The following is a 121,896-nucleotide window of genomic DNA, read 5'->3' on the forward strand; positions in this document are numbered from 1 at the left end:
GTTATTCAGAGACAAAGACTTTCTAACAGAAAAAGAGTATCTCAGTATAGAATTTTGGTAGAGCAATGTAAACATCTTGCCTTACTTCTAATAAGTAAGGAAAAGTACTCAAATGATTCTTATAACAAAAATTACTTCCTATAGACTTGATCTCTTCATTTAAAATACAACAATGTCAGGTGTCCTGTTTTACAATTCCCCAGACACCCCACTGCATGTCAATATAGAAGGGACTTGATTTTATGTGCCATGTGGATATACAGAAAAATCTGGGAGTGAAATGACCAAAATAGTAATAGCAGCTGTATTTACACAGATGAATCAGTATCCTTCTCCTAAAAATGGGTATACTATGTACCTGTTAAGAAGATTTTTGGTTGCAAGGAATTAATGCCCAGTAACACTGCTTAACCAAACTGAGGTTTATTTTTCACATAATAACAAGTCCTTAGGTTGCTCTGACCTTGGTTTAGTGGTTCACTGATGTTATCAAGGAAGCAAACTTTATATCTTTCTTCTATTACCCTTAGCGTATTGGCTTATCATCCTTAGGCTTTCCCAGAGGACCCCAAACACCTCATCCTCTGTCTCATTTCTAGAACAATGCCTTATGCCCACCCCTCTCTACAAGTGAAAGGGAACAGAAATGCTGGAATTATCCTAGACAAGGGAAAATGACCACAATAGTTGTACTGTGCACAACCCATGAAAGTGTACATGGTCCCACATAGAACTGTTGCTTTTATTTTTGTTTTTTAATTTTTTAATGCTTATTTTTTATAATGAAATTTCTTTTTCCTTTTTTTGAGAATATTTTTAATGTTTTGTTTATTTTTGAGAGAAAGAGAGAGTGCTAGGGAGGGGCAGAGAGAGAGGGAGACACAGAGCGCAAAACAGCTCCAGGCTTCAAGCTGTCAGCACAGAGCCCAACACGGGGCTCAAACCCACAAACTGTGAGATCATGACCTGAGCCAAAGTCGGATGTTCAACCAACTGAGCCACCCAGGAGCCCGCTTATTTATTCATTCATTCATTCATTCATTCATTTAGAATTGTTGCTTTTCATACCTTGGGGCTGTCCTGAACCAAATGGTGGTCCTTTGGGGAAGAACAGCTCTTGAGGTGGGTGGGGGTAGATGCACAATTAACATCTGCCACAGCTTTTCATAATCCACTCTTTTCATGTTCTGTCACAGCTGCTGGATGTGGTTTTTAAATATCTTTGATGCTGCATCATTGTTTTCTGTCTCTGATGAGTGAGAAAATCATTAGTTCCTGAGAAAGACTCAAATTCCTGGCAATCAGACATTTGCAGTTTTGTTTGATCCGAGAAGACCTTGATAGGTTACCCTTAGCATTAAAAATGATACTTCAGCCCTCAAGTGGTCACTTTATTTTTTTTAATTTTTTTTTAATGTTTTTGTTTATTTTTTGAGACAGAGAGAGACAGAGCATGAACAGGGGAGGGGCCGAGAGAGAGGGAAACACAGAATCCGAAGCAGGCTCCAGGCTCTGAGCTGTCAGCACAGAGCCTGACGCCGGGCTTGAACTCACAGACCGTGAGATCATGACCCGAGCTGACGTCGATGCTTAACCGACTGAGCCACCCAGGCACCCCTCAAGTGGTCACTTTAAGCTAGTCAATAAACTGAGACATTGCTGAGATACATCACTTAAACCAGCCTTTTGAAATCACTGGAGTGGTCTTTACCTACATGAAAAAAAAAAAATGTCCTATGTCTTCCCTCACTTAAAAAGTGTGGGGGCGTTTGGGTGGCTCAGTCGGTTGAGCTTCTCACTCTTGATTTGGGCTCAGGTCATGATCCTGGGGTCCTGGGATCAAGCCCTACATTGGGCTCCATGCTGACAACACAGAGCCTGTTTGGGATTCTCCCTTCCTCTCCCTCTGTCCCTACCCACCGCTCCAAATAAATAAGTAAATAGTAAACAAACAAATAAATAAATAGTAAACATCTTTCCCTGAAAAGCAGCCAGTCTTATATTTGTTACCCATTTCTCAGCACATTTCTGAGAAGACATAATCCCAGTAGCTACAATTTTGTCATATTCAGAACTGTTCAGTCTCTCCCACCATTAAATCAACCACGAACCACGTTCTGTGACTAAAACAGTGTGTGGGTTGATATGCGCCGTGGCTTCCTTTATTCCTTTTGCAGTGCCCTTCCCTGCTGAGCAGAAAGTTCTGTTAGTACAAAACCAGTGAACGTTTTCCACACTCTGCAATGCCCTTACAGTCATCATTACCTAAGTGCAAAGAACACTTTCTTGAAGCTTGCATTTTTTTTTAGCATAAACAAAGGAAGCAGACCTCAGACACCTCTCCCTTCATTTATGTTCCTCCCACATATTGAAGGAAATTTCACCCAATTATAAAATAAAATGTCTGTTCGCATGTTCTTCACAGTAATTGTTCCTCCGTATTGGTTGCTAGTGACTTTACACCATCCCGTCTTATCATTTGACGAGGAATTTGTCAAAGGCTTTTTTTTTTTCCTTGCTTGCTTTACATCTGATCATAATAATTATCTTCACTTTCTTAGCTACCTTTATAACTTTCTTAAGACTGGTGTAATTTTCTTTTTTCCTATAAGTATTGAAGCTTTGAATGAAGCCTTTGTATGTCTGCCCTTCTCTTAAACGCCAGCAGTCTTGTCCTGGAAAGCATTCTTTTATACCTTTTCTTGGAAAAATTCTACTGACTTACGAGTGAAATCACTCCACTTTGCTTGAAAATTACACAAATGGGTTCATACCACCGTATAGAAGTTCCATAACTGGCAATGCACCAGAAATGAGCGCGAAAGTGACTCTGCCAGTCTCATTAAACCCAGTATTCAGATATTTATCTTTTATTTCAGATTTCGCCCTTTTCTATTCTAGCTGCCTGAGTGAAATCTTCCCGGTCCTAATTCATTTGTCTCAGATCATGAGAGTCACGTTTTATAGTGACACAGAGTTGGAGCCTTTGTGTGGCTATGTGTGTCACTTTGATTCATTGATTCATTTTTGTGAACTGGGCATTTCACAATATATAAAAAGAAGACAAAAAGGCAAATGTAACAAATGGAAACAACGAAGAAATTTTGCATATGTCACACTAGATGAACTGACCAACACTTGTCACACATGCACACTTTTAAGAATATCATACTTATTGAGATAGAAAAGATTCCTGTGAAAATAGTAAATCATGTTAAATCTCAATATTCAGAAAATGCATGTAAACAAAATTATTTTATTAGTCCCCCTGAAACCTTCACACTATCTGTAAAGCATCTGATAAGCCTCTGAGGTCCCTAGAGATCCCTGGGAACTTCGCTAGCAAACGCTAGCAAATGCGCTGGGTAAGGTTCCTCCAGCCATAGAATGAAGAATTTGAACTCCAAATCTAAGAGCACTTCTGACTTGAAAGGTCTGTATCTCTCACTTAATTTTATTTAAAGGGAAACATTCTTGCTACAAACAGCATAGGGTGTACTTAGATTAATGAACTTGATTTTACAGCTTATCCTTGCTAACTTATTCTATTTTGAGTTATTAGAACACAGTAAGTACACATAATCTACCCCAAGAGCACAATCTATCCCAGGGTCCTACATCCACCTTTAATCCCAGGAAATCAAATAGGGATCAAAACTCCTTCTCCAAAATCTGTGGAACTTTAGGCTGTATTATTTGATGTTGACTAGAGCTTACCACAAATCCTCCAGACAGGAAGACAGAAAAAAATTAACAGGTAGAAGTGAAATAGACTTGTGTTTGTTGTGTGTTCAGATGTGGAAGTCTGCGACAGCTAGAGCTCTCTAGGAATGGTAAAGAGCTTCTAGAAAAAAGAAGAGTCATATTAAGAGGTATTCAGTGAAAGCATCAATGCTAATTTGCCTAAGACACCAAGGTAAATATTCTACACGAAGGAGGAAGTTGGAATGATCTTCAAAATCCTTTCCAATTCTGGGGTGCTTTTTGTGGCTCAGTCGGTTAGGCATCCAACACTTGATTTCAGCTTAGGTCATGACCTCATGGTCATGAGACTGAGCCCCCTATTGGGCTTTATGCTAGGTGTGGAGCCTGCTTTGGACTCACTCTCTCCCCCCCCCCCTCTCTTGCTCACTCTCTATTAATACATAATCCTTTCCAGTTCTAAGATTTTATCACAGGCAGAAAACAAAACAGAAGACCTTTGTCATAGCACTGGAGTCTAAAGTTTCCATAAATAACAAAATTATGATCATAGGATTGATTGTAATAAAACCAGCAAAACATTATCATTTCTGTGTAATGGATCATAAAAAAAATAATTGACCCAAAAACTTTAACCCTGTATGTATAAATAAAATCCCAACTCTATATAACATCACAACCTTGGTTCTTCTGAAAGAAACCCCAAGGACTGTGAAACCTGAGCAGTTTCCAACAGTAAACAGATGGCTTAATAACTCTATCAATAAAAATATGAGAGGACCAAGTTGATCTTATTTCTCTAATAGTTATACCTACCTCTTTAAAGAATGGCTGAAATCATCAAAGTAATGTAAAATCTGGTGAACTCCTAAAAAGAAATTGGCAAATTTTAAGGGATGTCTCTTTCTCTGGGACTTTGTCTCTTTTTGGTTTGTTTCGCTTTGGATATTCCCTTTATATTTCTTAGCTTACAATGTGGCCATGAATAAAAAGTAGAGCACAGGAAAAGTGTTCTGTAGTTTCTTTTCCTGCAAAGGACCTACCACTCGAACTTCTAAGTACTGTAACTCTGTTTTTGCTTTTGACAAAAGGCAGAAAAGACAAGTGTATGGTGAATAAGTAGGGTAATATTAGTTAACAATACCTTCTTTTCAGTCACCGATTACCAACCAACAAAGTAAATTTACTTGGATAAGAACAAAATATCTGAATTTCTAAAGTCAGTGTTATAGCTTTGAGGTATCTTGAATTTGCTCTTATATACAAATACTATTTGTTTCCTCTGTGACTCTTTGCAGTGTTCAGCATTTCCTTCCTTAGAGGAAGTGTATAATTCTAGCCTCCTACCATGGGTTAGAAAATAAGAACAGAGAAAACAGACATTTTGAGAGAAAAAAAAGTGTAAGTAGGCTATATTATGATCATATCGTATTGCTTAAAATATAAAACAATGATTATGTTGCTAGTAACTGAACTTCCAGACAAGAAGCAGTTTCTGCCTCAAATTATTTCGAGATCCCTCTTTACCTTAAGTGCTATTTTTTTAAAAATTGCCCTTGTAGGATTCACCAAGATTGAATGAAACAAAAAGGCACGGTACAAAAAGTAGAAGAAACAACTATTTAACATAATATAAGTCATAAATATCTATTTTTTGTGTGTAGAGTAACTCAAAACTAACTCAAAATAAAAAAATGGGAAGCACTATTTCTAGATATAAAATGTTATCCTCCTACAAATGCAGCTTACTGAAGTCCCTAATTCAGTGCATTATCAGGCTGGTTAATAGAAGCCAAAACTACTATTAAAATTAGGGGCGCCTGGGTGGCGCAGTCGGTTAAGCGTCCGACTTCAGCCAGGTCACGATCTCGCGGTCCGTGAGTTCGAGCCCCGCGTCGGGCTCTGGGCTGATGGCTCAGAGCCTGGAGCCTGTTTCCGATTCTGTGTCTCCCTCTCTCTCTGCCCCTCCCCCGTTCATGCTCTGTCTCTCTCTGTCCCAAAAATAAATAAACGTTGAAAAAAAAAATTAAAAAAAAAAAAAAGCAAATGAAAACTTCACACAAATAAGGATAATCCAAAGGGTACAGAGGGCAGGTGGGCAGGGAGTACAGATAATCCCAGCCCTCCCCAAGGAAACTTTAAAGTTCTATCCTGTCCCGATCTGCAGGCTGAATCTTAAAGTCACATTTATAGACCCCTAAAAGCATAGATCCTATGGTGCTGCAGCCAAAAGTTAAACATATTGCCAGTCTTTGTCAGGAAAGGGTATTGGATACAAATCAGTATCCTATCAATATTGCTACATATGGAATACTGCTTAGAGATCTGGTTGTTAAACTATAATATGGCACCAAGGAAAAAGAAGATGTAGAGAGAGGTGAAGAAGTTGGTAACACGTAAGTTTTGCTTGAAAAGTACATGTATCAGAATGCTTTCGAAGTTCAATTCATTGACCTACAGGCAAAGGGAGAAAAACCTGTGCAATGCTTGTGATCACCTCCCCAGACTTATCACCATTTTCTTCCTTTACAAAATGTTTATTTTAAAATAATTTCAGGGGCGCCTGGGTGGCTCCGTTGGTTAAGCATCCGACTTCAGCTCAGGTCATGATCTCACAGTGAGTTCAAGCCCCACATCAGGCTCTGTGCAGACAGCTCAGAGACTGAAGCCTGCTTCAGATTCTTTGTCTCCCTCTCTCTCTGACCCTCCCCTGCACACACACTCTCTCTTTCTCAAGAATAAATAAACAGTAAATTTTTTAAATAAATTAAATAAAATAAAATAATTTCAGACTTAGAAAAAAATATTACAAAGACTTCATGTTTACCCTCCACCAGCTTCCCCAAATGTTAATATGTTATATAATCATCTAATAATCAAAACCAGGACATTAACATTGATTTATATTATTAACTATTCTACAGTACTTAAATTTCATCCACTGGTTCAGGGTCCAATCTAGTGCCTCTGTGTTTGGTTTTGTATCTCCTTTGTCTCCTCCAGTCTGGAGCCTTTCCTAGTCTTTCTTAATTTTGACATATTTTAAGAGCAATGGCTAGTTACTTAGAGAATGTCTCTTACTTTTGGTTTGTCTGTTTCCTCATGATTAAATTCAAGTTAGGCATTTTTGGCAAGGATACCACAGAGTTATGCTGTGACCTTGTCAGTGCCCATTGGAGGAATGTAATATAAGGCGTCTCATGCCTGATGATGTTGACTTTGACCTCTTGGTAAAGGTCAGGTCTACCCAGTTCCCTCACTGGATTAATTCCTCACTGTAACTAGTATTTCATGGAGAGGAATTTTGAGCCTCTGCAAATATCCTGCCTCTCAGCAAACTTTCACCCACTGATGTTATCATCCGTTAATGATTTTTGCCCATAATTATTACTACAAAGTGTTTGTTATGTGATGATTCTCTACTTTCCTCATTGCTTCTACCTTGTTACTTGGAATTTTATTCTAAGGAAGAAGTGTCTACTTTCTCCCATTTAGTTATTGATTACTTATTTATATCAATATAAACTCATGAATATTTATTTTATCTTATGGGTTATAATTAATTACTTAAAATTTGTTTTTGCTCATTTGTCCCAGATTTGGCCATTGGGGACTCCTTCCTGTTGGCTCCTGTGTCCTTTTGACATGACTCCACATCACTTTTGGACCACTTCCTTACTTTCTGGCACCACAGTATGTTTTAGCTGACCTTGTACTTTCCCTGCTCCAGCCCTAGAATCAGCTGCTTCTCCAAATAACCATTTTCTATTTACACAGAAAGGGAGAGAGTTAAACAGAATATTTCCCTCTCTGCAGTCAGCCAGTCCTAGGACTTTTCTCATATTTAAGTCTCTTCCTGATTGTAATACTTTAAAGATTGTGATGGTTACTTTTCTGTGTCTACTTGACAGGGCTAAGGGATGACCATGTAACTGGAAAAACATTCTTTCTGAGTGTATCTGTTGAGGGTGTTTTTGGAAAAGATTAGCAATTGAATTTTTTTAAATATTTATTTATTTTTGAGAGAGAGAAGAGCATGAGCAGGGGAGGGGCAGAGAGAGAAAGGGAGACACAGAATCTGAAGCAGACTCCAGGCTCTGAGTTGTCATCACAGAGCCCAATATGGGGCTCAAACCCACGCACCATGAGATCATGACCTGAGCGGGAGTCCACTGAGCCACCCAGGCACCCCATGGAAGAGATTAGCATTTGAATCAGTATTCCAAGTAAAGAAGATCATTCTCAGTAGTATGGGTGGGCATCATCTGATCTGTAAAGGACTCAAACAGAACAAAAAGACAAAAGAAGTATGACAAAGGAAGATGGCTCCCTTTGCTTGAACAAGGACATCTATCTTCTCCTGCCCTCAGGGATCAGTGTTTCTGGTTCTCAGGCCTTCAGACTTGGACTGAATCACACCACCAACTTCCTGGCTTTCCAACTTGCAGATGACAGATAATCAGGACTCCTGTACCTCTAAAATTGCATGAGCCAATTAATTATAATAAATTTATATATATAAATTTACATATATAATCTATTGATTCTGTTTCTCAGAAGAACCATGAGTTATACAGAGATACTTGCCAAAAAGCAAGTTATTTGAAAAAAAAAAATTTTTTTTTTCAGTCTTACAGGACCATTTTAAACTTTGGCTGGGGCAAACTTGGTTGTAATTCTCCCAGCTAACTTCTGGCCTCCTTGTTATTATAGTTCCTCATACATCAAGAAATAAAGTTTCCTTGGAGACTGGAGGATTCCATCTACCATTTCAACAAAATATTGAATTATGTGATTCTTGGTAGAAAGGAACAAAAGCCCTCTTTTTAAGGGATCATTTTCAACATTCAGAGAGTTCCAAAGTCCTAGCTAGTTGTGAGTATTGTGGGGATAAAATATTTCAGACCCACTGAAGAAAACTAAAGAGCCAACATAACCCATTACTTTAGGGTTACACACATCAGACTTTAGAGAAATATGATTTAGATTCAAGTAATGTGGCAAAAATTGCTAGATCTTTCCAATATTCATTCTCCTTAATTGGTCAAGTCCCAAAATTTTAGTGGGGTACATAGCCACCCTGGCTAACGCTAGACTTTCCAAGCTCCTTAAAAGCTAGGTTTGACAGTGTAACCAAGTGCTGGCCAAGTAAAAGTGACATTTATAACACCCTGGTTGAAATGGGTCATGCTCTCCACTTCCCTTTTTTCTTCTTTCTAAAGGTTGTGACATGGACATTGTAGCAAGAGCTAGAGAAGACATCTTGGACAAAAAAAAACATGGAAGTCACGTGTTAAAGACGTCACACATTAAAGGCAACGAGATAGAAGGGAACTGTCCTTGACATGATACAGCTGCCTTATTAGGTATGGTCAGCTTATCTAGGCTGCAATGTAGGAAGAAAAATCAGTTGAGTTTTTATATACTAACAATGAACTATCTGAAAAAAAAAGAAAGAAAACAATGCCGTTTACAATAGCATCAAAATAATGAAATAATTAGGAACAAATTTAACCAAGGAAGTGAAAGATGTATGCACGGATAACTATAAGACTCTGATGAAAGAAACTGGGAAGATACAAATAAATGGAAATATATGGAATGTTCATGGATTGGGAGAATTAAAGTTGTTAAAATGTTCATTCTACTCAGAACCATCTGAAGGTTCAGTGCAATCCCTATCAAAATTCTGAAGGCATTTTTCATAGAAATAGAAAAGGCAATCTTAAAATTTATATGGAATCCCCAAAGACCAGGAATAGCCAAAATAATCTGAAGAAAAATAAAGCTGGAGGCATCACACTTCCTGATTCTAACTATATCACAAAGTTAGAGCAGTCGAAACAGTATGATACCAACATAAACACAGACACATAGATCAATAGAACAGAACTAAGAGCCCAGGAAAAAAATCCATGCATATATGGTCAGCTAATATTTGACAAGGGAGCCAAAAATACTCAATGGGGAAAGAGTAGTCTCTTCAGTAAATGATGTTGAGAAAACTAGACATGTGAAAGAATGAAACTGGACCCCAGTCTTAGACCACTCACAAAAATTAACTCAAAATACACTAAGTACTTAAACATAAGACCTCAAACCATAAACTCCTACAAAAAGGCCTAGGGGAAAACTCCTTGACATTGGTCCTAGAAATGATCTTTTGGCTTTGACACCAAAAGCACATAGCAACAAAAAGAAAAATCAACACGTGGGACTACATCCAAGTAAACACCTTCTGTACAGCAAAAGAAACGATCAACAGAAGGAAAAGGAAACCTACAGAATGGGAGAAAATATTTGCAAACCATTTTTTCCACAAGGGATTAATATCCAATTTATATAAACAAGTCATAGTCATCGTCATCATCATCATCTGATTTTAACATGGGCAGAGGATCTGAATAGACATTTTTCCAAGAAGGCATACAAATGGCCAACAGGTACATGAAAAGGTGCTCAACATCACTCATCGTCAGGGAAATGCAAATCAAGACCACAATGAGATACCACCTGACACCTGTGAGAATGGCTGTTATCAAAAAGACAAGAGATACCAAGGTTCAGGGAGGATGTGGACGGAGAGAAGGGAACAGTAGAGCACCTTTGGTGGGAATGTACATAAGTATAGCCACTACAAAAAATAGTATGAAGTTTCCTCAAAAAAAAAAAAAAAAGAATTACAAGTAGAACTGCTGTATGATCCAGCCTCCCCACTTCTGCATGTACATCTAAGGAAATGGCAACACAGTCTTGAAGAGACAGCTATACTTTCATGTCCACTGACGCATTATTTAGGATGGCCAGGTTAGGAAGCAACCTAAGTGTCCCTCGATAGATGAATGGATAAAGATGTGATACACGTGTACACACACACACACACACACACACACACACACATACAGAGGAATATTATTCAGCCATAAACAACGAAGGACATCCTGCCATTTGCAGCAACATGGATGGACCTTGAGGTCATTATCTTAGGTGAAACAAGACAGAACAAAAATACCGTATGATCTCACTTACATGCGTAATCTAAAATCATTGAACTCATAGTGGAGCCTGGTATGCATCCAGCTCTTGGTTTCTGCTCAGGACATGATTTCATGGTTCTTGGGATCGAGCCCTGTGTAGGGCTCTGTGCTGAGAGTGCAGAGCCTGGTTGGGATTCTCTCTCCCCCTCTTTCTCTGCCCACCACCCTCCCATTCTCTCACAAAATAAATAAACTTTAAAAAGTTACAAATAAAGGGGAGCCAGGTGGCTCAATCCGTGAAATGTCCGACATCGGCTCAGGTCGTGATCTCACAGTTTGCGGGTTCAAGCCCTGTGTCGGGGCTGACAGCTTGGAGCCTGGAGCCTGCTTCAGATTCTCTGTCTCCCTTTCTCTCTCTGCCCCTCTCTGACTCACACTCTGTCTCTCAAAAATAAATAAACATTTAAAAAATTTTTTTTAAGTTATAAATAAAATAAAATCATTGAAACCACAGAATAGAGAGTAGAATGGCGGTTGCCAGTGGCTTGAAGGTAGGGAAAATGGGGGACGTTTGTCAAAAAGCACAAACTTCCCATTACAAGATGAACAAATTCAGGGGGTATAACTTACAGCGTGGTGACTATACTAACAGTACTGTGTGGTATACTCTAAACTTGCAGTAGGAATAGAGCTTTAATATTCTCACTATGACAACAACTAAATGACAATTATGTAAGATGAAGGATGTGTTAACCTTACTGTGGGAAACATTTTGATTATTTATAATCATCCCTTAAACTTACACAATATTATGTCAATTACATCTCAATAAAGTTGGAATAAAACAAGAACTACTTGGGCAAACAGCAAATTCTCTCTTTGAGGAGGCAAAAAGTCAAAAAAATATATTCTTTCTGGTATAAGAAGAGCATAGAGGTAGGGGGGAAAAAACTTACTTGGATAAGATTAGAGGAAATAGTGTGCCACCCAGGCCAAGCAAAGAGGGTCTGAAACGACTGGTGGTTAGAGTGTGGAGCGGGGGGACGACGAAGGGAGGAGAGCAGGGCAGGGCTGGTATTCTGCAAGAGCCATGCTGGGAGCTAACAGAGCTGAGCCAAATGTGTAACTGAAACCAGAACTCGTTGGGACAAAAGTGCAAGTTTAAAAAGTGAGATCATGAAACCAAGTCTGAGTAGGAGCAGTGTTGATGCATGAAGACGGAATAGGTCATGAAAGGCTTCGGAGATCTCTTACTTGTTTCAAAGCAAGACTCACTGTGATGCCCAGAAGGGACACTTTGGGGCAATGAGTAAGCCCTTCCCATTCGATAGTTCTATTAGAGGGGAAATTCCTGTGTGCTTTATATGCGTGGGGAAGCTTTCTTTTGGAACGTGAGGATGGAAATGAAATTAAGGTGACAGGGAGATTTTAAAAGTCCTGCAACAGAAACATTAAATTCTCCTAAGACTAGGGAGTTTGTTTACATATTGTGATTTGTGTCTACCTCAAGTGCCCATGGAGCAAGATGATCCCCTCACGGACTAGGGCCTGCCAGCAGTTCACAAATGGAATTAAAACTAGATATTCAGTGTAGTGGTAAAATACTCCTTTGCTCTTATTCTCTTGACATACTGTTGCCTAACAGAGTCCGTTACTCATTTTAAAGGATACTCTTAGGGGTGCCTGGGTGGCTCAGTCAGTTAAGCATCTGACCCTTGATTTCACTCAGGTCATGATCTCTTGGTTGTGGGCTTGAGCCCCAAGCTGGTCTCTGTGCTAAACGTGGAGTCTTCTTAAGATTCTTTCTCTCCCTTTCTCTCTGCCCCTCGCCCCTCCCAAAAATAAACTTAAAAAAAAATTTTTTTTAATGTTTATTTATTTTTGAGACAGAGAGAGACACAGCATGAACGGGGGAGGGGCAGAGAGAGAGGGAAACACAGAATCGGAAGCAGGCTCCAGGTTCTGAGCCATCAGCCCAGAGCCTGATGCAGGGCTCGAACTCGCGGACCACGAGATGGTGACCTGAGCCAAAGTCGGACGCTTAACCGACTGAGCCACCCAGGCGCCCCAAAAATAAATAAACTTTTTAAAAATAACAATAAAGTAATAAAATGAAGGATACTCTTATTGCCAGTTTCCTTAATATACTATTATTAAAGCATGAAGAGGCAGTAAGTAAGAAGAATGGTTGTGAAATAAAATTTTAACTGAATTTGAAGATTGTAAACTGGAACTGTCTATGCAAATATTGCATATTGATTTCTGAAAATAATTTCTTCCCAATGTATGCTTCTTGCTTCCAAGTTTCAGCGTCCTTCTCTATAGTAACTAGGAGATTGGCTCAGTGAACGTAAGTAATGAAGTATGAATTAGAAAGTGATCACCATAATTAAGTTAGAAGGCCAGGTTTTCTTATTTGCAAACCAATAATTCATTCTAATACCACTTCCTACCTGCATGACCTTGTACAAGCCACTTAGCCTCTCTATTTTATCAGCGTCAAATGAGAATAAAAACATTTTCCATCTATACACAGGGGTTAGGGAAGCAGATGTGAAGAAATATTTGTGAAACGGTACCATAAGCTGTCTAGCCCTCATGAACTCCAGGCTTTCCGTTTAGGTAAAGCTGCTTCTAGAACTCAGAATCTCCAACTCTTCATCGGTCAGCTCGGTTCTGATAATGCCAGGCTTCCTTCTTGACTTCAAGTGGGTGGGAGGAAAACCACAGGCCCAAAATGGCGTCGCTTAGGTTAAAACCACAAGTCGGTATACCTAGGCTACATACGTAACCTGACTGCAGTTCCAGTCCCCCAGGAATGTGACCTTTAACGGGTAAGCATGGGAGTATCCTGATCAGCACTAGGAAATTTACTGAGGGACACCCCTCCTGTTCCCCTAAGGAAGGAGACATCGCCTAAAACAATGGATTCTTTGCTAATAATTTCCTTTCTTCCCCATTCCTTCTCTCCCTATGGAGCTCCCATCTACTTGCTAGATGGAATGCTGCTCATTTCATGAGTCAATTAGTAAAGTCGATTAGATCTTCAAAATTTACTCAATTGTCTTTTTGTCATTTGACAGAGTTCTTGCATTTCCCCCTCCCATCACGTTCTCTGTGTGAAAAATGGGGATCCTGGGTCCTTTCTTGCATTCTCTCTCTCTTTCTCGGTTTCTTGCTTTCTCTCTTTTCTTTCTTTCTTTCTTTCTTTCTTTCTTTCTTTCTTTCTTTCTTTCTTTCTTTCAGTAATCTCTATGCCCATCATGGGGCTGGATAAAAAGAAATAAATGACAAGGCATTGAGCACCTGAGTGGCTCAGTTGGTTGAGCATCCAATTCTTGATTTTGGCTCAGGTCATGATCCCAGGGTCTCATGGAGCCTGCCTGAGATTCTCCCTCTCTTTCTCTCTGCCCCTTTCCCCCTCTCTCACTCTCTCTCTCTTAAAAAAAAAAAAAAATGACAAGAGGGCATTGATTAAGGGCGTCTTCCAGTTCTTCCAGTGAACCTAGCTTGAGGATTAATTGGGAAGCAGGGGGAGGAAGGAAAAGCATAAAATAATCTCCTTTTCCAATGTATTTAGTTAACTATTACAACCCCCTCTCATCCCAATCTTCTAACTAAGGCTTTATTTTTGGTAAAATATATTCTGATATATCCACATAATAGAATATTATCCAGCCATTAAAAATAGTGAAGTCAAGGGGCGCCTGGGTGGCTCAGTCGGTTAAGCGTCCAACTTCAGCTCAGGTCTTGATCTCGCGGTTTGTGAGTTCGGGCCTCGCATGGGGCTCTGTGCTGACAGCTTGGAGCCTGGAGCCTGCTTCAAATTCTGTGTCTCCCTCTCTCTCTCTGTCCCTCACCTGTTCATACTCTGTCTCTCAAAAATAAATAAATGTTCAAAAAAGTTTTTTTTAAAAATAGTGAAGTGGGGGCATCTGGGTGGCTCAGTCAGTTAAGTATCTGACTCTTGGTTTCGCTCAGGTCATGAACTCACAGTTCGTAGGTTCAAGCTCTGCATCGGGCTCCTCACTGACAGTACGAAGCTTGCTTGGGATTCTCTCTCTCCCTGTCTCTCTGCCTCTCCCCCTGCTGCCTCCCTCTCTCTTAAAATAAATAAATAAGCTTAAAAAAAATACTGAAGTGGATCAACAAGCACCAGCATGGAAAGATGTGTCTGATATATTAAGGGAACAGAGAAAACAGCTGTGTAGTTCTATAATATGGTCCCATTTTTGTTTTAGGTATATATAAACATGATAGTAAGTCCAGAAGGATTCTTCCAGACCATTAGTCATGGTTATGCTTCCACAGTATATAAAGACCTCTCCCTCTTTGTTTTATCTCCGTGTTGTTTAAGTTCTCAGGATTATCTATGACTTTGATTTGTAGGAAGACATAATGCTTTTAAAATAAAAACTATTATTGGAGCACCTGGGTGGCTCAGTTGATTAAGTGTCCAACTCTTGCTTTTGGCTCAGGTCATGGTCTCTGGGTTCATGAGTTCAAACCCTGCATCAGGCTTTTTGGTGTCAGGACAAAGCCTGCCTCAGATCCTCTGTCCCCACCCTCTCTCTGGCCCTCCCCCTCTCAAAAATAAATAAACATTTTTTTTAAGTTTAAAACAAAAACTACCGTTGAAACAATTAATGATTAATTGCACAAATGTGCAGTGATTTATATAGGCATGATGCCAGAGTGGAAATGGAAAAATGAAAAAAATTAAAGTACAACAAAAGATTAAGAGCTTTGACAAGAATAACAGAAATATTTCTTATATGATTGCTATCTAATAGCGTTTCCTTTACAAGAGCAGGAAAAATAAAATCAAACAACACATGCAGGCACTTTTAATGGAACTTTCAATGGAACGTCTTTTCCTAACATCTCTGACTTAACGAAAAAAGCAAAGCAGGCTGTCTTGGAAGCAGATATGAAAACTCTATCTGGCCCCAGATCTAAAAAATATATCCAAATTATGCCCCACATCACACGCACAGTCATCCTGCAGTATTTTCGTCTACTGTTACTCTATGTTTCAGTGCTAAGGATCTTAACCTAATGTGGAAGTCCCCTGAAATGGTCTTCTGGTGTATACATAAGTGCCTGTGCATGTTTTTCTGGGGAGAGGGATCACCGCCTTCATTGGGTTTACAAAGAGATCTTTATACAAATCCATACCCACAAATAATAAGAATCACAGCATTTTTTTTTTTTTTTTTTTTTTTTTTTTTTAATTTTTTTTCAACGTTTTTTATTTATTTTTGGGACAGAGAGAGACAGAGCATGAACGGGGGAGGGGCAGAGAGAGAGGGAGACACAGAATCGGAAACAGGCTCCAGGCTCCGAGCCATCAGCCCAGAGCCCGACGCGGGGCTCGAACTCACGGACCGCGAGATCGTGACCTGGCTGAAGTCGGACGCTTAACCGACTGCGCCACCCAGGCGCCCCAGAATCACAGCATTCTTGTGTTCATACGTATTTGCATGTTCAACAGACATCTCTGATAATTGTCTTTCCTCCACTTATTGTTTGTTATATGTGTAACAGGAATGTGATTAACCACCTAATATAATATCATTTCTATTAACCGCAATACTGCACATAAAGATTATCCCTATTTTATCACTGAGGGATATGGAGAATTATCACCCGCTACAAAGTCTTTGGACACTCCTTCCTTTGCAAGTTGGGGATCTATGCCTCCCTCTCCCCCTTGAATCTAGATGAGCATTGTGACTCAATTCCATCAACTGAATATGATGGAAGTGACATTGTGTCGATTTCCAGACCAACGCCTTACAAGATGGACGGCTTCCATTTCCTGTCCTTCGGAATAATAGCTCTCAAAAAACAAGCAACATATTATGAGGAAGCCACAGCTGCCCCATGGAGATGCTCGCCCAGAGAACAACTGAGCTATCCAGGAAGTGGATCCTCCAGACGCAGTCTAAATGCTCCAGCTAATGCTGTGTGGAGTTGACATGAGCCATCATCTTTCCCGAGCCTGTGGTAGGCACAATAATGAGAAGATGTCTGCATCCTAAGTCCCAGAGTCTGTGAATATGGTACAATACATGGCAAAGGGGCATTAAGGTTACAGATGGAATTAAGATTGCTAATCAGTTGACTTTAGACTAGAGAGATTTATCATGGATTATCTAGGTGGATCCATTGTAATCAGAACGATCCTTAAAAAATGGGAGAGAGAGACAACAGAGGTCAGAATGATTCAGTGAGAGAATGACTTGACCTCCTGTTGACTGACTTTAAAGATAGAAAAGCGGCCAGGAGCTGAGGAATTGCAGGCAGCCTCTAGAAGTTGGAAAAGGCAAGGAAACAGATTCCCTCCTAGAGCTTCCAGAAAAGAATGCAGCTCTTCTGCAATCTTGACTTTTTACCCAATGAGAGAGAACAGTGTTGGATTTCCAACCGACAAAACTAAAAGACAGTACGTTTTTGTTATTTTAAATCACTGAATTCTCGTAACAGAATCTGTCCAAGTGACTTCAAAAGTTCAATCACCTGGCCCTGACATTACATTTTTCTCCATGAAAATTATCAAACACCTCCACTGCCCAAACTTTGACAGCGTTTTCCTCCTCCAGGCTCCCTGGACATTGCTTCTCTCTATGCCTCTCTCTCAATCTGCTGTCCCAGAGGACTCACATGTTCTCCTTGTGCCAGATCCCATGTGGCCTTTTTTCTGCCCTCATTTCTTAGTGGTGACATCCTGATCATGCTCCTCTTTCCTTTTCTCAGCAGATGCTTGTACACACACCATTACTTCATGGTTAACACATCTAAATCCAAATGTATCGTTTCTTCAAAACAATGACGATTTTAAAAGCTCATAGTACCTGAGAAAAAAATGAATGGCTTTTCTTAGGATATTGAACATTTTTATGAATGCCTATGCCTTTTTTTTTAACTGCTTTGAAGTGCATTATAGATTTAATTTTCTATGTTTACGTATCTTTTGGGGTGCCTTGGTGGCTCAGTCGGTTGAGTGTCTAGCTCTTGACTTCTGCTTAAGTCTTGATCTCATGGTTCATGAGATTGAGCCCCACGTTGGGCTCTGTGCTGATGGTGCGGAGCCTGCTTGGGATTCTGTCTCTCCCTCTCTCTCTGCTCCTCCCCTACTCACTCGCTCTCTCTCCCTCTCAAAATAAATCACTTAAGCTTTTTTAAAAAATCAAACAAAAAGAAATTTTAAAACTCGTCTACATGAAGTAAAAAAATAAACCAGTATTCCAAGAAAACTTGCAGACACCTGTTGGCATACAAAGATGTAAAAGTCACTAGGTAAAAGAGTAACTGGTCTCTGTTTCCCCAGAAGCTTCCTATCAAAATCATTTCAGGAGCAAATTAACAAGGGCACATTTAAAGCACAGAAGGAACTTTTGTTGGACTCCAGAAAGAACTTCAAACTGTCATGATTTAAAATCATTCTATAAGCTAAGACTCCCTCTGTGACAAATGATGGAAAATCCAACTCACACCTGCTTACCTAATCAAATAAATTTGTTGGTTCATCTATCTGCTGGTTCAAGGATAACTCCAGCTTCAGGCATAATGTGATCTAGGGGCTTATGCAGCGTTCTCTGCACTCAATTCATCTCCAAATCTCAAATATGTCCTCCTCTGTATGTTGGCTTTATCTTGAGATTCTTTCCCTTTTCAGAACCAAGATGGCTGCAGCAGGATGAGGCCTTTCATCCTTACATCACCAAATTCTGTGGAGGTGTGAATACTCTCCTTTCTCAGAAGACTAGCCAATGTCTTGTCTTATCTCCTTGGCTCTGATTGGGTTAGATGCTCTTCACTATTAGTTGGCCAGAGGATTGGATATGCTAACTGGTTTTCCCCTGGAACAGGAGAAACCGGTACTCTAGGACAAATAATGACAGCAGAGGGGAATGGTTTCCCAATGAAATTTTAAAATACTAGAAAGAATGGAAATGTATGTTGGGCAACGGTAAGTACCCACTATAATAATACCGTTATGTTAGTAAGAGACATTTTAAACTTTGCTTATATTTTTTATGTCTTTTCAAAGTTTATTTATTTATTTTGAGAGACAGAGAGACAGAGAGAGAGACAGAGACAGAGAGAGAGAGCACAAGCAAGGAAGGGGCAGAGAGAAGGAGAGAAAGAATCCCAAGCAGGCACCGCCCCATCAGCACACAGCTCAACGTGGGGCTTGAACTCATGAATCGTGAGACCATGACCTGGCTTATATTTTTTAAAGTAAGAAATAGAGTCATTTAGTCTTATAAGCACCATGATCTGATATACAAGTATAAAATATATCAAGCCCAATTGCTTTGATACCTAGTGAGATATTGATTTTGTTCCTCTTTAAGTCACTGCCCTTTCCACCTTGCCTCCCATATTTCTTTATGCAAATTTTGCTCCAGCCTCACCAATCAACTGTTCTAGATTGCTACATAGCTACTTCCTCTCTGAAGCAATTGAGGAATAATGATTCTTTCTCCTAAATTTTCTCATAAATTTTAGGTTAAAATTTGCAATTTCACCACCAATTCCCACTCTCTCGACTGTGGAAGGTATCACTTTGATGTTGGCAATCTTGCCTGCTGACCTTGAATGTGGTCATTGACTTCCCTATATAGCACTCCTGGAAGTCCCTAATAATCAAAGTTGCTCATCAAATGAAACTTACTGGCCATTTCGGATGAATACTGGGCATTATACCCCCACTCGCTCATGTTTGTAACTCTAATACCCCATGTCTTATGAGCATAAACATTCAATAAGTGTTTGGAAAGTGGAACTTAATTGAATGGAAGGAAAACCTAAAAGTAAGTTAGACAGTGGTAACTGGTCAAAGCAAATCATGAATTAAGGATACACACTTCTAACATGAACATTTAAAATGTGAGAGCTCAGAGTTTCCTTTCCCCAAACAGTGGGTTTTCACAAAATGTGAAATAAAATCTTAATGTGCATAAAAGCTTTCCCTGAGGAAATGGTTGAAAACCATTTAAACCATTATGATGGCATTTAACTATTCCTGATCCTAAGAAATAAAATAGTTTAACAGATTCATTATTTAGAAAATATAACATGTGGCAGGTGATGTATTTGAAAAGAGGGAGGAAAAATCCATCCTCATAGCCAGATCTGGCTGGGGAATAATTTCTGGAACGGTGGACAATTATTGTATATATTTTTAGCCAGAATTTCAGATGACCTTGTAGCTTTGGGAATTGCCCTGCTTTATAGCCCAGAAGTGATTACATAAAATAGTGTTAAAGTGATCATAATAAGAACTACACAGGCAGTAATGTTTGCTGCTTTACAAAATACTTAGCCCAGGAGACTCTTTAAAGCTGAAGGGGACAGAAAGTGCTGGTAGTCATATCAGACCTATTCCTCCACTAAAAGTCAGTGCTCAGTGGCAACCAAAACACAGCACCATTTTCTCCAAATTTCACATCTCATTTCCCACTTGACACCAAAGCATCCAATTACATTCTTCAAAAACAGAACAGACTAGCTATTTAGCATCATGTCATAAATGCTTCCTCACCTCACCCCCATGACTTTATATTTAAAATGTTCTGATTTGAATACACTGATAGTTAATTGCTTAAGGCCAATCGGTGAAGAGGGTGTCGAAATAACATAAGAATTAAAAATTTTAGGGCCACCTGGGTGGCTCAGTCAGTAGATAAAGCAACTCTTCATCTTCGGTTTGTGAGTTTGAGCCCCATGTTGGATGTAGACGTTACTTAAAAAGAAAATCTTTTTTAACAATTAAGAATTATAAAGTGTCGCTTAACTTAACCAACATAAAACTTCCAAGTTTTTGAGTCCAAGTTTTTGCTTTTAAATATCAGTTACTTTTCTAGTGATTTTTCTACATTTGTCATTAAGAACCTTCTAAATAGGGTGTTTATCACGTTTTTCCTATACAAATGGTATTGTAATGTTTCCATGTAGTTGATAAGGGAATGTTGTTCTTTATGGAAGAATCCCAATTGATAAACATGAAAGATTTATGGAACATTCAATAAAATAATAAATCCAGTACGTGAACATCAGTGGCTGTTAACACTAGTAGACAAAACATTCATGGAGAATTTTATAATGGGGCACCTGGCTGGCTCAGTCAGAAGAGCATGTGACTCTTAATCTCAGCAACATGAGTTCAAACCCCCACCCTGCAGGGTAGAGATTACTTAAAAAAATAAAATCTCCCCACCAAAAAATTGCTAGGACTAATACATGAGTTCAGCAAAGCCACAGTATATAAAATCAACGTGCAGAAATCTGTTGCATTTTTATGCCCCAGTAATAAAGCAGCAGAAAAAGAAATCAAGGAATCCCATTTGTATTTGCACCAAAAACAATAAGATACCTGGAAATAAACCTAACTAAAGAGGTAAAAGATCTCTACTCTGGAAACTATAGAACACTTATAAAAGAAATAGAAAAGGACATAAAGAAATGGAAAAGCATTCCATGGTCATGGATTGGAAGAACAAACACTGTTAAAATTCCATACTACCCAAAGCAGTTTACGCAATTAATGCAATCCCTATCAAAATACCACCAGTATTTTTGCAGAACTAGAACAAACAACCCGAAAATTTGTATGGAACCACAAAAGACTCCAACTAGCCAAAGCAATCCTAAAAACGTAAAAACAAGATGGGAGACATCACGATTCTGGATTTCATGCTATATTACAAAGCTGCACTCATCAAGTAGTATGGTACTGGCACAAAAACAGACACATATATAAATGGAACAGAAGAGAAAATCCAGAAATAGACCCACAACTATATGGTCAACTCATCTTTGACAAAGCAGGAAAGAATATCCAATGGAAAAAAGACAATCTCTTCCGTAAATGGTGTTGGGAAAACTGGAAGGCAACTTGCAGAAGAATGAAACTGGACCACTTTCTTACCCCATACATGAAAAGAAATTCAAAATGGATGAAATACCTAAATGGGAGATAGGAAACCGTCAAAATCCTAGAGGAGAACCCAGGCTGGAGTAACTTTTTACTAGACACGTCACCAAAGACACAGAAACGAAAGTAAACATGAACTATTGGGATTTCATCAAGATAAAAATCTTCTGCACAGCAAAGGAAACAACAAAACTGAAAGGCAACCAATGGAATGGGAGAAGATATTTGCAAATGACATATCAGATAAAGGGTTTGTATCCAAAATCAATAAAGAGCTTATCAAACTCAACACCCAAAACACAAATAACCCAGTTAAGAAATGAGCAGGAGACATGGACACTTTTCCAAAAAAGACATACAGATGGCTACAAGACCCATAAAAAGATGCTCAACGTCACTCATCATCAGGGAAACACAAATCAAAACCATGATGAGATACCACCTCACACTTGTTAGAATGGCTAAAATTAACAACACAACAAACAACAGGCTTGGTGAGGATGTAGAGAAAGAGGAACCCTCTTGCACTGTTGAGGAAATGCAAACTGGTGCAGCCATTATGGAGAACAGTATGGAGGTTCCACATGAAACTAAAAATAGAACTACTCTACAATCCAGCAATTACACTCTTGGGTATTTGCCCAAAGTATACAAAAATAGATTTGAAGAGGTACATGCATCCCAATGTTTATAGCAGCATTACCAAAAATAGCCAAATTATGAAGAGAACCCAAATCTCCAGTGACTGATGAATGGATAAAGAAGATGTGGTATACACACACACACACACACACACACACACACACACAATGGAATATTACATCAGCCATCAAAAAGAATGAAATGTTGCCATTTGCAATAAGGTGAATGGAGCTAGAAGGTAGTATGCTAAGTGAAATAAGTCAATCAGAGAAAGACAAATACCATATGATTTCACTCATATGTGGAATTTAAGAAACAAAATAGATGAATATATGGGAAAAGTGGGGGAAGAGAAGACAGGGAAAGAAAGCACAAGAGATTCAATGATAGAGAACAAACTATAGGTTGATGGAGGGAGGTGGGGGAGATGGGCTAGATGGGGATGGGTATAAGGAGGGTGCTTGTGATGAGCACTGGGTGTTGAATATAAGTGATGGATCACTGAACTCTAATCTTGAAACCAATATTGCACTTTATGTTAACTAAATGTTAAATATACATACATACATACATACATACAATCTTTAAAAAGAAATGAAAGAACTTTATAATGGAATGGTCAGGTTGACAACACCTGAACCTATTGATCGATCATTAAAAGTATGTCAGGTAAACAGGATGTGATATACTAATAATTTTTTTTTATTATGTAGTATGTTACTCCACAGTTTAATGGCTTAAAACAACACCAAGCTTTGTCGTCTCACACAATTTCTCTGATCAGGAATTGAGGAGTGATTTATCTGGGCAGTTCTAGCTCAAGGGATCTGGAAGTTGCTGTCAAGATGTCAGCTATGGTTACAGTCATCTGAGGTCTCATCTGGGACTGGAAGATCCACTTCCGAGATGCCTCACTCTCATGGCTGTTGGCAGGAGGTCTTCTCCATAGGGCCACTGAGTTTGCATTTGCCCTGACATCTGGCTTCCTGGAGACTGAGTGACCCATGAAGGAGAGAGGAAGCAGCTATAAGGTCTTTTATGACTTAGCCTCATAAGTCACGTATCATTTCATCTACACCCTATTGTTTCACAAGTCAGTCATGCTATTCATTGGGGGGTTGGAGAGTACTACACAGGGCATAGATATGAATAAGCAGGAGTCACTGGGAGCCATCTTGATGGTCATCTCCCACAAATGGAAAGCAATCCTATGAAGTATTCTTGTCCCATCTCCCATAAAACCAGTCCAGAATTAAATCAAATATCTAGAACTAACTACCAATAAAACCATCCCAGAATTAAACATCTAGATCTGACTACCAATATATAAGAAGGGAGAGGTGAGGAATGGGTACAGGAACAAATAAACACAGCAGAGCAACAGTCAATTCCAGAATGTGAGACAATATAAAGAGGAAGATCTGATTTCTTCAGCTAGCCAGTGATATGAAGGAATGGTTATAGATGAAAAGAGATATAAGAGATAAAATGGCCAAATGATAATGATTAAAACATCTCAATTGTAAAAAGACTTTTTCCACCATTGTAAAAATTTCAAGGACTGGGTATTAAATGGTATTTTATAAAAATTGCTTTAAGGGGCGCCTGGGTGGCTCAGTCGGTTAAGCGTCCGACTTCAGCTCAGGTCATGACCTCACGGTTCATGGGTTTGAGCCCCGTGTCAGGCTCTTTGCTGACAGCTCAGAGCCTGGAGCCTGCTTCAGATTCTGCGTCTCCCTCTCTCTCTCTGTTCCTCCCCTGCTCTCACTCTGTCTCTCTCTCTCTCAAAAATAAAGATTAAAAAAAATTTTTTTTAATTACTTTAAGATAATGGCACCATGGGCAAGTGTACCTAATGCCCTGATTTCTTACTGGTACCTGCTGGAGTATGTGAAATGCAAGGTTGTGTGGGATTTGTTTTAAAGTAATCCAACAAGGGGCACCTGGATGGCTCAGTCAGCTCCGCATCTGACTGGCTCAGGTCATGATCTCACAGTTTGTGAGTTCGAGCCCCACACCCGGCTCATTGCTGTCAGCACAGAGTCGGCTTCGTATCCTCTGTTCCCCTCTCTTCCTACCCCTCCCCTGCTCACATCTCTTTCTCAAAAATGAATAAAAATTTCAAAAAATAAAAAATAAAAATAATCCAACAAAAGTAAAAAAGTTGGGGAACAGATAAAACACGATTGGCCAAAGTTGAAAATTGTTGGCATTGGCACCGGTTTATGAGAGTTCATTCTGAATACGTTTGAAAAATCCCCATAGTTGTAAACCCCTTAAAGTCTGGGGTTCGTGGCAATAGCTAGAGGTATCCAAGGAGGCACTGCTGGATTTTTAGGTGAGTCGGGGGATGAGGATGTGTCTACAGTTGTGATTCTGCCCTTCAAGGACCTCGGAGTCTGGGGCAGGGGTGAAAGCAGACTGAGATGCAAGGGAAGGGTGGGCAGGGGGCAGGGATGTCAGTTTGGAGTGGAGGCAAATGCTGGTGCTTCATGGTGATAAAGGTTTCTTGTAGGGAAGTGATCCAAGGACCATAAAGGAAGGAAAAAAAAGTCCTGCACTGGGAGGAGGTCCACATCCTCCTATAATCCGCACTTGCTTCCTGTCCAGTCACCACTATTTCCGGTGTAACTTCCCTCCCAGGGGTAATGTTTTATCGGTGCCTGTAAGCAAATCTCTTATCGTTTCAGCTCAATTTTCCGTAACCTTAGAAAAGTTTTTGTTCTGTTTGCAGTTGAAGATTTGTTTTCAAGGGTGTTGTCAGGACAGGAAGATACTAGTTGTTTTTACTCTACCTTTCAAGCTGTATGTCTCATAGGGGTATTGGGACAATATTTTAAAGTGTGTGATCCGTACTGAGCAATTTGGAGGAAGCCACTTTGCAAATACCGAATGATAACTATCGTGAGGATAAATTAGGTGTCACACAAGAAGACTAAGAAAGACAGTGAATTTTTTATAACTGCTTTATTTTATTTTTTACTTTTTTAATAAAGGAGAAAGAGAACTGTTAATAAAAGAGAGAGAATAAAAGGGAGAGAGAGAATCCCAAGCAGATTCCACATTGTCAGCACAGAGCCTGGTGTGGGCCTCAAGCCCATGAACTGTGAGATCATGACCTGAGCCAAAATCAAGAATCAGACATTTAACTGACTGAACTGCTGAGGCGCCCCTCTTTTATTTATTTATTTATTTATTTATTTATTTACTTACTTACTTACTTATTTTTGAGAGAGGGCCCAAGTGAGTGAGAGAAAAAGAGAAGGGGTGGAGAGAGAGAAAGAATCCCATGAGGGGCAGAGGGAGAAATAGAAAGAGAGGGAGAGAGAGAGAAGCGGGGCTCACCCAACACGGGACTCAAACTCACAAACCGAAAAAGTTCATGACCTGAACTGAAGTCAGATGCTTAACCAACTGAGACACCCAGGCGCCCCTGCCCAGGTGCCCCTCTTATAACTACTTTTAATCCTCTCATTTAAAAAGTATTTGTAGGGGCGCCTGGGTGGCTCAGTTGGTTGAGCGTCCGACTTTGGCTCAGGTCATGATCTCACAGTCTGTGGGTTCGAGCCCCGTGTCACACTCTGTGCTAACAGCTCAGAGCCTGGAGCCTGTTTCCAATCCTGTGTCTCCCTCTCTCTCTGCCCCTCCCCCAGTCTCACTTTGTCTCACTCTGTCTCTCAAAAATAAATAAATATAAAAAAAAATTTTTTTTTAAGTATTTGTATATGACTTGAATGAACCGGCTCATTTAGGACTAATTTTAGAATGTTGTTTAAAATGTTTATAGCTTCCCTGTATAGAAACCTTTCCTATATAGAAACATCAGCAATTTGAAAACTCTGAATTCATAAGGAAGAATAAAGAAGTGTCCAAGGAAGAGGAAAGCCTCACTCTGATATCACCGCAGGAATGATTTTATCAAAATCTTTCTACTAAAAGTTTATAATTTATCCTAAAATAAATTGGAGTTCCCTAGCTACTCATAGCTCAGAAAATGAATCATTTTTTTGGTCATTTTCAGATATGATCTGTCCTTGAAAGTGGTGGTTAAGAGAGAGGAAAGGTAAAGCGTCTGGGCCGCTCAGTCAGTCAAGTGTCGGACTCTTGATATCAGTTCAGATCATGATCTCACGGTTCGTGGGTTCAAGCCCCACATGGGGCTCCAAGTTGATAGCACAGCTTTCTCTCTCCCTCTCTCTCTCCTCCTCCCCCACTTGTGCACACACACATGTGCTCATTCTCTCTCTCTCTCCCTCCCTCTCTCTCTCTCTCTCTCTCTCTCTCTCAAAAATAAATAAACATAAAAAACAAAGAGGGGTGCCTGGTCGTTCTGTTGGCTGAGCATCCAACTCTGGCTGAGGTCATGATCTCACAAACGATCTAGCATTTCCTGAGTTCGAGCCCCACATCAGGCTGGCTGCTGTCAGCGCAGGGCCCACTTTGCATCCTCTATCCCTCCCTCTCTCTCCCCCTCCCCCACTCACACCCTCTTTCCCAAAAATAAATAAACATTAAAGAAAAAAAAAGAAAGAGGAAAGGTGGTCAATCATATCTCAATAAAGCTGGGGGAGAGCAGAGAAAGAAAGAGGAAATATAGTGAGTTTCAGTTCCCATAACTGAAATAAAGTTAATTATATGCCCAACTGTTCACAAAAAACACTTTCTTGAGTATATAATGCTTTTGTTGAGGGAATTTGTTGAATTTTTTTGTATACCCTCCACATAAGGGATGTCATAACGATTTCAAATAAAGGGGTGAAAACCTGGACCTCTATTTTAAAAATGAAACAAATTAGTTGTAAAATGTAAAATTCTGTCACACTGATCACTTGGGGTTATGTAGAACCATAAAACCTGATTTAATTACAACACAGTGTGCAATAAGGAATAAGTCAGGAAAAGAACACCTGTTTTCTTACGAAAGAGACCCTGTGACCTCACTTACTAGTGAGCTCGAATACTTGTGCCCATGCAGGACCAGTGTCTTTAACTGGATTCTTCCTGGGCTAAAGGATGGAAACAGCCCGTGAAACAAGTATCGCACCTGTTCCCGAGTGTCTGGACACTTCCACTGTGGTCCCTGGAACAACACCTTCTGTGATAACCAGGAGCTTGTTAGATAGGCAGACTTTCAGGCTCCTCCCGTCCCTCCCGCATCAGAAACCATACTTGAACACATCGCCGAGACGATTTGTATCCACAGTACATTTCGAGAAGTACTGCTCTACATTATATCAGAATGCTGTAGATTCTGAATCTAGCCTTCCACTACAAATCTTAACCACTAGATGTTTGCATCTTTGCCCCTGAGATGTTCCCTCTCCATTTCTGGCTCAGGCTTTCAGGATATCAGATAGAGCATCCCGATCGAGACCCCAACACCTCAAGTTGTAAGTCCCTTGAGGGCAGGGAACTGGTCAAAATCATAGCTGTATCCATTTTAGTTCCTGCCACACAGGTGAAACTTAAGTACCGTTTGAAGAATGAATGAAATGGATGGCCTGCAGTATTAAATGGAGGCAAGTACGAAGCCTGGCCCCTCCACTTACTAGCTGTGTGACATTGAATAAATTACTTAATTTCTCTGAGTCTCACTAAAATAGGAATCGTGATACCTAGCTCAAAGATATTTCTCAGGAGTAAATGAAACTAAATGCATCTGGCATAATGTACACATTCCCTCCCAAGGGCGCTAGCTATTTTTTCATGTGTTAATAAAAGAATACTGTATTTCTTTCCATGTTTCACCATTGTTCTCTCTCTTAGTTGGCTTGGGCTGCCGTAACAAAATACCATACACTGGGTGGTTAGCTTAAACAACAGAAGTCTATTTCCTTGCGTCTCTGGAGGCTGGAAAGCCCAAGATCAAGGTGCCAGCAGGATCCAGTTTCTAGTGAAAACTCTTTTCCAGGCTCATAGAGAACATTCTTCTTGCTGTGTCCTTACGACTGTCTGGTGTCTCATCTGTTTTTTGCAAGAACACCATTCTCATCAGATAAGAAACCTACCTGTATGACCACATTTAACCTTAATTGCCTTGCAAAGGTCTCTATATTCAAATACAGTCACAGTAGGGCTTAGGGTTTCAACATATACATTTAAGAGGACACAGTCCTAGCATCCCCAATACTTGGCACCGAAGGGCTCATAGTCGCAACAAATATTCTGTATGTTAGACACACCTACATCCATTACAGCAACACTGATTCTGTTTCTTTGGCCTTTTAATATCTTCATGCTCCCTCATTCCAATTTTGTGTTTGTGTAGTGTTCTGTATCCATCTTACCCATAGACCCTCTTGTGGATCTCTCGTCTAATAATTGTTACCAGTCCTAGGTTCAGCACAGTGCCACACTATTCAGCCATCTGTCTGCCTCTTGAAACTTTAAGCCTTAGATTAAGCAAATAAGTTCTCAGAAATGTAAGTACTATTTATTTCCCTATACTATATCAAGATGAAAATAGGTTAAATATATAATGACAGGAATTCCAAAAATTCATTTTGAAAAAGATAATACAAATTAGCATCCTGTTTTGAATTTATCTCTGCTTATTCTTCTGCTCCCTTATTCTGTTTTTAAAAAGCATGTAGGGGCGCCTGGGTGGCTCAGTCGGTTAAGCATCTGACTTCAGCTCAGGTCACGATCTCACGGTCTGTGAGTTCGAGCCTCGCATCGGGCTCTGGCTGATGGCTCAGAGCCTGGAGCCTGCTTCTGATTCTGTGTCTCCCTCTCTCTCTGCCCCTCCCCCGTTCATGCTCTGTCTCTCTCTGTCCCAAAAATAAATAAACGTTAAAAAAATTTTTTTTAAAGCATGTAATTCCTTTAAAAAGGGCCATTATGTACTTGCCATTCATAGCAACATTATTTTTAAAATGAACAGGCTCTCTGGGGTGCCTGGGTGGCTCAGTTGGTTAAGTGTCCGACTTCTGCTCAGGTCATGATCTCGGGGTTCATTAGTTCAAGTGCCACATAGGGCTCTTTGCTGTCAGTGCAGAGCCCAGCTTCAGATCCTCTGTCGCCCTCGCTCTGTCCCTCCCCTGCTTGCTCTCTTTCAAAAATAAACATTTTAAAAAATGAACAGACTTTGCACTAAATCCCTAGATGCTATTGTCTTCTTTCACTACTGTGATCAGGTGAAAACCATGCCTGGTTGAACTCTTAAATATCCCCTAGAACTGTGCAGAGTTAGATAAAACATCTAACTCTAGAAACAATTAATGACAGGTTATAACTCAGTAAATGTCTACTTCATTCATTGTCCTTGGTAAGAATATAAAGATGGAAAAAACACAGGTTCTTCTGTCTTGGAGCTGGTTGACTAGTGTGAAAGGCATGGATATGAATGAAAATTAAATAAAATGTAATCGTTGATTCTCTAATGAAAGTGTCTACAAGACACAAATGATTGGTGGTGTGTTAGGTATACTTTGACTGTGGTTGTAAATCGATATTGATGACAGCAAACTCCTCAAGAGCGTTGTTTAGAGTCGCTATCTTCCATTCCTCTTCTCCTATTTTCTCTTGAAAATGTGCCGGGTAAGCTTTGATCCCATTGACTCCTTTGATACAGTCTTTGTCAAGGTCACCAACTTCTCAGCCTGTCCCACGGGTTAAATTCCATGGTAATGTCTCACACATAGATTTCCCAAGCCTGGATCTTTCCTCAGCTGAACTCCAGACCATCCCCTCGAAGGTAAGACAGATTTACAATCCGTATGGCATTGGTGTAATCAAAAATTATATCTACACTGAGTCCTCAATTTTCTCCCACAAACCGTCCTCCATGACCATTCCCCCATCTGTTGTTTGCTGCTCAGTCCTCAGCCGCTAGACTCACCCTTCATTCTTCTTACCTCGCATCCACTATGGGCTTCACCATCAAGTCCTGTTGACTCTACAGCACGACTCCAAACCATCAGTATTTCTTGCCTGAATTCTGCAATACCTTCTAACTGCCCCCACCCTCTGCTTCTACTCCTTCTCCCTTACCCTGGATTGTTCACCAGGCTGCCAGAGACATCCTGCTAAAATTGCAGCCAAATCATGGCACTCGTCTGCTCCAAAAGCATCCAATAGCTCCCCATCTCACTCAAGGTAAAAGGAAACACACTGAGTGGCCTGTAGGGCCCTATGCAGTTTAACATTGCCGCTCCCACCTCCCCTTTGCCTCTCTGAACTCTCCACCAGCTCCTCTCCCCTTCCCTACTCATGTTCCACCTCACTGGATTCCTTGCTGCTGCTCAACCACACCAGTTGTGCTCTTGCTTCAGGGGCTTTGCTGTTCTCTCCGCTTGAAACACTCTTGTGCCAGATATCTTTCTGCATAGCTTGCTCCCTCACCACCTTTTGATCTTTGCTAAGGTATCACCTTTTAAGTTAGACCTTCTGTTCCAGACATGGTTCAATCAAAGGAGCAGAATCATATGGAAGTAGATGATAGATAGATAGATAGATTTAAAAAAAAATTTTTTTAACATTTATTTATTTTTCAGACAGAGAGAGACAGAGCATGAAGCGGGGAGGGTCAGAGAAAGAGGGAGATACAGAATCTGAGACAGGCTCCAGGCTCCAGGCTCCAGGCTCCAGGCTCCAGGCTCCAGGCTCCGAGCTCTCAGCACAGAGCCCGACGCGGGGCTCGAACTCACGGACTGCGAGATCATGACCTGAGCCAAAGTCGGACGCTTAACCAACTGAGCCACCCAGACGCCCCATAGATAGATAGATTTTAGAGAGAGAGAATGAGAAAGATTTGTTACAGAGATTGTTAACAGTCTCTGTGAGGCTATTTTATTTTCTTTCTTTTTTCTGTATTGTGGATGTATAAGCTAAAATGATTAGTTGGATTTATTTGCCTTGAATCCACAAATTATTTTGGTGCCATCTAAGCACATGTGAAGAAATTACTGAGGATAGGTTTGAATGTTAACTATATTAGACCGATAATTATCTAACTTCTATTGAAAAATCTTGGGAATTTGGATTTTATAGCTACACTGTTTAACAATTCTAATAACAATCGCCCTGTCCAAAGCTCTTCCTTTTAGTTAACCAATAGTTCTTTTGTCATGATATATACCCATTGCCTTTTGATCTTTTGCATTGTATCTATCGAGACAATGGGAATGGTTTTTATTGTCGTGGTCTGTGCAACATTTGTGTGAACTCTCAAAGGACCCTCAATAATAACGCTCAAGGTTGGGCTTGCTTCCAGCTTTTCTCGTCATCTCTGCTGTACTCATTGAAGCAACATAACAGGTAAGGTGAGCAGACTTAGACGTAAGACTGTTTTCTTCACATCCAATGCTGGAGCTTGAAATCTACAACTCAGAGAGTAGCACCCAGGGACGGATTTAAAGCTGCAAAGAACAAGGAGAAGCTGGGACCCAGCAGGACACACTGGAACCCGAATCCGTTCTCAGTGCCTCCAACTTGTTGGTGTGGGTGTCCTCACGACTAAAGAACTGGCCCCCTCCATCCTAGAACTAAGCATCTAGCTGGCCTAGGAGTCAGAGAAGGCGAAGCAGACAGGGGAAGGTAGGACAGTAGCAGTTCTGGCCACCGCCCTACGCTGATGACGTGAGTCAGCAGACAAGCTACAATTCACATGAGCTACAGTCAAACCTGTCCTGACCTCTCAAGCATAAAAAACACAATGGTGGCCGCTTTGCTCCCTCTCTCCAAATATTACACAGGAAACATACAGACAAAGGAAGCATCATTCAGCCTGCTCCAGTGACACGTTACACAGCCACCACCCTTTCCAGGATCACACAGTCTAACATTGTAACCCTACCTTCAACACTCACTACCCTTGTTTAATTTGTCTCTATGGCCTTAACTTTTCTCATATTTTCCTTATTTGTTTTCTCTACTGGCTGTCTTACCCCCATAAATGTGAGCTTCATAAGGACAGGGAGATTTGCCCACTGCTCTATGACAAGGGCCCGGAAGAGTACCTGGCACATAGTAGACCTTCTGTGAATATTTGTTGAATAAGTGAATTATAGAAGCATTCTGACGAACATTTTAATATATCTTTAATTATGATTATTTGCCTCTAGGACAATCACATACAGATTTTCTGACTGTAGCAAATGAGAATTAGAAGTATCGGTGATAAACTTACAACCTGTGAAATAGCAAGACAGCTAAGAACTAATGAGCTATAACTTATTCCCATTCCTTATCCTTTAGGAACAGGGAACAAATTCATAGAAAATGGTGAAGGAGCAAAAAGATGTTTTATAACATCTTTCAGATAATGTATGGAACAGTGAAGATAAGGCTTTGTTAAAGGTTGCTTATCACCCGATTTTTCCCATTAAATTAGGCACTTGATAAATATACTTGACTGCTCTTGATGAGTATCTTGAACATTTTGTCTTACCCTTCCACTCTCTTTTCAAAATGAGCCTGCTGTGGGGAGACCTGTGTTCAGGTGTGACCATGAGAAATGGAGATCAATGCTTCCGTTTCCCCTGCACCTTGTTCAAAGCCCCCTCCTCAGAGAAAACTGTTTCATCACCCAGTGGTAGCATGAATTATTCCTTTTTATAAAATCCTATTGTATCGGTTCATCTGCAACACAGTTCATCTCTTTATGAATCTCTGTACGTCTGTCTTGCAAGCTCACTATAACAGTCAGGGGCCCGACACTAACCAGACAGCACACACACGTTGGGGTAATTCACAAGGAACTTGTTACACAGCTCCAGGCAGGATGCAGGAGTAGAAGAGACAGTCTATGAATCTGGGTGCTGTCACCTCCTTAGACACAAACAGAGGAAGGGGTTACCAAAAGGAGAGAAAGCTGTGGCCAGTGGGTCTCCTTGAGAAGAGCCAAGACTTTCTGTGATGGCCAACTTGTAAGGTGACTTCCCAGGGAGGTCACCAGGATCATAAATACCCTGACCTCATTCTCCTCCCCTCCTAATTGCTTATCAAAGCAACCCATTGGCTGACCCCAACCAGAAGCTGGGAACCACAAGAACTCATTGATGGAATCTCTACTAGTCTGCTTCCTAGGACCAACAGCAGGTTGGGGAAGGGTGTGTGACGAACCCAGAATGGCATGTGGAAGCTATGCGGCACTCCCAGTGAAAAGCAGGAACTAGGTCTCCTTTTTATCCCTCAGAGAACCTTCACAAAATACTTGGTGTGTCCTTTGGATTCATACAACGTCTTCCTGTGAGTTCTACTAACCTACCTCCATACAGCTGGGCAGAATGTGAGGTAGATCCCAGGGATCACAGGTTGACTGTGGTCCTGAGATTATCTATCAAAAACCAGGAACCAGCCTAAAAGACAAGGATCTTCCACCAAGAGTCTTTGGTGACCTGATTAGGAGAAAAATTCAAGAGTAAGGCCCTGAAAGCGCTTCTGAAATATTTTTGGTTGGTTGATATGCTGACCTGAAGATGCCAGCACACTCCCTAGGTGGGAGGCAGGGAAACCGTGCAATGAACTGTAAGAGCGATCAAACACTCCGTTCCTACAAAAGCATGCCTACAAAAGTGGTGAAACACTGGGAGGGTAAGAATTCACGGACTGGGTGTCACAGGTAGCATCATCGGTCCTTGGAAAACAACCCCCTCATATAAAGACAGTGTTTGGCAAAGTCTCACAGCTTTATCTTATTACTTCTTGCATTACTCTTTGAACCTTACAACTTTCTGTGTATGATCTGTGCATTGTGTTTAAATGTTGGTCGGTGACAGTATAAAGGAAGATCAATAAAGAAAGGAGAAAGGTACCTGAGAACTTTGGAACTTAATTTTTTAAATGTCAGCCTAAGGAACTCGGAGAGGGCCACTAGTAACATGGCATATATCTTAAAGACCAATTAGCATTTTACATGCCTTTTATTAAATGGATACGTCCTTTAACTAGCCACATCACTTTCACTCAACAGCTTAATAACCCAGAAAGTAGTAAAACTAAATGCCTACCTTATTGATTAGCTGTCAAAAATATTATAATATTTTTCACCTTTCTCATAAAATATGTGCTAAAAATTTATTAGGACATTAATATACAAATTTACCATTCCAGTGGAATGTGCTATGAATTCAAAACAGCTTGCTTCCTTTGGTCTTTTCAAAAGCAGTGTTCTTATACAGAACTACAGAAAATATATATAAATATAGCAATTTTCCTAAATAAGGATTTTTTCCATGAGCCTTTCACATATGTTCTTAGTTTTTTTGTTAGGGTTTTAAAATAGCGTAATTTTTGTATAATCCTTTGAAGATCGTGAAGTAAGAAAGAAACCATATAAACATATATTAAACAGAGCTCATTTTTTTCATTTCTGGAAACATACGATAAAAACAAAAATTATTGTGAAACAATCATGTTTTTCTCCCAGAGGATAAGGACCCTCTTTTATTTACCTTTGGGTTCCCAAAGTTGACGTTAATCCTGGCATATCCTAAGTGTATTATAAATGTTTTAGTCACCATACATGCTAAATATGTAGGCTATATCCCTCTCTTGTTATTAAAACCCATGCTGTAAGAATTCTCAAATCGCTGCAATGTACTAAATACATGGCTTACTCCAAAATACGTGGAATAACGTCTGTGGCATAGTTTATTAATTAGAAGGCTTTCGGCTTCTAGGAACAGAAGGCCTTGAAGCCTTGTTTTCGTCTTCCAAAACAATAGGAAAACTGATTCTCATGTGATAAGCGGTCATGAGATGGGGGGGGGGGGTTCCGGACTGGTAAAGTTGGCAGCTTACTGACATTTCCAAGGACGCAGATTCTTTCCATCTCTCTTTTGATTCCTTGCCATATCAGCCTCATCCTCAGACTAACTCCCCCCCCAACAGGTAATTCCAGAAATGAATGCATTGTTCAGAGAGGGGAAATAGAAAGTAAAGTCCCTTTTCTTCCCTGAGTCTCTCTCTTTTTTTTTCAATGTTTATTTTTGAGAGAAAGAGAGGGAGAGACAAAGAGCAAGCAGGGGAGAAGCAGAGAGAGAGAGTGGGAGACACAGAATCCGAAGCAGGCTCCAGGCTCTGAGCTGTCAGCACAGAGCCCAATGCAGAGCTCGAACTCGCAAACCGTGAGATCATGACCTGAGCCAAAGTTGGCCGCTTAACCCACTGAGCCACCCAGGCGCCCCTTCCCTGAGTCTTTTTTTTTAAGATCAAGGAAGAATTTCCCAGAATTCAATCATTATACACTCAGCAGGCTTCTCCTCAAGTCTTAAGGGCCAGAACTCTGTGTGTGTGTGTGTGTGTGTGTGTGTGTGTGTGTGTGTGAGTTAAGGAGAGTACAATATCTTAATTATGTCAGAAACAGTTGTCCTCCTACATTCTAATAGAGCAATCAAGAATATTGCTACAAATTTAATTGGAAGTAACATGTTCATTATAACTTACGATAGGAAAGCTTTTATGTGCACAGCAGATGCTGTTGACTGCCTACCCAACAGCCATACTCCTTCCTTTTTTTCTTAGTAAAGCTCTATATTATTAGCAGAGGTCTTCAAGATCATCTCACTGATATTTGTTCACACTAAAATGTACTCAAAAAAAATTTTTGTTTCCTTTATTGAAAACCATTGTTTTTCATTCACGCTATTTGATACATCTAGGGTACGACTGTGAACAATACAGACCAAAATTCCTGCCCGCATGGAACTTAAATGCTATTACAAATAAGATACACCTCAAATGAGGTAACAAGAGATGCCAGCTTAAAAATTTGCAACGTTAGTTTTTCATAATCTTAGAACAATCCAGTTTCTCAAAATTTATCCTGAAAAACTAGTCAAATGTCATTGCAAGCATACGTTCACAGCAGCCTCTAAGAGGGGAAAATTGGATATAACCTAAATATCCAAAATCGGGGACCTGGTTACGAGAGAATTATTGTGTGTCTATACAGATAATCGTGAAAAATAATGACAGTTATCATGATGAGCTCCGAGTAATGAATAGAATTGTTGGATCACTATACTGTAAACCTGAAACTAATATAACGCTGTATGTTAGCTATACTAAAATTAAATTAATAAAAAAAGGTAACTTTAATCCTGAAACAATCACTACGTATTAAAGACACTTTAATAAAAGATAAATTCACATTTGCAAAAGAAAAACAAAAGACAAACAAAAGACAAATAGTATTTATTTATTTGTAAAAATGTTCAGGATAGAGGTGCCTGGATCGCTCAGTCAGTTCAGCGTCCACCTTCGGCTCAGGTCATGACCTTGCATTTCATGAGTTCGAGCCCCAAGTCGGGCTCTGTGCTGACAGCTCAGAACCTGGAATGTGCTTGGATTCCGTGTCTTCCTCTCTCTCTGCCCCTCCCCCACTGACGCACTCTCTCTCTCTCTCTCTCTCTCTCTCCCTCCCTCCCTCCCTCTGTCTCTCAAAAATAAATATTTTTTTTAAATGTTCAGGATATGGGGCACCTGGGTGGCTCGGTCGGTTAAGCGTCCAACTTGGGCTCAGGTCATGATCTCACAGTTTGTGGGCTGGAGCCCCATGTCGGTCTCCATGCTGACAGCTCAGAGCCTTCCGACACTGTGTCTCCCTCTCTTTCTGCCCATCCCCTGCTTGTGATCTGTCTCTCTCTCTCTCTCTCTCATAAGTCAATAAACATTAAAAAAAAATGTTCGGGATATAACACTAAATGAAAAAATGAGCCACAAAGCAGTATGGAAATTACAGTAATGTTTTGTTACACATGAATAGGAATAACATCAATACAGTAACAGTACTGTGATACTGGGTGATGTAATTAGGTGATGTAATTGAGAGTGACGTTTTTTCCACCTGCTTTCCAGATTTTCATTTATGAACTTGCAACGACTTGATAAATAAGAAGGTGGAGGTTAAAGTCACCAACCCTGATTTTAATGTCTCACTGTAATACCATTAACCATTTATCAAGTACTTCCCATGTGCCCACTGATGCACTAAGCACTTTGTATGTATTTTTGCATTTAATTCTTTCAATGATCCCGTAGGTTAAGCTTTGCTACTTTCTCTATTTTTCCCCCCCAGGCTATAAAATGGGTTTAATGGGAGTTAAATGTCGTGGCCAAGATACACACTACTAAGAGTGTATCTAACTACCAAGTGGTTCACCCTGAATTCAATCCAATCCAAAATAGTCTGACTCAGAGTCTGGTCTTCTAAGCACTGATGCTATTATGTCTACAAACACAGGCAGTTAAAAGCACGCTGACTGTGGCAGAAAATCAATGAATTAGATCACAAAACTTTCAGGAAATTATAAATGGATAAAGGGCTATATCAAGAAGGCAGATTAACCACAGGAAACTATCTCCAAAAGAGTATCTTGGAAAAGAACATGATTATAGATGTATATATATAATGTATCTTTTTTAAGAACACTGGAAAGGAATATTAACTGCTGGGGCGGCTGGGTGGCTCAGTCGGTTAAGCGTCTGACTTCAGCTCAGGTCATGATCTTGCGGTTTGTGGGTTCGAGCCCTGCGTTGGGCTCTGTACTGATTGCTCGGAGCCTGGAGCCTGCTTCGGATTCTGTGTTCCCCTCTCTCTCTGCCCCTCCCCCGCTCATGCTCGCTCGCTCACTCTCTCTCAAAAATAAACATTCAAAAAAAATTTTAAAGAATAGTCACTGCTAGTAATATTTACAATTCCCTGCCAGAAAGCAAGCCATCTAAAATTTAAAATATGTTCATCTTGAAACATGTGCCAATCACACTAACCCCTGAGGCGAAGAATGCAAAATGAAAGCCAGGGATTATTGGCCACAGTAAGCAGCAGAGTGAATGGTGTGGAGACTTGCATTCAGATCTACTGCATGAGAAATCTCCCGCTTGGAGAGATTTACCTCCAGGCCGGAGTAGCAGGTGTTCACGTGCAGGGCCCTGGGCGTCTGCATTGTCCAGGAGGAGGCCACACCCAGAAAACCACTTTTGTTGTACCGGACGTTTCCCTCCTCTGTTGCTCCAAAGCACTCCAGAATTTAGCAGCTTAGACAGAATTCTTTGGCTTGACTGCGCTCCATCAGGCAGTTCTTTCACAGCTCTCGCTTAGAGCTGCTCATGAAGCTGCAGGTGGACGGTCGCAGGGGCTGAAACGTGCAAGATGATGCAGCCACATGCCTGGTGCCCAGGCAGGCAAGTTGGGAAGGCTGGAGCCCCTCTCATCCCCCCCCCCCAACCCAATTCTGCTTTCCTTTTCAAGAAGTGACCTAATGACACCTGGGTGGCTCAGTCGGTTAAGTGGCCAGCTCTTGATTCTGGCTCAGGTCTTGATCCCAGGGTCGTGAGATCGAGCCCCACGTGGGGTTCCACGGCGTGCGTGGAGCCTGGTTAAGATTCTCTCTCTCCTTCTCCCTCTGTCCCTCCCCTGTCTCAAGAAACAAATAAACAGGTAAAAGAAGTTACCTCTTTCCCACTGTGCAGTACCCTCAGTGGAGTTATCTAAGTGCTTGTCCTCACAGGCAGGCCAGAAACCCCAGCTACACTGACAGGATCCCCAGCCCCTCCCTCCAGGGGATGTGATTTGTGAGTGACGTGGTACAGGAAGGGGAAACACTTTCTCATCCGAGACATGGGCTGTTTAACCCATGGATACGCATCGCGTGGTGAATCTGGGGCCCCAGTCAGGCAGCAGGGACGTAGCCCAGGGGACAGTGAGGACACACTGGGACCTGCAGGGCACCTCTGCATCTGCCTATCACCGTATCTGACAAAATCCCCCAGAGACTCTTCTCTGTCCTTCTCTAACTTGGAACAAAACAGAGAAGGGGATTCGGAGAAAGAGAGCTCTCAAAGAAATCAAGCTGACAACCACACGTTGCATCACAGTTCTTAAGGAACTGAATGGACATGATAGAACATGAACACATCAGCACAGGGCCTGGCCCATAGTCAGTCTTTACTAAAAGCTCATTTATTTAACATAGTGTTCCTAAATCAAGTGACCTGTGCTAATAGTATTTAGACTTGAAATCTTTTAGGACCGTTTTAAACCTTGTGACTTGCTGGGGCGCCCAGGCAGCTCACTCAGTTAAGTGTCCAACGTCGGCTCAGGTCATGATCTCATGGTCTGTGAGTTCTAGCCCCACAATGTGCTCTGTGCTGGCAGCACGGAGCCTGCTTGGGATTCTGTCTCCCTTTCTGTCTGCCCCTCCCCTGGTTGCTCTCGAACTCTCTCTTGAAATAAATAAAAATAAACTTTTAAAAAATGTATACATGTGTTCAATATGTGATTTGCTGGCACATTTTGTCACAGTGACTGGCACTGCCTCTTGCCGTATCTCTTCTTTCGAACGTGTTTGGAAACTCTTTATATGGATAATTGTTCATTTGGTTAAATAGCAAAAACAATACATGCATGTTGTGCATTTCTTTTATTTAGGTTTATTTTCACTAGGCTTGTAATCGAATCTCTAGTTTTAAAAATAAGAAGAATCTTAATAATGTTTTTAATATTAAATTTAACAATAATTTTTAAGGGAGCTTTTACAATTTCGTCTAAGACTTTCAAATGTTCTTCCACTGAATTTTTAGGTGCTATATTTTATTTTATTTCATTTTCAGTCTTACAGTTGACTCATACCTTCCCAAGAATTCAAATGATTCTTTTCCTAACAACTCTATTGAGATAATGATTCACATGCCATACAATTCACCCATTTAATGCGTACAATTGAAAAGTATATAATTTAGTGGCTTTCGTTTTTCATAGAGTTGTGCGATCATTATCACAATCAATATTTAAACATTTGCATCACCCCCATAGCCCCCATGTTCCTTAATCAAGTGACTCCTATAAATCAAATAAGTTAAATATATAATAAGATGAATCTTAAATTCTCTTAATTGTTCTAATTGTACTCTTTACAAACTTAGTAAGATTTCACCTAAAATCGCAAATATAAAACACTTATTCAATTATTCACTTTTATTTATTTATTTGTTTGTTTGTTTTTTGAGAGAGAAAGAGTGAGAGTGAGTACAAGTGGGGGACAGGCAGACAGAGAGGGAGAATTGAATCTTAACCAGGCTCAGCTCTGTCAGCACAGAGCCCGACACGGGACTCAATCTCACAACCCTGGGATCATGACCTGAGCCGAAATCAAGAGTGAGCCGCTTAACCGACTGAGCCAACCAGGCACCCCCACTCATTCACTTTGGATTGGAATTATGGGGTCCTCCTAACAGGCCAAATTATCTAAAACATTACAAATATCTAAATATAGATTAATCCTTAACAAAAAAATGTTTTAATGATACGGATTATCTACTTCATTATTTCTACATTTAATTCTAAATCATCCCACGGGTAAACATACACCTGCCCACTCAAGCAACACTGTGGTGCAAGTAAACATCCTTTGGGATTTGCTTTCTAGAGCAAAGTTGAGAAAATATGTTTCCATCCAGATGTAGTTGCATATCATCAAGAGTTGATCAGCAAGTCTAGAACCAGAGATACCCAGGAAAAACTCTTCTCATAACCATGGGTGACAAGCTAAGCCTGCTTTTATGGGCACTATAACAAGAAAATTGGCTGTTGGTGCCTCAGTGGCAGCTAAAGGGGGGAGTTTGGAATAACCTAGAAGAGAGAGGGGCCCAAACATTGTGGTGGCAGGCAGAGGCTGGAGAGAAAGCTGTAGAAGAGATTTTATGTGAGGAAGGTAGCTGAGGAATTTTAGGACAGGAATGTCTAACCTACTAAGCTGTAATTACCTTCTCTTATCTCCCAGCCTTCAGCAGAGGTCTGGTAGTCAGCCTCCTATTTGAAGCCCAGAAGTAGGACGAGTGGGATGGCCAAGAGTAGTGCAAGGAACATCGCGGCTCTCGAGGAGCAGACAGCGATGGGAGAAAATGCAGAAGCAGCCTGTATGCTTCTCCCCAAGGCAGTCTTCTTAAAACGGCTCTGGGCTGCAGTGATGAGGGGCTTGGGCCATGTTATTTGGCTATTAAAGGAGAAGGTGACCCCAGAAGGACAGAAGTCTAGGAAACTCAGGCACCAGAGGCTTGCGTTAAAGGAGGATGTAGCCACCTGCTTTTTAAAGAAACTTCTACTCCACAGAAGAAATGATGGGGTTATTTCCTACATTGCTCCTGAGAAGACCAAGTCATAGTGTATTTCGTTTTGCTGAGTTACGGAATTTGACAGTTACATTCAGCTACTCAGCACCTCCGCAGCCAGAGAAGGCTTCCCAGATCCCCTTTTTCAACCAATGCTGATGAAAGAAGGTATCGTATCAGCCTTTCCTGTCACGAGGGAGGAAATGAACCATGTGACCGCTCTGGCACTTAAGACCTCTTGATTTGTCCCAGGAACTCCAAGGAATTTTGAATTTTGGTCAAAGTAAGCAGAATGTTTCGCTAATGTTTCCATCAGGGTTGTTTGTTTATCTTCATAGCCCTCTGATATCACTTAACGATTTAAAAATAGTATTTTATGTGCAACTATGATTATGTGTCCCCAAACAACTGATCTCTTTCAAGTGGCTACTTGGCCGTCACAAAGACACAAAATTTGGGCTTCGTTTCCCGCTTTCCATAATGATGGCTTAGCCCTTTGTATCGAAGTCAGGCCTTCTGGGCTTGGATCTTCGGGCCCCTAAGTGTACCCAGACAGTTTTAAGAAGTGCTATTAATATCCTACCTTTTATTTTTAACTTTGCCCAGGCGCGTTACTAGTCAAGGGAATACGTAAGAGAAAAAGTGTGCGCTGCTTCATGCCGCTGCACCCTGGCTGCTGGGAGCTCTTTCATTCCAACCACCACGGCCTGTCCTGGCCGTCTGTCCCTGGCACGTTGTCCGCACTCAGAAAGAGAAGTCAGCGAACGCTTTGGTAAGAGATATTGCGTCTCAACTGTCCTGTGAAACACGCCCAATTTTTTCCCAATATTATGGTAAGGTGAACCCCTTTCTACTTGAGAACATTTTTAGGTTTTATTTTTTTATCTTTCTGGAATCATGAAATGCATGTGAAATTATTTTTTTTAATGTTTATTTATTTTTGAAAGAGAGAGAGAGTGTGAGCAGGGGAGGAACAGAGAGAGAGGGAGAATCTGAAGCAGGCCCTAGGCTCTGAGCTGTCAGCACAGAGCCCAACGCAGGGCTCGAACCCACAAACTGCGAGATCATGACCTGAACCCAAGTCGGATGTGTAACCTACTGAGCCACCCAGTCACCCCCATGTGAAATTAAGTGAGTGAATATGGTGTTACAGTTGCATTGCATGCCCTCAAGAGTCCTATGTGGGAGTTCTAACCCCCGGTTCCTCAGAATGTGACCCTATCTGCTGATAGGGTCTTTACAGAGGTTAAGGCAAGCTCATAAAGGTAGGGCCTAAATCAGTATGACTGGTTTTCTTCTACTAAGGGGAGAGTTGGACACAGAGATACCCATACAGAGAGAATGCCATGTGAACATAAAGATGGCCAGCTACAAGTCAGGGAGAAAGGCCTGGAAGAGATTTTCCGTCAGAGCCCCCAGAGAGAGCAAACCCTACCAAAACCTTGATTTGAGACTTCTAAGCCTCCAGAACAGAGACCATATATCTCTGTTGTTTGAGTTACCCAGTTTGTGGTACCTTGTCACAGCCACGCTAACAAACCAATATGTGTGGCAAAACAATCACCTTTCCTCCACGTCCAGCCAAAAGAGGCCACAATTTGGGTTTCTGCTTCAGCATCACAAAGTCAAACGCCGCCAGAGCCAAAGCAGATAATCCAAAGCAGTGAATCTAGCAGAATGGACCACGGGGATTGTTAAATGAGACGGCGGCACAGGGCAAAGTAGACAGCATCCGGCTCTCGGCGGCTGTGACCATGCCGAAATACATGCCTAGCCCTGCCAGATAATCCGGCGTTTTTGAGAGAAACCCAAACTGCAGATTTTTTTTTAAGTGTCAAAATCTCTCTATTTTCAAATATTGACAACTAATCGAAGAAGATTTCAGTATCGTCCTGGCCAACACCACACGAGCCACATCACATTTGCAAGGATGCCCAGTTTCGCCTACCCCTTAGTGGTATTTTGAGGAGAGGTTACACAGGATGCTCTCAGAGCATCAGAGGAAGGAGCCAGGGATTTCATTTCTCCAAAAACCTCATTTCCAAGCCTCCCTGAATGCAAGTTGGGACTGTGTAACTAGTTCTGACCAATGGAATGTGACCAACGGAAATGAAATCTGCCGCTGGTATGCTGAAACTGGCAAATACCTGGATGCCCTCGGCTTATTGTCGTCCCCGTCCAGAACAACCGTGGAGGTACGTAGTGACCTTGCCAGTTTAAGAGGTCAGATTTTATCTGACAAGGGCAAGGACCTGGAGTGTGAAGAAAATTACAAGCTATTCACATGTGGGATACTTCTCCCTGAGGCAGACACTGAAAGAGAGAATGAGAAAAGAGACAGAAGGGGCAAGTTGCCTCATATTAAGATAGGGAACCAGGGTGCATGGTTCCAACTTCCTCTTCTCAATCTTGAAGAACAGGAAAAACATGAGTTAGGGTCCAGTTCCCAGTTCCAACTGTGAATGGCACACAGTAAGCAACAAGTGGAAGGGAACAGGTGTCTCTTTCTGGAGAACATCCACAAAGAGTTTAGTACTCTTTCCACATTTGTTCCTCCCCAAAGGACCACTCAGAAGCACACAGCATATATATTGACGGCTAAGGGGTCCATTTACCTCTTGCTCATTCCTTTTTCCCCACTAGAGACAGTGTGGGATGATGACTTAGAAGTAAAACTTGCACTTCCTTTTTTAACTCCAAAATTATACTATCACCATAATCATTACAAAATCCTAATCAGTCACAGTTGTACTTCTAACATCTCACTAGTTATAGAACTTAACGAAGTAGGAACATTACTAGAAATGGAACATGCTTTCTGGATCCCTGCAAATGCCACAGAAAGGCTCTGCTCCTTCTTTGGTCTTACAACTTGACCTTTGGGCTCTTGCAAAATTTCCATTCTCACCTAGATATAAACCACTGGGTCTTATGACTCTTAGATGAATACATATTAACTTACTTTTGCCTACTTATCGAGAACCTTTTACTGCTTTCGTGAGTTTATGTCCAACATTGCCCTGTCTATTGCCCTTAAAGCCTTTACTGACTATTCCCTCCCATCTCCCACCATCATTTCTTCACCCAAAACCTCTCTGGACAAGCCCTATCTCATTAAGCTGACTTCTCAGCTTTTCCAACGTTTTCATACATTTTTTTTAATTTTTATTTTTTTTTTATAATTTACATCCAAGTTAGTTAGCATATAGCGCAACAATGATTTCAGGAGTGGATTCCTTAGTTCCCCTTACCCATTTAGCCCATCCCCCCTCCCACAACACCTCCCGTAACCCTCAGTTTGTTCTCCATATTTATGAGTCTCTTATGTGTTGTACTCCTCCCTGTTTTTATATTATTTTTGTTTCCCTTCTCTTTTGTTCATCTGTTTTGTCTCTTAAAGTCCTCATATGAGTGAAGTCATATGACTTTTGTCTTTCTCTGACTGATTTCACTTAGCATCATACCTCCAGTTCCATCCACGTAGTTGCAAATGGCAAGGTTTCATTCTTTTTGATTGCCGAGTAATACTCCACTGTGTGTATATACCACATCTTCTTTATCCATTCATCCATTGATGGACATTTGGGCTCTTTCCACACTTTAGCTATTGTGCATAGTGTTGCTATAAACATTCGGGTGCATGTGTCCCTTCAAAACAGCACACCTGTATCCCTTGGATAAATACCTAGTAGTGCAATTGCTGGGTTATAGGGTAGTTCTATTTTTAATTTTTTGAGGAACCTCCATCCTGTTTTCCAGAGTGGCTGCACCAGCTTGGATTCCCAACATTTTTGTACTTTTATTTAAGGCTTTGCAATATTGCGGATTTGATATTGTAAATTTCTTTTTTTTATAAGTTTATTTATTTTTTTAGTAATCTCTACACCCAACATGGGGCTCGAACTCACAACCCTGAGATAAATAGTTGCATGCTCTTCCAACGGAGCCAGACTGAGCCAGCCAGGTGCCCCTGTCATTTTCTTGAGGATAATAAGAATACAGTGTATTTATTGGTTTATCCCAAGTACCTACTGTACCTAGTAGACTTCTATATTTAATTGATCACATCTATATCATTTTAAGTTATTTATATGTAAATATAATGATTTATTGTGATACTTGCCTTATTTCCACATTTCAAAAGTAAACCTTTTACTATGGGGAATAAATAAGCTTATTTATAAGTTAAGGACTGGCATATACAAACACAGAAACTGGTTCTACCTTTACATCCACATCTGTTAGTTGGTGTTTGTTTTTTACTGTAACACATGACAAACCTAATGGCATTAGAGAATTATATTGTTCAGACCTTTTAACCATGTGACAGTTTATCTCACATGTTTATACTTGAGAACTAGTAGCTGTAAAGTCAAATAAGCAAGGAAGGTAGATTGTTATCCACAGAAAGAATTCACCTAGGACACAGGATGTTGTAGAAACAGAAGGTGAGTACATTTTATTATTGTAGACTTTCCTCACTCAGCTGGAAATTTCCTTTTGTCATTTAAACATTAACTGGAATAGACTCAATTTTGCCTAAATGTAAGCATTTTAATCTTCATCTCTGATGCAACTCAAGAACATTGCATTCCATACATGCCTGTACTGTTCTCTATACTTCTGAATAGATTGCCTTGTCAAAGACAAACCATCATAACCCAATGGCTTCTGTTGGTTCTCTGAACTTCACCGATCTGATATGTCTCATGTTTTTGCTCTTCTTCTTCTTTAAAAAAATTTTTTGAGTAATCTCTACCCCCCAACGTGGGGCTCACAAGGCCAAGATCAAGAGTGTTAGGCACTCCCAAATGAGCCAGGCTGTGGCCCCCGTTTTCACTCTTCTTCATACTTTTGAATTTCTAAATTTAAGCTACAGGGATTATTTCCTAATGGGTGGGCAATTTAGATACAGTCTCATGACCTATTTACCAAAATGTCCTGTAGTTTGGGAGTGGTTGCAGAGATCTCCAGGCAGGGGGGTAATCGGGAAGATAATGGTAGGGTAAGGAGCGGAGGATGTGATATAAGATCAGAAAAGAGGTACACCTTCAGAGGTTTGCAGTGGGAATGCTGTAAAGTCACATGGAGCCCCGGAAGTGAGTGGAAAAATACACTACGGAGAAGAGGCATTTCAGAGCCCAGTCCCCAGGAAATGGCTGGCAAGAATAACACAGAAAGCTGGCTAGCAGGGGTTCAAGGTGAGTTTGCCCTTGGGGGAATGACAAAGGATGAACATGAGCCCCAGAGACTCAGGCATAAGGAGGTCAAGCCATCCTCCCACCATCTCCCCAGTTGTACTTACAAGGCCTGACAACATGACTGCCAGCCAAGAATAGCACCGCCACTCTGCCCAGGGCTTCGAAACTCTACTGAGTAGAAACCAAAGCAATTTTTGAAATTCCCCATTAGCAAGGAGAAATCTATTGCCTAATCACTTTTGTTTACTGAAGATGGATGAGGCAATCTACAAATGACAGGGTAATTAGAGAAAACAGCTAGGATAGAGTTAGAAGTAGGACAGAAAGCTGGCAGTTTTCATGTAAGTGCTTACCTCAGTAAAAAAGGTCCACTCAAGAAGATGCCTTTGCATCTTGGGTGGCTCAGTTGGTTACACACCTGACCTCAGCTCACGTCATGATCTCATAGCTTCCTGAGTTCAAGCCCTGCTTTGGGCTCCACGCTGAAAGCACAGAACCTGCTTCAGATCCTGGGTCCCCGACTCTGTCTGCCCCTCCCCTGCTTGCTCATGCTCTGTCTCAAAAAAAATAAAAAGTCTTTAACACAAATTCATTAAAATTATCGAGTAATTTTTTTTTAATTTTTTAAATATTTATTTTTTTTTGAGAGAGAGAGAGAGAGAGAGAGAGAAGTGGGGGTGGGGCAGAAAGAGAGGGAGACACAGAATCTGAAGCAGGCTCCAGGCTCTGAGCTGTCCACACAGAGCCCGATGCAGGACTTGAACTCATAAACCATGAGATCATGACCTGAGCCAAAGTCGTACCCTTAACCGACTGAGTCACCCAGTAATTTTTTACTCAAGTATAACTGACATACAATATTTTATTAGTTTCAGGTGTATATCATAGTGATTTAATATTTTTATACATTACAATATGATCCTCATGATGAGTCTAGGTACCTACCATTTGTCACCATACAGTTATTACAGTATTATTTACTATATTCCCTATGCTGTACATTACATCCCTGTGACTTATTTATTTTATAACTAAAAATTAATGCCTCTTAATCCCTTTCACCTATTTCATCTGCTCTCCTACTATTACCCCCTCGGGAAACCAGCAATTTGTTTCCTGTATCTGTAAGTCTGTTTTGCTTTATTTGTTCATTTGTTTTGTTTTTTAGATTCCACGTATAAGTGAAATCAGATGGTACCTGTCTTTCTGTGTCTGACCTCTTTTACTTGGCATAATACCCTCTAAGTCCGTCCATGTTATTTCACAAATGGCAAGATCTCATCCTTTTGTAATGGCTGAGAAATACACCTGTGCATATAAACACCACATCTTCTTAATCCATTCATCTACTGACACTTAGGGTTGCTTCCATATCTTGGATATTCTGAGTAATGTTGCAGTTAACATGAGGGTGTATGTATCTTTTTGAATTGATGTTTTCAAGTAGAATTACTGTAATGTACAGTATTTCTGTTTTTAATTTTTTGAGGAATCTTCACCCTGTTTTCCATAGTGGCTGAAGCAATCTACATTCCCACCAATATTAACTTGTGTAAGTTCTTTATACACTGTGGGTATTAACCACTTGTCAGATGTATGATACACAAAAATCTTGTCCAACTCAGGAAGTTGCATTTTCATATTGTTGATGGTTTCCTTGACTGAGCAAAAAACTTTTTATTTTGATATAGTTCCAATTGTTTGTTTTAGTTTCTACTGTCTTTGTTGGAGGACACTGGTCCCAAAAAAATACTGTTCCGACTGATATCAAAGAGCTTTCTGCCTATGTTTTCTTATAGGAGTTTTATGGTTCCAGGTCTTACATTCACATCTTTATCTATTCTGAATTTATTTTTGTGTATGGTGTAAGAAAGTGGTCCAGTTTCATTCTTTTGCATATGGCTGTCTGGTTTTCCAAACACCATTTATTGAAAAGACTTATTCCTCAGTGGGTGAGTCTGTGTGTGTGTGTGTGTGTGTGTGTGTGTGTGCATGTTGGGGGAAGTCTATATTTTCTTTTTTTTTAATTATTTTTTTAGTGTTTATTAATTTTTGAGACAGAGAGAGATTGTAAGTGGGGGAGGGGCAGAGAAAGAGAGAGGGAGACACAGAATCCAAAACAGGCTCCAGGCTCTGAGCTCTCAGCGCAGAGCCCAACATGGGGCTCGAACTCACCAACTGCAAGATCATGACCTGAGCTGAAGTTGGAAGCTTAACTGACTGAGCAACCCAGGCGCCCTTAAATTTTCTAATTTGTTTGCACAGAGTTCAATTTTGTTTGTACATTATATTTATTTTTTTCTTTTTCTTTTTTTTAATTTTTTTTAAGGGAGAGCACGACCGGGAGAGAGGGTTAGAGGGAGAACGAGAGAGAATCCCATACAGGCTCCACGCTCAGCACGTAGCCCAACACAGAGCTCAATCTCACAACTGTGAGATCATGACCTAAGCTGAAACCAAGACTCCAGTGCTTAATTGACTGAGCCACCCAGGCTCCCTTGTAGATTAAATTTTTTAAGTTATTATTTTCATGTAAATCTAGAAGAAAATGGTACAAGGAGAAAATGAGTAGTACAGAGAAGATATGTCATAAGATCCAGCACGTTTTCTAGACAGGGTCTGCCAATTCATCTCTGAGCTTTCTAGAAGAGTTTCAAAGAAAACTCATATAATTACTGATTCCTAATATCCATAAGATAGAAACAGCTCAGTTTGCCAGTGTATTTTAGTCCCATTTTTTTAATGTTTATTTATTTATTTTTGAGAGCCAGCGAGAAAGAGAAAACATGAGCTGGGGAGGGCCACAGAGAGGGAGAGAGAGAATCCCAAGCAGGGCTCCGTGCTGTCAGTGCAGGGTCCAATGCAGAGCTCTATCCCATGAACCATGAGATCATGACCTGGGCTGAAATCTGGAGTCAGACACTTAACCGCCTGAGCTACCCAGGTGCCCCAGTCCCATTTTTCAAGCAGAGAAGCAGAAGCATTGATTGCCCCAAGTTCCATGGCTAATGTATGGAAGAAATGAGAATGATCCCCTGCTATTCAGCATCCCAACACACTCCTCTCTTCATTACAAAGTGGTTGGTTGTTCAAAAGAAGATGAAGTGAGAACAGAAAACGTGCAGGGGGTGTCATTTGAGTATGACCAGAAGAGAGGGCACTATTTTAGCAATGTGGGAAAGAAATAGAAAAGGCATTCAAGGGGCGCCTGGGTGGCTCAATTGGTTGGCCGTTGGACTCTGGGTTTCGGCTCGTCACGATCTCACGGTTTCATGGGTTCAAGCCCCACATCAGGCTCTTTGCTGACAGTGCAAGCCTGCCTGAGATTCTCTGTCTCCCAGTCTTTCTGCCCCTCCCCCACTCGTGCATGCTGTCTGTCAAAATCAATAAACGTTAAAAAAAAAAAAAAACAAAAGAAAGAAAAGGCATTCAAATCAGGAGCACAAATGCAGCAGCCGAAAAGTAAGATCGGGGAAAAGAAGCTGTTTGTTGAGTGTTATGGTTCTGGGTGTCCAGCTTATGTGAAATGGAAACACTCTTTACCCATAGATTTAATACATTAAAATTTTAATTAAAAACTGGTTCTAAATATTATTCACAAAAAAAAAAAACATTTTCATTGGTGATGATAATAGTTAGCAGTACCTACTTCATAGGATTTTTGTGAAGATGAACCAATATAGCATGTAAAATAATTAGCAGTTAGGGGGCACAAATAAGCACTCAGTACACATTAGTTGCTATTATTATTTTAATTATGATTAAGTCAATATAGTTCCTTCAAGGTATTATCTAAACACATTGTTTTAAGAACACATTTTTAAAAACCAGTAAAGGTTTCTTTCTTCCTCCTTCCTTCTTCCTTTCTTCCTCCCCTCCTTCCTTCCTTCCCTCTCCTTAATTTTCTTCTTTCTTTCTTTCTTTCTTTCTTACCCTCCTGGAGGCAATGCTCTGGCCTTCATTATTTAAAGGAGACAGTAGCTGTCGAAATTTCAGTCTACACTCTGCAGGCTGACAACAAAACAAGAAGCCAGTGAAGAGAGAGGCAAATCACTGAGAGTAGCTGTTTGCTCCCACTATACGTAAACTCAGGTCTATATCCAGAGCCATAGGCTTTGAATGCTATCAAAGAGCACTTATTTGAATAACACAAAGGAATCCATTGGATACCTATGATGACAATAAACCAAATGATAAATAATCAAAGATCTGGAAGACCTATTACTAATATCAGCTGATTAAAAACCTAACTGTCCAGGGGTGCCTGGGTGGCTCAGTCAGTTCAGCATCTGACTTCAGCTCAGGTCATGATCTCATAGTGCGTGAGTTGGAGCCCCTTGTTGGGCTCTGTGCTGACAGCTCACAGCCTGGAGCCTGCTTCAGATTGTGTCTCCCTCTCTCTGCCCCTTCCCCACTCACACTCTGTCTCTCTGAAAAATAAATAAACATTTAAAGCTTTTTGTTAATGAAAAAAAAAACAAAAACTAACTTTCTAGTTCCAAAAGCAGAGCCAAAATGGGTTTTTTCTTTCAAGATCAGTGGTTCTCAAAATGTGGTATTCCAATTTGGCCCCACCTCAGAGCATTTGAATCAGAAATACTGGGGAGGTGGGGGGGGAGGGGGGAGCCCAGCAATCTGTGTTTGGTCAAGCCCTCCAGGGGACTCTGGTGCACACTCAAGTTTGAGAATAACTATTCTCCGTAAGTTGACTTTTACACAAAGACCTAGTCCCATAGAGAGTGAAAAAAGCCTTAACAAATTGACCGGCATCTTTCACGCTCTCATGACCAAGTGAGGGAGAAAGGAAAGGATGGTTAGCCAAAATATATCCAAGGGTCGGTTTCTCCAGCCACCATAGGTGAGTGGAGGAGATGGATGGGGGAACATTCATACATGCATACATTACATTCTCTTCCTCCCCTCCTCCTTCTCCTCCTCCTTTTGAGAGAGAGTGCACGAGCAGTGAAGGGGTTGAGGGAGAAGGAGAGAGAGAGAGAGAATCTTTTTTTTTTAAGTTTACTTGTTATTTATTTTGAGAGAGAGAAAGACAGAGCATGAGAAGGGGAGGGGCAGAGAGAGGGAAAGAGAGAATCTCAAGCAGGCCAAGGAGCCCATGGGGGCTTGAATTCATGAACCTCCAGATCATGACCTGAGCCAAAATCAAGAGTCAGATGTTTCACCAGCTGAGCCACCCAGGCACCCCCTGATACAGAGAAATCTTCAGCAGACTCCAAGCACATCATGAAGCCGGATGCAGGGCTCAATCTCATGATCCCGAGATCATGACCTAATCTGAAACCAAGAGTCAGAAGCCCACCCAACTGAGCCACCCAGGCACCCCTACTGGCCTTCTAACGGTATGTCAGAAGGAGAAATCATCTGCTTCCGAACCCACGTTTGTCTTCAAGTAACTGATTCTGCAGAAAGCAAAATCACAGAAAAAAGGGGACTAAAAGTCAATCACCCACTAACATTTTTAAAACACCATTGGTACCCAAACTTAAATGGGCTATATTTAATCTAGTTTTATCAGACTGTTTTATAACTAAAGGCTTCAAATGCTTTGAGAATCTGGCACCAAAGACAGAAAGGCTCACTATAATTGCTGTTTACCTGGACCGTCTTAGCCCCACAAAAATAGATAGACAACTGTAATAAAAGAAAAAAATGTCGGGGCGCCTGGGTGGCTCAGTCGGTTAAAGCATCCGACTTCGGCTCAGGTCATGATCTCGCGGTTTGTAGGTTTGAGCCCCGCATCAGGCTCTGTACTGACAGCTCAGAGCCTGGAGCCTGTTTCGGATTCTGTGTCTCCTCCTCTCTCTCTGCCCCCCCACCACCCGCTCATGCTCTGTCTCTCTGTCTCACAATAATAAATAAACATTAAAAAACAATTTTTTTAAATGTCCCCACAATCACACCTTCATAGAGTTTAAAATTTGTGAGAAAAAAATTAATTGTATAGTCTCCACCAATTACAAATATGATTTCTCAGATATTTAGGGTCCTTTTATATAATTTATTCATGAAACATCGTATCATTATGAAATATAAAGAAGACTCAGGGTTCTTATTTAATTAGAACATTCTTTCAAACGGGGAGGGCAAACAGGGAATATGTGAAGCCTGCTTCTTCATTGCAACGTGACAACTTTAATATAAAAACACACTGAGGAATAGGATGTTCTCATTAAAGACACTGAGTGATGAACAACAACATCACACTATAACTCTGTAAGTAACATATTGACTCTGCGTATAATATTCTTTTTCCATCTATGCAAATATTTTCCATTTACGCTCTGTTTGACAAGATAAAACCATTTTTAAATTACTTCCTTGAAATGACACCAACTTCTTTATTTTTTCTAAGCTCTATCTTTACTTTCAACTAAAGCTATGGTTAAAGTTTTGGCTTCACTAGAAATTGTTTCAGGAAGGGGTTAGATATTGGCACAGGGAAACATTTTTTTAATTTGACAAAACACCACCAAATGCTTGGAATTTCTTCTGATCCCCGTTTGTACGTACAGTGTTTCTTTTTCACGGGCACTATGCTGGCCAGGAGCTCATTCCCATTAAGGAATTAAGTTTCTCAGTAAACCTCAGGGCTCTTTTGAGAATTCACTTGTCTCATAATGGTGCTTTGAAAGAAAACATAATTCCCGTTCAAATGTCATCAGATGTACTGCTTTGGGGGCTGATTTAAGTGTGATATAAAAATGGTAAGATTCGAGACTCCCCCATTAGTCTGAACTTTAAATAGATCATATATATGCTGGCTTGAAGTCACCACATAGCTCTTTCATGGTCGGCTGCAAACTTTTTCGGTATTCCTGCCACCCTTGGTAATGCTTCTTGCTGTGGGAAGAGCGGCGTAAGCAGAAAATAAAATGTGTCTCTCTTTAATGCCATATGCGTCACCGCCTCCAGGCCACCATTCTGCCTCATCTGCCTAGAATTTAAGGAATGAGATTTCTCTGTTTGGCTCTGTGCGTTATCTCCTCTAATCTTTTGAAGACACCGTTAAGGAAGTTACTATTTTTATTACCCTCATCTTGTAGATGAGGAAATTGAAGCATCAGGATAATCAGAAACTGCAAAGCCTGCGTGTTTTACCACCGCGCGGTAGTTTTAGAGACGAAGGAGCCTCAATCAATGTGTGTTCATGGGATGTATACCTACTGCTCTGAAACTATGGGGTCTTACTGCATACATCCTTCCTCCCAAAGACTAGGATTTTTCAAGGCATTTGACTTCTGACAACAGTGGTCATTATAAAGAAAACCCATGCTTATCAGAGATGATTTGTAGTTGTATTACTTAGAATTAGGTTTAGCTATGTGTGACAAAAATTCCCAAAGAATGGTGACTGAAATACAAAGAAGTCTGTTTCTATCTGATGTAAAAGCCTGGAGGGAAGCATCTTTGGGCTGGAACAGCAGATTCTCAGAGCCAGGGAGTCATGTCCCCTTTGCTGCATTCCTATACCAGTCCCTGGTTTCCTTGATGGCCCAAGACGTCTGTCACGGTGCCAGCAATTACATTTGAATTCCAGCCTGCAGAATGAGAAAGAGGGTGAAGGGCAAGTCTCGTCCTTTTAAAGAGATTTCCCAGGGGGCATCTGGTGGCTCATCTGGTGGCTCAGTCGGTTGAGTGTCCAACTCTTGATTTGCGCTCAGGTCTTGATCCCAGGGTCGTGGAATCGAGCCCTGAGTCAGACTCCATGCTGAGCGTGAAGCCTGCTTAAGATTCTCTTTCTCTCTCCCTTTGCCCTTCTCCCCGACCTGTGATCTCTCTTTCTCTCTCTCAGGAAGAAAAAGACATTTCCTAAAAGTTGTGAGTAAAACTTTGTTGACATTAAATAAGATGACCAGAACTTAGTTACATGGCCATCCCTGGCTATAAGGAAGGAGGAAAAGTTCTTTTTATTCTGGATTGCCATGATGCCTCCTAAAACCTAATGCTTACTCTTAAGGAGCAATGGGGTAGGGCTGGATTTGGGGGATCAAGCCACCTGGGGGTGGGGAGCAGCAGGTGAGAATGCATTCCTGTTGGGAGAACAACAGGGTGAACTGGGGACTTGAGAGATCTGGAGAGCATACATAGCCAGATCTTTTCACATTTTAAAGAGAAGCCAGAAATGTGGTTTTTTTTTTATGTAAAATTCCTGATTTTTAAATATTGCCAGTTCATTAAAACGTAAAAAAAAAAAAAAAAAAAAAAAACCCACTGTGTGCCAAATAAATCCCATCTGTGTCAAGCCCACAGGCTGACAGTTTCCTTCCTTTGATCTAAAAGAACTGGCTTTGTGTCTTTTTTAGATGTATTTTCAGTTAAACAACAAATACTGATAGAGTACAATGTGTAAGGTGCCATGTCAAGGGCAATGAAGGACAAAAAGATACTATCTTTCTTTGGAACGAGAAAGTCTCTGATGTAGGAGATGGGCTTGATGACAAGAATGGAAAAAAAGACCCTGCAATACCTGGTATTTATTTATTTACTTACTTACTTTTCTGTGTACAGACTTCATTTTTTTCATGATGATGATGATGATTATTTTATTTAAATTCAAGTTAGTTAACATACAGTGCGGTATTGGTTTCAGGAGTAGAATTTAGTGATTCATCACTTACCTAAGAACACCCGGTGCTTGTCCCAACAGGTGTCCTCCTTAATGCCCATCACCCATATAGCCCATCCCTGCACCCACCTCCGCTGCAGCAACCCTTAGTTTGTTCTCTGTGATAACTGGATTTTAGTTGTATGTTGTTTTCACCGTGGTCCAGTTTCTTTCCCTGACCTCCAGCACGGTCTTCTTTCCCTATGTCTTTCCTCCATGTTTCATGGTTTCCGTCTCCATTTTCCGCTCACCCAGGTCAAGAACTATGCCCCCTGAGTTCTGTATTCATAAATACATGTCTTAGAAATATTGAATAGTATCTAATTTTGTTTGCCAACATTCTATTTCTCTGAAAAATTCCTTTAAGCATTTCTTCACATGCGCCAGTCCCTGGAAACCTAACCTTATAAACATACATCTCTGAACTTGACTTATTGTCCTCCAAAGAACGCATTGATGGGACAAGAATTGTCAATACATAAGGGTCTACAACATTCAGTATTACTCCTCCCAGAAGGAGAGAGAGGTGAGAGCCAACAGTGAAGCCACCAAAGCCACTGAGTCAATTCTCTTAAGAACAGCATGGAGAGTGGAGCATAAGCTATTCTTCCCCTTGCCCTGGGGGACAGGAGACATCCAATTCTGCTGCGTCCTCTGGTGCTGTCATAACTGGCAGGCTGGAGTCACAGCTGGCTATAACATTTGCAGGACCCAGTGCAAAATGAAAATGCAGGACCCCTTGTTCATAATTGTTAAGAATTTGCAGACAGTGAGAGCAAAGCATTAAAGCATTAAACTCAGCATGGGGCACTTCTGAGTGCAGGATACAGTGTGGCTGCACACATCTCATGGCCGTGAAGCCAACTGTGACTGCGGTAGTTGCCAGGGAAGTGGGCAGCGGGTGGGTAGCAGGAAAACAAAGCCCAGAAACATACGGTGAAGGATTTGGCAGGGGCATTTTGGAGTGAGAGAGGTGCAAGGGCAGTTGGCCGTCTGAGGGGAAACATGGAGGGGAAGGGATAACGGGTTTTTGTTCATTTAAGTGTCACAATCTGCGTGTCTCCCTTCATGGTATTCAAGAAATACGAGTGAGCGAACGGTTATTTTGAAAGAACGGTTTAGTCTCTAGGAGTCTGGTGTCATTCAGGGACTGAGACACTGGGGTCACAACTATAGACCCATTTCATAGCTACTAGTGAAGTCACTGGTTAAGGGATCACTGATACTTTTAGAGTAGTGGTAGTCTGCATATTTATGATCTGTGAGAAAGAGAACACCATGCTGGACTTCCTTTCTTCCTTCCTCCAACAAATGTGAAGTCCTTCATTATCTTTGAATAAGGAGCTTCAATATTTCCACTGAACAATTGTTAAAAGTTAAGCAGCCAAAGGATTATTTGGTTAAGCAATCAAAGGATTATTTCTCCCACTACAATTGCAAAGATCATAACGAATCTTCTTTGTTCATAGCTGCTACCCTATATGTCACCTCACTCAGTAGAAGTTATGTTCAAGAAAAAGGTCTCTCCAGAGTCTTCTGGATCTGTTGGCCTCACCCCTATACAACCTTCCATCCATATCTGACTTCCATTTTTCTCTTTTCACTGTGGCTTCTATAGCCCCAGTTCCTATGCAATCAAATGTTCTTATATCATTGATTTCTTCCCAGAAAACTCCTTTGACCTCCATGCCTCGAGTAGTAGGTCACTTTTCACCAAAAAGATAGCTCATGCTGGGTTCTAAAATCACTTTTGTACTACCACTTTTTAATATCCTTGAAAATAGTTCCTTCTTCTTTAGATGCATACCACCTGCTATCACTCCTTGTCATTGGAAAGCACCTATTTCTGGTCACCCCCTCCCTTTTCAGGGGTCTCAAGATATTTAGCTGCCTTATCTTCCCACCAAGCTCATTCTAAAAATATCTAACCTTGAATCAATCCAACCATCCACCTCCACTCCTACACCTCCAATGCTAGACTACAGGAGAAAATAACACAAATGTTGGGATTATTGCCACCAGAAACATATGGTCTCCACCTCAGTTTAGGCTTCCAGTACTATTTGCCAGTTCCTTATATGTCCCAGGTGAATATTCCCTCCAAAACTTCACAAGATCTGTTGAAAATACTCTCCAATTTCCTCATGCCACCTGTGCTGATACTGACCTCTTTTCTCTTACAAATTAGTCTCTCTTACCCCATAGGGAAAAAAGTGCTCTTAGGTGTGGACTTTTTCCATTTCCTGCCCCTGTAGTATTTACAAGTCTATGTAATACATACAATAAGTCTACATACAATAATAATACAATAAGTCTATGAATGCATCCACCCTGTGGTAAACTGATTGCATCAGTGGCCCAAATTAATGGCCTCTCTTTTCCACACCCTTTGCCCTGCAACTTTGTAGTCCCCTCCCATTCTCACCCTGGGGTTGGCTCTGCGACTTCTCTGAAGGCTTGAAAAAGTTCTTGTGTGTCTCCACCTTCTTTTTTGGAACCCTGTCTTAGGCTTCAGAAGAAGCCCAGCCTAGAAGGATGAAAATACAGGTAGCAGCATTGAATTGTCTTAGCCAAGACCAGCCTTGTCCTGCCAGCCCTTAGTCAATCCCTCAGTCGACCACAGATATAATCTGAACAAGCCCTAAAACAAGATTTGCCAAATCTGGTCCAGTGGAACCACCTCACTGACCTGCAGACTTGTTAGAAATAATAAATGGTTTTGTTTTCAACGACTACGTTTCGGATGGTTTGTTATGCACAATAGCTAATACAAGACTCTGACTTCCCTCTCTCTGTTCTCAGAGGAAGAAGTGTACCTTCTTTTTTTAAGGCAAATTCCTACTTCTTGCCCTTTATCCCATTCTTGCCTGTATCCTTTCAGATCTCTTCCCTTCTGATCATATCTCTCTGTATTATATTTTCAATCTCTTGATCCGCTTTCACCTCTTTCCCTAATACATGAACATGTGTAACTCTCTCTAAAATAAAACAAACATACACACAAAAAAATAAACCTGTGTGTTCAGCAAGTTACTAACCTATTCTGTCATTCTTTCCATTTATATGTCCTGAAAGAAAAGTCTATACTTGTATATTTGTCTGGGTTCTCCAGAGAAAAAGAACTAGGCTGGAGACTCAGGGGAATGTTGCAGTTCAAGTCCAAAGACAGTCTGTTGGCAAAATTCCTTCTTGCTTAGGGGAGGTCAGTCTTTGTTCTATGAAGGCCCTCAACTGATTGGATGAGGCCCACCCATATCATACAGGGCAATCTACTTTACTCAAAGTCTGCTGATTTACATGTTAATCTCATCCCAAATACATCTTCATGGAGAAATCAAGAAAAATGTTTGACCAAATATCAGGGCACCATAGTCTGGGCAGGTTAACACAAGAAATTAACCATCACAACTTGCTGTATCCATTTTTTGTGCTCATTAATTATTAACCCTTTTCAGTCATCATCTTATTAATATGCCCAACACATTTAATATGAATAAACACTCTTCTTCGTCCTTTTACTTCCTTTATAGCCCTCTCTCCTAGACTCCTTCCTATCTCTCTCTCTCTCTCTCTTTTTTTTTTTTTTCTGTTTTTAGAAAGAAAGTGTATGTGACCAGGAGAGAGGAACAGAGGGAGAGAGAGAATCCCAAGCAGGCTCCCCATTCAGTGCGGAGCCAGATGTGGGGCTTGATCCCACGACCCTGGGATCATGACCTGAACTGAAATCGAGACTTGGATACCCAACTGAGCCACTCAGGTTCCCCCCTTTGCCTGCTTCTTAAATGACCCTTAGGGTTGTGCTGCCCAGACTGTCTGGATCCTTTTTTGTGTTAGTTGCTTTAACTACTATATTTTCCACTTAGCCCTCTTTTCTGAGTTTTGTGTATTCATTCATTTTTCCATTGAAGGTATTAATAGGGTTTATATTTTATTGAGTACTAAACACAAGAGGTTTGTGGCAACCTCTAAAATGGCCCCCAAGATCCCTGCCTCCTGTTATTCACACCCTTGTTCTGCCCCTCTCTTTGGGTGTTAACTTGTAAATGAGATGCTATTTCTCAGATTAGGTTATAAAAAGACGCTGGTTTCTGTCTCTTGTTATTGGTGCTGTCTCACTCTTTCTTTCCTAGAGTCCTCACTCTGGGAGAAGCAGGCTGACATATATGGTGTGAGGGGCATTACAGGGAGGCTTGTGTGGCAGTGAACTCACATGTCCAGTCAACAGCCAGTGGGAACTTGAGGCATGCCACCAGCCATGAGAGTGAGCTTGGAAGGAGATCCTCTCCCAGTTGAGTCTTGAATTGGCTATAGCTCTGGTAGATATCTTTATTTCAGACTTGTGGGACAACCCCGAGTCAGAGGCACTCAGCTAAGGTGCACTTGGATTTTTGAGCCACAGGTAGCATGAGAAAATCTATTTTGTGTTTTTAAGCCATTTAAGTTTGGTGTAATTTGTTTTACAGCAATAGATAACTAATACAGGGTGACCCAGGATCCAAAGTCACTTAAGAAATAGCCCCTAAATGCAGTGATCCTCCAGACTATTAGGGGTGATTGAAAAGAGGCCATGATCACAGTACAATATGATAGGTGTTTTAGAAACATACAGAGAAGTGATGGGAGAACACAGAGAAGAGAATTTTTCCATTGTGCTTGAAGGCTAGTGGATTCACTCAGCAGATTTTATTTTGTCATTGAAGAAGGATGGTAAGTCATCTGAAGAAAATGAGCAGAAAAGGTGATAGGATGCTTGAGGAGAAAATTAATTTAGAACTTCTACCAGAAAGAATAATGAAGGATTTGGAAAAGAAATAAATAACAGAGTTGGAGGTTCGAGATCATGGACTTATACGACTTTCGATTAAGGTTGGGGGTTACTTATCAAATGGTCTTAGCAATATGGATACAAGATGAGAGAGGCTGGTGGTTGAATTTGGGATTTCAGAGAAGATTAAACAGAAAAGCAAAAACCAAGGCATAAAAGCACTTGAGAAAAATAGTAAGACAATTTTTATAGTTCTGGCTCATGGAATTCAGGTTGAATAGGGAAAGAAAGACAACCAAAGCTCCTAAGAATTTGTGGGAAATACAGCTGATTCTCACCTCCTATCAATCACTAGGACTAAAGGAGTCAATAGTATTTGGCTTAGAGCCTAGGTCAGCCCTCCATTCTTGAGTTGGAGGAGACTTTTAGAAAGGAATGGTTACCCAGAAGGAGGACCAGTTATGCTATCATGAAAAGAGTGAATGAATGCTTTATAACAGAGCCTAGTGGTTCCCTATGATAGTTTCCATTTCCTCCAGAGTATGAGAACCTCTAATTTTTAGGGAGTAGAATAACAACTGCATTTCCTCATTTCCCATAGCTAGAGATAGCCAGATAGAGAGAGCTGTTCAAAGGGATGTGGACAGAAGGTGGTGTGTACAACTTCTGGATTCGGCCCTTGAAGGGAAGGGGATGGCATTCTCTTTCCCTTTTACTCCTTTTCTGCCAGCTGGAAAGTAGTTGTGGTGGAGAGCTTACTTGACCATGAGGAAGAGATTACATCCTAGGGAGGGTAAAGCAACAGAAGGAGCCCATAAATCCTAAATGATCTCATAGAGCCTCCATGGTCCTACATGACAAACTACAATTTTTTAAGCCACTATGTGAACCAGACGAATGCCATCTTGGACAAATCCACATTGATGACCCCTCTGTGACCTGAAGCCTACCTGAGCACAGCCCCACCAACACCCCCAACACATTCTTTCTTTTTGTTAACCCTCAGGGCATAACGTCCCTGATCTGCTTTGGAGATATGACTGTGGCACACACCTATTTTAAACTCTCCTCCTGTGTGGTCCCCAAGCAAGTACTCCCCAGCCTCTACGTCTATAAAAGCAGATCTTATGGGAGGTAGGGTTGTGGAGATCTATTCTGCTTGCTGCCACCGAAGGAACGCTTCTGTCTGTAAGTCTCCTTAATAAACCATTTCTTGGTCTTACGGCCTCTTCGGCCTCTGAAGGTCATTCTGCATGTACCTCCCTTTTACAGAACAGCCACTTTTAATTTCAGTCAAAGGTGGCTGGACTTATTTCAACCAAATCAGATGTGTAGTACAAAAAATAATCTGGGAATACAAATGGTCATAGCAGAAGACAGAAAGTAGTAAGCAATAAACAGAGACAGAGGTAAACATTAGGGATGCAGAGAAGAATCCTGTCTACCCAGGCTGTGAGCTTTCAGAAGAGGTTGAAGTGTTTGATCAGTGACAGGTCCAGACTGTAGGTTGGTGGGGTGCAGGCCGGGGAATGCACCTCAACAGCTGATTCTTCCAGACAGGGACACAGCAGTGGCTCCAGAAAGCATTGGTGATGGTAGCACAATGGTGGCAATCAGTCTCTGCATGAAATTAACCCAAGCAACATTTGAAGTTTGATATACTTATTTAAATTACTCATGGTTTGGGCTAATGCATCTTAATAATCATCATAGAAATGTAGAAATTTAGGAGTGGGGGCGCCTGGGTAGCTCAGTTGGTTGAAGGCCTGACTCTTGATTTCAGCTCAGGTCATGATCTCACTGTTCCAGCCTTGTGTTGGGCTCTGCACTGACAGTGTGGAGCCTGCTTGGGATTCTCTCTCTCCCTCTCTCTCTGTCTGCCCCTTCCCCCTTGCGATCTCTCTCTCTGTCTCTCAAAATAAATAAATAAACATTAAAAAAAAAAAACTTAGGGATGGAAAAAAAAATCCTCGCAAATAGAAAAACCTGCTCTAATGCAGTTTAAAAAATAAGTTCCAGAGATGCTAAGTAAGTTTTGCACATAGTCAGTAGCACCCAGGCCTAATTCCCATGCCTTTGAGTGTTGAGAGTTTGTACTTAATTTGTAAAGAATCCCATCAAAGCTTTTTATTCCTCCAGCAAAATTATAACCCCAGGTTGCTGTTGGCAATGCCCTCTTTTAATTTTCCATGGGCATACTTTGCATTAGTAAAGCACTTTTTAGCCTTTAGAATATTTTCACATATTTTCTCATATTATCCTGAGAATAATCCTGTGCAATCAAGTGACTGGAGGATTAGTAACATTTCCATTTTGCTGCTAAGGAAATTGAAGCTGAAAAGTCTCCAAAAGACCATCCCAGGATGAGGCGCTAGTAATTGGCGGAGGGAATTATTAGGCTCTCGCCAATCATTCACTGCTTTTCCTGTTATTTGTCCAGGCTTTCTCTTACTTTATGAAGCAAAACTAATGTGTGGCTCATGTATTTGGAGTTAAGTTAACTAAAGTGAAATAAAATTTAAAACTCAGCTCCTTCGTCACAGTAGTTACAAGAAGGGCTCAGTGGTCATGCCCGGCCAGCAGTTACTCTACAGGACAGCGCTGACAGAGAACATTTCAATCATATCAAAGAGATCTGTGGGACAGCCTAAAGAGGTGTCTCTTTTCCACCAAACCTCAATCTTGCCCTCAATCTGTGTATAATCCAAGCCTAAAGACTGGTCCCCAAACTCTTCCACCTTCCTGAAGGACACTTGAAAAGCGGTAATGCCGGTTTTAAAAGTGGCCCAGACTTGCTACGAAGGTGATGGTAATAAAAGTGCACGAGTCTTCCACCGACAGCACAGCAAGCGGGCGGTGAGAGGGGATGGCCACCCAGACGCGGAGGTGGATGGAGAGGCGGAGGGGCGGGGCTCAGCGCCGCGCTCAGGGGCGGGCGGCATCACGAGGCCGGGGCGGGGCCGCGAGGGGCGGGGCCGGGGGCGGGGGAGAGAGGCGGCGAGCGCGCCAGCTTTGCCGTGCGTGCTCACGTGACAGGTCCGCGAGGCCCCGCTCGCGCAGTCGTCTGGACGAGCGAAGATGGCGGCGGAGAGGGAACCTCCTCCGCTGGGGGACGGGAAGCCCACCGACTTTGAGGAGCTGGAAGACGGAGAAGACCTGTTCACCAGTACTGTGTCCACCCTAGAGGTGAGACCGCGTCGCCATGGGTGCTGCGCTCCGCTCCTGCCGCGCGTCTCACCTTTAGGTGCCTTTCCCCTGCCGGGACTTGTCCCTCCCCACCCCCCGGGTTTGCGGGGACCTGGTCGGGGCGACACCTGTGACGCGGGCCCGCCTCTGGTACCTGTCAGTGGGCTGGAGCGTGGCCTGGGCGGCCAGCCTCCCTCACGAGACCAGCCTGGCGGGCTGGGGGTCGACCTGATCCTTTGAGGGGCCGGGACCGGCCCGTGCGTTGCGGCGCCCTTTCCCGGTTCAGCCGGCCTTCCTCGGTGTCATTTGCACCTCTTCTCCAAAGCCGAGGGTCTTGCCCTGAATCCTGGTAAACCTTACCACCCTCCCGGGCGACCTCCGCAGCCGCCTTTGAAGAGGTGCTCGCTTTTCCTTTACCAAGGGAGGGTGTGCCCCTGGGAGGGGAGAGCAGTGAACGGAGCGTTGAGTGGCCGTGGCTCTCCAGGGAGCTTGTGGATGCACTTTTCCCAGTCATGGCCCTTCATGGACTGCTAGTTCCCCTTGAGGGAGGTGCCTCTGTTTTGTATTGTTGAATGCACTTGACCGGTTTTGTCTTCTTTAGTTCTTAGACTTTTTAAGAATACGAGCGTTTATAAAATGCAAAGTTGAAGAGAGGGAGTAGTCCAGGAAAGTGCTGGTTTGGGTTTTCTGTTGTTTTTGTTTGTTTGTTTTATTTTTTTTAAGTTGCCAGGAAGAAATAACCGGTCCTCACTCCGTTTTTCCTCTTTTCTCGCATGGTCAGCGGTCTCTGAAGTTGAGTGTTCCTGTTTTTGTCAGAGGAAACACTGTTAACTCTAATTGGCCTCCTAGATCCATTTCAGGTTTGAATTGCTTTGCATTTAAATGAAGTCACCCATACTTCATAGCCCAGTTTTAAGTGTGTGAGTGTGTGTGTGTGTGTGTGTGTGTGTATTAAAATGTAAGCAAATTGCCCAGAGGTTTGTTTACCTTAGGCTGTACTTCTTTATAAAGTGCTTTTGTAAGCTTTCTTGGCTCGTGCAACTCTACACCAAATCAATTGGAAATTACTGTAAAATGTCCATTATCTAAAACTCAGTTAGCTGAAACTTGGAACTTCCGGGAACCGTTTTCATCACTGATCATACTCTGCGAGTTGTATATACAGGTTCCCAGCCAAATCCCACCTCCCCTTAGATTATATGCTTCTTGAGGCTGGGGATAGTGCCTTGATCATCTTTGTGTTCCTCACAAAATCTTGAACATTTGCATTTAGTAAATGTTTGCTGGATTTATTGTCAAAACCAGTATCTCCTAAGAATTAGTACAAATTGCCTAGCAAAACAGATGAACCTTTGAGTTTATCTTTTTAACCCTTTATACGTACCATGTAGCTGGCTTAAAATGTATTCAGAGTTAGTGTCTATGCTGAATTCTAAGACCTGTATTTCCTTTGAGGACTATGAAGGTTTTCCACCAGCTAGGATCAAAACAAACTACTGACCTAGTGTGAACTAGAATTCTGTGAACGCTATTCTGTTTAATTGAGGCTTTTCAGAGTTGAGTAGCAGGAGCTGTAAATTTCTATTTCCCATTTGGATGGGACTTTTAAATAAGGTATTTGAAGGGCGCCTGGGTGGCGCAGTCGGTTAAGCGTCCGACTTCAGCCAGGTCACGATCTCGCGGTCTGTGAGTTCGAGCCCCGCGTCGGGCTCTGGGCTGATGGCTCGGAGCCTAGAGCCTGTTTCCGATTCTGTGTCTTCCTCTCTCTCTGCTCCTCCCCTGTTCATGCTCTGTCTCTCTCTGTCCCAAAAATAAATAAACGTTGAAAAAAAATTTTTTAATAAATAAGGTAATAAGGTATTTGACTTTTTCAATAAAAGTCTGCAGAAGTTTGAGTATGAATAAATTTATCTTGGTTGGTGCAATGTGAAAGTTGTAAAGTTGGGTTTGATTGTTAATCTAAACCCCTTATGTTATATAGACTCATTCAGGTTATTAGTTTTAAGGTAATATAACAGATTTGTAAAATCATAATCTTCCTTGCTTTCCAAACTGTTATGGGGGGGATGGATCTATAGCAGTGTTTTTTAGTATACCTAAACTACTCTGAAGGAATGTTCTTTCTCAGCCCTCCACTTTTGTTTTCAAAAGTGCTTCTCAAACCTGAGAGTGTAGGGGAGACCATAGGGTTCTTGTTTGAAATGTAGATGCCTTCTCCTCACTGGAATCTGCGTGTTGAATGCTCAAGATCTTCAAACTTTATACATAACTTACCTAGGGATATATATATATATATATACACACACATATGTATAATTTATTGTCAAATTGGTTTCCATACAACACCCAATGCTCATCCCAACAGGTGCCCTCCTCAATGCCCATCACCCACCTAGGGATCTTGTTACAGTGCAAATTATGGTTCTGTAGGGCTGGGATAAGGCCATTATTATGCATTTTTAACACATTCCTCCTGGCATTGCTTCTGGTCCATAGACAATAATAAGTTGCAAAGCCTCAGATGATTGTGATGCAGATCATCTACTTCGAATAGTTAACCTAAACTGTAAATTGAAAGTCAGATTTACAGATAAATGTATTTTAATTAAAAAGTAAGCATTTAAAAATTTATATTATTTCTGTAGAAACTTTTTAAATTGATTGAAATTCATAGAAGTGGAAATCAAATTATAGACATTTTCCATGACAGTAAGCTTGTAATGACCGTACAATTTGGTGTATGATATTAGTCTATTTTTAACACAGTATTGGATTCCTTTCCTTTCACAATTAAGAACAGTCCCATAAAGCCAAATTCAGTAAATGAAGCATATTTAAAAATTACAGTGTTTCTGTTGTGTTGTGACTATGAAACAAGAAATTGGTGGAAGCTGGCATGGGGGCAGAAAATAGAATGAGAAGGGGAAAACATCTAGTGAAGGCTTTTTGGTACCAGAGAGCAAGGCTTTAAGTTGTTTACGAATATTGCTTTTTCCTTTAAATGATACAACCCTAAGTTTAAAAGGTGCTTCCCATAAAGAATCATGGAGAAATAAGACAACACCTTTAAAAAAAAAAGTCAGGAAATATATGCCTTTTCTCTATTTTATACAGCTATATTGAAGTATAATTCATATACCATACACTTCACTCATTTAATGTGTACAATTTAATGGTTTTTACTATATTCACAGATATGTGCATCCATTACCACAGTTAGTTTTAGAACATGTTCATCACCTCAAAAAGAAACTCTATGGTTTTCAGCTATCACTCCTTGCCCCCATTCCCCAAATCTCTTTAAACAACCACTAATTAAATTTTTGTCTCTATAAACTGTTCTGGACTTCTGTGAATGAAATCATATGATATGTATTTTTTCATGACTGGCTTATTTCACTTAACATAATGTTTTCACAGTCTGTACTTCATTCCTTTATGGAATTGAATGAAATGGAATAATCCATTGTGTGGGTATACTACATTTTGTTTATCCATTCATCAGTTGATGGACATAGGGGTTGTTTCCACGTTCAGGTTGTTGTTAATGCTGCAGTAGATATTTGTACAAGTAGAATTACTGGGTCTTAGGTTAACTTTACATTTAATCGTTTGAATAATTGCCAGACTGGTTTCCCAAAGTGGCTGCGCCATTTTACATTTCCACCAGCCATGTATGAGGGTACCAGTTTCTCCACAGCCTCACCAACACCCGTTATTATGACTGTTTTTTCCATTCTGTTTATCTTAATGGTTGTTAAATGCTATTTTTGTGTGGTTTGATTGAATTGTTTTTGGTGACTAAAGATGTTGCAGATCTTTTCATGTGTTTGTTGGCCATTTGTATATCTTTGGAGGAATGTCTCTTCAGATCCTTTGCTCATTTTTTAATTGAGTTGACTTTTACTGAGTTAAAACAATTATTTATATATTCTAGATAGAAGTTCCTTATTAGATACATAATTTGCAGATGTTTTCTCCCACTTTCTTTGCTGTCTTGTCATGTTCTTGATGGTATCCTTCTAAACAGATTTTTAAAAAAATTGATGAAGTAAAATTTATTTTAAAAATTTTGTTTCTCGTGCTTTTCACTGTCGTATCTAAGAATACCCTGCCAAAGCTAAGGTCATGAAGATGACCATGTGTGTTTTCTTCTAAGAATTTTATGGTTTTGGCTCCTTTAAGTCCTTGATCCGTTTTGAGTTAATTTTTGTATATGCAATGAGGTAGGGTCCACCTTTGTTCTTTTCCATTTGGCAATTCAGTTGTCCCAGCACCATTTGTTGAAAAGATTATTCTTTCCCCCTATGAATGATAATTGGCACCCTTGTTGAAAATGGCTTGACCATAGGTGCTCACTAACCTCAGTCTAAATTTAGGTCAGTTGAAGTTAAGAAGAGGACGATAGTTTGCCCATGATAGGGATTATAGAGCATTTCAAATGAAATTTCCAGATGGGAGGCTCACAGGTCTTAAAATTCCTTTTCTCTAACCCCATGCTGCTCTAAGTGTTTGGAAGACATCCTGCTTGGTTGACTTCAGCAAATACTTGGGTATTTACCCTCTCCCGTACTATATGGATCATCATCAGAGTGCAAATATCAGCAACTACTGCAAATCTTTGAGGACAGAAAATCTCCAGTGGAGAAGAAGGAGGTGTACAGAAAACTCCGATACAGATTGTGATTTTATGGTCTGAAAACACAACCAGTTTTCACTGAAAGTACCACTGAAACATGGGGAGATTTTTATTCCTATCAGTGTTCCTGACACATAGTAGATGAACACTGAATGCTTCTCTTGGCTGGGAAAAGCTCATTGAAGAGGTAATATTTAAGAGAGACCTCAAAGGGGTAATGAAATTTCCAAGTGGGAGAATAACAAGGGTCACTTGAGGGTCAGTCCATATTCTAAGGAACCATAAAAAATTCAGAGTGGCTGAATAGAGGATGTTACAAGTTTACTATGTAGTGAAATTGTGAAGGACTTTGGAGTAGGTGGGTGAGAGCTATGAAAAATTGTTATGGCAGTAACTTGATTATCTAGGAGGATTAATGTACTAGCAGTCTGAGGGATAAATTTGAGTGGGAGGTATTATTGATAAGTTGATGAGTTGGAAGCTATTTTAAGTTTGAGGTTGAAGACCTGAAAAAGGAAAGCAAGTGCAAATAATAAAGGAGAAAAGGAAATTGATGCAACAGTAGATGAAAAGTTAGACATCTAAAGACTTACAATGTCTCCCTCTCTTCAGGCGATTCTTAGACAAAGGAATTACAAGTTTTATTTGGGGCTACATTACAGCAATTAAGAGAACATCAAGCAGCTAGAGATGCCCATGGGCTAGAAATGTTGTTTTGGGAATGTGTCATAAACTTCCTGAATGATTATATTAAACGAGGCTGGACATCTAGTCCCTGCCCTAAGGAGTGAGTGTATAAACCATCAAAAGTCAATGTAATAAACCCAGCTCTGTGAACGAATGCCTGCAATACCAGATGTTACATGTGTAATTGAAATATGTATGTGCTACAAAATAGTATAGAAGACTAGAGTGACTTAATTACATAGAAATGATCTTTGAGATCTTGAAAATGGTTGGAATTATCAAAAGAAAATAAGAGTATGACAAGGGACTGTTGACAAAGACCTGCTCAATTGGTATGTCTTGTACCTATGCAACAGGTAGTAGCAGTATATGTTTTCTTCTGTTTTCTGATCTCTAGGTAGGCCTCCAATTTTAAATGTACTAATTTTTCTGAAAATTTATTTATGAATTACGTGTGTGTCAGAGCAAAAACATTTTGCAATCAGGTATTTTAAGGGGTGAGCACTGAAAATTATTAGAAAGATTTATGAGCAGCCTGACTCTAGTTGACCACTTTCCCTTAAAGCTATTAAAGTGAGAGATTTTAGAATGAATGGTTTTTAGTGTCTGTTAAATGTTATTATACGAAGTTGCTTGAGGCAGAGTTGCTCACTTTGTTGTGCTTTTTTCTTAAAAAGAATGAAATTTGCCTTTACTGTTAATTTTACAAATACCCACTTTCCTATGAAGTTGAACTGTTGTTTGTTTTTCCTGTGATGATAGTTTTTACTAGAGGCAAAATTTACCTCAATTTTATTCAAATTTTATACCTCAAAGTTTATTCAATTTAGTAAAATGCATTACCACCTCACTCAGGATAGAGACCACTTCCATCACCTAAAAAAATTCTCTCACATAGTTAACCCCTTCCCACTCCCAGTCTCTGGCAACCAGTGATGTCTTCTGTCTAGTTTTGTCTTTTTTTCAGAATGTCATATAGATTGAATCATACAGTATGAAATTTGGAGTCTAGCTTCTTTAATTTAGTATCAAGTGTGAGACTCAGAGATGTTGCATAGATCAGTAGTTCAGTCCTTTTTATTTCTGAATTTAATATTCCATTGCATGTATGTCTCACAGTTGATTGTTGTTGAAAGACAGTTGTGTCTTTCACAGCTTCTTTCAACTGTGTCTTTCCAGCTTCTGGCATTAATGAGTAAAGCCAATATAAACATTGATGTGCAAGTTTTTGTATGAACATAGTGTTCATTTCTTTTGGGTAATACTTAAGGATTGCCGGGTTGTATGGTAATTATGTTTTGACTTTGTAAGAAACTGCCGTACTTTCTGCCACAACGGTTTAAGGGAGGTGAAGTCATTTGCTTTTAGTCCCATGAGTTAATGACTGTAGTAATAATGTAATTCAAGACGATATCCATTAGGGCAGTGTTCTCTGAGTCTGAAAATTGTTAATCTATGGTTTCATTAAAACAGAAGCATGATGTTTCAATATAGAAGCATGTCAGTGTATTTCCTGGTGTCATAAAAGTTATTTTAATATAGAAATTTTATCCTTATTCCGAGAGTCACATTTTATATGTATTACTGAGTGTTGGAATCTTGACAGCTAGCCCCAGGGAAACTTTTATGCAGCTAGATTTGTCTGTTTTCATCTCTGGTCAAGTTTCTATTCATTTCATCTTTGAAATCTTATAAAATTATAGAAGAGTCAAAGGAGGGAAGGCAAGGAGGGAAGGGAAGGGAAAGAAAGCAAAGAAAGAAACTGTCAAGCTCTTTCCAAAGTAGATCTATCATTAATTACATTCCCATAGCAGTGAATGAGAATATGAGTTGTTGCACATCCTGTCTGCATTTATTAGTATCAGTTTTTCTTTTAGGTAGTGCTGAGCTTGAGACTGGCTTCTGTTGGCTTGAAAGAAGTGATTGTTAAATTTTCAGGGATTTGTAAGCTGGTTATTAAACACAGCCATTGTTAAAATTAAGTTATATAAACATATTTAAATGAATTATATTAAAAATTATGGTAATAAGTATTCAAAACTTGTCACTTCCTAATTTCATTACTACTTTTTATTATTTTTATGCTCTTGAGGTCTATTGTATTTTATGGTGCAAAGTACGTATCTTCTCAAGTCCGCTTTCAGGGAGGGGTAAGCAGCCACAGCAGGCACATTTATACCACACATCAGCAAAAGCTATAAATCAGAGTCTTCTCCCCCGAAGACCTGGTTGCTAAGCATTAATCAGCACACTAGAGATTTTTAGCCATTCTAACAGGTTTCTACTGTTACCCCATTGTAATTTTAATATACAGTCTCTAATAGTGCTTTTGAGTGTCTTTTTATGTGCATATTCACTGTCTGAAAATTATCTTTAGCGATGTCCTTCCTTTCACATCTTTTGCCCGTTTAAAAATTTGGATTTCCTTATTGAGTTTTGAGAATTCTTCATGTATTCTAATTATGCATCCTTTGCCAGATAAATGTTTTGCAAATATTTTTTCCTACTCTGGCTTGTCTTTTTATGCTATTAACATTAGCTTCCACAGAGCAAAAGTTTATTATTTTGGTGAAGTTCAGGTTAGTTCTTTTGTTGTTGTTGATAGTACTTGGTATGTCACATAAGATATCCTTTCCTAACGCTAACCCAAGGCGACAAAGGTTTTACTTATGTTTCCTTCTAGAAGTTTTGTAATTTTTCTTTTACATTTTGGTGTAACAGGATTCATTATGAATTAATTGTCATGTGAGTTGAAGTGTCTAGTTTTTTGCATATAGATATCTAGTTGTTCCAGCACCATTTATTGGAAGATAATCATATTGTTAAGGTTTGTTTTGTGGCTGAAAATATGGTCTTTTGTGGTAAATATTATGTTTGCACTTCAAAAGGATGTATGTGGTCAGATGTTGATGGCTGGAGTGTTCTATAATTGTTGGTCACGTTGGTTTGTTTTATTTTTCAAAATATACAACATCACCAGTGAATCCCACATGCTTTAGGCTAAGTTAAAGAAGCTAGACTTAAAAAGTTTCTTGATGAGTTGTCTTTGCATCTTTGTCAAAGATCAGTTGAGCATATATATGTGTATATATATATGTGTATGTCTGTTTCTGGACTCCAGTCTTTGTCACTGTTTATTGACTCTCCTTTTGCCAATTGTGTGCTGTCTTACTGTAACTAAGTCTTGAAATTAGCGAATGTGAATCCACCAACTTCTTTCAAAATTGTTTTGGTTGTTCGCCTTTTTTTGCCTTTCCATATAATTTTAAAAGCTACTTTTGACTTCTACCAAATAGGTCACCTGAGATTTTAATTGGGATTGTGATGAATCCATAGATTAGTTTGGGGAGAATTAACATATTAACAGTATTGAACATTTAAGCATAAATGTACTATTTCTATTTATTTAGGTTTATTTGATTTTTTCCATCAGTGTTTGTAGTTTTCAGCATACCAATCTAGTACATGTTGTGTGAGTTTTATACCTGTTTTGTGGTTTCTTTTACATTTGCTCATTGGTGGCATGTTGACCCTCTATCCAGCAAATGTGCTAAACACTCATTAGTTTTAGTAGCTTTTTTCTAGAGTCCTTGGGATTTTCATGTACATAATCATGCTATGATTAGAGTTTTATTTCTTTGTTTCCAATGTTTACGCCTTAATGTAATAACTAAGATTATCGGCATAATTTTGAATAGAAGTGGTAAAGTGGATATCATTTTCCTTTTTGTGAACTTAGAAGAAAAATATTCTTTCTCTCAAATATGTTATCTGTTAAGTTTTTCTTGTAGGTGTCCTTCATCAGGTTAAAGAAATTCTATTTATTTTCTGAAATTTTGTACTCATGAATGGATGCTGGTTTTGGCAAATTCTTTTTTTGCATTTAATAAGTTAATCATGTAGTTTTCTTCTTAGGTTAATGATGACATGGATTATGTTGATTGATTTTTTTAAAACATTGAATAAACCTTGCATTCCTGGGATAAGCCCCGAAGTCATAAATGTGCTTACCCTTTTTATATGTTGCTGCATTCAGTTTGATAGCATTTGTTTCGGCTATTGTATCTGTCATGCTAGATATTTGTATAGTATTTTCTTTTACTTACAATGACTTTGTTTGATTTTCGTACCAGAAATGCTGGTCTCATTAAAGGAATTGGAGAATGTTTATTTCTCTTCTATATTCTTGAAGAGGTTGTATGGATTAATCTTCTATCTTCTTTAAAGGTTGCTAGAACTCACTAGTGAAGTCACCTGAGCATGTAGTTTTGTTTTTGGAAGACTTTTAACTTCAAATTCATTATCTTTAGTAGATGCAGGACTGTTTCTTCTTGTTGAGCTTGTGTAGTATGTGTCTTTCAAGGAGTTTGTTCATTCAGTCTAGGTTGTGAAATAGGCATAAGGTTTTTCATAATACTCTTATTTTCCTGTGACAATGTCTGTGGGGTCTCTTGGTGATGCCCTTGCCTTTTCATTCCTAATACTCGTAATTTATGTCTTCTGTTTATTCATGTAGTTTTTTGTTCATTTATTTTAATCTCTCTAGAGCATATCTTGGGATCTTTTCAAAGAATCATCTTTTTTTTTGCTTTCTTGATTTTTTTTTTTTTCTATTGTTGGTAGAGGCTTCGATCATTGATTTGAAATTTGGTTGGTTTTTTGGGTTGTTTTTTTTTTTTGAGTATTAGTAGTTAGCTATATATTTCTTTGTAAGCACTGCTTTAGCTGCATCCCACAAATTTTGTTACTGTGTTTTGTTTTTATTCAATTTAAACTCTTCTCTACTTACCCTGGTGACTTACTCTTTGACCTCTGGATTATTTAGACATGTGTTAATTTCCCAAATTAGGGAATTTTCTCAGTAGCTTTCTATTATTTCTAGTTTAATTTGATTATGGTCAGAGAATGTTTTATGATTTTAGTTTTTTTAAATTTGTTAAGGTTTGTCTTATGGCCTAGAATATGGTCTGTTATGGTGAATATTTTGTGTGCACTTGAAAAGAATGTATATAATCTAATGTTACTGTTGGAGTGTTCTTTAAATGTTAAGTCAAGTTGGCTAAAGTATTTTCCAGCTCTCCTCTATGTTGCCTTATTACATACCTGTTCTATCCATTGCTGAGAGAAGAGTGCTGTAGTCTCCCAATATAATTGTAGACTTAAAATTTTTAATTTATAGTTTCAGTTCAGTTTTTTCTTCATATTGAAGCTTTATTGTTAGATACATAGACATTTAGTATTATGACTTTTTGGTAAATTGATGGTCATTTTATTGTATCATCCCCTCTTTATTGCTGATAATACTTTATTGCTGATAATACTACACTTGATCTTAGCCAAAAGGCTGAGAATCGATTGCTGATAATACTTCTTATTCAAAGTTTACTTCATCTGATGTTAATGTGGCACTCTGTCTCTGTTTTGATTGTTTGCATGATATATTTTTTCCATTCTTTTACTGTTAACTTACCTATTGTCTTTAAGTTACTTTTTTTTGTAGGGAGTATATTGTTGTGTATTGCTATTTTTATATCCAGTCTAGCTATCTCTGTCCTGTAATTGGTGTATTTAATGTAATTATTGGTGTGATTGGATTAGGTCTGTTTGTTTTCTGTTTTTCCCTCTGTTTCTACCTATGTTTCTCCCTTTCTCCTTTCTTTTGTATTATCTTAATGCTTGTAAGTATTTAATTTTAATTTATCTACTGGATTTTTTGTTTTATCTCCCCTTCCTCTAAGTATATAAATATACTTATATACATATGTATATAGAATACATATATACATATATGTGTATCTACATATATTTATAAAGAAGGTAGTTGCTGTAGGGATTACAAAATACATACCTAATGATTTATAGTGCGATTAGAGTTAATGTTATACTTATAAAAATAAAATGCAGATTCTTATGACCATTTACCTCCCTTTATATTAATTTTCACATGTATTATGTCTCTATACATTAAAAACCTTACCAATGTTTTAAGTTTTGCTTTCATAGTCATACACATTTTAAATAACTTGAGAAGGAAAATGGTCTATTATATTTCTCTAGTTAGTTACTACTTCTGTAATTCTTACTGTATTCTTGAAGTTCCAAGTCTTTGTTATTCATATCTGGTATCTTCGGGCTGAAGATTGTCTTTAAGGCCCTCCCCATTTTTTAGATTTATTTATTTCTTTTTTAAGAACTGGCCTGGTAAAAAAAAAAAAAAAAGAACTGGCCTGGTGATGGTAGATCCCTATAGTTTTCTTTCATTTGACAGTATCTTTATTCCAACTTTGTTCCTGAAGAATATTTTTGCTGGATATGGAATTATGTTTACAATTTTTTTTTTTTTTTTAATTTTTTTTTAATGTTTATTTATTTTTTTTATTTTATTTTTTTTTTTTAAATTTTTTTTTTCAACGTTTATGTATTTTTGGGACAGAGAGAGACAGAGCATGAACGGGGGAGGGGCAGAGAGAGAGGGAGACACAGAATCGGAAACAGGCTCCAGGCTCTGAGCCATCAGCCCAGAGCCCGACGCGGGGCTCGAACTCGCGGACGGCGAGATCGTGACCTGGCTGAAGTTGGACGCTTAACCGACTGTGCCACCCAGACGCCCCATAATGTTTATTTATTATTGAGAGACAGAAGCAGAGCATGAGCATGGGAGGGGCCGAGAGATGGGGAGACCTAGGATCCGAAGCAGGTTCCAGGCTCTGAGCTGTCAGCACAGAGCTCAATGCGGGGCTCGAACTCACAAACCCAGAGATCATGACCTGAGCTGAAGTCGGAGACACTTCACCAACTGAGCCACCCAAGGCACCCCTGTTCCCCCCCCCCCACAGCGCTGTGAAGACACTGTGCCACTGTCATGGTTTTTTTGATGAGAAATATGAAGTCTTTGTAATTGTATCCCTAAATGGAAATTTTTTCTTTAGCTGCTTCAAGTTGTTGTTTTTTTGTTTGTTTGTTTTAAGTAGACTTTACACTCAGCACAGAGCCCAGTGCGGGGCTTGAACTCATGACCTGAAATGAAGACCTGAGCTCAGATCAAGAATTGGACACCTAACCTAACCAGCTGAGCTACCCAGGCACCCTTCAAGTTTTTTTTATTTTTAATCTTTGGTTTTCAGCCACTTTTTATGATGTGGCTGGGTATGGTTTTCTCTGAAGCTGTCCTCTTAGAGTTAGCTTGTTCTCAAATCTGTAAATTTATGTCTTTGAACAAATTTGTGAAGCTTTTAGCCATCATTTCTTCAAATATTTTTGTGCACTTCTTTTTGGGATTTCAGTGACATGAATGTTTGACTTTTTAATATTGTTTCACAGGTCCCTGAGGTTCTGCTTTCTTTCTTTCCCCATTTTTTCTCTTGTCTTTTATTCAGATTGGTTATTTTCTAATGATCTGTCTTCATGTTTACTGATTTTTTTCCTGTCAAGAACTGTATAAAGTCTGAAATTTTATCATCCTTGTAAGCTAACACATTAACTTGTTTTATGGTTGCTGGAAGAAGACTTGATGAAGTACCTTTTTTTTTTTAGTGTTTTTAAAATTTATTTTTGAGAGAGAGAGAGAGAATGGGACAGAGTGTGAGCAGGGGAGGGACAGAGAGAGAGGGAGAGACAGAATCCAAAGCAGGCTCCAGGCTCTGAGCTGTCAGCATAGCCTGATTCCTGGCTGGAACCTGTGAACTGCAAAATCATGACCTGAGCCAAAGTCAGAAGCAAGTCAGAGGCTCAATCCAACTGAGCCACCCAGGCACCACCCCTTGATTAAGCACTTTTACTCCAAGCATAGCAGACAGCATGAGTATCATGTTTGTGACAATTTCCCTTGCCTTTTTTTTGACAGGGTGGCGTGATGGGGTGTAGGGGGGGGTTGTGGGGGGAGTGGAGGTTGATACTGTACCTGCCTTTGATCTGTGTCACAGCTGAAGAACTTGAGATTAGAGAACCCAAATCGTTTATAATAGGCAGTAAGTGTGCCTGTTCTTTGCTCTAGAGGGGACATTGTATTATACCAGACAGTAAACAAATCTAGTCTTTGGAAAAGACACAGATTACCTTTTTTTTTCCAAGGCTGTTTCCCAGAAACATTGCCATCTATTAGAATTGTAGCTGCCTGCATTGTCACACTCTTTTGCTCAACTTGGGCCACCCTTGCAGAAAAGCAGTGAAAGAAAAGAGAGAAAATACTGATGAAGATTTCTGGGTCCCCTTTTCCCAGTTCAGCTGGTTACACAAGTAAACTTTTTTCTTGGGGTTTTAGATGCCAATGCTCTCAGCACTGCTGCTTTCATGCACTTAAGCAACTGGGTCTGGCCTCAGGTCAGGGCCAAGAGAGACAACGGGGTAGGGATCCGAAGAAAAGGAAAAGAATTTTGCACCTACATTCTCTTGATAGCAGGGGCCCTGGTGTTATAGTCAGAAAATAAGAGTTTTCTTGGCATCATTGCTGTTCACACTGCTAGTATGGTTCTGCAGTTGGAGCCATTCTCAGGAAAAGTTAAAAGAGAAAAGAACGGGGGGAAAACCCATAAAATTCACCCTCACATTTTTGTCTCTTTCCCCAGTCTACCTGACATTAGTTACTTTAAGTCTTTGTGCATTGTACTCTATCCAGAGATTTTAGTGTTAATCAGTGGGAGAGAAAGGGGTCTAGGGGGCTTCTTTAATGTTACTTGGGATCTTAAACACTACTTTTTAATTGAAGAGATACTAGCAACAGCCTTGGAACTTATTATAGAAATGTTCAGCACGCTACTAGGTGATGATGTAGGGAGAAAAAATAAACATTTATGAAAAATTTTGAGGTCTCTACAATTGCGTATCTTGGAGAACTAGTTCTGATCACCCAGAACATGTGCTCCCGGCAAAGAAATCATCAACGTTCCATCAGGTCCTCATTCACTGGCCGCTGTCTCCATACTCCTGTTCATCGCATGGAGAGGCAGGGGCAAAAATAAGTCCTCACTCAGCCTTTAGTGAGTGACAGCTCCAGTTTAGTGTACAAGTTATATATAGGACCTTAGTGCTCATTATCTTGCTCAATACAAGAATATCTTAGTTTTAATGAATATTGTCTGGAAGCTGAATCGTGTATAGGTGCCTACTATTCTCATATATTGGCATACTATAAACATCTTTAGTGCCAGTGTGCTTCATTTTTTTAAATAGACTTTATTTGCTACAACAGTTTTAAGATCACAACAAAATGGAGTGGAAGGTACAGAGGTTCCCCATATACTGCCCCTACACATGCATTATCCCTCATTGTCTGCATCCCCATCCACAGTGGTGTGGTATGGTACGTTTGTTAGAATAGCGGAGTCTGCATTGTGGCATGGTAATCACCTAAAGTTTATAGTTGATGGTGTTTTACATGTTGTGGGTTTAGACAAGTGTGTAATGACACGATATGTATCCACCCTAATAGTGTCGTGTAGTTTAACTGTCCACAAATCCTGTGTACTCTGCCTCTTCATCCTTCCTTCCCTCCTAACCTCCTGTCTTTATAGTTTTGCATTTTCCAGAGTATTCCATAGTTGGGATGATAGGATATATAATCTTTTTAGACTGGATTCTTTCACTTAGTAATATGCATTTAAGTTTTCTCTGTGTCTTTTCATGGCTAGATAGCTCATTTCCTTTTAGTGCTGAATAACATTCCATTGACTGGAAGGAAGCACCAGTTTACTTAACCCTTTAACCTCCTGAAGGACATCTTGATTGCTTCCAAATTTTGACAGTTATGAATAAAAGCTACTCTAAACATCATGTGCTGTGTTTTTTGTGGACATAAGTTTCCAGGTCCTCTGGATAAATACTAAAGAAAGCAATTGCTGGACTGTATGATAAGAATATGTTTAGTTTTGTGAGAAACTGCCAAACTGTCTTCCAAAGTGGCTGGACCATTTTACAGTCCCACCAGCAGTGAGCTTGAGAGTTCCTGTTGCTCCACACCATTGCCAGTATTTGGTGTTGTCAGAGTTACAGATTTTTGACCACTCTAATAAGTGTTTACATATACCAGCATGAGGCATAGTGGTATCTCATTGTTGTTTTAATTTGCATTTTCCAGATGATATGTGATTTGGGACATCTTTTCATATGCCTGTTTGTTAGATGCATATTTGGTAAGGTGTCTGTTACGGTTTTGTCCCACTTTTAAATTGGGTTGACCATTGTCTTTTTGTTAAGTTTTCATACTCCTTTGTGTATTTTGGATAGCAGTACTTTATCAGATATGTCTTGCAAATATTTCTCCCAGTCTGTGGCTTGTTTTTTATCCTCTTGACAGTATCTTGCAAAGGAAGTTTTAATTTAAGATTTTTTAGTGTTTATTTTTGGAGAGAGAGAGAGTGAGAGAGACAGAGCATGGGCGCACATGAACAGGGGAAGGACAGAGAGAGAGGGAGACACAGAATCCAAATCAGGCTCCAGGCTCCTAGCTTTCAGCACAGAGCCTGACTTGAACTCATGAACTTGAACAGAGCCTCATGAACTCATGAACCGTGAGGTCGTGACCTGAGCCAAAGTTGGTTGCTTAACCGACTGAGCCACCCAGGTGCCCCTAGTTTAATTTTTTAAAGTTGATTTATTTTGAGAGAGAAAGAGCATGAGCAGGGGAGGGGAGACAGAATCCCAAGCAGGCTTCGTGCTGTTAGGACAGAGCCTGACGTCGGGGGGGGGGGGGGGGGGGGGGCTCAATCTCACGGGACAGTGAGATCATGACCTCTCAGTGGAAATGAAGTGTCAGATGCTTAACTGACTGAGCCACCCAGTTGCCCTAAAGGAAGTTTTAATTTTAATGAAGTTTGTCTTATCCATTCTTTCTTTTGTAAATTTTATCTATGTATGTATTTATTTATATAGGCTTTATGCCCAGTGCAGAGCCTAATGCAGGGCTTGAACTCAGGACTCTGAGGTCAAAGCCTGAGTTGAGATCACTCAACCAACTGAGCCGCCTGTCTTATCAATTCTTTCTTTAATGGCATATGCCTTTAAAGGCTTATGCCTTTTGTTATTGTATCTAAAAACTCACTGCCAAATCCAAGATCGCCTAGATTTTCTCCTGTTACCTTCTAGGAATTTTATACTTTTGTGCTTTACAATTAGGTATATGACTCATTTTGAGTTGACTTTTGTGTAGGGTGTAAGGCCTGTGTGTAGATTCATATTTTTACATATGAATGTTTAGTTATGCCAACACTATATGTTGAAGAAACTATTTTTTTTCTCTCTTGCATTACCTTTGTTCCTTTGTCAAAGATCAGTTGGCTGTATATATGTGGATCTATTTGGGGACTTTTCTGTTTCATTCATCTCTTCTTTCATCAATATCTCATTGTGTTGAGTACAATAAGCTCAAAGTCAGGTAGCTTCAGTCCTCCAATTTTGTTCTTCTTCAGTATTTTTTTAGCTATTCTGGGTCTTTTGTCTCTCTATATAAACTTTAGTGTCATCTTACTGATAATCCACAAAGTAACCTGCTGGAAATTTGACTGGGATTGCATCAGATTTATATGTCAAGTTGGGAAGAACTGACATCTTGAAATTATTTAGTGTTCCTATTCATGAATATGGAATGTCTCCATTTATATAACTCTTCTTTGATTTCATTCATCATAGTTTTGGAGTTTTCCTCATATAGGTCTTGTACATATTTTATTAGATTTATACATAAGTTTTGGGTGGGTGCTAATGTAAATAGTATTGTTTTTATTTTATTTTTTTTAATATTTATTTTGAGAGAAAGTATGTGTGTGAGTGGAGGAGGGGGGAGAGAGAGAATCCCAAGTGGGCTGTGTACCATCAGGGCAGAATCCAGTGTGGGGCTTGATCTCACATACCATGAGATCATGACCTGAGCTGAAACCAAGAGTCAGACACTTAACTGAGCCACCCAGGCTTAGTAGTATTGTTCTTTCCCTTCCCTCCCCTCCCCTCCCCTCCTTTTCTTTTCTTTTCTTCTCTTTTCTTCTCTTTTTTTATGTTTTACTTATTTATTTTGAGAGAGAAAGAGAGCATATGAGCCCAGTAGGAGCAGAGAGAGGAGAGAGAATCCTAAGTGGGCTCTGTACTATCAGCGCAGAGCCTGACATGGGGCTTAAACTCGTGAGAACTGTGAGATCATGACCTGAGCCGAAATCAAAAGACGCTTAACCGACTGAGCCACCCAGGCACCCCTCAGTAGTATTGTTCTTAACTTCAAATTCAGTTTGTTCATTGACGCTGTTTAGGAAAGTGATTAAATTTTTTGTACTAACCTTATATGCTGCAAGTTTGCTTTAATTGCTTATTAGTTCTGGAAAGTTTTGTCTTTTGGATTTCCTAGTTAGATGTTTATGTCATCTGTGAACAAAGACAATTTTATTTTTTCCTTATCAATTTGTATACCTTTCATTTCCTTTTCTTGTTTTATTGCATTAGCAGGGACTTAAAGTACAATGTTGAAAAGCAGTGGTAAAAGGTGACATCCTTGTCTTATTACTGATCTTTGTGGGAAAGCTTTTAGTTTCCCACCATTAAGTTTGATGTAGGGGCTGCCTTGCTGGCTCAGTGAGTAGAGCATGTGACTCTTGTTCTTGGGATTTTGAGTTCAAGCCCCACGATGGGTGTGGATCTTACTTCAAAATATTTTGGGGGCGCCTGGGTGGCGCAGTCGGTTAAGCGTCCGACTTCAGCCAGGTCACGATCTTGCGGTCCGTGAGTTCGAGCCCCGCGTCGGGCTCTGGGCTGATGGCTCAGAACCTGGAGCCTGTTTCCGATTCTGTGTCTCCCTCTCTCTCTGCCCCTCCCCCGTTCATGCTCTGTCTCTCTCTGTCCCAAAAATAAATAAACGTTGAAAAAAAAAAAATTTAAAAAAAAAATATATTTTGATGTATGTTTTTTGTAGCTGTTCTTTCTCAACGTGAATAAGTTCCCTGTGGTTTTAGTTTGTTGTGAGTTTTTATCATGAATGGTTGTTGGAACTACTCTGCTACATTTTTATGTAGGTGTGATTTAAGCTATTTCAAAATGTTCAGTATTGTAGGTAATCTCATTGACAAACTTGTGGCCACTTCTGAGGCATATTTATAATTGTTTTCTTAGAATTCATTTAACAACAACAACAACAACAACAAAAAACTCAGTTAACAGACAGTCATTGAGCACAGCCAGGAATTGAGTGAAAAAGTAGTAAACAAAAGAAGATAGTCATAATCTATAAACAGTTAATAATTATAACGTGGTAAGAGAAATTATGATAGGAGAAGTAGATATTCTGTACGAGCATATAGGCCATTAACCTAATCAGACTTAGCTATAGATGAGGTTGAGATTGCCAGGAACATCTTCCACAAGAAAAATGTATAAGCTTAGTTGTTTTTAAATTCCTTCAAGTAAAATTGGTAAGGTAAATGGAGGCCCACCTATGTGAGAGTTTGAGGCTATAAGAATGAGTTCCTGAGGGAAAAGAGAGCCTCCCCTTTAAATTCAGTAAATAATTGAAACTGATTTTGAAAGCTGTAAAGAAATGTCCTTATGCCATAGGGGATAGTTTACTTAAAAATCTAATGAGAGGGGCACCTGAGTGGTTCATGTGACTGAGTGTCCAACTCTTGATTTTGCCTCAGGTCATGATCTCACCCTTTCGAGGGATCAAGGCCCACATCAGGCTCTGCTGACAGGGTGTAGCCTCCTTGGGATTCTCTCTCTCTCTCTCTCTCTCTCTCTCTCTCTCTCTCTCTATCCCTCCTGCTTGCTCTTTGTCTCAAAATAAAAAAATAAACATTTTTTAAAAACTACAAGTCACTAAGAAAAACAGCAAAATGGGCAAAATACTTGGAGACTTCACAAAAGAGGATATTCAAATGGCCATTTAACATGTGAAAAATTGCTGAATGTCATTATTCCTCAGGAAAATGCAAATTCAAACCACAATAAGATACTCTTTATGTTGCCATAATAGTTAACATGGAAAATGATGGAATATATCAAAATGTTGAAAAGGATGTGGAGCAGTTGATATTTTCATGTGCTGCTGGTGGGAGTGTAAATTGTGTAACCACTTTGGAAGATTGTTTAATGATATCTTCTAAATCAGGACATTCACCTACCATGTGGTCTAACTATTCTACTCATACATACACAGCAGAAATTCGATCCCGTGTTTGTTAAAACATACATACACTGTAGGTTTATACAGGATTATTGATGGTAGTACGAAAGTGAAGACTATCCACATGTCCCATCGGTAATAGAATGGATCCATTGAGGTATATTTACACAATGGAATATTTTGCAGCAGCAAGAATGAGTAATCTGTTACTATGGAAGTATCTTGAATACATAACATTAAAAGAAAACAAAACGCTAAAGAATATATTCTCTATGGTACCAGTTTTATGAAGAACAGCAACAGTGGAAACTAATCCATGCTGGTTGAAGCTTGGGGGGGGTGGAGAGTAAAGAATGGAAGTAGAGCTTCTGGGGTTCTCTTTCTTGATCCTGTGCTGGTTACACAAGTGTGTTCGGTTTGTGAAAATATCTAGTGCACTTTTGACACACACACTTTTTATGTGATGATTTTAAAAAGGAGTATTGGTTTTAACTGTTAGGAAAAAGCTACAATAAAGCTAAAACCTTCACAGTCTAGATTCTATTTTGGTGGTCCTTGTACTTTAAGGTTAAGAAGTTCAAAAACAGTCCCTATGCTCATTTGAGATGTAAATGTTTGGGAAGAGAGCTTATTTTTCGTTTGAAACCATAGAATTTTAGAATAATTTTACTCTTAATTCAACTAATACTAAACCTTTCTCTTGCGTTAAAGGAATGCTTTGAACTTTTTATTCATGCAACATGTTTTCAAGATCTGATTTTTTGCTCTTATATAATATTATATGTGACTGTAAAGTATTTTTTAATTATAAGTCAACATGATAAATTAGTATCTCTAAAAGGATGATCAAAAAAGATTTTTTAAAAAATCTTAAATGAGTTTTTGTTAAGGAAAATGAATAAAAATGTGTTTTTGGTTCATTCTTACTCTCAGAGGAGGTAGGATAAATAGCTGTTCTTGTTCTTCACTTTTTATCAAGAGAATGTTCTATTTCTATAATGTATAGAGTCATAATTATAACAGCTAAACATGCTAATTCATTGTCTATTGTTATTTTTTTAACAGTCAAGTCCATCATCTCCAGAACCAGCTAGTCTTCCTGCAGAAGATGTTAGTACAAACTCCAATGGTCGGAAGCCTGCAGAGGTTGTCCTAGATGATGACAGGGAAGATCTTTTTGCAGGTAGTTATAAATATTTTTATTTTTTTAGTAACAGTCAATTGTAGCATATATCCTGTTACATGATACTCTGTAACGCAAAACTGAGATTTCGTGTAAGGTTAGTGGTAGCTCTTCTTGTTAACACCTTGGAAAGATAGGAAATTTCCAGTTAGTTCCAGTTAGATCACTTTGTGAAAAATACAGACTGTTGAGAGAAGCAAACATGTGATCCTTTCTTGTTTGAAGCATTTGAAAGTAAATCACATATTATAATTTTATGTTTTGACTCAAAAAACTAATGATTGTGGCATTCATACTTTGACAAATAGCGGTAATTGTCGTCTTTATTACTTACAGGTTAACACAAGCAAAATTAAACTCGATTTTAAAATTATTTCAAATATGTTTGTTTCAATAAAATACTTGAGTATTTACCGTAGTTCTGTTTTGATTCACTTGTGGATGAGTAAATTGTTGGTTGTGGTATTTTTGATACGGGGGCAGGATTTGGTGTGGTCCTGCCTTTAAAATAATTGGATTCTTGGGGCACCTGGCTGGCTCAGTTGGAGCCTTATGACTCTTTATCTTGGGGTTGGGTGTAGAAATGACTTAAAAATAAAATCTTAAAAAATTGGATTCTCTTCAAAACAGTTACCTGCTTTAACATTAAAACTTAGGCAAAAGTTAATGCTTGGATATTAAAAGGCAGAATCTGTTTAAGATTAATGACAAAAAATTAAAGTAGTAGATCTTTGTTTAACGGCTTGATTTACCTGAACTGGTTTTCATTGAGTTAAAATTTAACAACATGTCCTCAGCTTTAACAGTAGTTGCATATTTGAGCCATTCTGTATTTTTTACATCAATGTCTTTGAAGATAAAATTTTACGTCTTGGGACACCTGGATGGCTCAGTTGGTTAACTGTCCACATTCAGCTCAGGCTGTGATCTCGTGGTTTGTGAGTTTGAGCCAACTGGAGCCTGCTTTGGGTTCTGTGTCTCCCTCTCTCTGACCCTCCCCTCCTTGCAAGCGCATGCGTGTTCTCTCTATCAAAAAAATAATAATAAACATAAAAAAAAAAACCACTTCTCCATCTCAGAGGTCCATATACATTCCTTCTTGATTAGTTTTACGAAAAATTTTTACTACAGATGAATTCGTGTATTTTAACATGTCAGAAAATTTAAAATACCATACCAAATACCAATAATATTTCCCATTTATTTATTCACTTATTTAGTAGCTACCTAACAACTTATAGTAAAATGACAGTTAACCAAAGTCATAATATTTCTTTTTGTTTTCTTTTACAGACTTTTTCCCAGGCATCCTTTAAAGTTTTTTCATGGCATTTATGTTTTAAAATAAAAGACATGAGTCCTTTCTCTTCTAAGTGGGTACTAATTTAAAGTATGTATTCCTAGGGCGCCTGGGTGGCTCAGTCGGTTAAGCTTCCCACCTTTGCCTCAGGTCATGATCTTGAGGTCCGTAAGTTCAAGCCCTGTGTCAGGCTCTGTGCTGACAGCTCAGAGCCTGGAACCTGCTTAGAGTTCTATGTCTCCCTCCCTCTCTCTGCCCCTCCCCTGCTCACACTCTGTCTCTCTCTCTCTGTCTTAAAAATAGAGAAACATTAAAAAACATTTAATAAAGATTAAAAAAAAACAAACCTGGCACACCCCAAATATTTTTTAAAAATAAAAAAATAAAGTGTGTATTCCCCCAGTAGAGGGTTTTACATGGAACTTTTGGATTATCTGTTTTATAAAGGACCCTTTCACCTTGAAGTCTCAAAACTCATACGTAAAGAATACGCTGAAAGTTCTAACGCCAGAACTATGTGAGGGTTTTTTGTTGTTTTTTTTTTTAACCAGTATCCACAACTGATCAGTTTCCAGATGAGGAGTATACGTTGATATTTGCCCACTTAGCTTAATTAGAAAAATCTTTTTTGTGTTCTGCTCTACCTAGCAATCCATACTAAATATTGTGATTCAGTGATGGTCATTGTTAGTGTTTGTTTTAAAAAAAGAGAGAGAGGCGTCTGGGGGGCTCAGTCAATTGAATGTTCAACTTTGGCTCAGATCATGATCTCACAGTTCATGGGTTTGAGCCCTGTTTCCGCCTCTGCTCTGACAACACAGAGCCTGTCTCCCTGTATTGCTGCCCCTCCCTGACTGACTCTCTCTCTCTCTCTCTCTCTCTCTCTCTCTGTCAGAACATAAACACTTTGTTAAGAATTTTTTAAATGTTTTTTTTAAATGTTTAAAAATGTTTATTTTTTTTTTAGAGACAGTGTGTGAGCAAGGGAGGGGCAGAGAGAGAGAGAGGGAGACATAGAATCCAAAGCAGGCTCCAGTCTCTGAGGTGTCAGCCCAGAGCCTGACGCGGGGCTCGAACTCACAAACCGTGAGATCATGATCTGAGCTGAAGTTGGACGCTTAACCATCTGAACCACCCAGGTGCCCCCGAACAAAAATAGTTTTTTTGTTTGTTTGTTTGTTTGTTTTTTAATTTATTTTTGGGACAGAGAGAGACAGAGCATGAATTGGGGAGGGGCAGAGAGAGAGGGAGACACAGAATCGGAAACAGGCTCCAGGCTCCGAGCCATCTGCCCAGAGCCTGACGTGGGGCTCGAACTCACGGACCGCGAGATTGTGACCTGGCTGAAGTCGGACGCTTAACCGACTGCGCCACCCAGGTGCCCCCAAAAATACTTTTTATACTTAATCTTTTGTCTTAAACTCAGCTGTATTTCAAAATGACATCATTAGATGTTCTAATAATCTGATCTTTTTTTTTTTTTTTTTTTCTACGTTTATTTATTTTTGGGACAGAGAGAGACAGAGCATGAACGGGGGAGGGGCAGAGAGAGAGGGAGACACAGAATCGGAAACAGGCTCCAGGCTCCGAGCCATCAGCCCAGAGCCCGACGCGGGGCTCGAACTCCCGGACCGCGAGATCATGACCTGGCTGAAGTCGGACGCTTAACCGACTGCGCCACCCAGGCGCCCCTCTGATCTTTTTTTTAAAGTTTATTTATTTATTTTGAGAGAGAGAAAGACAGCTCGAGGAGGGGAGAGGCAGAGAGAGAGAGAGGGAGGGAGAGAATCCCAAGCAGTCTCCACACTGTCAGCGCAGAGCCCATTGTGGGGCTCCATCTCTGAAACCCTGAGATAATGACCGGAGCCGGCATCAAGAGTCCGGTGCTTAACCTAAACCTACTGAGCCATCCAGACACTCCTAATCTGATCTTTTTTATGTGAAAGGATTAATACTATCTATACACTTCCGTCTTAATGCCTTTAAGCAGATGTGGTTCTTGGAACCATAACAGAGAGGAGCCTGTGTTATCAGGGTGATGAAAACTATTGTTCATTACTAAAAGAACATGTACTTAGTTTATTTCCCCTACATCAGGGAGAGAATATAAATATTGCTCTAGTGATCTAGCCATTTTGATTTTAAAACCATGAAAAGATTAGATACTATAGGTACTCTGCTAAGATGTTTTGGGGAGCAGTTCAGGTACTATTATGTCAGGGGTGGTACCAGAAAAAGGTTGTAAGTATGACATGTTACTGTTGCTAGTTTACTTGGAGAGCATTCACCAAATGTGGTTGACTATAAGCCCCTCCACCATTTGTTACATCCTTCAGACTAAGCTTCACTGCACATACTTCAAGACATTGTCGTAGAGGAATAACTGAGGGTGAGCAAATTACCTGTGTTGAAATTGTGCTATACTTTTAAATCTTGTTTTTGCCAGGGTCGTTAGCTTATTTCATTTATGACACCAATTGTAAGTTTAATGAGTACTCCTTTGTTTAAAAAATTCTCTGGTATCTGTGATACGAATGAAATTACTTCTCTGACATTGACATAATCAATCTATATTTGTCCTCAAAGTATCTCTTCCAAGGAGAAGTTAATCTTTATGCTTAAAACCTGTGGGGCATCTCCACAGGTTTAAATTAAGTTCTGGTTTAAATTAAGTTACGTGAATTTGTTGTAGTAAAGTCATGAGAAGACTAAAGCAGACTGACTGTATGGTAGTTAATGTGCTAAGTCTAATCTCTTTCTTTCTGTATCCATTTTCCTTCTCCGTATCAGCTACTTAAGTAGATCATAGTTAGCTTTTCTTATTTTGAGGTTACCTACTATTTATGAAACAGCTACTCAGAGTCCTTGCAAAGAACACAGAATCTGGTATCAGTGACGTAAACTGTGATTGAAAAATTAAAGCTACTATATCTGTCTTGATACATCAATAAAGTTTATATGCCTTTCCCTTTTTTTGTCTCTGGATTTGTTGCGTGTAGCAGTACCTCTTTCAGAGAATTTTAGATTTCTTTTTATTTATCTCTTTTGTTTGCTGCTTGCTGTTTGGCTTGTCTGTAGATTATGGATCTCACACCGCCTACCTATGCTACACTGCTTTCTTACTTTCTTTTATTGCTCATTGGTTTCATTTCTTAGAAAATGAATAAATACTAGCAGTGTTAACAGCCTGAAGCCGCGTGTAAGCTTTTAGTCGTTCTATCAGGGTCATTTATTGTCTGTGTATTTTCCATCTAGAGTCTATCTTCCTTCCTCTGGTTAGTATGATTTTGGTTATTCTTTTTATTTTTAATTTAAAAATATCAAGAGAGCTGAGTCAGTGAGGGTCTCATCAACATGAGAAAACCAGTAAGAATAGATTGATAAAATGTTGACCTGTTTACCCTGTTCACATTTAAATGTAAATCTTAACATTATTTACCGTATTTCAAGATCACTGACTGCCATTTCTACCTTCCCAAACTTCTGGGAATCTAAGAACCTCAGGTTAGAAACTGCTGGTCTGATTCTGTTCCCCTTACAGCCCTGCCTTCTTCTCCTGTTATCAATTCTCTATAATCCCACCGAACTGTGGTTTTCATTATGGCCACTGAATGTAATTTTCATTTTTCTGGTTTTGCTTTTTCTTTATGCTATTGTTTCATTTTCCTAGATTTCTTCGCCCATTTTTTCTCTGTGCATCCAGATCAGTTTCATAAACTGCTGCTGATTTTCCCCACCCTAACGTGTTGTCTCATCTCAAATGGTAGTGTTTGTTCTGTAGTTCATATACCAGTTAAATGTCTTTCTTGTAACATTCTTTTTTATTGTTCTCTTGCCTATTATTTGTCTTTTATTTTAACATTCCACATGCTTGTGTCGTGTTTTCCCAACTAGATTATAAACTCCCTGAGGGCAGGTATGATACTTTACATTTCTTTGTGTTTATCCATTGCATTTAGCACAGTGTTACCTAGTTTGTAGACAGTTTATTGATTTGATTTGGTTTTAATTATGTTTAATTTTAGATTTTTTCAAGTGAATGGGCATTTTAAATTAAAACGTAAACAGCTTTTTGCTTTGTGTCATATTTGTGTATTCAACTAATATCCAGTAATCTTTAGCAGTTAATTGCTTTAGATCACTAACTTTGTGGATTTTCCATACCGGATTTTTAATCCCATTTGGGATATTTCTGGCCAGTCTGTTACCATGAAATTTTTGTTTGTAAAGTAATCATAATGTTAGTTTGAATAAAAGATTTTGAAAGGTAAGTTACCCCAAGTATAAGATGTATGATAAACCCAAAAATAAACAAACGTGGAATTATCCACATCATTGCTTTCCTTCTAGCTTTATTCTTACCGCTAGTTTAGATAATTAAGCTGACCTACTTTAATTCTTCCTGAAATCAACACAGTCACTATTGGTTTTAAAGTTTTGATAAACATTTAAGGAATGATTCATTAAATTATAACAACCATTTTTAAATGCCATTATTTTGATATTTGTGAGTAGTATAAAACTATTTTTCATGACTCATTAACTGCAATGTGGACTGCAGGGGTTTGTTACCACTGTCCTTAAGTAAGTAACTTGTTTCATTTGTATCTAGAAGCCACAGAAGAAGTTTCTCTGGATAGTCCAGAAAGGGAACCTATCCTCTCCTCAGAGCCTTCTCCTGCAGTTACACCTGTGACCCCTACTACACTCATTGCTCCCAGAATGGAATCAAAGAGTATATCTGCTCCTGTGATCTTTGATAGATCCAGGGAGGAGGTATGGGAAAATGTTTCTATTCTAGATTGAAATGTAAATAGTAAGCTTTTTGTTCCCTGCCCAGCATCACTCTCTTGTGAGGCGTCTCTAATCAAAGCCATTTCAACATTTGGGGAAAAACGTATTGGACTAAAGAAGTCAACTGATGTGGCTTCTAATCTTATCCTCATCACTTTTTAACCCAATGACTTGGGCACATTACTTTCCTTCTTAAGGATTTTGTCATTTGTGATCTCACGATGGTAATGTATGACTCAGGGTTTCTTTGTTGGTCAAATGAGAAAATGTTTGAAAGTGCTTTGAAAACTTTAATAAAGTGACCTTTTGAGTAATTTTATTTGATGAATCCTGCAGTAAATGTTAGTGGTTATGTTGGCAGGGTGCAGAGTGGGTTGTGAGTGGAGAGGAAGCACAAGAGGGCCTACAGGCGTGTAAGGGTGGTGTTTGTGGAAGTTTCTGAGCTATTTTTTTAGGGTTTCTGATTTATATACTTGACCTTACAATTCAAATAAGGTTTAGTTTTTTAAAAATCTGTACAAGAAGACAACTTTGGGGAAAAAGGGGTTATGGCTAGAAAAACTAACTTTTAGGTAATTTTAGGCTATTAATATTACTCTAAAATATTTGCAAGATTTAACAAATTTCTGTGCTTTTTTCTTGAGAATAACCAGACTTGCCTGCAGAGCTGCTCCTAGATTGCTTATTTACAACGGCATTAAAAAGTGCTTCCCTGCAGTCTCATGCGGTTACCATTTTTCCTACTTACTGCTTTATAGTCCTTTCGTTGTCTTCAGGAAGAATGTGTATTTACTGGGTTATTAGACAAATCATGGTGCTGAAGATTCTAGTGTAATTATTTCTACTGATAGGTAGTGTGCTACGGGCAAAAGTAATGGCTACTTCCTCCTGGTCATTAAAGACTAGAGACAACTTCAGAAAGTGCTAGTATTAAAAATCATTAAGGTGTTAGTTTAATAATGTGAATCTCAAGATTCTGTATATAGAACAAAGAAAACTTCGACAGTACTCTTCCAGAAGACTAAATCTGCGGAGGTGTGAGAACACAGGCTTTCTGTAACTTCTCCAGATGATCCTTTTCCTAGTTTCTGTACGTGTGTGTTGTGAATGTGTGCACATGTGTGTGTGTGTTTTTTTTTTAATATTGTCAGGAAATATGAAAGCTTTTGTTTTTCAGAAATGGAACGCTGAGTGGCTTTTTAAATTGTTTTGACACTGACCCTAATAAAAGATCGTGAAAATTAAAGTTATTAGTGTTAGAACAGTCATCTAAATTGGAATCTTTAACATCAAAAAAGTTATCTTTTCTAGATTGAAGAAGAAGCAAACGGAGATGTTTTTGACATAGAAATTGGTGTATCAGATCCGGAGAAAGTCGGTGAGTCAATATTTAGTACACTTTAATTTCGTTCTTTTTGATAAGTACCTTGGTTGTTAATATGCTGTTTTTCTTAAGTGCAATGTTAACAGTATTAAAATGGTACTTTCATTTTTAAGCTTCTGGGGCTTTTTACTCTAAATTTTACTTTTTTACTCATTTTACTTTTTTCAGCTTTATTAAATTATAATTAACAAATGATCGTATATATTTAAGGTATATAGGATGCTGATTTAATATATGTACACATTTAATATATGTATACAATAATACCACAATCAAGTCAGTCAACGTATTACTTCACATAGTTACCTTTGTGTGTGTGTTAAGCTTATTATTTTTAATAGTATTGTTTGACTTTTCTTGTAGGTGATGGCATGAATGCTTACATGGCATATAGAGTAACAACAAAGGTAAGCCTTTGCTCCTTCACAGAAGTAGTAAGCCCTCACCATGTGTAGTATGAGATTACAACATCCTGTCTTTACACAGGTTACCATCCAGTGAAGGTTTCATATAAGTAGTTACATGAGTTATGGTTTGTTAAGTACAGTATTCTGTAAAGTAGAGGTAAAGTATTTTGCATTTTGTATGTAGGGAGGAACCTAATCTAGACAAAGATAGGGGAAAATGATGGGCGAGAGAGGTTCTTGGAGAAAGGAGAAGAATGCTTGCTCCAGGCAAAGCGATTTGCTTTTGTAAAGGCCAGACCTCCAGAAAACAGTGTGCTTTCTGGGATCTGCAAGACGTGGTACCTGATTGAATTGTTCGGCAGTAGCCTCCCTGTATTACCAGCAGCCACATGAAGGAACTTGGGTTCGTCCTGAGTATAATGGAGAGCAACTGAAGAGATTCAAGCAAGAGTGTGGCACAATTAGATTTTTCTTTTAGAAAGATCTCTCCGATTCCTAATTTGGGAGGGCAAAGTATATATAGGTCAAGATTTCCAGTTAATTCCATTGTCGTTTCTAAAGGATTGTAGACCTTCGGATCTTAAAAGAGACAAAGAGGATCTGCAGCATTCCTAGCTGTGAGAAGTAATATTTTATACTAAAGAGTAGATTCTGGGGATGAACAAAATAATGGCTTCCTGAGTTGTGTAGGGAGTAGAATCAGTAGAGCTTGGATGTGCAGAGTGAAAGAGAGATGCCTAAGTTACCGACTAGAGGATCTCTGTGGTTGTGTCAGAGTGATCTCAGAGAAAAGGCAACACAGAGGGAGCAACACAGTTTTTGGATGGGGGTAAAGAATTTGTTAATTCATTGAACAGATATTTATTAAACACTTAATTGTGGGGTCTGGCTCGTTTCCAAGCACAAGAGTTTATAATAGGAAACAGTACAGACACGTGCCCTTCCCACATGGAGATTATGTTCCAGCAGGAGATGTGGTGAACTTGAGGTGGCAGTCAGATTTAAGTGGAAGTGTCCCTTGGGCATTTTGATATATTGGACTGAAGCTCAGAGGAGATCTGGGCCAGAGGTAAAGATTTAAGAGTCATTGACGTAAATGTAATTAGAGTTGATGAGATGAGTCAAGGATAGAATAAAGCAAACATTTTGTCCTTTTAAGTCTCTGTAAAAACAAAACAAAACAAAACACAACGTATAATAACGTAGGAATTTTTTTTTTTTTTTTTTTTTTTGGTTAGAAATGTGTATTCCACATTAGTTAGCTACCCTGTGGTCTTTTGCAAAGTAAAACGTGTGTGTAGGTATACATATGTTCACAGGTTTATGTGATGCTAACTTCTGAACAATTGCTTAGTATTCAAAATTTAAAATGCCTCTTCTTCACTTGTAGACTTCTCTTTCCATGTTCAGTAAGAGTGAATTTTCAGTTAAAAGAAGATTCAGTGACTTTCTCGGTTTGCATAGCAAATTAGCAAGCAAGTATTTACATGTTGGTTATATTGTGCCACCAGCTCCAGAAAAGAGTATAGTAGGTAAGTATGAATTAAAAAAAAAAAAAAAAGTTACTGCTACTAGTTCAGTTTTAAACTACCTAGATTATTAGGCTACCATGATCATTTATTATCAGGATAAATTATAGTGTCTGGCAATACTGAATTTAATAAACATTCCATTTATGATAATCATTCATCAATTAAGAATGTATAAGCTCATACTTTTATTTTCTAACCTCTTAGGATTTTTATTTATATAGGATCAATTTAGGATTTGATTTATATAACGATGTTAAATATTGGGTCTGAATTTGCCAAGTTGAAGACAATCAAACCCTAACATTTTACTAAGTAACATTCAGAAGATACTTAATATTGGTAGCATATTAACATTATTCTAAGGAATGAAAGTATTTGGGTTTCAGCTATTCATTGTCCAAAAACAAGATTTGATCCAGTCCAGGTCTTATAAGAGGTATCATGTTAGTATATTCCATACCTCAATTTAATGTTTAAAAACATTTCTACCTATACAAGTAATAAAGGCTTAGTTAAAAATCTGTAGAAGGGAGCAAGCACCTTTTGGTTCTCTTGGCAGAGCGTGCAACTCTTGACCACAGGGTCGGGAGTTCAAGCCCCATTTTGGGTGTAGAGCTTTAAAAAAAAAAAAAAAAGAATATGCAGAAAATTTCAAAAGAGGACAACTTACATTGTCCCATTAAAAGACATGTCATCTCTTAAAATTTTGTGCTTCTTTTCTCAGTGTTTTCAATTTATTGTGAAAATATTCAAATTGAATTTTGCTGATCTTTAAATTTTTGTTTTTACTTTTTAAAAACATTTTGTTTGAAGAGCACTTCTGTTGGTATCTTTTATGACTTTGAAACCTGACATATTTAAATGCATTTATTATATTCTCTGAGTTTTTTTATTATAAAAAACTTTGTAGGGGCACCTGGCTAGTTCAGTTGGTAGAGCATGTGACTCTTGATCTCGGGGTTGTGAGTTCAAGCCCCACGTTGTGGGTAGAGTCTACTTTAGAAAAACTTTAAAAAATTAAGAATATCAATAAATTAAATTTTTGTAAGGCAGTGTAAGTTTAAGTGACAAGAGTGGCTTGCTTTTTGTTTTTAGTTTTCCAAATCTCTGATATCTGGCTTAATAGAAAATAGCTATGTTCTTATATCTGCTTCTGCTTCAATCTGTTGTGATATAACACACCATATAACCTTTGTAAAATTCTGCTGAGCTTTCCTAAAAGGATGAGAGTAAAAAAGACAATAGTCTAGTATTATTATGAAAATAGGCTTTTTGGTACACCCTTCCCCGACACCTGTCTGAAAAGGGGTCTCAGAAACCTTTCTTGTATTCTGACTGTATTTTGGGAACTGCTGACCTACTTCATAATCTTATTTCTCTTATCTTTAAAACTTTGGCAGTGGTATCTTCTGGCATCCTGCTATTTATATGGATCTTAAGTTTCCTGTATCACAAATTATTTATTACCTTTTTTTCTTTGATTAGGTTGTGCAACTATTTTTATATATCAAAAGAGGAAAAATAAATTATTTTTCTCATTTTGCTGGCTAACATGCTAATCCAGTCTATAAACAATGAGCAAAAAAATTTTTTTTGAAAAAGTAAATTTTAATGCCAGGTTAATTGTTTTAAGCTAATATTTTGCCTTAATGATCTTCAACCTTCCACAAATTGTTACAGCATAATAAATAGTATGTGTAAATTTAAAATAGAAGTTAGAAAGTAAATCTTAAGAGCATCCTTTTCTGATGTTGATTCTCACAGGCTTCAAAAGGTTATTAGGGGACAGTCACACGGTTATGTTTGTATTAGGCATACACGTGGCCAAGATTGCCCATTACATTGTAAGGTTATCAATTAAATTATAGGCATAATTAACATTTATTGAAAGTTACTGTGCTAAATAATTTCCAGGAGATTCATTTAACCTTCACAACAACTTTATGAAGTTAACTTAGTGTTGTCCTTATGTAATAGGTGAGGAAGGTAAGGTTCATCGAGGTTACATAACCTGTCGTGTGCTATATTTATTTATATACTACTTTATTCCAGGAATGACTTGAGGCAACTACATATATAATGCAGTTAAAAAAATATATGTGCACACACAGGTACACACGTATGTGCATGCACACGCACATATGTGTACACGTGCACACACGTGTGCACACATGTATGCACATACATGTGTGCACATATGTGTATATGTGTGCTTGCATGTGTGTATACATATACACATATACATATCTATACGTATATAGATATGTGTATATATATCTAAAGAAAGAAATTAGCAGGAAAAATAACCATAGTCAAACAGTAAGATGAAACCAAGTTAAATAGTTTCTTTAAAATGTACGTGTGGGGCGCCTGGGTGGCTCAGTCAGTTCGCTTCTGACTTTAGCTTAGGTCATGATCTCACAGTCTGTGAGTTCGAGCCCCACATCGGGCTCTGTGCTGACAGCCTGGAGCCTGCTTCGGCTTCTGTGTCTCCCTCTCTCTGCCCCTCCCCTGCTCATGCTCTGTCTCTCCCTGTCTCAAAAATAAATTAAAAAACATTAAAAAAAAATTTAAAAAAATAAATAAATAAAATGTACATGTAAAGTCTGAACAATTACTAAAGGTAATTACTAAAGGTGGGTAACAAATTTGTTGTGAACTTCCTGGCAGCCAAGCAAATACAGAAGCAGTCATTTTTTCAGATTGTCTTACCAGTTTTTTAAAAAACAAAACAAAACTCAGTTGGTTAAGTGTCTGACTTTTGGTTTCAGTTTAGGTCCTGGTTTCACAGTTTGTCTGGGTTCGAGCCCTGTGTCAGGCTCTGTGCTGGCAGCACGGAGCTTGCTTGGGATTCTGCCCCCTCCTCTCTGCCCCTCCCCAACTGGCTCGCAAGTGCACTCTGTCTCTGTCTCAAAATAAATAAACTTAATAAAATAAAAATTTAAAAAGTGAATAGGTTGTCCACAAAACTGTTGATATATGGGAGGCCCTCTTAAGTATACAGCCAGTGGTTTTCAACTAACAAACACTTAAAGTGGAGGCAGGAGAAAAGGAATTGTAATTTGTCGTCTTTGCTGAAAAGTTAGAACTGCCCCTGAAAGCACAGGAGTCTTCTCATTAGCCCACAGGTAACCTGTTTGTAAGATTAGTTAACTGAAAACCACTGTTTCACTAAGCTTTTAGAAAAGAACAACAAAGTTGAAAAGTTTTAAGAGTTAATTGGTTAGAGTAAGTGTTTATTTGCTCTGGTGGCCCTTAATAGTTACCTCTAGCATGAACAGTAGCATGAAGTAGCATGAACAGAAAATCCTTAAAGGGAAAAATGTAAAGAACTTCATAGTAAGATTTTTTTTGAGGGAAACAATATGTTATATCAGTAACACCCCACTTTTAGTGGTCCATTCATGGCGGATAATTTTAGGTGTTTGAGTTTTCTTTTTCAAACTTGTATTTCAGAAGAATTAATTATGTTAGGCAAAACATTCATAGATGATATGTTTATTTACCAGATGTACCAGCCTGAATAAGAATTACATGGTTTTACATAATCTATTTTTAATAGCTTTGTTGAGATGTAATTTAAATGCCATATGATTTATCCATTTAAAGTGTGTAATTTGGGGTGTCTGGCTGGCTCAGTTGGTAGAGCATGCGACTCTTGACCTTAGGGTTGTGAGTTCAAGCACCCCATTGGGTGTAGAGCTTACTTAAAAAAAATAAAGAGCGTATAATTCAATGTGGTATATAAGGCTTTTAGTATATTCAGAGTTGTGCATACACCACCACAGTCAGTTTTAGAATATCTTTTTAAATAAATTTTTTTAATATTTATTTTATTTTTTATTAAAAAAAATTTTTAATGTTTATTCATTTTTGAGAGAGAGAGACAGAGCATGAGCGAGGGAAGGGCAGAGAGAGACGGAGACGCAGAATCCAAAGCAGCCTCAAGGCTCTGAGCTGTCAGCATACAGCCCGACGTGGGGCTCAAAGTCATGAACTGCTAGATCATGACCTGAGTAGAAGTCGGATGTCCAACTGATTGAGCCACCCAGATGCCCCTCATGTTTATTTATTTTAGAGAGAAAAAGTGCACATGGGCAGGGGAGGGACAGAGAGAGAGAGGATCCAGAGTGGCTTCTGTGCTCACAGCAGAGAGCCCACCACGTGGCTTGAACCCACGGACTGCGAGATCGTGACCTGATCTGAAGTCAAATGCTTAACCTACTGAGCCACCCAGGCGCCCCCTCGTTATTAGCACTTCCCGTCATCCTCTAACTCCCCCAACTCCTTAGGCCTAGGCAGTCTTTAATTTATTTTCTTTCTCTCTAAATGTGCCTATTCTGAATGTTTCATGTAAAGGAAAATAAGTGGACCTTTGTGACAGGTTTCCTTCACATAGTATTTTTCTTTTAAGAGAGGTAGCAAGCAAGGGAGATGAGAGAGAAGGAGAGAGAGAGAGAGAGGGCGTGTGCACACATGCATATGAGCCTGAAGCAGGCTCCACACTCAGCACAAAGCATGACCACCAGGCCTGACGCGGGACTCAACCCTGGGATCGTGACCCGAGAGTCAGACACTCAGCTGACTGAGCCACCCAGGCGCCCCTTTCATAGCGTATCTTTAAAGTTCACCCATGTTGTAGCATATGTCATTACTTCGTTGCTACAGAATTGATTCTGAAAGAAAAAAGCACAAGGAAAAAAGAAAAATATGCAATTTGATACATTGTTGTTAAAATTTAAATTGCCAGTACAGAAATGATTAACATGATTTTTTATGAAAGTGTTTGTTGTTTCAGCTATTACAAAACTAGCTATAATAAATAAACAAGATGTTTTTAGACTCTACAACAAGGAAAATACTTAGCACACTCATGGATTATACTCCCATTTTTCTAGTCCCCAAACTAAAGAACCTTAATTATTACTCATAAGAAATGAAAATAGTAATTGAGCTTAAATTTGCTAATTTGAATGTCTTTATGCATATTGAAATGCAAACACATTTTAATTTACCATGAGTGTAATATGTAACAGATAAGGAATGCAAATAGAGTTTAGAAAACTGCAGACACAGCTCACCCTCTGCTTTATCTGGTTTCATGTTATGCGTACTTAGCAAGATGAGATGTTAATATATGATGAGTTATAATTTCTCTAAAGTATGATACTGGTTATAAGTTTAGGAGCTCTTTTTTTTAATCACATTCAAATTTAAAGTGTATTTTAGATTATGAAGGAATGACTATAAAAAAACTGTTTCAAATAACAAAATTATCATGAGTCTCATCGAGTGTTTTTTCAAAGGCATGACCAAGGTCAAAGTGGGTAAAGAAGACTCGTCATCCACTGAATTTGTAGAAAAACGGAGAGCAGCTCTTGAAAGGTAATTGTAGACAGCTATGCTTTATTACTGTCATGTTTTTATTTCAGTAATAATAAGTCTAATTCCATTATATGGCACAACTATATTTTAATGTTTTTTTTTTCCACAGTACCATTTCATGGTTCTACTAAGAGTGCTTTAAACTTTTATTAAGAAAATTACTTCTTTCAACAACACAGTACTGTGTTCTGTTTTCGTTAATCATCATAGTGGATTAGTATTTAGCAAATAGTGTGTCTAATAAAATAACACCTACTTTTGTATCCTGTGTTGTAAGCAGGAATATAAAGGCATTAGTTTGTTGGGGATAGAATTAATGTATCATAGGGGCACCTGGCTGCTTTAGTTGGTTGAGCATGTAACTCTTGATTGTGGGGTTGTAGTTCCAGCCCCACGTTAGGTGTAGAGATTTGTGTGGCACCTGGGTGGCTCAGTTGGTTAAGCCTCTGACTACAGCTCAGGTCATGATCTCCCGGTTCGTGACTTCAAGCCCCGTGTTGGGCTCTGTGCTGACAGCTCAGACCCTGGAACCTGCTTCAGATTCTGTGTCTCCCTGTCTCTTTGCCCCTCCCCTGCTTACACTCTGTGTACGTATCTCTTGCTCAAAAATGAATAAACATTTAAAAAAATTTTTTGTAATAAAATAAGATCTATTTTTAAAAACATAGCTGTATTTTGCATTAGGAGTAAGGAATGGCTAAGCTTGTAAAAAGATACCATGAAACTTGTGAATGGGAAGAAAGAAATGATAAAAAATATTTGGATTTTTAATATTTAGTATTATTTAGGTTCTAGGAAGTTTTACCCATATTCACATTCTTTGTTGGATAATTTGGCTCACTATAGTTCCATTGAATTATTACTTGGCTAGGAATGTTATTAAACACAATAAAAAATTAAGTTTGTGCTCCCTCCTTTAATTTTGCATAATTGATTTTGACTTGAGTGCACAATTGTATGAGTCATTTATTGAGTTGACTGTATGCTTCAAGTCTGATACATTTGCCCTACCTTACTGCATAGTACTTGACATGTTTCCTTTAGTTTTGAAGGGTTGTCTTCAATGTCACAGACCAAATGAGTTACGGATAGGAGGAACCCATTCCCAGGATCTTAACATTTATTCCTTCCTTGCTATGCTGAAAATTAAGAAAAAAATTTTGAAATTATCTTAAAGCCCAACTTTTAGAACGTAAGTTGGTAATCACCTAGACATAGAAATTTTCTAATTTCATAGGGTGTTTTTGCTTGTTATTTTAATTGAATGTGCTTATTCTTTATTTTCTCTTTTGGCTTAAAATCAGTAGATGAGGTGGATAGGACAGATTTTAAGAAATAGTATGTCTATCTCCAGGGTGCACATTATTATTTAAACTATTTTTAAGTCACTTTATTTTGGGGTCTTATTAATAAATTGTTTCCATTTTAACAAAATGCTGCAGTACAGTCAGGTTTGAACAATTTACAGTAAGAAAGCGGACTATGCAACTTATTATTACAGAAGTCTTAAAGGATGAGATTGTGCCTGTGAGAAAAGCATTTACTCAGGAAAGGATTAAATTGTGTCCAGAGAAGTTTAGGTTAGGCTTTAGAATTGTTTCTGTTGTGAAAGAGGTCACAGACCAAATGTTTTTAAGAGTAAAGGTAGATAATGTTCTGCTTCGATTTCGCTTAGTTCTTCCTGAAAGTGTAACCATGACCCTTTGAGAAACCTTTCAAGTCCTATTTTTCTATGAGTAAATTTGAAATGTTTCAGATGGCATGCTTGATAAGGAACTTAATGAAGATTTATTGTACCAAGGACATATAATTTGATTCTATATTCACCTTTCTCGCAACTTGAATGCATTGCTTAGTACTTACCATAACATCATGTGGTATGAAACATTGAGGAGAGTTGTAAGGAAATACTGGGATTTGATCTAGTGGATATTTGAAAACAGTTTCTTTAGTGAAAAATGTTACTTGTTAAGTGCTACCCTAGTGGCTATTGCAGTAATAATAATAATAAACAAAAGAAACCATATACTATGAGGGAAAAGTTCATTTTGCATTAAAAAATATGACTAAAGAAAATATAGGTATAAAGAAGCAGAGGAATTGGGATGCTTTTTCTAAAGGGAGTTTTCTGTGGCATTTCATAAAATTTAAAAATTAGAACAGGCTTATCTGTGGGATGCCTAACCTAGTTTTAATCTAGTGGATCAGGGAAGTAGTTTTCTTTGTATATACTATGGTAATAAATTTGTGTATTTATTTGTTCAACTCAGAAAATTTAGATTTTGGTCTTGAATGAAAGGATGAACATCTGGTGTTAAAATACAGGAAGAGAGAGGGAGTCGTTAAGAAAGGGATTCTCCTGGGCCACCCACACTCACTAAAGTAAGCAGAAAGTACTTTTAATAAGAGTTTCTCTAAGATCACTCTCTTGGTTTTCTTGAGAGTGCTTCACGTTTTATGTTAAGAGCATATTGACTTTATTTCATAGGTAAGGATACACTTCTGCAGATATAAACAGAGAAGTATAGAGTAGCATGATAGAGTGTGTAGGGAGTTAGAATCCTTTCTCTGTTGAAGCCTGTATTTCACTACACACTATAAAGTATTTGTGTGGCCTTGGGCGACTTGCTGAAAGCATTAAAAGCATTTTTCCTTATCTTAAATGTTATCAGGATTGTGTTCAGTCCAAGCACCTAAAAACTCAACTGGCTTGGCCTTAACAGTTAGTACAGATTAATTAATCTACACTTTCCTATCAGGAAGTATTTAGGATTATCCAGTTTTCTGAAAATCTTGTTGCCAGTTTCTCATAATCTGGAATACAACCATTTCTCACTACTACCATAGTAGTCCAAATGCTGGAATTAACTCCAGTAGGTTCTTAATTGGTTTCTGTTTCCATGCTTGAATCTCTGCTCTTTCTAAATACAGCAATCAGAACCATCCTCTTAAAATATAAATCACATCATGTTTCTTGCTCCCCATGTCACTCCGTAAAAGCCATAGTCCTTATGATGGCCTGCAGAACCTTATATGACCTGCACCGCTCACTCTTATCTGTTCTATCTCCTGTGCCCCTTGATCACACTGCTCCAGGCCACACTCGTCATTTTGCTGCTTCTCAAAGATCCCTGGCATTTTCCCACCTTAGAGTTTTCTCACTGGCCTCTCCCGTTGCCTAGAAAGCTTTTGTTCTCAAATGTCTGCATGGTAATTCCCTTACCTCTTTTAACTTTAGATGTTCAAGTATCATCTTTCCAGTGAAGTCTTTTCTCATCATTGGCTTCATTCTAACCTATTCTCTTTGAATTGCCCCCAACGATACCTTGCACACTTGATCTCATTTGCTCTACCTACCGTTCTACCCTCCTTTTTCCATAGCATCTGCCAACTGGTCACATACTGTATATATAATCTGTGTGTTTATTCATGATCAGTCTTCTCTTACTAAAATACGGTTTTCTCTCATATATTCTGAGTGTTCAGAACAGAAAATGACATGCAGTTAGTAAATGCTTTACAAATATTTGCTGAATCCACAAATGAATGTCATCAAAGCCCAGGCTCTTTCTGCCTTTCTGTTCCTTTGTTCGTTATCATTAGCACCTGTGTTTGAGTTTCAAGCAAGAGAAATTTTTTTTTTGTCAAAAACATTTTTTTATTTTTTATTTTTATTTTTTTAAATATGAAATTTATTGTCAAATTGGTTTCCATACAACACCCAGTGCTCATCCCAAAAGGTGCCCTCCTCAATACCCATCACCCACCCTCTCCTCCCTCCCACCCCCCCCATCAACCCTCAGTTTGTTCTCAGTTTTTAAGAGTAAGAGAAATGTTTTTAACTTTATTCCTCTCAATTTTGTGTAACCTGCTTTATTTTGTTTTGTTTTCAGTAAGTCAGAACTTAAAACCCTAAGCGATTCTTCTAAATTTTTTAGTAACCCTTCCTTGGAGCAAATCTGCAGAACTACTGTCTCATGTTGAGTGTGATACTTACTTGTCAGCTTTTCCATTGTGTCTTCATTTCTTTCTTCTTCCAAATGTGTCTCTTTCTCCCCACGCCTCTTTTCAGGTCTTCTCCCTGTGTTACCTCTTCTCCCTGTAGTCTTTGCCTGTTTTTGTTCTGTATCCATCCTTTATAGATCTACAACCCTGCGGACCTTAATTCTGAATTGGTGAATATTTACAAATATTCATTCATTTAAAATATGTCTTAAGATGCTCAACAGCACTCATCATCAGGGAAATGCAGATTAAAACTACAGTGAAATATCACCTCACATATGTGAGAATAGCTAAAATCAAATAGTTAAGAAACAAGTGTTGGCAAGAATATAGAGAAAAAGGAACCATTTTGCACGGTTGGTGGGAATGCAAACTGGTGCAGCCACTATGGAAAACAGTATGGAAGTTCCTCAAAAAGTTAAAAAGAGAGCTACTACAATCCAGGAATCTTCCTATCGTGTATTTGCCCAGAAAATACAAAAACATTTATTCAGGGGAATGCATGCACCCCTATGTTAATTGCAGCATTATTTACAATATGGAAGTCGCCCAAGTATCCATGGATAGATGAATGGATCAAGATGTGTTTGTGTGTGGATAAAATGGAATATTAGCCATAAAAGGAAATGAAATCTTGCCATTTGCAACAACATGGGTGGAGCTAAAGAGTATGTTACTAAATGAAGTAAGTCATTCAGGGTAAGAAATGCAATATGGTTTCGTTTATCTGCAGAATTTAAGAAACAACAAATGAGCAAAGGAAAAAAAGAGAGGAAAACCAAGAAACAGACCCTTAAATATAGAGGACAAACTGATGGTTACCAGAGGGGAGGAGAGGGGAGGGAGTGCAGTAGGTGATGGGGATTAAGAGTGCACTTACCCTGATGAGCACTGAGTACTGTATAGAACTCTTGAATCACTGCGTAGTATGCCTGAAAGTAATACCAACACTGTATGTTAACTACAGTGGAACTAAAATTTAAAAAAATTTTTAAAAAATGAAAAAATATACATCCCTATGAACATAAGGGTTATGAAGATGAAGGATAGTTTCATGGCTTGTAAGAAATGATGAAAGTGATAATGGTAGAAAGATTGATGTGAAGGGAGAGCAAAATGCAAATCTGTTCCTTTATTGTCTAAGTTAAAAACACAAACCACTTAGTAAAATAGGAATTGTCATTTAAAATGTGCCTATTGAGGGGCACCAGTATGGCTCAGTCGGTTAAGCTTCTGACTTTGGCTCAGGTCATGATCTCACGGCTCATGGGTTCGGCTCATGGGTTCGGGACCCACGTCAGGCTCTATGCTGACAGCTCAGAGCCTGGAGTCTGCTTTGGATTTTGTCTCCCTCTCTTTCTGCTCCTCCCCTGCTTGCATTCTGGCTCTCTCAAAAATAAACATTAGAAAAAAAATCTTAAAAACATAAAATGTGCGTATTAAGATAAGCAAAGTTGGGCGCCTGGGTGGCTCAGTCGGTTAAGCGTCCGACTTCAGCCAGGTCACGATCTCGCGGTCTGTGAGTTCGAGCCCCGCGTCAGGCTCTGGGCTGGTGGCTCGGAGCCTGGAGCCTGTTTCCGATTCTGTGTCTCCCTCTCTCTTTGCCCCTCCCCCGTTCATGCTCTGTCTCTCTCTGTCCCAAAATAAATAAATAAATAAATAAATAAATAAATAAGATAAGCAAAGTAGATTATATACAATCAATTTGAAGAATAAAATTCCATCGTATGTGATAGTACTTGGCAAATTATAAGAAAGCGAGTAGTGATCGTAGTATTAAAAAATAACTACATTATAGTTTATCTGTAGGATAGAATTCCATGTAGTAAATAAATAAAAATGACATTAGTAGTATTTCATGACATAGAAAGGTACCTACAACTGCCTGTTTTGCGGGAAAGGATACACACCTATAGGTATAATGGTGTAATATTTTTGTGAAAACCAAATCTGAGTTTGTGTGTATACATACACCTTTAGAAAAAAACATTAAAAGGTAATTATCTCTGGAACAAAAAAATCTGCTTTATATTCCTGTTCCTAATTTTAACATTAAGCTTAATACTTTTTAAGAAACAGTTAACTGCTATTTACTTCTGTGTAACCCTTGAAGTAAAGTTTTTCTGTCTTTTTCTAGAATGCCCTTTTCCAAGATGTTGATACCTCAGAATGCTAGTATGTGGTAGGATGACAAAGGAAAATCTAGACAATTGAGTTTTGTTAATGTAGGGTTTAACAAAGTTAAACCAGGTTTTTTTCCTATAAAACTTTGTGCAGCGCTTAACACGCTGCTATTTAGGACTCAAAGAGAGTGATGTGTATGTGATAAGTTTCAGACTTGCCTGATTATAGAACCAGTCTTTTTCCCGGAATACTGAAGGAGACTAGTAGTATTCTACAGAGCTCACTTTGGAAAGCCATTTTAGAATGTAAGTAGTAGTAGGTAATGACATTTAGGTTTGAACTATTAGGATGTACAAAGTTTGGGTACGACATGTTTCGTCTTCCTTCCCGCTGGTTCATTTTACAAATGTCTGAGTACTTGCTGTTTGCCAGTTGTTGTGTGCGCTCCCGTGAACAACTTATGCAAACTGCTTTAAGCGGTACACGGCCTAAACAACCAAATAACCCAATACTATTGGAAAACTTGAGTATTAAAACTGTAAGTAAAATTCTAGTGGGAGTATACCACCATTTCTTTGACACAAAATTAACATTCCTGTTGCATCTCGTTTTTAGCTTGATAATATTGGCAGTAAATTTTTTTAAGCCACAGTGTAGAATGTATTGCACATACCTGCTAAATGCTCTATTTCTGTTACAGTGTTTTCTTATGTGGGCTAATGACTTGAAGTTTAATGTATTAAAATATATAAAAACAGAAGTTAACATTTTGGCCCTAATAAAATAGTTGTTTTAACCACTGGGTAGAATTGTGACTTTATACCATTGTGACTTTATAGAAGGTTACCATTGCTTTTCAGAAGCCTTAGGTATGTTTTATAATCTTATAATGAGATCGAAGAAAATTAATGATTAACATTTATTCTGTAGATGTATAATAAACATGTTAACTGTGAGGTAAAATACTATAATTGAAATACTAGTATATGTAATCATTAAGGGAAGAATAATTTTGCAGAACATGAGATTAGATAAGTAATCAAGAATAATTAAATAGTGGACCTTTTTTCTTTTTATGAAAGAATGTTAATTATGGATGGCAGAAACTTGGGGTTTTCTATGTTCTAGTAAAGGAAAATATCTAAAGTTGGGCTAAAAGTGATTTAGCAAGGGTGTTTCTCTTTACTTTTCATTTTTATTTTATGTTGTGTCCTATAAGAAAAACATGAATCAAACTTTTAGCAAAACCTTATTAAAAATAGAATTTTGAAGAAAATCAGTCCTTGTCCAATAAAGATCAAAGCTGATTTGATAATTTGCTGACAGGCAAAAAAATCTGGTAGGTGTTCCTCTGTTTTGGTGATAACAGCAGTAATAAAAAAAAATAGTTGATTGGAATATATATAGTGATATGTGTTAGGACTCTGAAATATTAGCTCAGAACATGGTGACTCCACCCGAAGATCAAATTATTCAACAAACTCATATACCTTTTTACAACTCTACTTCGCAGTGAGAAGTTTAGTAAATTATTTAATCTCTCCTGTATCCCCATCTCCACAGCCTGCCATGTCTCTTTTTATATATGATGAACTTTCCAAAGAGGAATAAAAAGCTTTTTAGTCATTAAATTGCTATAAGAGTCTAAACAATTAGAGTGAAAGCAGACTGATATTCTAAGAGGCAGACTGAGGACATCATTTTACCTATTTTTTTGGTTTGTTTTTGTAATTTTGTTCAAATAATATTTAAAGTGCTACTCATAAATAAAGGAGAAATTTTATTCTTATATCTAGGTATCTTCAAAGAACAGTAAAGCATCCAACTTTACTACAGGATCCTGATTTAAGGCAGTTCCTGGAAAGTTCAGAGGTATTATTTCTACTTTAAATTTTTGTATGATACGAATTTTCTTATTATTTGTGTTTGTCATTTTATTTTATTTTTTAAAAATAAGGTTTTTTTTAATGTTTTATTTATATTTGAGGGAGACAGAGTGTGAGTGGGGGAAGGGCAGAGAGAGAGAGACACACACACACACAGAATCTGAAGCAGGCTCCAGGCTCTGAGCTGACAGCACAGAGCCTGACGCAGGGCTCAAACTCACGAACTGTGAGATCATGACCTGAGCCAAAGTCGATGCTTAACCGACTGAGCCACGCAGGCACCCCTGTGTTTTGTCATTTTGATAATTTTTGTAAAAATAGATACTCGGTAAATGATGGGATTAGTGGATGGAACAAATTGATTTTCTTTTTTCTTTTTTTTTGGGAGGGGGTGGCGCTTAGTGTTTATTATGAGAGAGAGTGCATTCATGGGGGAGAGGCAAAGGGAGAGGGAGGGAGAGAATCTTAAGTATGCTCCACACCCAGTTCTGAGCCTGACATGGGGCTCAGTCTCATGACTGTGAGATCATAACCTGAGCTGAAATCAGGAGTTGATTTCAGCCACCCAGGTGCCCCTTGAGGTTAGTGTTTTAATAATTTAAATTATTAGTAAAATACCTTTTCTGCTTTGGTAACAGTAGGATGACCACTTTCTTTTTCAAAAATTTTTAAACCAGATTTAGAAGAATGATCTCTAAATAGTCTAATTCTCAATGCCCTAAGTGTTTGTTCAGGCATTGTGTTGAAATAAGTTTATTCAGGCCTCCTTTTAGAGACAGCTAAATGTGTTTAAATGTCTACATTCTAATATTCTTACCAAGGTTCTGAAAGCAAATTTGTGACTTAAAAGAGCTTAAATTATAACCATGCTGCTCCTTTGATTTGAGATGCTTAGTACATTTGGGGCTTGTAACAGTTTACAGTTCCAATTATTACTATTTGAGATTTTTTTTTTTTAATTTACTGGAATACTAGAATTTTTTAAAAATTTAGAATCACACCCTCCTAGCTGAACATAAGGAGATTTTTCTCAAGACTTTCTTCTTTCCTTATAAACAAGTTTATTTCTGCAAGCAAACAGGTGGCCAGTGTTAAGGTACTTGACAATCTCTTAATATATTTTGACAAACAGAGTGTTGTTCCATCTAAATGTAAACGTGCTGAAGAAAAGCAAATGGAAAGTCTATTTTTTAAGTTTTCCTTTGAGAGTGTACAAGTAGTGTATTTGAGAAATTAGATCTCACTATTGAAATGTATGAGAGTGAAGAAAATACAACCTCCTTTTTTTTCTTTTTTTCTTTTTTTGGAGGGGGTGTGCAGTTCCTTTTGCGCCCACTTAAACCTCCAGCCTTTTAACCGGTTTGTTTGCCCTTATTTGTCATTCAATTCCAGCTGCCTAGAGCAGTTAACACACAGGCTCTGAGTGGAGCAGGAATATTGAGGATGGTGAACAAGGCTGCCGACGCTGTCAACAAAATGACAATCAAGATGAATGAATCGGATGCAGTAAGAGCTGATTTTTCGACTTGAATAATGAGATGAATTAATGAGCCCAACAATTGCATTTTAAAGCTGTACAAGTAGAAAATAGGATATTAATTTGCTTATTGAGTTTAGTCCTCAGCCACATCAGTTGACTACCATGGTTTTATATACACGGTTAATTTGTTGCTTTAAAACAAGGAATGTGGCTTGCTATTGGTAACCTAATTTACAGCGGTTTGTTCTTGCTAAATTAGCTCCATTTTTCATTTTTTTTTTTTTCTTAGTGGTTTGAAGAAAAGCAGCAGCAATTTGAAAATCTGGATCAGCAACTTAGGAAACTTCATGCTAGTGTTGAAGCCTTGGTCTGTCATAGAAAAGGTTTGTTTGCCTCGTTATTTATGTGTTTAACACCATTAGTTAATTACAGATTTTATTTAAATTTTATTAAAATGCACATTCTGGAGCTACTATAGAAGAGAGAGAACAATAGTTTAAGAGAATGTTTTCCATTTCAACCTTGTTAATATTTTTTTGTTCTGTTGTAACCTGACTTAGTTGAGAAGTATAAAAATCCTGAGCTTATAAAAGTATATTTTAAAGTTTGGTTTAAAACTGTTGTTCATTTGATTAACACTTTGTTAACATTCGTATAGTTTAATGAATGAAGATGTCTTATTAGTAACTGATACAGTTAAAAATATCAGCTTAAAAATCCATTTTTGAAATTTGTCTTTGAAAACTTCCTGTGTGCCTGCATTTCCTAGAAAATTTTGAATTATTTTCTTCATTTTTTTGAACAGCCAAATTAAAAAGTCTAGGGGAGGGGCCGTTAAAAATTGATTGGCAATTTGAGTTGTATTTTTTTAATTCTATGATGAAGTTTTTGTTGTTTTCTAAGAATATGAGGATTTTCATGTTAGCTTTCTGAAGTACTTACTAAGTAATTTAGTATGTACCATTACCAGTAACCATTTCAGTAAAACAACTACAGAAATACATCAGTACGCTTTTATTGAAAGTAGTTTATAACAGCTTTTGCCATTTATACTGTATCTTGTAGAGAATGACTTTATGGTTCTTTTAGAGAAAATTATGTAACGTAGAGCAATTTCTAGGCAATGTATTATTAGTTGTTGGCATTATTTAGCTTATAAACATCTGTGTCTGAAATGATTATGTTCAGAAATCTGTTTAGAAATTCTTAGTATTTCCACCAAGCACTGTTCAAGCCTTGTACACAAAGAAAAAAATAAGATTTTTATGAATAATACAATTCTCTACAGTTTTACCGTGATTTTTTTCCTATTAGCTAAATAATGTTTTCGTTAAAAATTAGAGACATTTTCAATTTCAAATAAATGTGTAAAGGCCAAAAAATGTAGTATAAGTCAATTACAAGTCCTCCCAGTGCTTTCCAGAGACAAGAAAATATGTTTTATCTTTTATAGGAATAGACAAAAACAGTGAGCGCTTCAGGAAGAAGGGGGAGGCAGATTACATATAATTAAACATAGTTCATCCCTTGGGAATATAGGCAGTGGTTCTTCTTGATTTTTCTTTAATGTTCTTCTAATTTTTCGTAGAGCTCTGAGCAGTTGGCATGTATGCCGAAGGCGTCTTAATGACTGGTTGTTTTATGTTAATTATTTTAAGATAATTATTTGAGCAATACATGAACAGATAAAATTTAGAGAGAAAGTAGAGAAATCATTGCAGTATTTAAAAACTTTACTAGTGAACAGTAAAAGTGAATACTTTTTTATTTCAGAACTTTCAGCCAACACAGCTGCCTTTGCTAAAAGTGCTGCCATGTTAGGTAATTCTGAGGACCACACTGCTTTATCTAGAGCTCTGTCTCAGCTTGCGGAAGTGGAGGAGAAGATAGACCAGTTACATCAAGAACAGGCTTTTGCTGACTTTTATATGTTTTCAGAACTACTTAGTGACTACATTCGTCTTATTGCCGCAGTGAAAGTAAGCCTCATTTTGCAATCTTCCTTGAGTTTTTCTCACTTCAGTGGTTTGCTTTTAAGAAGAATTTGGTTACCCATTAGGCATGTATTTAAGCATGTAAGTTCTGTATTCTCTCAGTACATACAGATGGCTTCAAGATGGATGATTCATAGCTGAATACTTCCACTGTGACTTGGACAACGTGGTAGATACAACTGATGTTTTTAGGAGGTGTAAACAATGCCAAATACAGTGAAAACGATACATGTGTACCTACATACTTACCTATACAAGCTTGCACCTAACCGGTAGCATTTATTTGTTCACTCTAGCTTGAACTAAAAGTAGCCATGGACTCTGTTATCGTTAGTAAAGGTATGATAGGAAGCAGAACAAAACCAGAACTGATTGTTGCATAAATGTTGAATGGTGGCTTGTAGCATTCATCTGAACTAGAAGCAAACATTCTTTGCACACACTGAAATATGTAGTCACTGTATATTTAGAGCTGACTCGGGACTAGATTAGATAATAAATTGTGTTATCTTGTAGTAATGTTTAAGGATGAACAGTTAAGTTTCTGAATAGTTGGGAAAGTAATTAGTTAACTAATGAAAATTGGTTTTCTACAGATGTCTCCAGTATTCATATAGTTAAAGTGCGTGTTATTTTATCTATCCTATGTTTCAAAAGGTACTTTAAGATCCTATGGTGTCTTTCAATTATTTTTATGAGCATTAATCATCATAGGGTGGAGGAACTGGGAATTTGCCTTTTACTTTGAATTCAGACAAAGTTACTGAGACCTTGTTCCTTTTTTTCAGTTAAAGTCTGTGTCCAATTTAGTATTAATACATAGAACATTGATACACTGTATATTATTTACAATCCTCTTCTCAAGCTAACGGTGACAGTTATTGCTAGAGGGTTCTTAGCTCTAAAGAATGGCGCTATCTTGGGATTGGTAAAATTACCAGTTTTGGTCGTATTTACTCTTAGGTGTTACTCTGTATATTTCTGGTGGTTAATTGTACATTTCAGTTACTTAAGGTAATATAGACAGCAGTTATTAGAGTGTACTTCATTGTACATGGGCAACTTGTGATATGCAGAAATCCATTTCACACATAATGGTTCCTGTTCCTCTCCCATCCAGTGTCACCTCATTCCAGAACTCCCACTAGCATGAGGGCTGCTGTAAAAAAGTAGAGCACCTTTCAGAATACCTATGGATCCAAAAAGGGAAGCCAGGCAGTGTCTGTAAGAAGGAGTACCTGCTGAGGAGCACTAACCCGGGAGATTACTCCCTGGTGGGAATGGCCTGCTTGTGTCTTGGGTGATGAGCCCTCACCTGGGCTGGCCCTGTGCTGCCTCAGTCTTCCTGCTGTATTTTTACCTTCTCTGAAATTCACTTAAGTTCATGTTTTGCAGAATAACACTGACACCAGAAGATGTACCATGATCAACTGAGTTTGGGAGATAATGTATACAGTATCCCTGTCTTACAGATTGAGAGAGCATTAAAATGCTCATGACTGTCTAGGAGTAAAAAATAAAACATTTAACCTTATGTAATCCAGAGATTTACAAAGTCATATGAACAGGAGTTCTTTTTCACTTAATATCTTTTTACATAAATGGAACAGACTTTGAGAAGAACTGAATTAGTGATTCCTTGACTGAAAGTTAAAGAGCCATGCTTAAGTTATATCTTGAAGTAAATTAAGCTCTTTCACATTGACTTTGTTTTCTGCTGAAACCTTGCCCAGGTCAGCTGCACAAAGGAGTTGAGAAATTATGGGATAGATTGAGAGGGAATTTTTGTGGTCTTTGGTTTGGTTTGGTTTTTTTTTTAAACCGATTTATTTGTATTTGAAAATGTGATCCATGGACATATTAAATCTCACAACCCCAAAAGGTCAAGTTCGGGGCCTCCTGGGTTGCTCAGTCAGGTAAGTGGCCGACTTTGGCTCAGGTCACGATCTCGTGGTCTGTGGGTTCAAACCCTGCATCGGGCTTCGTGCTGACAGCTCAGAGCCTGGAGCCTGCTTCAGATTCTGTGTCTTCTTCTGTCTGTGCTCCTCCACTGCTTGCACTCTGTCTCTCTGTCTGTCTCTCTCTCAAAAATAAATAAACATTAAAAAATTAAAAAAAAAAAAAAGCCAAGTCCTTCTCTTCCCAATACCATGGGTCTCTTTCCTCAAATGCTGTTACATTCTTGTATGTCTTTACAGCCTTAGCTATGCGTGTGTATGACACTAATTTTCTTTTTCTTGCCACCTTTCTTTCTCTTGCTCTCTTTTTTCCTCCCTCTCTGCATCTCTTCCTTCTTGAAGAAGGAGCATACTATATACCGTTCCTTGCCAGCTTTTTCACCCACTCTGTTTTGGGCAAGTGTTCACGTTAGCCTCTGTAGATACATTACATTCTTTTTAAGGTTTGATTGGATAGCCTCAGTCTACTTGTAAATAGTAAGTTTTTTGAAAATCACTCTTTGGGCATAAACTTCCTAGAAGTAGATAGAGTTGCTTGGCCAAAGGGTATATGAATTTTAAATTTCAGTAAATACTCTTTTGTTACTGTCTCAAGAGATTATACTCCTTTGTACATCATCGTATGTGTTCCTTCTTCTCCCACCCAAATAACAAAGGTGCTTTTTGGTATAAGTTTTCATTTCTTTAGTTACTGTGAATTTAAGCCTCTTTACAAATGTTAAGCCATTTCCATTTCTTTTTGTGTGTGTGAACTCTTCATGTCCTGTGCCCAGTTTTCTTTTGTGTTTGGTCTTCTGTATTTCTAATAGCTACTTAATACTACCTAGCCCTTTGTTTTTATTCATATTGAAAATACTTTTCTGATGATAAGTTTGAAACTAAAAGTGCTTTAGAGCCAAAGTGGGGAAGGAGCTAAGACCAGCCACTTACAGTATTACTTAAGCCTGGCCGCGTATCCAGGAAACTCCTGCTTTTCTCTTTGTACGGGGCATGGCCTCTCACATGTAGGACTCCACATTTTGGCTAGTAATGTTACCTAACATATATTAAGCATTGTACTCATTGTATGCATTCTCATGTATTGGCTGCCTGTGAACCCCTACAGTAGGGTCAGGGATTGAAAATACGGTTTTCAGTATGTTTTGCACTAGAACTTTTCATGAAGAATTCTTACAGAGAATGTAAATTTATAAAACATGTAAAATACCTTGTAAACCCACTAGATGGTTTCCCCAAAGAGTTGAAAAGCTTCTTTGTTTGGCTATAAGTAATCAACATCCTTGGACGACTCCAGGAAGCTGAGTGGCATATTTTCAGAATCACTGAATTGGAAGGTGGTATTAATTAAAATTAAAACTAGGAATGGATGTGTGGATCGCTTAGTCAGTTGAGCGTCTGACTCTTGATGTCAACTCAGGTCTTGACCTCAGGGTGGTGAGTTCATGCCCTGTGCTGGGCATGAAGTGTAAAACTAAAAAAAATTAAATTTAAAAAATTAAAATTAAAATTAAAATTGTAGTGCTTTGGTGGACCAGGGAAAATATTCCACAACTGCAGCCTTGTCTAACCTAGGCCTGTTTGCATACAAATGTATAACATAAATTGGCAGAGGGATGGAGGTCCAAAGTAGTTCATCAGTGTAAATCTGTCTCTCTTACAGGAGAGGCTGGTTCTACTAGAGCAGATTTGGTTCTTGACATACAAGACAAACATTAAGTTGTGATTTAACTCATTTAAAAAAAATTTTTTTAATGTTTATTTATATTTGAGAGAGAGAGACAGTTCATAGTGCATGAGCAGGGGAGGAAGAGAGAGAGAGAGACAGAATTTGAAGCGGGTTCCAGGCTCCAAGCAGTCAGCACAGAACCCAATGCAGTTCTCAAACTTTTGAGCTGTGAGATCATGACCTGAGCTGAAGTCAGATACTCAACTGTCCGAGCTACCTAGGCGCCCCTAACTGATTTTTAAGGTAGCATTTCTAGAATATCAAGTGTGGTTTTGATCTTTTTTTTTTTTTTTTTTTTTTTGGATTACAAGGAAAACAAATGAAGAAAAGTTATTTCTCTTTAGAGCTGAGATTAATTTTTTTTATTATAACCTGACTTTCATAGTTCTGTCTTTATTTTAGAGCTCCTATATATGTGCCACAATAAACATGTAATGGTTCTAGAATCTGATGAGATAATAAATTGGGCAGGGATAAAATTAGTTTAAATTACTGTATCACCAAAAACGCCATTTTATATATATTGAGAACTTCAGCAAATACTGAAATTGAAGGGCATTTTGGTTAGCTTTTGCCCTGTATTCATACATATTTTAAGTAATCAAATTGTTACTAAACAGAGGAGTTTATAAATGAAGAGCTGATGTGGTGGCCCTCTTCTCTTAAAGATGAGAAATACAATCTTAAATTTTGGTGTTGTGTATGTGTAGGGGGTTAATGAGGGGCAAGTGTTGTTTAAATGGTAGTGACTTTCTTCATCTACTTATGCTAAATGTATTATTTTTCTTATTTTTCACGCAATTAATTTGGCTGAAGCAAAATTAAGTTCTAATAAATACCTTGGGACAGACACCTGGGTCGCTTGATTTTGGTTCAGGTCATTATCTTGCAGTTCCTGGTATCAGAGCCCTGGGACAGCTTCCGTGCTGATAGCAAAGGGCCTGCTTGGGAGTCTCTCTCTCTCTCTCTCTCTCTCTCTCTCTCTGCCCCTCCCCTCTCTTGCTTGTGCACACACCTGCTCTCTCTCAAATAAACATTTAAAATAAAAGAATGTCATGAGGAAAATGTCTTTTAACTATAAGAAAAGCAGGCAGAGCACCTGGGTGGCTTAGTCAGTTGAGCATCCAACTTCGGCCCAGGTCGTGATCTCTCATTTCGCAGGTTTGAGCCACACAGCCAGAGCCTCTCTCTGCCCCTGCCCCACTTATGTGCTTGCTCTCTCTCTCAAAAATTAAACATTAAAAAAAATTTTTTTTAAAGCAAAGGGGACAGTAAGATTTACTCAGTAATGTGAGAAGAGAAATTATATGAGATGACAAATTAAAACTAACAAGGTAGATTTAAATACCTGAAATAAGATGCTTTGACTTATCAGTTTGCCCACGATGTCTTTTGTCCTGGTTAATTTGAAATATGCAGGGTCTTTGGAAAGAAAACACTTTGGTTTGTGGTTGATTTAGAGGTTTTTTTGTTTGTTTTTTTTTTTTTTGCTGTTGCCCACATTTTTGAAATATGCAGTAATATAAATGCAGTCCAGTTATGGTTTTTTCCTATGTTATTTTTATTTGTACTTTTAGTATAAATCCAGGAGTTAATCAATTCTTAATTTATTTGTGTGTGGTTTTAGGAATACTCCATAACAGTACCTGCTAATTATTAAACATCTGCTAGGTTAAGTCACTGTGCTATTTTTCATTTTATTTCCAATCCACTAATATAGATCTCCTTTTCTTCCTTCTATATTTGGGGAATCTGTGGCTTACAGAAATTAATTTACCCAGGATCATACAGTGACAGAGCTAGTATTTGGATCCAAATTTGATTTGTTCCCAAGCGTATATTTTTAAGATAGATTATCTGTGTACTCTTCTCTTCAGCAAGTCCCCATAAGAACATGGATTTATTTATTTCTTGATCCAAGAAGTTCTTTATTTGGGGTAATGAAAATAACTCTGGTTTACTGCTTTCTGGTTCACCCAGCGTATTAACACCAACTTCATCTGTTCAAATAGTAAATACTAAAATAATATGAATATATCTCTAATATCAAAATAGAGGATTTATTATTACATTCTCCCATCCTATCTGTCACCTTTTTTCAGGAGATTCTAATTACTCTGTTATGTTCATATTTCAATTCTTATTTCCATCCTCTTGTTCTTACTTTGCCAAACTCCTTGAAAGAAGTAGTGGATTTGGTTGACTTGGTCTCTTACCATCTTTTGGTCTAGTTTTTCACTTGGTCCTGCCTACTAGATGTGTGTGTGCATGTGCGTTTCACACACACACACTCATTTTCCCTGTTCATCTTGTGTAGGACTCTCTCTTTTGTTGTTGTTACACCTTTACTTTTTCATTGCTTTGCTTTTATTTGCTGTGGGTCATCTCTTCCACATTTTTACTTCCTGTAGTCTTACGGGGTTTTCTCATTTTATTCTTTTCAGTTTCTGGCCTATTTCCAACACTTAAATCTGCTTTTGATTTTTTTTTTTTTAAGTAGGGAAACTTACAATGTAAATATGATACCACCTTTTTCCTATTAAATCTGTCTTCATAAAACTCTGTTAGAAACTTATTACAAGCTAGATTTAAAACCCAAATGGCGGGGCGCCTGGGTGGCGCAGTCGGTTAAGCGTTCCGACTTCAGCCAGGTCACGATCTCGCGGTCCGTGAGTTCGAGCCCCGCGTCGGGCTCTGGGCTGATGGCTCAGAGCCTGGAGCCTGTTTCCGATTCTGTGTCTCCCTCTCTCTCTGCCCTCCCCCGTTCATGCTCTGTCTCTCTCTGTCCCAAAAATAAATAAACGTTGAAAAAAAAAAATAAAAAAAAAAATAAAACCCAAATGGCTAGTGAAATAAATGCATCTTGTATGTAGTTTCTGTTTATTTATTCAGAGCTCTTCTAGTCACAGGGACTTGTTTTTGTTTTCAAGGAAGTGAACACAGAAATTTCTCTTCTATTGACATCTTTATTTGCATTATCTTAGCATATGAGAATGGCGTTTAAAATACTTTTTATTGTTTTCAGTATTACAGCACTTCAAGTATAATGAAAGTAATTCAGTGGTAACTCCCTCGCTTAATAGCATTATGTCGTTCACTTATAGGGTGTGTTTGACCATCGGATGAAGTGCTGGCAGAAATGGGAAGATGCCCAAATTACTTTGCTCAAAAAACGTGAAACTGAGGCAAAAATGATGGTGGCCAACAAACCAGATAAAATACAGCAAGCTAAAAATGAAATAAGAGAGGTGATTAATATAAAATGCTTTATTTATCACTTTACTCAAATTTTCTGTGAGTCATTCATATATGCATAATTTTTCATAAATTTTTTTCTGAGCCATTCAACACTAGCCATTTCTCCATAATTTTATGAACTGTGTTAGAATTACTTTAATGTTTTGATCATCGTCAAAAATCTCCAGAGCCCTTTCTTACTGCCACACGATTATTATGGAATGGATAAAGAAGCGCACAAGGAAAAGATTTAAATTAACCTCTAATTAATAATTACACATTTCTTTTGAGATGGTTCATTTAATTTCAGATAATTACTTATGTTTTAGAGCATAGACTTGCCCCATATTTAGCTTTCCAAGCAACATTATCCCCCATATATATGTACTATATATGGTATTTTAGTAAATTTGTATAAGTTTATTATAATTTATACACTTCTTTTGCCATGCTTCAATAAGGAAATTGAAGAGGTAGGACAATCTTTATATTACTAAAAGTAAATGTACCTGCTCTTTGAAGAGTATGTACCACTGTTTTGGTTACATAGTGGGAAAATACCATTTCATTGCTTAAGTCTTCAGTTATTTTATTTTAGCTGTTCCATTGGTCACTGGTCACATGTTTTGTTGTTTCTGTACTGAATTTAATGTTGACGAGCAAGGTCTTCAGTAGACCATAATTCCACACTTTTTTTTTAAGCCGAACATTTTACTATTAAAAAATGTTTTTTAAATGTTTGTCGTACACTTTTCTTAAAGTATTTCCATGGGCATATAAATTGTGATGAATGTGTATTCTTGAACTTGGCAGAATATTTTTGATATAATATGGAATTATTAATGATATCAAAAAGAACACTGCTAAATTATTTCATAGTGAATTTTACACTCAATGTTTTCATCTTTCTTAGTCGTATAATTAAGCTGTGGAGATTGTAATTGATTAAGTACTGAAATATCCTCATCATGGGGTGCCTGGGTGGCTCAGGCGGTTGAGCGTCCAACTTCGGCTCAGGTCACGATCTCGTGATTGATGAGTTCGAGCCCCGCGTCGGGCTCTGTGTTGACAGCTCGGAGCCTGGAGCCTGCTTCAGGTTCTGTGTCTCCCTCTCTCTCTCTGCCTCTCCCCTGCTCATGCTCTGTCTCTGTCTGTCTCAAAAATAAATATAAACATTAAAAAAATTTTTTTAATATCGTCGTCTTGAGTAAATGTGACAGTGAAATATTAATGAAAATTAACCTCCTAGGCGTTTCTGCTGCTTAGAAGTTAGATGAAAGTTTGAATGATCCTGAATTGGGCTTTGCCAGTAGTGAGCTTCCTCAGGGTCTACAGACCTTACATTAAATGAGCTAATTCTATAATATTTTCCTGACAAGAGTTATAAATTTGTGCTTTTTTGTTTGTTTTTATTAGTGGGAGGCAAAGGTACAACAAGGAGAAAGAGATTTTGAACAGATTTCTAAAACAATTCGAAAAGAAGTGGGAAGATTTGAGGCAAGTATAATAATTTTACACTTGTCCCAACAACGTGGTCTTTTTTTTTTTTTTTTTTGCTGTGATTTTGTAGTAAAATCGAATTTAGTTTTGTACTAATGGAGTTTTTCTTCATGTACTACAGAAAGAACGAGTGAAAGATTTTAAAACTGTTATTATCAAGTACTTAGAATCATTAGTACAAACACAACAACAGGTAAGCTTGTTTTCTTTATGACTTATTTTATAACTTATAAATTCTCCTAGGACTTTGGTATACTTCTTCATTTTAAACACGTCAGTGAAAGGAGCTTTTATACTTACGGAAAATAAGAAATGGCGTAGAGAAAACTGATGACCACAGAGGAAATAATTACTGGTAGTTAAACTGGAAAGTCTCAGGTCCTTTTTGCCTCTGCTCTTGAACACCAGGCAAGATGCTTTTTTTCCCACAGTTAGGTGATGAGAAACTTGCTAGACAGTCTTTTCCCTTTTCTTGTCTTCCTACTTTTAGTTCCCTAGTGATCACAGTGGTTTGAGTAAATTCTTACAGTGAGTTCTCTTCCATAACAGAACTTAAATGAAAAACTAGCTTATTTAAGGTTAGCAGGCAGGGGTGGGGGTTGTGCTGTTTTGGTCTTTGTTTTATTTTGTGTGTGGTTTGTGATGATTGTATGCCACAAAATTTGTCTCCTTAACGAGAGAACAGAGAAGACCGTGGCTTTTAATTAAAGTCTCTAATAAGAAAATAGTACAGGTTTTTTTTTTCTGTTTGCTCTATTACAAGTTTGAGTAATCAAATTATATGTAATGTTTTGAATAAAAGGATGTCTTCTTTCTCCAGTTTTAAAATATGTGGATAGAAACTTGATTATGTAATATAAAATAGATTAGTTTTTGATTAAGCAATGACATTATATGTTCAGATTACATTTAGTCTTTAAATACTTAGTTCACCAGGTTAGATTTTTTAAAAGAACAATTTACATGAACTTGTTTTTAAAGGAGTTGTTTTAAACACAACTTCAGTTTATACTTTGGTTAATTCTGTGGACTACTGAAGAAACACTGGCAGCTGATGCCTTCCAGTTTCAAGAGAGACTGCATGTGTCCCTTTCTTTCCTGCGTAGTGTTTTCTTTTCTTGCTCCTTTTTTTTTCATTGTTTTTGGCTACCACTAACATAAAATGTGAATACCCTCTGATTAGGATGTTATCCCTTCATATTGGAACAGTTTATTGCAGTTTTATTATTTAAGGTAGTCTCATTTAATTTACAGTAACAATCTGTTTTTATATACAATTCCACATAATCCAAAAAAATCTGAAGTTGTAAGGTATTTTAAAAACTATATTGTTTACATCAAAAACTGAAATTAGCCAGCGGGAATTAACATTTAAAATAATTTACACACGAAATATGTTGACCGACTTCAGTTAGGGACATTTAAATGATCCCATTTGGAAACAGGCTATAGTAGGGGCTCCTGGGTGGCTCAGCTGGTTAAGCACCCACCTTCAGCTCACAGTTTGTGAGTTTGAGCCCCGCGTTGGGCTCTGTGCTGACAGCTCAGAGCCTGGAGCCTGCTTTGGATTCTGTGTCTCCCTCTCTATTTCTCCCCGACTTGTGCTGTCTCTCAAAAAATAAACATTAAAAAAAAAGTTAGAACCAGACTTTAATAAATGTTAGTCATTGTTAGCTACTTACATATACATTTTTAAATGCGGTACGGAATATGTGCATATAAATGACAAAAAGGTAATTAGAATATCTTTGGTTATGATCCACAGCTGATAAAATACTGGGAGGCATTCCTGCCTGAAGCCAAAGCCATTGCCTAGTGAGAAGATTTCTGTTATGAAGATCTTGGATGTTTGTTCCGGTTACGCTGAATTCCACAGTGAAATCATTTAAAACCATCTAAATAAACCACTCTATATTTTATGAATTACATGTGGTTTTTTATATATATATAAATATATATATATATATATACATATATATATACACACACACATATATACTCTGCCATTTTATTACAAGCTGCATGTCCCGACCCTCCTTGACTTAAGTGGACTGTGGCATGACATTCTGCAGTACTTTGCTGAATTGAACACTGTTGTGTCTTAAATACTTGCACTAAACAGTGCACTGCAAGGCCAGACAATTTTACATATTTTTTTCTTTACAATACATTCTGTAGCGTGTTTGCCCTCGTTATGAAGTGAATTATCAACGTGTTGATTAATGTTCACTTATACATTCCTGTACAGAAATTATGATTTTGTGATTACAGTAATAAAATGCTATTCCTTGTGAAGTATTAGTAACAAATTATTTGGGTATATAAACATATTAGAGATCTTTTGAAAGCATTTTTAATGGGAAGAAATTTTTGCTTCTAGATATGCCTAGGTGATATGATCCATTAATTTCTTTTTAGTTGACAGAAAAGGCTGAACTCTTGTTATAAATGACTAAATGAAGGTTAAGTTTTCTTCTGAAATCATCATAAACCAAAGAACATTTATCTTTTGATTCTACTCTGGAGAATGTTCTTGTCTTTAGTAAAGCAGAGAATGAATAATTGCTTTCTTGTTTTACTCCATCCCTATTACCAATGTCCAATTTAGGAATTAGGAAAAAAATGTATTTATGTGCTTCTATTACAAGTCCTATGATTTCGCTCATCTTCAAAGTCCTAGACTTTGTGTCTGAGTTAACTGACTCCTTGCCTTTTCTTTGTTTTTTCGTTTGAAACTAATGGTAAGGTCATCTATGCTCGTAACGGACAAAGAATGGTACCACGCTAAAATCCCCTGTGATTTGGTGAATAACCGTGAATAACATAAAGCAAATTTGAAGTAAAATGAAATTTGTCTTTGTCAACCTTCTTACTATTCTGTATCCTCTTGAGATGGCTGTTACATGCTCCTTGAGGCTGTCGAAAGTTCAAGTTATGACTGGCATCAGAGTTGTTTTCATTTTTTAACGTGTTCTTAAAGATACCCCTCTTCTTAAGCTTACCACGTGCGTCTCCCAGAGGAGACAGATGTGGTACGTGTAACTGAGTCCTGTCTGGCAGTTTACTGGATACAGGTAATAGCTCAGAGTGTTCTCAGGATGTGTTTGCTTCCAGCTGTTTTAGCTGAAGTTTTAAGCCTACTGTAGGCATTACTGATTTTTATGCTCCTAGAACTCAGAGGAGTACCTGATTCTTAATAGGTTAATAGGAAAGACTTGATCAATCGAACAGGAAAAAGAAGTCCTGGAAGATGCAAAAACAAGACACTCTCTTAAGAAGGAGAAACTAACGCAGAAATAGGACTTCTACTGTTGCTTCTGTTGGAGATAACTTAGAAACTTGTGCAAAATGAGCAGTTCGTAGTAGAGTGTATGAGATGCCGTCTTCTGGTCCCATTAACCCTGAGCAAAATCTCGCCTTACTGGGAATAGTTTGGCTACAGTCATGTCTTGTTACTATGTCCATAGTCATATTACTTGCAGAGAC

At 38.7% G+C, this 121,896-nt stretch overlaps 1 protein-coding gene across 1 annotated transcript; it reads left to right on the forward strand.

The window, feature by feature from the left end:
• Positions 1-62,953: 62,953 nt before the first annotated feature.
• On the forward strand, positions 62,954-120,705 carry SNX2 (sorting nexin 2). The gene is made up of 15 exons (XM_030317148.1): positions 62,954-63,094; positions 83,581-83,698; positions 89,611-89,774; positions 91,104-91,170; positions 91,540-91,583; positions 92,974-93,115; positions 98,422-98,500; positions 106,426-106,501; positions 107,908-108,021; positions 108,285-108,378; positions 109,769-109,974; positions 116,778-116,921; positions 118,327-118,407; positions 118,532-118,603; positions 120,176-120,705. Exons 1-15 carry the CDS (start codon positions 62,987-62,989, stop codon positions 120,224-120,226), a joined length of 1,560 nt encoding a protein of 519 aa, XP_030173008.1. The 5' UTR covers positions 62,954-62,986; the 3' UTR covers positions 120,227-120,705.
• The last annotated feature ends 1,191 nt before the right edge of the window (positions 120,706-121,896 follow it).

Source organism: Lynx canadensis, chromosome A1 (assembly GCF_007474595.2).
Source record: "Lynx canadensis isolate LIC74 chromosome A1, mLynCan4.pri.v2, whole genome shotgun sequence".
Classification (NCBI taxonomy): domain Eukaryota; kingdom Metazoa; phylum Chordata; class Mammalia; order Carnivora; family Felidae; genus Lynx; species Lynx canadensis.

Bases quoted from the DNA above. Each gene is read 5' to 3' on its own strand.
- SNX2 (XM_030317148.1), top strand. From the start codon at position 62,987: ATGGCGGCGGAGAGGGAACCTCCTCCGCTGGGGGACGGGAAGCCCACC. The intron at 93,116-98,421 runs GTAAGTATGAAT...GTTTTTTCAAAG, and splicing joins TCCAGAAAAGAGTATAGTAG to GCATGACCAAGGTCAAAGTG. The intron at 116,922-118,326 runs GTGATTAATATA...TGTTTTTATTAG, and splicing joins CTAAAAATGAAATAAGAGAG to TGGGAGGCAAAGGTACAACA.